This window comes from Ursus arctos, unplaced genomic scaffold (assembly GCF_023065955.2).
Source record: "Ursus arctos isolate Adak ecotype North America unplaced genomic scaffold, UrsArc2.0 scaffold_27, whole genome shotgun sequence".
Classification (NCBI taxonomy): domain Eukaryota; kingdom Metazoa; phylum Chordata; class Mammalia; order Carnivora; family Ursidae; genus Ursus; species Ursus arctos.
This window is the reverse complement of record NW_026622952.1, coordinates 34,932,674-35,054,569: the sequence shown is the minus strand read 5'-3', so window position 1 is coordinate 35,054,569 and position 121,896 is coordinate 34,932,674. Positions and strand designations below refer to the sequence as shown.

The 121,896-nt window shown below is 41.9% G+C and overlaps 2 protein-coding genes, 1 long non-coding RNA gene and 1 pseudogene across 5 annotated transcripts; 3 read left to right on the top strand and 1 right to left on the bottom strand.

Moving 5' to 3' along the window:
* Positions 1-5,718: 5,718 nt before the first annotated feature.
* On the bottom strand, positions 5,719-52,631 carry TRAPPC11 (trafficking protein particle complex subunit 11). Of its 2 annotated transcripts, none has more exons than XM_026508566.4 (30): positions 52,427-52,631; positions 49,777-50,001; positions 47,335-47,504; positions 46,390-46,460; positions 45,401-45,515; positions 41,518-41,617; positions 41,087-41,160; positions 39,438-39,534; positions 37,674-37,807; positions 36,873-37,020; positions 34,931-35,024; positions 34,104-34,183; positions 33,916-33,994; positions 33,779-33,833; positions 33,290-33,435; positions 32,785-32,846; positions 32,539-32,671; positions 31,605-31,735; positions 27,916-28,071; positions 26,132-26,319; positions 25,866-26,014; positions 25,568-25,689; positions 24,923-25,042; positions 20,974-21,039; positions 20,706-20,862; positions 16,773-16,884; positions 13,529-13,620; positions 12,390-12,523; positions 10,688-10,855; positions 5,719-6,680 (listed from the first exon to the last, which is right to left on the bottom strand). In XM_026508566.4, exons 2-30 carry the CDS (start codon positions 49,978-49,980, stop codon positions 6,636-6,638), a joined length of 3,402 nt encoding a protein of 1,133 aa, XP_026364351.2. In that variant the 5' UTR covers positions 49,981-50,001; positions 52,427-52,631; the 3' UTR covers positions 5,719-6,635. The 2 variants fall into 2 exon arrangements, with proteins under 2 accessions (XP_026364351.2, XP_044243526.2); XM_044387591.3 differs by having other exon boundaries at positions 52,252-52,603.
* A 158-nt stretch (positions 52,632-52,789) lies between these two features.
* RWDD4 (RWD domain containing 4) lies at positions 52,790-68,411 on the top strand. 2 transcript variants are annotated; one of them, XM_057303393.1, is made up of 8 exons: positions 52,791-53,054; positions 55,070-55,144; positions 55,727-55,807; positions 59,279-59,388; positions 59,472-59,619; positions 61,444-61,561; positions 63,744-63,793; positions 66,579-68,411. In XM_057303393.1, exons 3-8 carry the CDS (start codon positions 55,727-55,729, stop codon positions 66,609-66,611), a joined length of 540 nt encoding a protein of 179 aa, XP_057159376.1. In that variant the 5' UTR covers positions 52,791-53,054; positions 55,070-55,144; the 3' UTR covers positions 66,612-68,411. The 2 variants fall into 2 exon arrangements, with proteins under 2 accessions (XP_044243524.1, XP_057159376.1); XM_044387589.3 differs by lacking the exon at positions 55,070-55,144 and having other exon boundaries at positions 52,790-53,054.
* On the top strand, positions 57,880-57,977 carry LOC113262309 (U6 spliceosomal RNA; annotated as a pseudogene).
* Positions 68,412-79,774: 11,363 nt separating the features above from the next.
* On the top strand, positions 79,775-96,979 carry LOC123001549 (uncharacterized). Its single transcript, XR_006410552.2, has 3 exons — positions 79,775-79,863; positions 94,905-94,994; positions 96,300-96,979. It is a non-coding gene; the product is annotated as an uncharacterized LOC123001549 (long non-coding RNA).
* The last annotated feature ends 24,917 nt before the right edge of the window (positions 96,980-121,896 follow it).

Sequence of the window (121,896 nt, the reverse complement as noted above, 5' to 3'; positions counted from 1 at the left end):
TTGAATAAAGCCCGCCTTACTATTTTTCTTTAACAAGTGTTAAATAACTTCACAGTTTCCGACGGTGTGTGTGTGCGTGTGTGGGTGTGTGTGGTGAAAGATCCATCATGTAATGATTACCTGTTTTTAAACAATTAGTATAAAATACATTTGTTAAACAATTTCACCTTTCCTCCGCGTCAGGCTCATGTGCTAATTTCCCAAGGTAATCATTTAGAACGTCTATAATGCTGATTTTAAGTGTGTGCTTGCAAAGGGTTCTCAGGAATGAATGTCTGATAGCAGTATCAGTTTGAAGCTCTCATTGATTTTATCCGTACAGCTGAAGATTCCTTGTAAACTTCTTCAAAGCAGCAGCTTTAAACAGGTGAACACAGGCACAAATGCCCCTCTGTTGAGACGGAGGGTGCCGGGTCTCCTTTAGAGAAGATAAAAGCTGCTCCTACAAAAATGTCATAAAGCCATCACACCAACCTGACGTTCCTGTCCTCCAGCTTTTCATTTACAAGATTCTTACACAGGAATAGGGGGAAAAGGAGAGGACAAACTAAAACAAAAACCGAAGCTCTTGAATAACATTAGAGATTAGTGAAGAGATGTAATATAATGGAGGCCCTCGTTAGGATGCTGATTAAACTATATATAAACTATCTTGGTCAATCAGGGAAGATTGAATACGTATTGTGTATTAGACAATCATAGGGAATTTTTGGTAATTTTTTAGATGTAATAACACATCGTGATTTTTTTTTAAAAAGTCCTTTTATTTCTGGGTGAAATTATTTAAGAGAATTAAAAGTACATAGCCAAGTAATGATAGGTATTGAAGTTGAGTACAAGCATGGAAGTGTCTTATAGTCTCTATTTTTGTGGGTGTTTGGAAATTTTCATGATAAAAAAGATGAAATAAACAATGGCAATCAGAAGTGAAGAAAATATTGTAAATGTTGCCTGAGCACATGGGGGTCATGATCACCTCTGATAAACAGGAGCTGTCACAGAGCTCCTGCCATCTTGTATTTAAATAATTCCATATTTCATCTTGTGGAGCTGCTTATTTCCTCCAGTTAAATTTAGCATTTGAGATTCAGTCCTTCGCTGAGACAACGGTTGATGATCACCCAAGATCAGTTTTCAAACAATACAGTTCTTCAATCTGATGAGCATTTTAAAGCTGAAAAGAAGACAAGCTTCATCCCCAAGTCCTCCCATTCCAACAGAAAAAGCCCTGCTCTCCAGGAGCAGTGGTGTGTTTCGTTCCCCTCCCCTCCGATTCTCTTATCACTGAATGTGAACCTCCCGGGTAGGAACAAAACGCTAGCTGACTCAACAACTGACAAGTCTCTGCTAAAAGCACTTGGCATGCCCTGGTGCTGGAAGGAGTGGGTGCCAGCCAGCATACCCTTCGTCACCTGCAAAGCTCTTCCCTGCTTTGTTTCACCAACTTCTATATGTCCTCCAAAACTCACTCTCGTAGCTGTTCAAGGATAATGGAAATGCATTTCCATACAAGAGAAGCACCATCACTTCAGTACAAATACAAAAACAACTCTAATGTTGCTTATGGAGGAGCCCTGGCCTCCCTGCAGCTTCCTCACCTCCGCCCTGTGCTCACCTCCACTGTGGTTCCTTTCTCCCTTGTATTTTTAGTATTTCTTTAATCACGTGCATTTTCAGACATATCCAAAAATAAAATGAAATGGGCCCCCCAGGCACCCCTTTACCCACCTTTAACAATTACCAACACTTTTCAAACCTTATTTCATCCATTTCTCTCTGACCTAGTTTGTTTTTCCTAAACCGCCCCCCTGCTGCCCCGGAACAGTTTAAAACAAACCCCAGACACCCCTCAGCTCACCAGTCTTACACCGACTTCTGCAGTTAGCACCTTGTAGTGTAATTTGTTTGCATGGCATTTTCCTGCATGGTCTGCAGGAATGGGGTGTCCTTTATGGTACAGCAACCAGCACGGAAACGGGCCCATGGTCGGTGGTCAGGAAACACTTGGGATTCAATGTGTGAGTAAGGGCAGCAGTTTTATGGCCATAGACTTAAGAGGATAGGTCTTGGGGCACCTGGGTGGCTCAAGGGGTTAGGCGTCTGCCTTTGGCTCAGGTCATGTCCGGCTCCCTGCTCAGCGGGGAGCCTGCTTCTCCCTCTTCTGCTCCCCCTGCTTATGCTGTCAAATAAAATCTTAAAAAAAGAAAAAAGAACATGTCTTAACTCGCAAAAGGCACAATGTCTCAGTCACCAAAAACACGCTCAAAGACTCATTATTTAGAACCAAGCACCTGCAGCCTTAGAACGGTGGCCGTGGGCAGTGCCTTGACTTGAATCCCAGCTCTGCCCCCACTAGCGATGTCGCTGGGTATGACTGTATGTTCCAGAGCTGGCTGCTGTTTCTCCTGCCCCACCATGTTCTTCCCGTTTCCCCATCCGGAGGTGGAGCTGATGTTCCCTCCTCTTGAATCCAGGTGGGCTTGTGGCCACAGTGGAAGCGCTGTTATGTGGTAGGCCAGGCGAGGTCACAAAAGGCAGCGCTGTTTCCACCCTGCTGCCTGGAGCCCTCACACTGGAGCTCAGTGCTGCCTCGAGACAGTCCAGGGCCCTGCAGACTGTGGGCTGTGAGGAGCGCCCAGGCCCCTGGAAAGATCCTGAGACTCCATGAGCACAGACTCCCAGCTAGCCCCTGCCTGCTTCAGCTCCTGGTTCCATTCCCGCCTATCCTTACTCTGGTTATGGTTGGACCACGATCGCCTGAGTGACCCCAAGCCAGAGCTGCACAGCCACGCCCCTCCCGAATCCCTGACCCACTATAACCGTGAAAGATCATGACTGTTATTTTAAACCATTAACTATCGGGGTGATCTGTTCTGACCAGACCACTGGCTCTCTGTGCCTCAGTTTACACATCTTTAATATGTGTCCTACACATTAGGCTATCGGGGGTTATTAAAGCGGTAAGAACATCACTGGTACATGACAGCACTGAATAAATGTTGGCAATCATCATTTGGGAAACACACGTAGTTTAAAAATCTTGCCCAACCTAATGAAGATAATATCTGCAAGATCCCATTTCCCACACATGCTGATAACCTATTGAATAAGGGTTATTACATAAATAAAAAATCAACTTCAAGGTTGCTAGGAGTTAATAATTGGAGAGAAAACAGAATTTAAAAAAAAATGCTTTGACTTCGCTTCTACTTACCTGTCTGGTAAAACATGCTTCAGAAAGCAGACACAGGCATGAGGAAATTGAGTGGAAGAGAAAGTTTCTCACAAGTATGGTCTTTGAAGAAAACCTGAATATAATTAAACGATGAATTTATATTTTATGAAAATATGGGATTTTATACTCATTTAGTGAGTTTTATGGGGCTCAGATGTGTCCCCGAGAATGGCATTGTTTGCTAGAATAAAAGGAAGATATTTTTGGAGCTCACTGAAGGATGGCATGAGTATCGCTTGTTAAAAATGCTTCAAAACAAATCCACATGTGTGTAAAAAAAAAAGGCATCTGAATACCAGGGTAATAAAATAAAATGTGAGTTTGTTTTCTTATATATCTTAATGCACAGGATCCATGATTTTTAACCTAGCATCCACTCGTAACACTTTAGTTAGAGAGGATTTGTGGCATGAGAAAAAGGGGAAGGGAACAGAAGAAAGTGCACATCTCTGTCTGGTTTCACATAGTCATTCAACAATCTCTCATCATTAATGCTGCACATCAATCCTTCTAGAAATGTATAGTCACTACTATTTATTCACTGTACCATTAAGTATTACAACTCATCCCTCAGTATTTTCTATACTAGGAGTTGGGACACTTTAGGCACCTTTTCCGGGGTTTTAGGTCAAGGGGGAGCTTCAGAAAGGTATTTGCTGGGACATGAGCCCTCCCATGAGAAGGGTGAACCTGACTTTTCCACCGAAACACGGGCCCTTACTCATTATAGTGCCAACATGGGAACCACAACTCGGAATTCTTAACAGCTATTATCAGCGACAGTTATCGACTGGAGGGTGTTTTATATTCTGGGCGGAGATACAATATGGGCCATGAAAGAAAGGACTGAATTAAAACAAAAGAATCCTTCAAGTAACATGGAAAACATTTTTTAAAATCCGCTCTAGGAGTTTTGCTCCATAAAACCTTTTAAAGAATTGAAGGATAAGGAACCCTAGACTTGATGAGGAAAACTGAGTTGAAATTGCAAATTTAACTTTAGGACCATAAAATACAAAATTAGGCAAATTAAGAATTTTTTTCTCTCCCGGACATTATCATCCTCATCTTCCTTGTACCACTTGACATTCCAATGATCTCACGTCTGATTATTGAGTGCTTGCCTTCGTGATACAGGAGGTCAAACTTCAGTGTTTCCTTCCCCCAAATTTAAAAATGTATCCCTGAGTAGTGTGTAAGACTGATAGCAATACTGAGAACCAGATGGCATGCAGTAAAGAATGGAAGCTAAGAGACTTTCATGCAGACGATGATGGCGGCTGACGGCCCGGAGGTAGGAAGGGCAAGGCTGTGAGGTCCCCCCTGACACCCGTTAACTTGAGTTCGTCAACAGCTCCTGCAACACGGTGACAGTTGATTTTTTGGACCCAGGGAAGATGATGATTTCATGTACTTTTGAATTAAAAATTTCAATTTAAAAATAAGAAAACAATATATTCGCAGGATTCGTGATATGGGAGAAGTCCCGGTTAGGAAAGGGTTACTCTAGGTCCAACTCTGAGGACAATCGAGGGAAAGCACAGAGCTGTTTATTTGGTGTATTTAGAGTAGCAGAGAGTTACACAGACCACATGGACGTCAGTGCTAATAATCTGAAGGTGTATGACAGTGATTCATTCGTTCTAACACCTACTTCGTGTTTGAGGACGGCAGTGTGAACATGTGAGATCTTTATCACATAAGCCCTGCAGCAGACCGTCTTCACAAACGGACCTGTGAATTTTTCAAGGGGCAGATTATATCCCATTAGTGGGTCATGAAGGCAATTTGGTAGGTTACACCAGGGATGTTTTGTAACAAAACAGAAGATATAAAATATATATATATAAGCATTTCATGACATTTTTCCACAGTTTAAGACATTTACACATAGACACATATGTACACATATATGTACTCATGACATTCTGGTAACACAGACCCTCCAGTAAATGCAGGCATATCCTTTTCAGCCTTCCCATTAATAATAATGATAATAATAATAATAGTAATAATAATACAGATGTCACTGGTTGAGCACTACTCTGGGTCAGCCCCTGTTCCCAAGCTCTTCTCGTGTATTAATTGTCATCATCCTCCTAATAAGGCTAGGAGATGGGTATTACCATCCTCTACATTTTACAGACAAGAACGCTGACATACACAGAGGGCAGGTAACTTGAACAGCAGGTCACGAGCAAGCAGCAGAGCCGGGATCTGATCCTGGACAATCTGACTGTGGAGACAAGCTCCTGTGGCCTCTACTTGAAAAGCCGAGAACGAAGGGAACCCATGTCCTCCTGAGACAGACAGCCCGTCCCCCTGTCCGAGTCTCCCCACAGGTTAGCAGAGCCAGTTCTAGAATGCAGATCTCCCAATTTCCAACGATGCTCTCTCTAGACCTCATCCAACAGCATTCTTAGCAAAAGCTGCTTCGTGAAGCTGAAATCAAACAAGCTCAAAATAAAAGATACATACAAGTATCCTTGAAAGGAACGTATTTATTTACATCACTATTTCCTTTTTACAACGCCTACACTTTCAAATAATAAAATTTTCCAAGAAATCCAGTAAGCTTTAAATTAAGATATATTAACAGAAGAAAATTATCACAATTTGATTTTTATTTACATGAATTTCCAAGAATTTTAAATAGTTCCTTTTGAAATGGCACAATATAACTGAAAGCTCTCATTTAGAACTTGCATCTTTATCCAAAACTTTTAGTTTAAGAAATTTAGCTTATAATCACCTCCTTGTAGCTCAGGTTCTTAGAGACGAAAACCTGTTAACACACTTACAAAGACAAACCTCTTCATCAATGACCACGTTTTGGCTGCAAGCTGAACCTATTTCACATGTTTTGAGACTAAGCAGAGATTTTTTTAGACACCTTAAATTGCTTTCATTAAAACTTTCTGGAAGTTTTCTGGATCAGTCACACAACCGCTTACGAGTTGGGATGTATGTATTCTGAGCATCCACTCAATGTCTGAGGACGGGCTGATCTCCGGTTCAGCGAACTCTGAAAGCGACGGATTCGGAAGCTCCCGGGGGCAGATGAGGTGCCTTCCTCCCCACGGCCCGCACTGTTTGGGGGGCTCACTTTGCCTCTGATATTGCACGTGTGAATCCCTGACTTTAAGAACCTACTATCTATAAAACAACTTCCAACAATAACAATGGTCTGACATCTTTCCATGTCATGCTGAGAGATTTCAAATATTTATTAGTGAAACTATAAGAGAGGATAGATTTTCCTAACATTTTAAGCATGAGTTCCTCTGAAGAGTTGGTATAACATCCATTAAAAAATAGAAAAGATTAACTTTTACCATGATCCAAGCTACAGTTCACAATGAAAAACTTCTGTAAGAGCAGCCGGGGCCAGTCTTGAACTTCAGGCGGCGGCAATCGAGGTATCATCCACGAGCCGGCCCTGTGGCTTTAGAGAGAGGAAACAAGACGGGTTTACAAGACAGTAACAACAAAAGCTCTATGAATTGAAAACAGTTCGAAATTCTTAGAACTGTTTCACAAAAACGGAATAAATGTGTACGAGTATCAAAATCACATTTGTTTCTCTCCTTCCCTCACCCCACCTTCTTGTTTCACTTGAACCCGGGGAGGGCAAGCTGCAGGGCCAAGGTGCTGCCCCCGTTCCCTCTGCCACCAGACACCGACATCGCCAGCCGACCGTCTACCTCCACCGGCTGAATCCGCCTCAGTCACCAGTTGTCTTCACCCTGTGTCCTAGCGGCTACGGATCTCTCACCGGGAACGTGACTGGGAACCCAGCTGCCATTCCTGCTTAAGGGATAGTTTTATTTTCTCTCTTGCTCAGGGCCCTCCTGCGTCCTAGGCTTCAAGAAGGCCACAAACCTGAGCTGACAGACAAGTTTCTTGGGGAATCAAGGTCTCCCAATCTCCTGTTTGTAAGAAAAAGCAATTCACAATGAACTAAAGTATCTAACAATGAATACTACAAGGATAGAAGCAGCAGATAAAAACAAAAACTTCCCTTTCCACAAGGTCACTGAAGAAAACTTAAATCGTCATATCAGACGAGCAAAGGCTAAGAATGAATAAAAGGATCGTAACTGTTCTTAGGGGTAAAACTTCTGGCAGGTTGGCAATACCTCAGGGAGATCAAGGAACTGAAAAAATCAATCTCTCACAAATAATCTTACTGAGCGGACGTACACTAGCAGACCTTTGTGGGAAGAGCATGAGATGGTATTCAGGACACGAAACAGGACAGTGTTACAACATCATCACCAAAAGCCACTGTCTAGGCTTGAAACAGAATGGTTGGTGGGGGGGCTCCCTGAGGCAGGGAAGGGAGCGTTTTGCTGCCGCGTGTTTCATGCACGTACGAGTGTAATGTGTATGTGAGTGCAAGTTAGGCCGCTGACATTCAAGGCAGGAATGGAATGAATTTAAGAACACGTGCCGGGTCTCTTATACTTCATGTAATCTTTAGTACTGATAGAGGATGTTCAGTTTTAGAAACGGAATACTGGGGGTGCCTGGGTGTCTCAGTTGGTTAAGTATCTGCCTTTGGCTCCGGTCATGATCCCGGGGTCCTGGTATCAAGCCCCGCATCGGGCCCCCTGCTCTGCGGGGAGCCTGCTTCTCCCTCTCCCTGCCGCTCCCCATGCTTGTGCTCTCTCTCTCAAATAAAATAAAATCTTAAAAAAAGAAAAAAGAAAGAAGAAACAGAATAATGGCTCAACCTGTTAAATCCTTACCAACACAGCTTTACAAACAGGAACAGAAGACAAGAACATCATGCAAATAGAAAACTGGAATCTACTTTTCAAAGGAGAAAGGAAGGAAGAAAAATATTTCAAAGGAAGGAAAATATTGCTCTCGCCTTAAACTAGGGGAGCACTGTCCAAGAGAACTTTCAAGCTCTAGTCAGTGCTGTCCAGCAGGACAGCCACCTGTCACATTGATGTACCGGGCACTTCGAGTGCAGCTAGCGCAACTAACTAATTTTTAAATTAAATTACATCTCGGTAGGGCACACGTGGCTAGTGGCTATCATACTGGAATAGCACAGTTCTAGAGTTTAATAAAGGTGTGACGGGATGGCCAACATGAGTGGTAAGACTGTTCACTAAGTGGGAAAAGGGTACTCCTCAGTCACTGTCCTTGGCGTGCCAGGTAAAACAACTGTCGCTCTAAGATTTCCCAACTGATAAAGGAGCTGGCTCTGAGGATCCCAGCCAACTTTTTTGACAGCAGTCAAGTTACCAGAAGGTAGTACTTGTATTTAAAAAAAAGAGCATGGCAGTTAGAAAACGGCATGCTAGCTCTGCTAAAACTTACAAATGTTTATTTTTCTGGAACCTTTCCTTATGGATTTAAGCACTACCCAGAAGAGGTGTACTGTGGAGGAACACCAGAAGACTGAACTAGCAGGAGCTGGGATCAGGCTGGGTGTACAGAGCCCTACAGGGAAAGGAAGGAAAGAGATTCATCGGCGGACCTGAAATCCTGATTCCTCAAAATGATAACTCTCACGTCTCCAACAGGCTATGTTAGTACAGCTCACTCTATGCTGATGCCACTCTCACGCTACCTAAAGCTGTACTAGCACGCTTCAGCAGGTCCCCCCGCCGCCACTGCTCCCTACCCCAGTCATGAGACTTTTCCCCTGCAGGGTGACCTCAGACATGACAGAAGGAACAGCAACAGACATAGCCTGTAAATGTGAACAGGTGGAAATGTTTAAAAACCCACTGCTGAGACGCCTGGGTGGCTCAGTGGGTTAAGCATCTGCCTTCGGCTCAGGTCATGATCCCGGGGTCCTGGGAAGAAGCCAGAAGACTTCTCCCCCTCCCTCTGCCTGCCGCTCCCCCCACCCCTGCTCATGCGCACACACGCATTCTCTCTCTTTCTCTCTCTCTAATACATAAATAAAATCTTTAAAAATAATTTTTTTAATTAAAAAATAAAAATAAACTGCTGTTAGGGGGGCAGACGAGGGGCATACAGGACATCTCTGAACTTTCCTCTCAATTTCACTACGAACTTAAAACTGCTTTAAAAAAATTAAGTCTTTTTTGGGGCGCCTGGGTGGCTCAGTCGTTAAGCGTCTGCCTTCGGCTCAGGGCGTGATCCTGGTGTTCTGGGATCGAGCCCCACATCAGGCTCCTCTGCTGGGAGTCTGCTTCTTCCTCTCCCACTCCCCCTGCTTGTGTTCCCTCTCTCTCTGGCTGTCTCTCTGTCAAATGAATAAATAAAATCTTAAAAAAAAAAAAAAATTAAGTCTTTTTAAAAAGCCACTGTTTAAGCGCAAGAGATCTAGAAGTATGAGATTTTTCCTTTACACTTTAAAAGTACGGTGCCTGGAAACATTAAAAAATTATTTTTTTGCAGATGGAAAGATAAAAGCTAGGAAGATTATAAAGGACACATTAACACAGACTAATTTATCACTTACCCCGTCCCAGATTATGTAAAGAAGCGACAGTTCCTCCACACTCAAATCAGACAGATACAAAAAAAGGCAAGAGCGAGCAATGTGACGTGTCATTTCGAAAGTGAGTATGAAGTTACCATAGAAGACGGCACACAGGATGCGCATGTATCCACGTACAGCTGAGTTGCTGAGGAACCCACAACCACCCAGAGGCAAGCCCTCATTTTAGGCAGCGAGAACGGCTTCAGCGGGAGTGAGCGCGGTGCTCAATGAACCTCCCGCACGTCACAGTTCACTCTCTCCCACACTGACTATGACCATCCTACACATTCCTTTATTCCGGGAACCTGGCCATGGTCCCCGTGGAAAACATCAAAACGGTCAACGTGAGGGCAGTCTCCGACACAGGATCCTTTTCAGAAAAGGCCCCAGTCCGGTATTACACAGAGAATTAGGAACGTTCAAGGATCGTGTTTAGAAAGTTGATCCATGGGGCGCCTGGGTGGCACAGTCGTTAAGCGTCTGCCTTCGGCTCAGGGCGTGATCCCAGCGTTGTGGGATCGAGTCCCACATCAGGCTCCTCCGCTAGGAGCCTGCTTCTTCCTCTCCCACTCTCCCTGCTTGTGTTCCCTCTCTCGCTGGCTGTCTCTATCTCTGTCAAATAAATAAATAAAATCTTTAAAAAAAAAGAAAGAAAGTTGACCCATTTTGACTAAAAACTAGTTACAAGCTAACTACAATGTAAAAACATACTTTACTAAGCCAAAGGAAAAAAACACGTACGTCTAAGGAACCCGCAAAGGTAAACCATTATCTACCTAAGGGAATAAAAACCTTTGAAATTAGATTCTGTAAAATAACAGCAACTTCACAGAAATGAAGAGCAATACTGCCAAATTCGTATCATAGAACCCAAAACTGTCGGTCTCGAAATATTTCTTAGTGAAGCTTACGTGAAAGAAACCCCTCTGGTTTGTTTTCAAGACCAGAGATTTAAAAAGCAGACAATTTCTAAGCCCTACCTTTACAAAAATACTGGTAGGTATGAAACGCCGGAGCAGCTGATTTGTGAAGTGAGGAAATCTGAGCAGGGTGACGTTGAGAGACGGCAGCTGCTGGTATCCGGCCATCAGAGGGTAGAAATTATACAACATTTCCTGTTCGGTGCCAGGGAGGATCCGTAATCGAATCTACAGCACAAGTTGTAGAGACAATCAAATGTACAGGCTTCCAGCACCTTCCCATTTCCCCCCTTCATTCCCAAGTGACTGGACACCCAAATCTTTCTGGTGACACCCAATTTACCCTCCAGACAGATTCTAAATACAGGGCTGAACTAGTATGACATGAGGACTGCACAGATAATAAATGCATAAAAAAGTGTGTATGATTTCTCGGTTTCTACCAAGATCTAAACGGCAACTTGCACTGGCTTAAAAAGGGGAACGCGAGATGGATCGATATTTTCTGTGTCTGAGACCACGTAGATTTTTACAGTCACAATACGTTATGAGATAACTGGTAGAAAAGTATCTTTGTATATACATTACGTCAACATAAGACAAACTAGTTGTTTCCGGTGTTTTCTTTTAGGGGACCTTTCTGGCGAGGTAAATGATGTCAGGGGGAAAAAGATGTTTGCTATCCTCTATTTTTATAAATCAGCATGTGAAAAAGATCAGGACACTCTAGAAAAGCTTCCTCAATTGCAAATGAGTACGTATGGTATGTTCGTGTGTCAAAGATAATATATGTGTGTGCCAACATATAATAGCTAATATGATATGTATTATATGTTATAAACTTAACTTAGCAAATGGATTTCCTCATGTATAATTTTATTTTACATTTAACAACAAACATGGCACTCAGAATATGTACAGCACAGATGACTAGTCAGGGTAGACACTCCTGAGAAGCAGGACATACATTTGTTCCTCTATGTCCTTGTTGATAAAAAACTATTTACTGACTATTGAGGGGTGTCTGTTATCCACTTTGACAGAAGACAGTATTCTCATTGAAATATGGTTTTGCCTGAAAGTGTATGTTCCATTAAAAAATGTGATGGAACTTTTCTACTTCTGATTTGAATAAGCCAAATCAAAACACCCGAATGATTTATTTTTATATGTAAATATAAAATTGTGTCTAAATGTACCAAAGATAAGTAAATTCAGTGCAAGATCAAAATCTCTAAAAAGTTTCACTGATAGCTCAGAAAAGAATCAGGGTTTGTTTTTTTTTTTTCCCCTAATTAGGCTCCATGCCCAACATGGGGCTTGAACTCACAACCCCACGATCAAGAGTTGCATGCTCTACTAACTGAGCCAGCTAGGTGCCCCAGATCAGACTTTTAATATGGGTAGCAAGGCTTCTAGGCCTCCAATTAAAAGACACACACACACACACACACACTCAGTAGTAATAAAAGGGAAATCTAAAATTTTCAGGAATCCTATTACTGTCCAAGGATTTGTGAATTCTTGTTTTATAAAAAGAAAGAACCTACATGTATGATCTCAATGTGAAAAGGGTTGCCCACTTAATCCACCTCTATACAAATTGTACTTAATCTTTAAAAGTAACTAAAAACTTCCCATCGAAATAACAGGGACCACAATCAGCCTTATCAGTTCATTTGTAAATCCTAAATGCACAGCTCTCCCTTTCTTGGCCACACTTCTGTATCTACATAAGCAACCCCATGAGATATGACCTAACCTGTTTAAGACCTGAGAACATGAAGGCATCACTGGGCTCCACAGAAATCTCCACATCTTGAACTAAGTTAGTCTTATTCTGTAGGTGATACTTGACAGGTAAGGATTCTCTGACACGCCCAAATGATGGCAGATCTGCAAAGAAAGAGGACACATTTCTTTTGGTTAAAAAAATAATTCACCATTTATGAGTTCTTTTTGTAAATGAATCTCATTCCATAGACATGGGATTATTTAAATTAGTGGTAATACTGTACTCTTGATGAGTAAGAAAATTCTTTGGTTGCACAACAGACATGGGACTCTGATAAAACCGGCCCCAAAGAATCAAGTCTCCTTCTAAAGCTGATTGACACAGAAAGGGTCTTGGCTATCAGGAGCTGAATTATATTTTAGGAATGACTTTTTAAATCTATAAAACATTTCCCTAAATATCCATCACGGTTCACGAAGGAATGATAGGCATCACGGGTCCCTTGATGGGAGCACACACCATCAGCTATGAAGTATTCTTGCCAAAAAGTTGAACCTGAATCCGATCGAGACTATAGATCTTACCACCAACTCCCAGGAACCCTCAAAAATGATTACAATGCAATCAGCAAAATCCAGACTGTGGGAAGCTCTAAAGGACACCGGACTCCCATTTCTTTAACAAAAAACAGCAAGGTAGAGGGGAGGTGGTGGTGAAGGAGGTGATGGAGTGGAGAGGGGGTCTTCCCGCCCATCGATTTCAAAAGTACAAAACATCCATCAGCTGCAGTGCAAGACCTTAAGACAATCTAAAGAACCTTCGGAGTCCACCAGGGAAACTGCGACATTGGAATCTGATGATATTAAGAAATTTTTGCTAATTTTTAAGTGATGATACTAGAATTGTGATTATGTTTAGAAAAATAACCACTAATATTAAAGATGCAGACAGAAATATTTACAGATGAAATAATATCTGGGATTTGCTTTGGAATAACGGGAGTAGGAGGCGCACGCAGAGGTACAGATGAAACAGGACTGATCATAACCTACTTCGGTAAATGTTGGGCATTTTTCATAATAAAAAAATTTTTTAAACCTCAGAAGCTAAAATAGATAAAAATTCTTCCTGGATTCTTTTTCTCAAGTACAATTTGATGGCGTTACCTGCGTTCACGTGGAGAGGAATGTTTTCTACGATCACGTGTGGCAGAGTGATGACAGTACTGATGACGGGGACGTTTCCCATGGCTGAGGTCCTGTGGCAGAAAAGGGCAGCTTTCACATCCATGTTTCACGCGAAAAGTTAAATCAAAAACAGGAAACGTGTATATGCACCAACTTGTTCCAAAGGAAACAGAAATTACTTCTACATTTTCTAGAGCTTTATTAATGGAAGTAGTTCTGTGAAAAGCTTTTGGAATCCTGTTTGTGTTTTGAATGTTTCCAATTCACAAATGTCATAACTCACGGCTGCTGTTTGGCCCCAGTGACAGAGGGTCAATCGGGCAACCAGGAAGGACACCATTTAACACGGTGTTTGGTAGCAAAACGCTCTCAGGGTAGGTGACAGTGCAGTGACCGACATGATGACACAGACCTTCCCCTCACCCTGCGGCCAGCTCACAGCTGAGCACAGACCACCTGCAGGCGTACTGTTACAACGACTCTCGAAGCACATAGGAGAAACCGAGGAACTAAAAATATTTTACCATCGATAAACATAGTGGCATTCCAGCACTACCAAGATAAAGTGAGTACCATCAGGAAACTGTCAAATATTTTTCCCTCTATTACAGTTGGAATGGAGACTACACTACGGGGCTGGCTGGCCACTACCTGACCAAGGAGAGCCCTTAGGAAGAGTCCGTATCTAGATGTGGAGGCACGGACACTCTGTGCAAATTATTATACAGAAGCAACAGGAAAAACCATGGAACCCCTCATCATTAAGAAATATGTCTTTATGGTACTACAGTAGCATGATGGGATAATTACGCAGTGCCTTCAAAATCCTATTTTAATTCCTAGAAAAAGATATTAACCTGAACTTCAATGTGGTAAATTCAGGAGTGGGGAAAAGAAAGTTGCTACTTTTTAAAAATAAAATTATATTATTTTTCCTTTCTCATTTTTAGTATTATCTTATCCACTGTTTTAAAATTTATGAAAAAAAATTAAGCCATGCTGATAACACATGAAATATCATGTGTCTACCTCCCAGCCTAAGAAAACATAATATAGCTGAATCTTCCCACATATCCCTTTGTCTGCACTCCCCAAAAGTAACTACTATCCTGAATTTCGTATCTATCATTGCTATGTGTTTCTTTACACTTTTCCAAATTCTGTACGTAGCCCTAAGAAGTACACAGTGTTCTGCATGGTTTCCATACATGCAATTTGTTCGTATGCTGAACACCTGCAGTTGCTTCGTTCACTTACTGTGAAGTTACCAGTGTAGCTCTGGGTAATTCATTTTCACTGATACACAACATCCCATTATATGACTATGCCACAATTTATGCATTTTCCTGCTGATGGATATCTAGTTTCTAGCTTTTGACTATGATAATCAGAGGTGTTACGAACATTCTTACATATATCCTTCGTGTTAAGACTTTTTCTATGACCATAGGGTATAGGCATCTTCAATTTCACCTGGTACTGCTGAGCAGACTCCCAAAGTAATTGTTCTGTTTTATACTCCACCTCTTTTGACAAACAGTGCACATTGTTAAACCTTTTTATGTTTTCCAAATTAGTGGGAGCACATCTGAATCTCAGATTCCTAGTAGGGTTAACCTTCTCTCCCTGTTTCCCTTACACCGGCTTCTTCCGTTTCCCTTATGCTGCATACTCGAGATTTCGCTCAACTTTCTGAAAGGAGACTTGTTTTTCTTATGATTTGTAGACTTTCTTGGTATGAATTCTAATACTTTGTCAGTTTTACATGTTCTAAAAAGCTTTCCCCAATTTGTATTTTGTCTTTTCACTTTCTACATTTAATTTTAACAAATCAAATTCATCGGTTTCAGTGGCTTAAACTTCTATGTCTTATTTAAAGGAACTCTTCCCTATTCCAAGGTCATAAAACAATTCTCTTATTTTCTACCAAAAGTAATAAAGTTTTGCTTTTCACAATTAGAACTTTAGGATACCTAGAACTGATTTTTATATACAGTGTAGAGATCCAATTTTTTCCCAAATGGACACCCAATTGTTTACCTCCAATTGTAAAACAGTTCATCCCTTCCCCACTGATCTGCAATGCCTGTTTCTAAAATACAATTTCTGGGGCGCCTGGGTGGCACAGCGGTTAAGCGTCTGCCTTTGGCTCAGGGCATGATCCCGGCGTTATGGGATCGAGCCCCACATCAGGCTCCTCTGCTATGAGCCTGCTTCTTCCTCTCCCACTCCCCCTGCTTGTGTTCCCTCTCTCGCTGGCTCTCTCTCTCTCTATTTATTTAAATAAATAAATAAATAAAATACAATTTCCATCTGTGTGGGTCTGTGGATCTATTTCTAGACTCTCTCTCTTCTGTTCCACTGGCTTATTTACATATCCCCAAGCCAATACCACAGCAATGACTACTGTAGCTTTACAATAAGTCTGCGTATTTAGAAGAGCAAGTACCCTTGCCTAGTTTTTCTTCTGGAATATCTTGACTATTTCTGAGTTTTTGCCTTTCCATAGAAACTTTATAACCAAAAGTGTCAAGTTCTACAAAAACAAACCAAAATAAGCTACTGGGATTTTGAAGGAAATTGCACTGATTCTATAGAACAAACAATATTAGACCTATCCAAATCCTACCCAAGACCATTTTGCATATTTCCCCATTTATTTAAGAACTTCCTTTAATGTTTTAAAGTTTTACAATTTTCTCCGTAATGGTAACGCATGTTTTCTATTTGACATATTCTTACTTACCTTATAATTATTGTTGTCATCTAAATGATACCTATTTTAAAAGTACATTGCTGGAGCTTTATTACTGATATATAGAAAGCCAAGTGGCTTTTGTATATTGAACGTTACATGCAGCAACCTTGCTGGAACTCTTATAATGCAAATGCTTTGTTGATTCACTTGGGTTTTCTATGTGGACAACCCCACTGACTGCAAATAAGAGAAGTTTCTTCTAATGTTTTTAATGGTCCGGTGATAAAAATTCATTTGGCTAAAATTTCATCGGTATATAGGCTACAACTTGTGACAAATACAAATGAAAGTTTAATGATCCTTTTTAATCTTTGTGTTTTTGACAAATGGCTAGTGATAGCATATGACTTCTAGTCTTCACCCCAGGACTGACAGAAGCTTTCAAATACTAAATGACAACAACAAATAATGAAGGCATGAGAATAGCACAGACAAGGAAGAAAAGACAGGGCTGAAATCCTTTACCTCTTCCAGGAGATAATATAATGCCCAGTTGCTACTCCACCTTCAACACTTCCAACAGATGGGCACCGAAGACAAAAGCATTCACTAGCACTCTCTCCGGTCTGTAAGACAACTACAAGAAACAGTTTTTATAATCCGTATGCAACGATTTCCTCTCTGAAAGGAGAGTTTTACCTCTGGTAATAAAAAAAGAACACTTTATCAGTTATACATTATTTATAGAGACTTAAAAACTAAGGCTCAGAGATGTTAAATAACTTTTTCAAGGTCACAAAGTCCCTGTCCAGGGTTTTTTCTAATATATCAATATTCCATTATAATAAAAACAGGCAAAGCAGCTGTAGGTCTGTGACAAGTTCCTATGGGAACTAATGAAAAGGAAAAGTCTGGAGTCAGGATAATACCATTTGGTAATTATTTTTTTCTCTCCAAATTATTTCAAATCTCCAAAGGAAACATTTCACAGTAGAGAAAAAGAAATTTTTAGTTAACCCTTCAGGTACTCAAAATGTCATTCCAGCCAACTCTGGCTTTCTCTGACCAATGCACATTACTGACACCATCAAATGGAAACACACTACACGGTGCCTCATTATTGCCTAATTTGGTTATTTATCTCTTACACAAGGATGCTGTCCTCCTGCCAAATTTAGCATAAACTCCTGATGACAAGACAAATGCTCATCTGAACCAGGGCCTCCCTGCCTGTCAGCCCTTTGCAGTCTGCGGTGCCCCTCCTTTAACGCAAGCCAGCAACAGGGCCCATTGAGGGCTGGTGTTAGCACATCCATCAGTGAAACTTTCAAATGATAGTAACAAAGTCTCTAAATATTAACTAACTGTTTTTACTTAGACATGAAGAAGGCTGTGATAAATTAATAGTTGTGTTGTGGGTAGAAACTGGAAGCCAAAGGAAAAAAGCTGGGCCAATCTCTACTTCAATTAACTACTTTTAAGTAATTTTTAAGGCCTAGGAAATGATACTGTAGCCTGGTAAATAAAGCACGCATTAATTCAGACATCTTAAGACACCTTTTTTTGGAACATTCATATTGCCTCCCCCCTCCCCACCTTGCTCCAACAAGTCGTCCTTAATTCTAGGAAGTTAAACAAAATGATATAATCTTTATTAACAATTAACATTAGGGTCAACTTTATGACCTAGGAAAGTTGTTATTTTTAATGTGTCAAACACAAATTTCGTCATGCATGAATTCTGGTGTTCTTCGAGGGGGCAGACAGAATAATGCCATGCCACCCCCTTCCCCAAAGATATCCACGTCATAATTCCCAGAACATTACCTAACATGGCAGAAAGGACTTTACAGCCATGCCTAAGATAAGGACCTCAAAGTAGGAAGATTACACTGGATTATCCAGTTGGGCCCAATGTAATCACGAGGGTTACGAGGGAAAGAGGGCGGTAAGGGGGAGTCTGAGAAAAAGATGTGACAATGGAAGCCGAGGCCAGGAAAGGAACACCTGAAGATGCTACGCTGCTGGTTCTGAAGACAGAAGAGGGAGCCAGAGGTGAGGGATCCAACGGGCCTCTGAAAGCTGAAACGCTTTTCCCTCGAGCCCAGAAGGAATGCAGCCCTGCTAACGCCTTGATTTTAGGACCTTTGGCCTCTAGAACTTTCAGATAATAGATGTGTGTTGTTTTAAGCCACTAACTCTGTGGTAATTTGTTACAGCAGCAAGAGAAAACCAGTAATGGGATATTCAAGGTGGACATTATTCATTAATTTAATGAACATTTATTAACCAACTACTACGAGGCTGGCAATACAAAGAGGATGACGTCACGGTTCCAGCTCTTCAAGAGCACACCGCGTAGCGGCGGCGCCGTAACTGCAAATAAGTAATTACGGTAGAAGGGGTACGTGTAACAGACGTACAAGATACTCCGGCAGTAGAGGAGGAAGACGGCCTAGCCCTGCTTGGGAAGATCAAAAAGTCAAATCTTACGGGAGTCCTAAAGAGCACACAAGAGTTCGACAGGTTGAAAGAAAAAGGGAAGGGTTTTGGGCAAAGGTACTAACATGTTCAAAATCAGATGGAAGTGATGCTTGCCGACCGTAAAAAGTTCGGCTGGGTCCAAGTCTGGGAAAGAGGAAGGGGAAGTAGAGAGGCTGGTGCGGAAGAAGCCGGAAAGGGAGGCTGTGCTGGGAAAGGTCTGGAACGTCATGAAGTTTTTTAAGTGAGAATAACAAGTTCAGGATAGTTCCTTGAGAAATGAAACTCTGGCAGCAATAGGAAGGGCAGACTAGGGAGAGAGAATGGCAAGGAGGAAACCGATTAAGAAGGTGTCTCTGAAGGCCAGAGGGGAGATGGTGAGAATCTCTGCATTCAAGACGCACGAAGAAGGGAGAACGTGGTGCCGGGCAGGATGCGCGCACATAGAGGGCGCCTGCTTGGTCTCCGTGGCTCCCAGCTGGAGCCAAGAGCGCACCGGCTCCTCCAGCTGGACTGCGGAACGCAGGCGGCCTAAGGTTGTGTGGCAGGTGAAGACTTGCAGAAAAAGTAAAGGGAGCCAAAGTCAGGATCCTGGAAATGACCAACACTGAAGCGGTAAGAAAAGGAGTCAGCAAAGAATGGACAAATAACCAGCTTGTGTTGGGCCGTTAGGAGACAAGCACTGGGCTGAGATGTTCACACAGATCATCTCACCCACACTATCTCGTACACATGATCTCCCTGAACTCTGAGAAGTTAATCCAACACAATGAACAGTCCAGCGTAACCAAAGGGCACGCAGCAGGACTGAGAACTGAATCTAGTCCAGTGTGACTCTAAATCTCATGATTATTCCAAGCCAGCACAGGGAGGAGAAAAGGAAGAAGAGGACAGAGAAACAAAGTAGTACCAGAGACAATGACTTCCAAAACCACAAGAGAAAACCAAGTTTCCAAAGACAGAAGGACGAAACTTACGAAGGCATTCCGAAAGGAAATAGGGGTTAGTAGTATTATTACTTCACAGAATCGGGGCCTATTTGTAGCATTTAAACAGGGAGGTTTAGGGACATGTTTGATTTTATCTACCTATCTATTTCACCTATCGTCCTTTATGATGACTTTCCTGAAATGCACAGAAGTGACTATGAAGGCTGGTGGCTCTTTTGGTGTCTTGAGAACCTGACGCAGTGCCACACAGTGACCTCGATAAATACCTGTTGATTATTTATTGATAGATACTGAAACTTATTTTCAGGCCAGATGCAAAAAATACACTGGAATTCTAAAACTACTCATCTAATTTTAATCTGTATTGCAAATCAGCTATATGACTTGTAACACTAAAGTCCAGTAGTAGATAAACAGAGCAAATAAATGACTCACTTACATTTGGTTTTAAGAATATCTCATGATTTTTTTGCATACAATATTTACCTTTCTAATACAGCTGAGCACGATTTTGCTTGGGTTAACATTCAAACTCATTTTTTTTCTCTCTAACAGCTCAAGAACATACAAGTCCAAAGTATTATGCACCAGAAAGGTAACACCCTGGTATCTCTTCTCTATACTGTTGTAGATGATTTAGAAAAGTTATTGTCTATTCTTTTATATTTTCCCCAAGTTTCTTTAATAAACACGTTTTACCATTTCAAGTTATACATAATAGTAAACAATTACAAATGAGAAAAAAAGCAATCTATAAAAAATCCGAATATGAAAAAATATTTTATTTTCAAGTACATTTTTCAAAGAGTAACTTCCATCTAGTAGCAAAAATCTTATATGTTAAAATAAGGTATACTCAAGCAAAGTGTAAATGATACTAATTCTACCTTAATTCCAAATTTATTTGCTTTTGTGAGTATCAGTCTCAATTACCCTCCCTTAGCAAAAGGCTAACTCTTAAACTGGTAACCTACACATACACACGCACGCACCTGTCTTCTAATTAAGGGGGATGATCCATTCTCACCTTTGTCCACTTGGGACTCCAGCTGATCCACCGGGCTCATAGAAGGAGCAAGCTGGAGCTCACTGGATACAACAGTGAGGGCCCAAGGTGAGGCACTTAAAAGGTCCGTCATCAATAGAAAGGGGATGTCCGCATAGACCCTTTCCAGGTGCTCAAACTGTCACAAATGAAGACAAAAGGTCTGTCTGGAACTATCGTAATCCGTTTTACTTTTTTCTGTTAATTTTTGTAACTGAAATGATTTCCAAAATGCTTTATAGAAACATACCTTTGTAGAGACAAATTTAACTGCGACATCAAATGGAAAGACAGTTTCTATAGTTACAGTTTCATCCTGCAAGAAAATTTAAAGGGCACATTCAGTGGCTTTTCTAAACTTAAAAATAGTTTTAAAAATAGAAAGTGTACAAAACATAATCTGTAACAGATTAGTAAATAATCCCAATTTATATATTAAGAAGCTAGGATCGTCCCCTCAGATAATATTTGTAAAAACCTATGGAGAGAGACCAGACCACTATTTCTACTAAATTATCTTACAGTTTTATAACAGTTCACACTGCAAGTGCTTTCTAACACATTATTTATCTCAGGATCTAGTAAAAGTGAGCAGGACGGGCATTGTCACCATGTTACAGAAGAGGAACCAGAGGTTAAGGAAGGTTAAATGATTGGCCTCGGCCCACAAAGCTAGTGGTGAATCTGAGTCTTCTTTTTGTCTAGGTTCTTCACCTTGACTCAACACAAGATGACTAATAATAACGATAGTAACAATAATAAAATATGACAGTGCTATAATCACTACAGCAGCATTACATAATGTTTGTAAGAACTCAAGGAAACAGGCGCCATTATACTTGCAATTTTTTATAAAGATTTAAGATTTTATTTATGTATTTGAGAGAGAGAGAGAGGAAAAGAGATAGTATGCACACACACACATACACACACACAAGCGGGGGTGGGGGAGAGGCAGAAGGAGAGGGAGAAGCAGACTCCCCGCTGAGCAGGGAGCCCGATATGGGACTCTATCCCAGGACCCTCAGATCATGACCTGAGCTGAAGAGAGACGCTTAACCGACTGAGCCACCCAGGCAGCCCACACTCCTCATTTTAAGATGAAGCGGTCACACATAGCTAGTAAGTGACAAAGGCAAAAACGGACCCAGATTTGATCCTGAAGCCTATACTCTTAACCAATGCACTACGTCTCCTCTCTGAGTGTATTCACTAAACACTGGGGTTACTATGGCTTTGGAACCAAACCACCCAGCCCAATGGTGAGAACCCTTTAAAAAAAAAAGTCATGTTGAGGGATGCCTGGGTGGCTCAGTCATTAAGCGTCTGCCTTCAGCTCAGGTCATGATCCCAGTGTTCTAGAATCGAGCCCCGCATCCGGCTCCCTGCTCAGCAGGAAGCCTGCTTCTTCCTCTCCCACTTCCCCTGCTTGTGTTCCCTCTCTCGCTGCCTCTCTCTCTCTCTGTCAAATAAATAAAATCTTTAAAAAAAAGTCATGTTGATTAAAAACTCAGGCTGTAAAAATGCCAGGTAGATTTGGGTTTTAATCCTGGAGAACACATTCTTTATTCACCGTGCGTACTTTGGGCACAGTGAGGTGAGGTGACCCTGGGGAGGGGACATGTTCTCTGAGTCTCAGTTTCACAATCCTCAAAGAGCTGTTGACAATGAAGTGAGGCAATGTATAAGCAGCACTAGTGGAATGCCTAAACCATGTTTATTACTATAATATGCTTCAAATACTTCCTCTCAATACCATCAAGCTAACTTTTTAAGAAACTGTAGTAAGTCTTATATTAGTGGTTGAAAACCCATGCAGGGGTTCCATGATCTAAAGCCTAGGGCCTCAGTATTCCCGCACAGAAAAGATATATGGAAATGAAGAAGCAAATCAGTGAGTTGCTTAGATGTGGCCCACTTTAAATTTCCACACGGCCTACGAAGCAGACTCACAGGCAGGTAAAAATGAGATTTAATCCAATAAAGGGAAAAGAATTTACATTTAAATTTCCAAAATGTCTTACAAATAACAGTAGGCCCTGTAAGACAGATATTCCATGAGAGAAGTGCTTCTTAGTAAGATAATTCTGAAAGATAATCACCACAGCCTTTTGAGAAATTCTCAATATGCATTAGCAAATTCAAAGCTGCATTAAACCCTGAGTCAAAATATCTGTTTAACACCTTTTAACCAAACATATTTGACCAATTCATTCTTTTGTGTAATATCTATTTCTGTCCCTCAGAATTAGTGTCCCTTAAAAGCTTATCTTGGGAATGGACTGGCTGATAGAAGAATAAACAGCTTCTCTAAAAAAACTAAAAGACAACCTACTAAATAGGAGAAAATGTCTGCAAATGACATACCCAATAAAAGGTTAGTATCCAAAAAATATAAAAAACTTATACAACCAACACCACAACAACCAAATAATCCAATTAAAAAATGGGCAGACGATATTTTTTTGTGGAAAAAGGTACGGAGGTTCCTCAAAAAATTAAAAATAGAATTACCATGTGATCCAGTAATTCCACTACTGAGTATGTACCCAAAGATATGAAAACAGTAATTCAAAGGGATATATGCATCCTTATGTTTACTGCAGCATTATTTACAAGAGCCAAATTGTGGAAGCAAACCAAATGTCCATCAATAGATGGATGGATCAAAAAGACGGCAGATATATACACGCACCCACACCTACACAGCGGAATACCAATCAGCCATAAACAAGAATGCAATCTTGCCATTTACAACGACACAGATGGAGTGACAGAGTGTGATGCTAAGTGAAAAAAGTCAGTCAAGAGACAAATACCATATGATTTCACTCATACGTGGAATTTAAGAAACAAAACAGATGAAGACAAAAGGAGACACACCAAAAGACTCTAAAACTGTAGAGAACACAGTGATGGTTACGGGAGGGGAGGGCGGTGGGGAGATGGGGAAATAGGGGAAGGGGATTAAAAACAAGCAGCATGCACCTCAGTGATATTGTGCCCTGAGAGAAGAGAGCACTGCACACCGCTGTAGCTTGATGCCAGGATTGTTCCCACACAGCAGACAATTATTCTAAAAAGGTATGTTCCAAGTCTACTGGAAGCATCATTATCCCAAGTAGAAATGACATCCGGGGCTCAGGACTCTGAAGCCACACAGAGCTGTACCGCTCTTGTCTCGGAGATGAGGAAATTGAGGCCAGAGGAGCGCGTGGCTAGCCTGAGCGCCACGTTAGGAGGCCAGGCTGAGACTGGCACTCTTACCTCCTACTTCACCATCCAGGATTCCTTCCAGTGCATCAGGCTAAGTGAAATCTTTATATATTAAATGCCTTCCCTCCTTCTACTTGGGAAATACTCCTAACTCGCTTAGGATGGGGTTGCCTTCCACTGACTCACAAAACAGCCGACGGCCCAGACTCTGCGCCATAACCATACTACAAATGGCCAAACTGACTGGACTTCTCCTCTGCCAGCGGAGGGCCCAGTTCCTGAGAACAGGCCAAAACAACACAGGTAAGACTAATAAGACAGGAAATATCACGATTTTCCATTACTAAAAGAAGATACAAGCAATTACAGACAATATGGTTAAATCTAAATAAAACATGGCTCCCCCAAATCACTATAAAAGAAGAGACCAACAGAAAATACACCAACGAGGTGACAGCAGTTGCCTCCAAGTCGCTGACTATGACCATGCTGGCCTTCTTATTTTCATTCTCTCTGTCTGCACTTACCAGAAACAATTTCCAGACTCCATTTACCAGAAAAAATATTTCATAAAAGGAGACCTCCCATCCTCCAAAATCTTCAGCATATAACCAGCTTACTGATTTTGTCTAATGTGTGAGTTTATAAAGAAACACATAGGTTTAGAATCTCAAGATTTTTTGCAAAAGATCCCAAACCCCTTGACTGTACGAAAAGCCACGGAGGCCAATTTTCTAAAGTCTGAGCATTGACGGCCATAGTATGTCATTTATAATAGGTATAAATGATAAAAAAACAAAAAACCAAAAAAAAAACCCCACAAAAAACCCAAGAGATGTTTAATTACAATTTGTAAATTTTAAAAAACTTTGTAATAGATTACAAGCACCTAAGCTGCTCATGTTTTTACAGGTAAACTAAAAACACAAAACAGGGAACACTCCACATAGGATCCTTCCTGAAGGAGTTAGGAGAAGTTATACCTTGTGACACTTGCAAACAATTTCTTTGTCTTCAATAGTTGTATTGATCAGGTAAGAAACATACACGAGAAACATTCTTGAACCAACTGTTCCACAGCGAACGTACAACATTTTTTCCAGCTGTAACAAAATAAAAGCACTTTAATAGTTCAGAGATTTCCTCCTGACACATATTCTAGGGTAACATTCCCTACCTTTTAAGAGTTTACTGGACCAACTGACTAAATTCTTGAACACTTTTTACAGGCTGTTCCTGCCTCAGTATAAGAGTGCGATCATGACTATTCTACCTTTTCTTACCATCATTCTCAACTTTCCAACAATTGTTTGTGCTTAGTTTGGAAATAAAAGCTGCCTGAAAAGTTATTTCACTAAGTTACATATTTAATGTTATTTAGTTATTTTATCAGGGCAACTAGTTCTCCATATTAGGGTCATTTACTCTAAAATCACTCGTATAAAAACCGCTTACAACATTTTACACACTTAAATATGTAAAATGTGTACAAAATGTGCATTAGTTAAACCCCATTTTTAGTCTCAGGATATGCTGTTAAAATGCTCTAGAACTATCTAAGACTCGCTACATATTTAAAACTGCAATCTAGGTGATTTCCTCTCCCATCGTAGTTGACCAAGGTTCACCTGTTCCCCCGGATGTAAGTCTCCCACAGGAATGTCGGTGAGTAAAGCTGGGTAGGACTCATCACACAGTTCTGTTCCATGAAGAGACACGTGCGTTTTCTGAGTTAAATTGGCATCCTGTCCTAAAAGTGTTAATAGCAGTGTTTTAAAATACAGAGAATTCAAACATTATCCTAACAATTCATACTGCATAGACCATTTCACAGCCATATTTTAAATAAACTTCCTGTAGTTGACACCACTGATATTTATTTTATGTTGAATGAACATTGACCAATTTTTAAAAAGGAATGTTTACCGGGTTTTAAACCAGCGGTGAGCTTCACGTCTCTGATTTGGGTCTTCTCGTGGGACTCAACGGTCACAACCAAACAATACATTTCATTAGTCAGGGCAGGAGGGTCATGTCGCAGATGGACAGAAATGTTTGGAACTCTGGAGATGATCCTTTGGGGAAAAGAAACTGTAGCTGAGTAACCGATTTTTAAGAAAACAAGTTATTCAAACAAAGTATTTAGAAGAAACAAGATGGCCTTGCACAATCTGCTCTCGAGGTGGACGTACATTGTGCTTGCCTGAATGACTATGCTGTCCCAGTGAAGCTCATTGTCGGGGAGCTTAGGCCGTCTTTTGAAAGAACGCGAGGCCTGCAAGGCTTCTTGGGAGGAAGCGGCGTCCCCTCCTCCTCCTTGCCAATTCAAAACCACACATCTTCCCGTCTCGTGGCCCAGAACCAGATCTACCGAAGTAATCTGAAAGATGGAGGGCTGTCAGAAATGCCACCTCATACTCGTCACCATCCCTGCGTGACAAATGATGCAGTGACTGCTAGTCTGTCGAGTTCCTCTAGAGACCCACAGGGTGATAAGGTCAGAACACCTGCTGTGACAGCTGTCCTGGTCATCTATTAGCTGTGACACTGACTAGGCTCACCTTTAAACAGAGATAATAACCTCATGTAACACATGTTCAATTAGTGGCTGCTGAGTGAAACACATGAATGTTTTGATGACTGTGAACATACTCATAACCTAATTCCTAATTCCAAACTATTTTTCCCAAAGACATCTATACTATTATTAAATGAATAAATGTTCCTTTCAACTAAATCCATTAACAAATGTACTCAAAATAGTGTTATTAATTATGGTTTCTATCTGGTAGGCTTCCTCAGGTACCTTGTAAAAAATAATGTAATTAGGGATTTAGTCAAAATCATAAAGAATTTTTTTTTAGTGAATAAGCAAAAGACGCTGGATTTTGATTAATAGTAAAATCAACAGGTTCACAGAAAGAGTTATGGGAATACTGGTAGTATAGTCTTCTGTTTCTATCTTAGAAATGGTCCTAAGGTTAGATTAGCCAATCATCACCATGATTTCAAGCCATGGAAAACAAGCACTTAGAGAGCTTACTATGTACTAATCACTATTCCAATCAACTTACATCAACTAACTGATTTAATCCTCACAAAACACTAAGAGGTAAGTACCATTATTATCCCCACTTTAAAGATGAGTAAACTGAGGGGCGCCTGGGTGGCGCAGTCGTTAAGCGTCTGCCTTCGGCTCAGGGCGTGATCCCGGCGTTATGGGATCGAGCCCCACATCAGGCTCCTCTGCTGGGAGCCTGCTTCTTCCTCTCCCACTCCCCCTGCTTGTGTTCCCTCTCTCACTGGCTGTCTCTCTCTGTCAGATAAATAAATAAAATATTTAAAAATAAATAAATAAATAGAGATGAGTAAACTGAGATACAAAGAGGTCAAGTAACTGTCCAGGGCCATACGCTAGTAAGCTGGAGAGGTGGACTTTAAACCCATGTAGTTTGGTTCCAGAGTTTATGCTCGATAAAAATAATGCTTCCATCATATATTTCTATAAGGTATTTTAACTATGCACATTAAGCAAATCCTTTAAAATAGATATCTTCATTTTTTTCTTTAAAAAATGCAATCAGAAATGTTTAAACATTAACGTAATATAGATCGCTAGCCTGAATTATGTCATATTATACAAAATACAATTGCTACAGTATTTAATATATATATTTTGTTTAGAAGTCTTTAACTGATTATGTAGCCATTAAAAACCAGGCTGGTCGTATGTACTAACGGGAAATGATGCCTAATATACACTGGTAAGTGAAAAAAGTCAACGATAAAATATTATGTATAGTACAGTCCCAATAAAAGAAAACCCACCAAACCATGAATGATATCCCTTGGGAAGTCCAAGCGGAAGATGTTCATTTTTTACTTAATAAACTTGTGTACGATTTGAAATTTTTTCTGACATACACACACTACTTTTGTCACTTAAAGTCTGTTTTAAACAAATTTCATAACTAACCTCAATTTTCTTTCCCACGTCTTCAGTTTTTGCAACAAATTTAAATAAAAACTTCCTTGTTTTACCAGGAACTAAGCACATCTTTCCCTGAGTCAAATTTTCCAAAACTTCACTTGCTTTGGTTGCTTCTTCGATTACACAGAACTGGTTATATTCCTGTAAAAGAGGTTAGCAAGGGTCACAGTTTATAAACATCAAATGTTGTATGTTTTGGTGACACTAAATGATTTGGAGCTAGGTAAGTTTAACTACTCGAAAACTAAAGCATCATGAAGGGTGATGAATGAGACGTAGTTTAGGCCTAACAGAAGCACTCATCCTCTCCGTGCTGCACAAGGTGAAGACAGTTCCCCACATGTAAGCTGATTTCTGCAAACATCCACACACCCCTATCCTGGAGAGAAAAAAAGATCTATTCTTTGTTTCTTTGGACGTTACTGTCTATTGTCCCCTTTTCTTAAAGAGCTTTCTTTTTACTTGGCTTCTGTGACCCTATAATATCATCCTTCTTGACTACTGTTTTTCCCTCAAAATTCAGAGGCTCCGCGGGCTTCATTCCTTAGCTTTCAGTTCTTTTCCCTTTATAGTCATTTCATTACAAAGTTTAGCCATTTCTACATATTCCACATCTCTACGCTAATATTTCCTACATTAAAAACTAATTCTGGGGCGCCTGGGTGGCCCAGCGGTTAAGCGCCTGCCTTCGGCTCAGGGCGTGATCCTGGCGTTATGGGATCGAGGCCCACATCAGGCTCCTCCGCTATGAGCCTGCTTCTTCCTCTCCCACTCCCCCTGCTTGTGTTCCCTCTCTCGCTGGCTGTCTCTATCTCTGTCAAATAAATAAATAAAATCTTTAAAAAAAAAAAAAACTAATTCTGTCCTATTCCCTTAGCCGAAAGTTCCTATCCACAATTGTCTAGAGGAGAATTCTACTACCACTCAAATTCAGCATGTCCGAAACTGGATATACATCTATCATCCCAGAAGAGCAGCTCCTTACAGAGGAACAAAGGGAGACATCCTTCCTGTGTACATCTATGGAATCACCATTCTCATCCATTCAATAAATTTCAAGAACTTTCCAAGAGCCATCTTCTATCCTAGCAAATGAACTATCTTCACAGAAAATTTAAAAAAAAGTTTTTTTATATACTTTATATACTTTATACACTTTCCCTCTATTTCTATTTCTATTCCATGCTTCTGAAACCTAAGTACTACTTTTTTTCTTATGATTTGTATCTTGGATTTCAAATAACATATATTCAGAATATAATCTACCTTTAAAAACTAATTGCTTTTCATTTTATCTTAATATTTTAAACTAGTTTTTAATAATAGAAGTTGTTGTTTAAGAAAAGGGGGGAAGAAATGGGATAGTAGGATATAATGGGAAAAGTAAAATAAGGATCTATTTATCCTCTAATTCCAGATTTAGACTATTTCCAAAAAAATTTTCATGATTGAGGGAAAAAAATTATCTGTCCTAGGAGAGCTTACATTCTAATAAAGAACACAATTTAACAAATAATCATTCAGACAAAAGTGAAACCACAGCTGTGATAAGTACTACGGAGGCTTATGGCTCGGCAAATCGATCAGGTAGGCAGGGGAGGCGTCCCTGAGGAAGTGAGGCTTTTAAGGGCACAGAACATGAGAAGGAATTATAAGAGGAGGCAAGAGCAACCCAAGAAGTAACATCACATACAAAATCTCCTGTCGTACTGCCGAGTGATCTCACTTACACGTGGAATCTAGAACGCACACAAACAGTAAAACGGCGGATGCTGAGGGGTAGGGGGATGGGAGATGCTGATCCAAGGGCACAAACTTCCAGGGACGAGGCAAATAGGTTCTGGGGATCTAACGTGCAGCATGGTGACCGTACTTAGTCAAACCCTATTATATGCCTGAAAGTTGCTAAGAGAGTAGATCCTACATGTTCCCACCACAAAAGAAAAAGGTCATTATTTGAGGTGACTGATACTAAGGAATCTACCAGTTTACAAACATATGTACACGTTTCAAATCATCATGCGGTAGGCACGCTTTAACCATAAAATAAACAGTTACTGGCCGGTGGGGGGCTGTCCCTTATTCATGCTACCCCCCTTATCTTCTACAACAAATACTCAGCAACCCAGATTCCTTTTGTAAATGTCCCTGGTAGCCCTTTCTGTCCATTGCCACCAGGAACACCCTAATGCAAATCCTCACACGTCAGTAGCTGGATTCATAGAAAGAGGCTCCGTAAGATCATTGCTTTCTATTTCATCACTGGAAAGAAGTTTCTTAAATTCTACATTTCATGCTCTTGCTTTAAAACCCTCAAACTGATCAGAAGGAATCGCTGGGTAATGGTCTGAAGTTGAATAAAACAAAATGATTTTCAGGTGACCCCAGTTCATTGAACTGATCCTATTCCAGGGCAATTTTTCAGTTGTGAAGAGTCAAAAAAAAAAAAAAAAAAAAAAAAAAAATATATATATATATATATATATATATATATATATATATATTAAGATAGGTAAAGCTCTTTCTTTACCACCATCCAATAATAGAACATGAATAAATGAATGGATAAATAAATCTTTAAATACTTCTCTTACTAGCCAATCCCTGCTGAACTCTTCAAGCTCCTTCAAGCCACGCGGCCTCATGTCCCACTGGCCCGGCTCACAGCCCCTCTGGTCTTGGGAGGCCGGGGTCCCCACTGCCCCTAACCCAGAATGTATACTTCTGCTTCTGTTTGGCGTTTCCTCTTCCAAACATGTTCCTCCTTCTCACTGCTTTATAGTAGCTTCCTTTCATCTTATCCTTGAAACTTCATCCCTTTTCTTCGGCACGTCTACTGTAACTGTATTTCTAGCCCACACCACGTAACTTAGTCCTCACTACCTACGAGGGCAGTCTGTGAGTCAGTCCTGGTCCCTGCCCCCAAAATGTTTCCATTTTAACAGGGCTGATATATGCTAAATGCTTTGAGGTTCACCACGATGCTAAGAATACTTGCTGGTTAAATGCTTGCTGGTTAACGGCTCAATATACTTTCTGGGTGACCAGAAGATAATGATCTCTGAAGTGAGCTTGTAACTGAAATATTTGGAATGTAATCAAGTACTTGACAACATTCTAATATACTACAGAAATGTGCAAATGTATATAATCCTAGCTCCGCAGAAAGAAAAAGCTGCTTCTATGTGCATACGCAGAAAATGTCTAGACTGTTCAGGAAGTTAATAGTGATGACTCTGGGGAATGGAATTGAGGGGCACACACTTACTTTTCACTTTATATTCATCTTTTCAGTTCAATTTCTTTAACATCAAACATTTAACAGTTTAATAATAAAAAACTAATACCAGTGTTAGAATATAAAACAAATGATTTTGAAAATTAGATTATATTTGATAGATTTCATTTGAAATTCAAGTTACATATTACAAAAAATAAAGTTCCTTCATTTCCTAAGGATGGAAGAAAAAACGTAGGGAAAAGTGTAAAACTTGAAAGGCTAATACAGAAGTTGAGAACTATAAATCCACTTATTTTCAAATAGACTTTACCAAAGTCCATTTGTTACAATGCAACCATTAAGACCTAGAATTCGCTAAGTTCATTTCATCTAATTTAATGGAAGCTACAATAAGATACACACATGGTAAAAACGCAGTAAGAGGTACTGTTACCTGATTATTAAAGCTGACACAGAGCTTGGAAAACCGAATGGGATGTGGACAGTCAGCCCTCAGATAGATATCAAACCGCACAGGAACATCAACATGAAAACTCGGGGCGTGAAACTTGGCTTTGCATTGTACTAGAAATAAAACAAAGACAGTCACACGTTACAGGACCCTTGAGGCACACAGCCATGACACTTATTCTTCCGGAAGGAAACGTCCACCTTGGATAGTCTCACTGAATTCTGCCCTTGAAGCATTTCAATACACATAAATGCAGCTCATTTTTAAATAAACAAAACAAAGTTAAAGAAAGTATAACTTCAAAACCACCTTTAATTCTAAAAACATAGTTGCTCCTGAAATGTAACTAACATAGGAGTTTAAAGGGAAAAAATCATTGTTAGTTTTAACTTATTTCAAAATACCCTCCTGGGGCGCCTGGGTGGCTCAGTCCTTTCGCGTCTGCCTTCGGCTCAAGTCATGATCTCAGGGTCCTGGAATCGAGCCCCCATCAGGCTCCCGGCTCAACAGGAACCCTGCTTCTCACTCTCCCACTCCACCTGCGTGGGTTCCCTCTCTGTCTCTCTCTCTCTGTCAAATAAATAAATAAAATCTTTACAGAAAAAAAAAACTTAAAAAAAATATCCATCTAGGCATTACAGAATAAGCTTTTTAAAGGACTGTCTTTTCAAATGCATTTCAAATCACACCTAAACTACAAACGAACGAAGTAAATTTTAATACATAAGCTAAGTACTTAAATTTTTGAAAATCTTTATAAGTCAATGGGGAGAAAGAAAAAAAAATCACAATTTCATCTATAGGATGACATATTTTGAACATTCTTTGACTTTTATATTTACGGTTCCGCAACTGTTCATTTTGTAGCAATAAGGATGATTTCTCTGAAATAACACTGCAGGCGCGGGCTACCCACCGAACGGCACGAAGTCCTGCATCCCTATCGTGAAGACATTGCTGCCAGCCAGGGAGATGCGGTCCGACCACAGCTTCTGAGCCGTTTTCACAGCTAAGACATCACAGTCGGGTTCCGGATCAGGACTCTCATTCTGCACCAACACAAAGTACCATTCGCTCAGCTAGCGATAAAAATACACAGATACAGGTCTAGGTCTACATAGCCCCAGGACGCGCTTCTATTATAGAAAGAACTCCGACTTACCATCAGAACATTTATGAGGTTCTTTTCAATCCGAGATTTCTGGTCATCTTTCAGAGTTGAAGCTAACATGAAGGAAGTAGGAGAACAACTGTAACTGTAAGACGGGCAAGTAAGGCCACTACCCCCACAGAAGGTATTAAAATACTACAGAATAAATACCTCTTCTGAGACAGCTAAGCACAATTCCAGACAATGTACAACAACACAGCTTCCTACGTGAGCCCCAACGCTCTAGATTCTCACATTTGAACTCAATGGGAAAAACCATTTCATGACATATTTAAAAAAAAAAAAAAGGGAAGAAGAATTTTGTTTTTCTCAACTATCATGAGACCTCGACTATAGTAAGTTCCCTGAAAGTATGAGTCCCTTCACCTGGCAAACCAATCTACGCCGGGCGGAAGTACGGTCAAAGATTCGAGAACTATTCTTTCAGTTTTAAGAAGCTTAAAGACACTACAGAATTTTAAAGATTCAGAACTGTACTGAAAGAACACCAAGTTACCTCTTCCAAGGAGTTCTAGGGAGTAAGTAATGTAATCTTTTAATTGGGCCATGAGGTAGGAGCACTTCAGAGCTGTGGTCAATATGGATGTAAGCAGGGTCCACCATCCTTCACTCCGATAATCACACATCACGTAATCCAGCAACCTGACAGAAGGCAAGATGTCAGACACACTGAAACAGCTTCACTAGAAAGGCCCTGAAGACGTCTTGGAGGAAGTAACATGCTTGACTCATTTTATATACACGTCAGAAACTCTTACTGAAATAGTTTAATGGGTAATTTCACATTTAGCTAAACATGGTTTCCTAAGACTTTGAGAATGATTGTACTGGCAGACAGCACTTGAAAAAAAACATCACAGAAATGCAGTTTCATAGAAATAGCAATAAATATGGAAATAATAAATCCTTCAAAACACATTTCTATTCTCATTTTGCTGTAAGGTAATGAGATTACTTATAAAAATAAATGGGGGATAGGACTCACTTCAAAGCTTTGGTATAATCCTTTGCATAATAATACTCCTCTCCCATTTGAACCACTGGAAAGGCAAAAAGATTTTATGTACATAATTCTAAACTATTCAAAGTCACATGACACTATGGCATGTTATGGATACTTACTTAGATGACTTTTCATTCTTGGACATTTATACTTCTTAAATTGTGCAACAGCATTGCTTAGAAGAGTTATTATTATTTCCTGTTAGAAGAGAGAAAGTGTGAAACATTCCAATAAGAAATAATCTCATGTACTCTTCGAATACTGAGAAGAATCGTTTCTATTGGGAAAACCACCACCACAAACTTACAGAGTGAACAACACTTCTCTCCTTTAGCTGAATGGCAAGAATCCCCACCTTCTCTTTTTCAGGATCAGAAAGATCAAAGCCTGTGTAAGATAAGACGCAACCCATCTTAGATGGCTCATTTAACATAAATCCTTCACATGAACATTGGATGTGTACACTCCTTGAATCCTTTACTTAAATGTAATGTATTTCAGATTCTTAAACATTCTAGAATTTTAAAGAGTCTAAGAGACGGCTTTATTAGCACGGCAACTTCTCTGTGATCTCCGTTCTGAAGAGAACATTACTGAACTCAGCATTCTCTAGCCTAGTGGAACCAACCACCTGAAGGACAGTATCGACATCATTCTCAGTATAGAGTACTTTCTGGAGATTAAAGTAAATAATTTCTTAACAATTAAGGTTTGATGGCCACAGAAACTGCTCAACTTAAGTACGTCTCAAACCCAAAAAAGATGCAGAGACATTTCTAAGGTGATACAAGTTAATACTGTTTTAAAAGATCAACTATAATAAATCGTCAAAGTTAACTAGAATTAAAATATTAACTAGACCGAAGTGGCTTATTATTTGTGTCATTTAAGACAAGAGATGTCCAAATGTTTTAATCACACTCACGTTTAATTAGAAGCTATTCGAAGATGTAGTGATCTAAACAAAACATCCTAAAAACTAAAGAACTGAAAAATCTTTAAAAAGATGTTTAAAAAACACACATTTTTACCTCAACATATTTTGTGATAGCCTATGTAGCCAATGGAAAAACTGTGATAGCAATCTGTGCCTTCTGAGGTTAAGAGAAAAGGGAGGAGGGAAAAAATATTTACTTAGTATTCCTTGTCGCCATGATCTCTGTCCATAAAAGTCAAGAACGCCTGTTTGTGTTTCTAACGGATCAGGATTAGGATACGTTACAGAAGCCTGTAAAGTAAAACACAGCCCTAAGTTAGAGTTTATGAACCTATCACAAACCAACTTGCCTTCAATCTTTGATAGAAAAAAACATTTCACAAATACAAATATCAAACATATGTCCAGATACCAAAGTTGTGAATAGTTTCACATTAAATTTTCACAAAAATGAAAATAAATGTTCCATTTAATACCAACAGAGCCTCATAAAAATTAAATTGAATAAATGAACCTGATTCTGACAAACGATTTCATAGTAACTAACTCTGTAATATTTTTTTCATCTTTGCTATGATAAACCAGTAAAAATATATGACAATTATGTTCGATGTTTATCCCACATGTATAAGTGTTTTTTGTGCAAACGAAAATAGCATGGTAAGGAGTTTTAAAAAGAAGACACTATTTTCCTTCTTTATCACTTGTGTATTAAGTCCTGGTATTGGTTGGGGAGGGATATTTTTGGCACCAGAATTTACTAATTTACACTGATTTTCTTTCTTGTTACTTTTTCCCTCTGAACGCAAAATATAATGCAAGTACATTGTTGAGAAATACAGAGAACATCCAAAAGGAAGAGGATAAAAATTTAAATCACCTATAAACCTATTAAAACTGTTAACAGTGTATACATTAGTCTACCAGGTTTTGTATGCAAACATTTATTTGTTATCAACTGGAATAATTTTTCACCCGGCTTTTTCCATTTAAATATATTCTGTAAATGCACATCATTAAATATTCTTCTACACCATTACTTGTTATGGCTCCCTGCTGTTCCACATTTTAACAAATTCCCTATGTTGTCCATCTTGTTATAATTTTTTAATTACAATTAATAAATCTGCCCAAAGAACTTTATAAGTAAATCTCAGTACTTCTCTCTAAGGATCTCTTATCTGCCTGACACTTCCTGAAAATAGACTTCTCGGTCAAAAGATATGATTTTGAGGCTTCTCAAAATATTATTTGACAGAAATCTCATTTCACATTCCAACTAAGGATATTTGTTAACCCCGTTTCCTTATATCCTTATAAAATGTAGTTTTAATCACCTTTTAAAATACTGTGCTCAAATTTTAATATGCCTAATTTTTAAATATAAAACATGCGATGAAGTTATAAATCATATGCAAGTAACATGGTAGAAAACTGTAGTTACATCATGATTTAAGGGGGAAAAAATCCAACATTTTAAGTACTAATGTGCAAACTGTTTTTGGAACCATTTTTAAAGTAGCACTGTTGATAATATTCACCTATCTTTAGAAAAGATAACTGCAGATTTTAAAGGAAAATAAACTGACAGAACTATACAAACGTATAGATATACTTATACCCATACATACCACGTTCTCATTTTAAAGGTGCTTATGGGGAAACTGGTATCTAACTATAATCACCCACAAGGAAGGCAAAATGAAATGTCACGTTAAGAAAACTGCAATTAACATTATGCCTCGAACTGATTCTTAAGAATTTTCCACAGAGGAAAACCCCAGGAAGAGAAAGAAGTCCAAAATTTTCCTGTCTGGTAGGTCAAGTCCTTCAAACTCCTACGGCAGTGATCAATGGGAGTTACAGCATGGCTCAGACTAAACCGTGACTTTATTTTAAAGTAATTTGCCAATCAGAAGTCAGCTCTTCACAGAAAAACTTCTGCTTAATCCACACGTGGAAATGGAGTACTCAGGTTAAAACTGAAAATAATCGTAATTCCTGAAAATACAGACAATAAAAACTGATTCTATTCAAAGGCTTGGAAAAAAATTATGAACATCAATTAGTCTTATCTTCTTTCGAGAGAAGATTAATACATTTCCTAAGAGCCAGGTAATACCGGAGTTGGCAACTTACTTCATGGCTACAGAGGGTTTTTGCAAGCTGTTTCCGCTCCTGGGCATAGTATGCTGCCTGCTGGTAATAGAAACCAGGATTCTGAGTTTGAATAGCTGTCAACCCTAACTTAATAGCTTCATCAAATAAATCTCCAAAGGCCTGGAATCTTAAAGAAAAAATCAAGAAATAAAAAAAGGATGAAAAAGAAAAAGGAAAGAAAAAGCAGCTTGCTTCTAATAATTATTCATCCTGGAAACATAACCTCAGCAGACTGTGTTAAAATAATGCTACTGATGAACTATAAATTGTCGGGGTTTCTTGGTAAATACTAACACACACTAATTACAGGTTACAGAGAACTTCCGCATTTAAGTCGACTCTTCTATACTGGCAAATCGTTCTAAATATACCATCAATGTGTATGTCAACATAGCTCCCACCACTCAAATACAGCCATGCTTCTGGAAACGGTTTCATTTTAGAATTTTTTAACATCAGTCTCGAATAGCAAATTCCATGTCAGCAGGGATTTTGTTTAGTTCATGGCTATATTCTCTGCACCTAGGCACGTGGTGGAAACTCCATAAATATACGTTGAATAAAAAAGACGGTACCATGAATTAAGTGATTTCCATTAAGGAACTCTATGAATCAACATCTACCATTACTGGAAACATCTATGCTAGCTAGATCCCTAAGAGCCTACTTACTGACAAAAGGCTTAGCACAACTGAGAACCAAAGTCCATGCTAATTCTGTTCCTCCAAATCCCAAAAAAATTTAAAGAAAATAATCCTAAAAGTACAATTTAGAACATACTGTTTAGACATCCATGCAGCATGTTCAAAAGACAACTCCGCACTTCCGATTTTTTTCTTACACAAGTCAATGTGTTTTCGGAACTGAGCGATTGCATCCAATGGGGTGTTGTGCTGAAAACAGAGCCTACAGATCTGCAAAAGGTAAAATCAACCCCAAAATAAAGAAGAAAATAGAGTCAAAAGGCATATTCATTTAAAAATATGTAAAACGGGAGACTAACTTTAAAAAAGACTATGACATTTCCTCTCTTAAGTTCTTGGCAATAAAACGGATTTTCTCTATTAGAATGGCTATGCTAAAACCAGAGGTTATGTCCCCTCGATAAAGGAAATAAAATTATTCCATATTTATACTGAACCTACTGTATACCTCAGAAAAGCTTATTCAAAGTACAGAATAGAATACAAAAAAATTGTAACAAAGAACACAAAAATGGGTGAAAATAAAATACTACCTTCTCTATTACAGATTAACTTTCAGTTTTAGAATTGGCAGAAAGCTAAAGGTTTTCTATACCACCATTAGAGCATAGTGGCCTCCATATCAAACGAGGATTACAGAAATTCTTGAAAACTTTTTATCTGGATTGCTATCTCAAAACAGTAATAATCTATATCTACGTAAGGTAAAAGGAAAAACAGAAGAAATGACGCCTAAATTTATTCCATATGCTTATCATCGGTTTTATATTTTAGGTACGAGGAATATATGAAAAGTTAAGTCTCTCATTCATCCCTGTCCCTCAGCCATTCAATTTCCTGTTCCAGAGGCAACCAGCTCCCAGCATGTTCCATGATACGGTCTACGCACAGACAAGTGTATGCGCATTTACAGATCTACTATGCCTTTTAAACAAAGAGCGTCACACCAAATATGCTGTTTTGTACCTTACTTTTTTCACCTAATATTCCATATCAATAAGTGGAGCTGTCTCATTCTTAACAGTTGTAGAATATTCCACTGTCTGGAGTTATAAAGTATATTAACCAGTCACTTATTGCTGGGTAGTTTCCAATCTTCTCCTACTACGAGATGCAATATATATCCTTACGTATGTGATTTGCAAGTCTTGGCACATATATCAGATGAATTTCCCGAAATGGAATTGCTAAATCAAAGGGAACACCCACTCTAAATGTGTATAGTCATTGCAAAAATATTCTCTAAGGCGTTATATCAATTTACGTTTGCACCGTGAATTCTAGCGTCTATGTGCCCTCAGGCCACCATCCCAGTGCCAGCCATCTTTAAAAGATGAGTGTGGAAAAATTAAAAGCAAAACAAAAAGCCCCACCTGCCTTCTAGGGGCATCTATTTCTATCATGTACAATCCTCAAATGCTTAAATTTAGTAACAGGTATAGAAGTTTCCTCTCAGGTGATCAGCTACACCTTTTGCATGGCGGTGCCGTTAAACCAAGGAAGGCCCGCGTAGTTCTGATTTGTTGCATCTTATACAATTCAGTGATACAAGTAGCTTCCTTCTCACTCTCTCCCGCTCCCACTTAAAAACAGAAGACCCTCCTAAGGGAGTTTTACAAAAGTAAAACTGCTCTACGAGAGAACTCTGAGACCCACGAACTCAAAACGAGGCACTACGATTAGGCTGCTAAGAACCAGGATGCTATTTGAAATAAGATATAAAAGAGAACATAAATAATCAAATACTTTTCAGAGCAAGTAACTAACTAGGCTTTCAAATTTCAAAAAGATAATCTAATATTTAAAGACGAATTTCTGATATTTGAAGTAGAACCATTACCTTGTAGTTTATAAATCCTGCCATAGTCTTTATTTCCAGAATATTAGTTTCATGGGCTCGCAATTCATGTACAAGATTATAGGCGGTCCTATAATTCCTAATAGTAACATACGGAACATGGTTAATTATTAATTTTAAGAGAAGATTCCCAAGAACAAATTCTCAGAAATAAGAGACAATATTTACTCAATATTTCTTAGCACTCAACAGCTCAGGAATAACTTATACATATCGATCTGTGATTTCCTGAAAAAATGATCTACTGATTAATAATATGTGGGAGGAATCAATGACTTTTCACTAAGAACAGAACCACTGCATGTCCATTGTTCTGTTGCTACCATCTATCGATAACAGACAGAAAATAAGCTGAAAATGGAAGGGGACAATCGTCCAGAATTACATTAAAAAGTTAGCATTGTGTTTTAAAAAAAAAAGTAAGCTTTTTTTTAAAAAGCACCATTACGAGCTTCTCCAACAAGAGAAGTTGTATTAGCAAAGAAGGTGCTATCAAGACAGAGCACAGGTCAACGGCTTTTAAGCCCCAGTATCTCTACAGGTTCAGAGGACACTGCTGATCTCTGGCACGGGCTGGGAAAGGGGGAGTGGGGTGGGAAAGGAGAGTCTGCTAGAAGGAGGCCTACCCTGAGGAGGGAAGGCAATGAGGACATCTCAGTCTCCTCCAAAGACAACTCTTTGCTCCTAACTTCCTGGGGTAAAATTTTTCTTTCCAGAATTGCTTTTGAGCAGAACTAGAAGTAAACGTTTTTAACTAAGACCACGGGTAAGGAATGAACTACGTTAAAGCCACTTACAATCACATGGAGTCGCTGAGATTTAGAGAACACAATCTGGCGTTCACCACCTCCATAATAACAAAAAAGGAAGATGTTTCTGAAATAGTCCTCTGAATAATAGATTTATTTTTATTTTTTTCTCTTACTTTTCTGCCCTACGAGCTCAGCTTCTCTTCATTTTTAGGCTAGATAGCTGTTTTTTATCCCTACGTTACACTGCCACTGTCAATCTTCAAAAAATTGAGTGAAAGCTGGAAAAAAATGTTTTATTAAATTGTGCTCAGTAAAAGCAAAGGAATAAAATGCGTGACCACTGCGAACACATACACAACTACTCTCCAAAGCTTCTAAGCAGAGCCTTTGTATTAAAAATGAGGTTGAGGGGTATTATAAACTTAAAAAAATTTTTTAATTAAAAAAAAAATCACGGTTGAATTAAACAATGCACCATGCATATTAAGAAATTCACAGCATTAGATAAGATAATGTTTAATATATATTTACCTGTGGAAATGAGTCAACACAAAAATTTTACTGAATATACAAATAAGTAGTCAACAGGATGGGAAGAATTTTAATATGTTTCTTTTGATCATGAAATTTAATTAAATTAGACCAGAAAACTTTATGATACTATGAAATTTACTTCTGATAGTAAAATGAAAAAAATTTCTGAATCTCAAAATATTATATTCATCTCTAAACCAATTAAATATTGCATACATACCTGAATCTAACCAATATAAGCATTTTAAATTAATTAAAATTTGGTTGAGATTCAGAAGTTGCCATTAATGTTTTTGTTAACATAAAGGTAAGAAAAATTTAGTTTGACAACTGTTAAAAACTTACTTCAGAGCATTTTGTGTATCTTGTTTCAATTCACTGAAGAAAGCTATTTTGAACTGATGTCTAACAAATAAAAGCTGAAAAAAATAGAAAAAAGATATTATTACATACATTCTCTTAAAATGTAAAAATTACGATAACATTAAGAAGAGACACCAAAGTACGAAGGAAAATACTCAAAATAAAAGATCAAGAATTATTCCAACAAACAAGCATAGTTAAGGAAGCTATAAAAATCTGTAAGAACTTTAAGGGCAAAAAGGAGAGAGACAAACTAGTTTTTAAAAGCTCAGACAAAAACTTTTAAAGCATAGAAACCAATTAAAAACATCAAAGCATTACAGATATTTAATAATCTCTTCGAAAATAATCAATGATAACCATCTGCTCTTAGAATGCTTCCATTATTCCCTTCTTCAGGAATAATAATGTACCTGGTGTGTTGTTTTATTCAAAAATTCTTTATGAGATTTCACTCTTCTGATCTCCGTGTAGTAGTAAGTCTGTGCATGTTCATAAAAGGCATTTTCTAATCTGTTCAAAAAAAATTAACATTCAAACACTAAAGTTATTTTAAACTAAACTGTTCTCAAGAACCATATTTTTAAGACCTGAAAGCAAAATCCTGACAGAGATGATGTCTAGTTTACTTCATGGTAAAGATAAAAAGTGAAGCAAAATATACTGAATTTCTAAATAAAAAATGTAAAGCTAAGACCCCCCAAAAGCCATTCTGAATTACTTACAGTCGAAGAAATACCTGATAAAAATAACTTTTTTGTAATTTGTAGAAATTAGGTAATCTCTAAGATTACTTCCACCTCTTTCATTTTATAAGAAGTGTGAAAGAAAAAGATTTCCAATATTCACTTAATTTGACTATTTTTTTGTGCTTTAAATATTTAAGGTTAGAGGATAAGAAAACTAATAGAAGAAGCACCAAAAATGAAAACTGGCAAATGAGAGGCACCTGGGGGGCTCAGATGCTTAAGCATCTGCCTTTGGCTCAGGTCATGATGATCCCGGGGTCCTGGGATCAAGTCCTGCGCAGGGAGCCTGCTTCTTCCTCTGCCCCTCCCCCTGCTTGTGTTCCCTGCTTGTCAAGGAAATAAATGAAGTCTTAAAAAAAAGAAAAAAATACTGGCACGTGAGGGGAAAGTAACATTTATAGGATTCAAATCCTGCTTCACTCCCTAACTTGGAGATAACAAAGGAACAAAGAAAATTTGACTACAGATAGACAACTCAAAGTTTCTTTTGTGAAAGTAAGTACGTATTACAAGTATCTGCCTAGGGCATGAAAGAAAGCTAAATTCATAGTCAGAAAGCTGGACTTCAAGGTTTTTCCTCCTCAGAATAAAACAGAATTTTGAAGCTGTATTCAAAGAGTTTAGACACATCTAAGGAAAATACGCTAAGAAAAAAATGGATAAGCCAAAACTTTAAATATTCGATATACTTCCTAAGGTAAGATTTTCTTTTTTTTTTTTTTTTTTTTAAGGTTCTATTCATTTATTTGAGAGAGAGAGTGACAGTGAGAGACAACATGAGCAGGGAGAGGGAGAGAGAAAATCAGGCTCCCTGCTGAGCAGGGAGCCCAACACAGGACTCGATCCCAGGACCCCGAGATCATGTAATCTTCAATGAGCTGATGGCAGACGCTTAACCAGCTGAGCCACCCAGGTGCCCCTAGATTTTCTATTTTTAAAACTACAGTGTTTAAAATGTTAAAACATGAAAAAAATTAAAATTAAGTTCTACCTTTGAACCATACACTGTTTGAAAGAATATATTAACCTAAGCTAAACTGTAAAGTTTTATAAATGGGTAACCTTTGTTCTGAAAGGCAAAATATGATACCAAAAAAAAAAAAGTCTGCTGGTTAGAATGACACTGATACTCTATTGTCCTGAGAAGAAAGGTCTGGGGATTTGGAACACAGATTTTTATAGAAGAAAAATGCTTAACTCATCACAAGTTTGACAATTCTTTTAAGTATTTTGACTCAAAATGATCAGTGAACCCCTAAAGCACAAAAGATTCTCAGAATCACTCAACACATCACACAGAAGTTTTATACACATGCTATTGCTTTGACACATTAAAAAAAAAATTAATCAAATTGCTGACATCTTGTAGCCTGTAAACTAAATACATCAAAATGTTCTGAAACCACATGAATGAGTGAGGGTGCCACCGGTAACTCTGTTAATTCCCTCCCAGATCAGACACTGCACATGAAGACTTACTGATATCCAGCTGTACCCTCTCTCTTAAGATAAAATGCAAATATGAAGAAAGGGTCTCATACTGTCTTCCCTCATCTGCGGACTGTCTCACCCCTGGTGCTCACATCCAGAGTCTGGAGATCCTGGGTCCAGAGCACTTGCTTTTTACATCAGTCATTTTGACACTGCACTCCTTGTTTAAAGGAGTAATCCCCCCGGCATAATCCCCGGGAAGGGGGTGGTAAAGGGCGGAAGCCACAATTTCTGCTTCTCTTGTGTCCATGATATACTAAATTTGAAAGCTGGAGAGGACGTTAAGGCAGGGTTTCTCAGCCTCAGCCCCACTGGTGTTTCTTTGTTGTGTGGGGCTTTCCTGTGCCCGGAAGGATGGAGAGCAGCATCCCTGAACTCTCCCCACCAGATGCCAGTATTAGGAAGGAAGTCTCAGCAGCGGCCATGATAAATGTCTCCGGGCATTACTCAATGCTCCCTGGAGGCCAAAATCACCACAGTTAAGAATCACTGGATTAAGGGACAGGATGGAGGACAATGGCTTTTTAAAGAAGGCTGCATGTGAACTCAGCCTTAAAAGTTGAGTAAGAGAGCCTAAGAAGGGGAGCTGGAAGGCAGCAGCTAGCATGAAAGCACACTGACAGGAAACAACACCGTGAACGGGGAAATTGTGCAGTGAGTGGAAAGCCCAGGGAGAATTATCAAAGGCCTGGAGAGGTGGTCACAGGCCGGCGGGGGCGCTAGGCTGGGCCTCCATGGAGGAAAAGCAGCTCGGATGTGCTAACAGTTATCTAGCTAGTGCCCCTCCTCTCTGGGTTCCCCAGGAGTCAACACTCACTGCTAAAAGACAAAACTCATTATCTTCTCCTACATTCTGGGCAAGCAGCTCAACTTTACCCTCAGCACTGCCGAGCTGACTGAGTACCCAGGCTACCACTTATTGCTTCCAGTGTGGAGACTGCATTTGCTGACAGCACTGAAGTCTTCTTGCAGTTCATCCTTTCATCTGTTGCCTTTTCAAGCTCTCTCCTTCTGAATTTATACTTCTCTTTCCTAGAAGCCATGTCACTGATACACCGAGAATCACATTACTTCCTACAGGACATCGTTTCCAGAAGTTTACTCCTGAGGGAGCAAACTTGAGGGGCATGTATGCAGTTAAAGGAAAAACAGTTAAAATCAAGGAAAAGACTCAAATATAAATGCATCCTGGTCAAAAATTTACTATTATAAAACTTCTTGGGGCACCTGGGTGGCTCAGTTAGTTGAGTATCCGACTCTTGATTTTGGCTCAGATCATGATCTCAGGGTCCTGGGATCGAGCCCCGCATAGGGCTCCACAGTCAACATAGAGTCTGCTTGTCCCTCTCCCTCTGCTTCTCCCCCTGCTCTCACTCTCTTTCTCACAAATGAATAAATAAATAAATCTTAAAAAAAAAAAACTAACAACAAACTTCTCTGCAACACTAAATGCTAGAAAACAAAGGACCATGGTCACATATTTTGTAAGATATGGTTGTGTCCTAAGTCAGATGCCTTTCATACACAAGGGCTTTATACAGATATTTAAGATACAGTCGGCTTCAGACCCTTCTTAAAAATTATTTAAATATATACATCAACACATGGAAAATGAAGCAATGGAGGCCAGAAATGAAGACACTATCATATGAAAGGACAAATAGGTCATGAAAGGACATACGGTGCTTATTGAAAAATACAACGGAAAAACATGTAAATATTTTTTTAAAAAATGGAAGTTGATCTAGACGTATATATAGTGCCAATGAGGTAATGCTAGGTGGCAGTTCAGCGTGTGTTGTATGATTACTTCCAGTTTTACAGCAAAACACGTGTTTGGAGACAGACTTAAGAAGTTGTTGATAGTGGTTCCAATAAGGGACTGGAAAAGGTTAAGAAGCTGACAAACGGGCCTTGCGTTTTCACCTCAGAGCCTCTGCACCCTTTGAACTTTTTCCCATGAACATGTATTTTTTTTAATTAAATGAGTCTAAGCAACCGATTTTTCAATGCCTCTGAATAATCTAAAGAAAAGATGTTTAAGATCTTTATTTACCTTATAATATAACCCACCAGGTGGTCAGTGTGGGGCAGTACAAACAAAGATTTTCCTGAGAGTTCACACGCGTTACACAAAGCTGCGGCCCTTTCTGATGCAGTGACATCTTCTCCTGTTGACAAATCCCATAAAGATGAAGAAAGAAAGAAAATGATTCATGTATTTTTCTAAACACACGGTTCCCTAAGTCTAAACTATATAATTAGGAAGAAAAACGCAAACCCTCTTTCACCATGCCAGAAGGCCTCCGGGATGCTTGAGAGATCTTGGGCCGGCGGGGGGGGGGGGGGGGGGGGGAGTGTTCCTCAGAAGTCACACAGTACGTATCTGTCAGGAAAACCCTGTGGAATTTTCTACTGAGCCAAGATAGACGGGCCAAGTAATGCCAACACAGATACGCCACATAACTGTTTCAAAAACTGTAACTAAAAATGGAAGCAATAATCCATCAAAGTGGTTTCTGAAACTCGGATCCCACAAGTTTCCAAAGAGAAACAGAAAACATTTTGGCCTCTCAAAGTCTTAGAATGTAGAAGAAATAAGCATTTGAGGCTAAGACATTTTCTTATAAGAAATAAGAAATCCTATAGCAAATTTTTTCGTTGTCCTATTGCAAATTAAGAAAAAAAAATCACAGAAAGAATATAATTTCAAACTGACCTCTGATAAGTAAATAACATTCTTTTTTAAAAAATCAAGTGAATAACTGTTTCGTCAATTGATGTATGCCTACACAGTGAGGTAAGTGGAACTGGGGGAGAAGAATATTTTAATATTTAATATGAATTTTTATTTAATATTTTAATTTTAGCATTTTATTTTTTATACGGTAGGCATTCATTCATGATTAGTACTTTTTAAAGTGAACACACCATCTCTCTTAGAACTGAATGCACAGAAGATTTTAACAGCAAAAACTATACCTCCTGATAATAAGAATGGGAAGCATAAAGCAACTGACTTATTATTCATTAACGTTGTGATACCTGGGGGCAAAGGGGTTTTCTTCTGAATCAGAACCACTGCAACTTTTGTGTTTCTCCCTTGTAAACTTTGCCTGCAATGGAAAAATAATAAAATTAATTAAATAGAACTAAATTGTTTTGACTTTTAAAAAACGTATTCAAGACTTTACATAGGGGCGCCTGAGTGGCTGAGTTAGTTAAGCGGCTGCCTTCGGCTCAAGTCATGACATCGGGGTTTTGGGATCCAGCCCACATCGGGCTCCCTGCTCAGTGGGGAATCAGCTTCTCCCTCTGCCTCTGCCCCTCCTCCACCCCAGCTCATGCTCCCTAATAGATGAATAAAATCTTTAAAAGAAAAAAAAAAGACTTTACATAAAGTACAAGCTTGATGATTCAATGGAAAAAAGATAAATTTCAACTAAAAACCCCCAAGATTAGAGGAAATCTTTTCCTGCATACAAAGAAACTTCTAGGCTACAATGATTTCAGTTTTAAAAGTATACTCTCACATCAAGCTTTGAATCCTGACAAAAATCTGCTTTAAAAGCCAAGTTGAATAGATACTTTCATGTAGAAGTTATAATGCGACTTATTTCTTGAGGATGATACGTTACAGACTCGTCATCCAAAACAATCATTTTGAAGCAGGAATGGTGATAAAACAAGTATCCCACATGAGACCAAATAGCAAATTACTGTACTTTCCCCCAAATATTATAAATGCAAGAAAAAAAGCATTTGGAAATTCACACTAATGTGTCCTCTACATTTCTTCACACACCTTAGCATTACAGAAGTTAAGCATTCATGTTAAGCTACCCGTCAGGAACCGAACAAGTGTCCGTGGAGAGGAGGGGGACAATCCCCAAATGAGCGCTGCGGTCTCGGCAGCACTCGGTTGCCTTGAATAAATGCTGGGAATTGGACAACCTGCGTGGCCCATCCGATACATGGAGAAGACCGTACCTGACGATTTCCACTCTGGTAGCACACTCGGACTGCTTTTCTTTCCACTGCGGCTCATCCCAGTCCAGTTCATAGAACACAACCACCAGGGCCGGCACCAGATTCAGATGTTTATTCATCCAGCCAGTCTTTAAGATCCCCTTAGGAATGTACCATTCATAGGAAGTTCTCTGCAAACATGGGCAAAAGCGGAAGACCCTTATTTGATAACAACAGAAGCCACCTGTTACTGAGTGGGACGCGCCCCCTGTGCATTCATCCCATTCCACATACACACGAGGCATTTCTAAGATGAGGAGATTCAGGCCTACAGAGATCACATAAGAGCTAACAAGTGTTGGGGGTAGAATCGCAACCCTGGGTCTACTACAGTTTCCACTGAAGGAATAACCAGGGGCGCCTGGGGGGTTCAGCTGGTTAAACCTCTTCTCACGTCATGATCCCGGGGACCTGGGATCAAGTGCCTTGTCGGGCTCCCTGCTCAGTGGGGAGTCTGCTTCTCCCCCTCCCCCTGCTTGTGCTCTCCCTGTCTTTCTCTCAAATGAATAAAATCTTTCAAAAAAAAAAAAGAAGAAGAAGAAGAAGAAGAAGAAGAAGAAGAAAGAACGAAAGAAAGAATAAGCAAAGCCAAAGCACTTCTCATCATGTCAAGGCTCTCCTGAAGTCCTTGGCCCTTTTCCAGGTAACTTCTATTCCTCACCATTCCAGTTTCCATTCTTGTCAAAGCAGCTCAAATAAAATATGATGTCAAACCCAAAATGGCTTCATCTGTTTCAAAGACACGTGCCAGGCTGGCATTTTACCTTACTTGTGGGTGGAGGGGAAAATGAAGGGCAACTCTTAAATACAGAAGTGTAACAGCAGTCCCTCGGGGGTCAGCAGTAAGCGCCACATCGTGGGAGAGAGGTGTTGGTGTGATTATTAGTCCTGAAGAAACTAGCTGAAACCTCAAACTGCTTCCAAAGCACCTGTCCCGACTCAGATTACTCCCAAAAGCCTCTTCAAGTGAGGAAAGACAATAAGGACAGTAAAAGAACCCAGCACAAAACACTTAGGGCCTCAGGAAAGAACAAGGAATGGGCACATGAAAAGCTCCCGCGCTGGAGAATGGATCCAGGACAAAAGGGGGAGGGCTGTGCTGGACACTGGCCCTCCTGGACACGAATTCCACACTAAGAACAAACACGTAAGGGCTGGGGTGCTGTCCCTTGCACAATGCCAGAGAGCACTCGCAACCTTGACAGCTGGGGGTCTGAAACCATGTTTCTACTGGTCTGCCACACATAAGCAGAAGAATCAGCTGGCCACCAAATCCACAAGTCCTACCCTTGCAGATCCAGCTAAGGAAGCCTTGAATTTACATTTTTCATAAACATCACCAGTGATGATGATATCCTTGCTCCAAAGACCAGTCTGTCAAAAACATTGCTCCCGAGCAAAAAATTAAAATTAAAAAAAAAGAGCTCATGGTTTATTTTGATCAATGTGTCCTGTTAACCGAATTTTAGACAAACTCATAAAATTACGATAAACAGCAAATCAATATACATGATTTTCTTTAAAAAGCAAATGAGCATTGTAAACACTTTTTATGGATTAGCTGCTGTTATTAATATTAAAATCATTCTCTTATTTTTCTAGGTAAATCAGAGTCTCTATTATGATGTTCAACCTAAGTCAGTTTTGAACTTAGTACCTTTCCTCACTCCACACTAAATAAACTGGTTCAGTTTATGTAGAACTCCCCAGGGACAGAGAGCTTGTCTTATTTAAATTTCTATCACCAGCCTATTGCATAGTTCCTAGTACCTAACACAAAGCTCAAAAGATGGGTGTGACATTGAACCAAACGGCAAAGACCATGGATTCTATAATGATACTGGTACTGATAAATGGGGAATGGGAGACTTTCCCTTTAGAGAGGGCTTTACGGAGAGTAGGAAGTGTTTTAAGCAAATGAAAAAAAAAAAGAAAACCCAGGATAGAAAGCTTAATAATTATAGAGGCGCCTGGGTAGCGTAGTCGTTAAGCGTCTGCCTTCAGCTCAGGGCGTGATCCCGGCGTTCTGGGATGGAGCCCGGCATCAGGCTCCTCTGCTGGGAGCCTGCTTCTTCCTCTCCCACTCCCCCTGCTTGTGTTCCCTCTCTCGCTGGCTCTCTGTCAAATAAATAAATAGGGTCTTTAAAAAAAAAAAAAAAAAGAAAGCTTAATAATTATAAAGTAATTATTCCTCTGGGGTTAAAAAAAATAGCTATCATTACACATACCTATAGTGTATTACATACATGAAAAAGCCTTGGGTTTTCTCAATGCATCACTATAAGCACGGCTTTGATAAACCCAAGGGTTTTCCAGCACAGACATTAGGAAGAAAAAAGGTATACATGGGTACAGAGGAAGAGAGGGAGAGAATGAAAAGACCCCATACAATCATGTCATTACCTTAGGTCTACATTTGGGATACTCATGGTCACCTGGGAGCACCTTAAAAGAAATTGGTACCCGATCAGCCCTCCGATTGGCACAGAAAGCATCCCAGACAGCTCGATGAACAGCATTATAAACTACATCCAGGCCCGTGAGGGTAACAAAAGCCATAGGCCGACAACATAATTCCACAGGGAAGTCCCACTGTGTAGGGCTCATGTTCAAGGTGTCAGGAAAAATCTGAAATACAAACGTGAATACATTCAAAATATTTTAATAGCCCATATCCATATCTCATCTATGAGACTCCACCATTTATAAAACATTATAAAAAGGCAAAAGACTGAGTCTTTTCGAGTATCTGCAAACTGTTGAGCAAATACAAAATAGAGGAACAGAGGGAAAGCCTCAATTCCTGAATAACAACTGGTATTATATATTTTTAAAAATCTTTCCTATTCCAAAGGTTGTAGTCAACTTAAAGACAAATCAGTATTTTCAGTAACATCTCACAATGCACACAGAACTTTGGGATGAACAGACCAAGAAAGCAGGAAGGTGATCAATTTCTGATATAAAATAAAATAACTTCTGACTTACATATAATAAATACAACTATCTCTAATTTCTCTGTAATTGCTAACATCTAATTTCTGAATTCCTCGGAAATTATTAAAATAATACGCTAGTTATCTAAATAAATATGTTTTCTCACTTCTCCATGATTAACGTAAAGTGTACTATCTAAAGGAAAATCTAGAAAAGAAAAACTAACAATGAATGAAAACTCTCTAAGAGGGACACCTTTCTACTGTGGCCTTCAGCTGAGAATCAGTCTATAATAAATCGTACCACACACTAACCGTAGAAAAAGCAACTATATAAAAATGTGTTCATTCCAAAGAAAATTGCCATTATATAAACACCATTTCTCATTTCCAAAATCATGTATCGAGTTTCTTTTCAAAGGTGAGCTTCACCAGTATGTCATACAGAACTCAAATACAATTTTTGTAAAAAGTGAAAAGCACTGTGCCGCTATTTGATAACCAAATATTTTTAACTGAAAAATTACTTTTAAAAAGATCATTAAGCCTCTCACATTTAAGTACTGAATGAATAATGGGTATGAAATAAATGATTTGGAAAGCTTACCAGAAATTATAAATGTCTACAAGACATAAAAGTTTTAGAATTATTTAAGCAGACATTTTCCAGACAGGTTTAAGCTATCAGGGCAAAGGATCACAATTCCAGAGAAAGAAAAACTCTAGTTCTAGGGAATTTGGGGGTGAAAATTAAAAAAAGATGGTCAAAACACATTATATGGGGGCCTTTGCTAATTACCAAGCATCTAGATTAGAGCCCTAAAGGTCCATTTCCTCATTTAAAAACCTCAAAGGCTCAAGAAAATTAGCCGTGGTCTTTTAATATGGAGTGGAAATAAGGGGACCAAGAAATGACTTCTAAAGCTCTAAATCACAGTGCTCTCCAAAAGAAATATAATATGAGCCACATAAATAATTTTAAATTTTCTAGTCCTATTACAAAATAAAAAGAAACAGGTGGGATTAATTTTAATAATATTCTATTTAACCAGTATGTCCAAAATATTAATACAACATTAATGTAAGTTACTAATGAGATATTTCACTTTTCTGCACCAAGGCTTCATTATTTGATGTGTATTGTACACTCACTGCACATCTCAATTCAGGCTAGCCATTTCACAGGCTCAGTAGCCACATATGGCCACTGGGTATCCTAATGAACAGCCCAGCTTAAATTATTGTAATTCTGTCCGAAAAAACTACTGTATGAAAACCGTATCAGAAATTCTTGCCCCATGCTATTTAAAAGCTTCTGGCACTTGAGACGGTGCTGCTTATTCTACAGCAAAAGTATGGGAATGGGAAGAACACCGGCAAAGGACAGGTGCTGAGGTTGTGTGAATCTTAATGACATTCGTAGAAATTTCCAGATCTCCTAGAAGAAGCCAATGAAGCAACTAACAAACCGTGACATGGACGGAGGTGCAAAAATCGTAAGTGAACACGCTGGATGGGAGATCATGTAATGCAAGGGGAAGTAATCTGGAAGATGGCGTGGAAAATAATAAGGAAGGTTTTTGAAAAGGATGACATACTGCAAAGAAAGGCGACCTAATCAAAGTGGCAGGTAAAAAAAGGAATGTGGTCACTATGTTTTAATTAATGGAGGTTCAGGGTGTAGTACACAAAGCTAGTAAGGGCTACAAGGCAATTCTAAAAGGAATGACAATTTGGGGCCGGGATGGAGCGGGAAGAGGGTGCGGGTGGGGTGCAGAGGGCGCGGAGCAGATGTTGAGAACGAGAAGCAACCACCTTACTTAGAAAGATACCATCCCCAGGGGTTCAGCATTCCGCCCTGGGAAATCCAACGAGGAAAGGGAGCAATAACGCTGCAGCCCTCAAGGCAGACGCTATCTTCCCCCTCCCCTCCCCTTTTCACCTGAAGGCCCTAGAAACAGGTGCGTCTTTTCTATAGGGGCTGGAAGAGAAATGCCAGGACTGCACCCGCAGACGCCGTAAGAAAACGCAGGCGCCCCCACACCAGCATTGTTCAGAGCTAGCTCTCTCCCTCGGCGGTCTCGCCTGGCCCCGCGGGTCTCCGGGGCCGGACTCACCCAGGCCGCACGCCCCGGGCCCGCTGCAGCTGTGGCAGGTCGCCGCAAGCCGGGGGAGAACGAAGGGAAGCCCGCAGGGTGTCACAGAACGCCGGGGCCTGTGCCTACCGCCACCGCCCCAGAGCCGGTCCCCGCAAGCGAGACTTCCCGGTCCCCGCCTGCGCAGGCACAGGAAGCACTTTCTGCACCTGAGTGACAGCGCTCTACACCAACCGCTGTCCCGAAACTTCACGCTGCTCCACAAAACGTAGGAAGACGCTCCATTTCCTACGGGAGTAGGAAATAGGGGGTGGGGAGACAAGGAACCAATAGGAGAAGCGAGAAAGAGGAGGAGGCGGAGCCTCTGCCGCTGCCTCCCTGCTGCGTCTCCCCAGTCGCCCCGGCGCCCCACCTTCGGCGGCCTCGGGCTCCCCGCCCACAGACCCCAGCGGGCGGCTTCGCGCTGCCCGAAGGCCGGGGGCGCGCGTGACTGTCATCAGCCGTGCGAGGGGTGTGCCTCCCGCAGCCCAGGGCGCGGAAGGGGGACGCCGCGGGCTGGGGGCCCCTGCTCTCGCTTTCTCGTCGTCGCAAACGCCCTCCCGGGGGGTGTCCCGCGACCGGCGCGATGAGTGCCAACGAGGACCAAGAGGTGAGTCCCCGTGGCTGATCGCGCCTTTCCCCGCGCCGGCGCGATGCCTCAGCTCCTAGGGAGGGCAGCTGAGCCGCCGAGGCCTTGCTGGGACCCGGCTCCGGGACGAGCGACTCCGCACGTGCCTTCACCCCTACAGCGGACAGAGCCTGGCTGGGGCGCCCCAAGTTTCCCGGTGTCCTGCGAGGAGAGACCAGGCACGCGGGAACGGGAAGGGTCCGCCTGTGCCTCCGCTCCCCCTGTAGTTTTCGTTTTGCAAGCCCGGGGGTGGCCCCACACCTCCTTAATGACAACGATGAGTGTCCTTGGTAGGCGACTCAGCGCTCTTGCCTCGCCTTAAATCCCCAGTGTAGTTGTTTAGCGCTTCTATACGGAGTTAAGCTGTTTGGAATCTGATCACCTTAAAATTTTAAAATCTATTGGCTGATAGGGAGAGACTTAATTGAGTTAAATTTCCGGTGGAGGAAAATAGTGGCATTAAGTGCTCCGATTTCTGGCCTTTTCGTTTGGTGCAATCGTTTAACCATCTGGTAGTTGTCCAGTGGAAATTAAGGCTATTTTGGGCGTACATGTATCACCTGAATCATATAGCTCATGAAATGCCACTTTGACATTGAATCATATGATCAGGGAATGATACAGGTCATCTCTAGGGGAGCCGTCTAATTGTGTAATGTGTACAGGTGAGGAGAAGAGTTTGCAAAGGTAAAGTGGATGCCCCCAGGGCTGCACAATGAGCGTGTGGGTAGAATTAGGACTAGAATCTGAGGCTCCTAGGTGAGTAGTTCGCTCTTCATTTAGAATATAGTTGTTGAAAGTTAGCACTTTTACAGGATAGATGTGATAGAATCCCTGGAATGGAGGTTACCTTAAAAGGACCCAAAGTCCAACAAGCTGGTCGATATCTGAAATCCCTTCTAAACTGTTCTTGCGATGAGTTTCTAAGTCGAGGCACCAGCAAGTTCTTACTGTGAAGCGTGGAGCGTATCTTGTCATGTTTCTCAAAGTTGGGCAGGGAGGGGGAGAGGGGGGCACTGCCTTAGGATCATCTGGGTGGTTGTTAGAAAAACAGGTGCCTGCACTGTACCTCAGATTTACTGAATTGGAATTCCTGGGGAGTCCAGGGATCTCCATTTTAACAAGAAAATTCCATTCTTCTTCTGCATGACTGATTTTCCGATCTTTGAAATGAGTTTTCTGCCCAGTTTTTCAGATGTCCTCTTCTCATACTAAATGATTCCTTTTAGTTTATTTTCCGTATGTCCATTCTTTTTGTTCCTTCATTGTCTTGGAATCGTGTGTCTGTGGACAGATTAAAAGTTTACTTATGTCCTGTTTTAAAATTGTGACTTCGCAGCTTTCTACAGTTAGTTACCCGTCAATTACAACCCTTAAGTGCCCTACACAAAGCAATTTGTCTCCCATCCTCTACTTGTATGTTTAGGGATCTAAAGACAAGTTCTTCCACTTACCCTATAAAATTTCATCTCGTTAGATGGTTTTTCAAGGACATTTTGAATTCTTACTCAGCCACCAGCATGATTCAGTATTCCATCAAATTGTCATTCATCAATTCCGTAAGCCTGCCTTCAGTTTTTGTTCCTGTCCTCATTAGTTAAAGTACAGGAAAGGATTAAGGGCAGGAGGAGTAGCATTATATTTTGAGTAAGGTGGCTTTTTCTAATCTAATCTTGGTTGTTCTTGAATCCAGCTGAACTGTATTTTTTTTACGGGAAGGTAGCAAGAAAAACCGAGGTAGACTGTTCTGTGCCTTTCCTTCATGTACCAATCAATTATCCTCTCTAATGAGGGTTGCTTATATTTATTTTGGTTTTCCTATGCTTGCCACAGCTTAGGGACTGCTACTTTTATTCTCCTAGGCCTCCATAAACTATTTCTTTAATAACCTGTTCTAAAATTTTGTCTGTCTTTAGTTTGTAGCATTCATGATGTGCAACTTTTTGAAAACTAAAAGACGTACCGAAGTGCTGTGTTTCTTTGCTTCTCTTCTTCAGGTGTTCGCCAGTAATCACAACAGTGATTGAGTCTTCTCATTTGTCAGCCCACAGTGTTCTAAGAAATATTTCCAGGCAAGGATTATTAGTTACATTTTCTCTTGCAGTCCTTTTTTCCATCTTGGGTAGATCCTTGTCAAACCTTGTTCTAACCATCATTTTTTTAAAGTTCTTTTTATTATCTGGAAGTGTTTTGTCAAGTTTCATATCATTCTGTGGGAAGGATTACAAATATAAACAATACATGTAAATAGTGGGGAATTATTGCGCTTTTATTTCTCATCTCCAAGTGTAATGATCTTTCTACCCCAGGCTAGGACACGTGCTCTGGAGTTGCTTTAAACTGACTTATTTTCCTCCTTGCTAGAAGGGAGAAAATAAGATATTCTTCACAGGATTGACGGGAGAGTTAGTGAGATAGTACACTGTACAATACTTAGGAGGGCCTGGCACATAATTTTAAAGTAAGTGTTAGTATTAATATTGTGTTGCTACATACATATGTATTATATACACATATTATAAACACCAAAGGCCATGGGAGGTAGCGAAGTTCTACATAGTTGAGTGGGCTTGAATCAGAAACGAAAGACCCTCTATTTCTAATCCATTTATACCACTAAACAAAACTCATTTGATTCATTTTTTTTTTTTCAGATGGAACTGGAAGCTCTACGTTCTATTTATGAAGGAGATGAAAGTTTCCGGGAATTAAGTCCAGTTTCATTTCAATATAGGGTAAGACATGACATGAATAGGAGCCCTTGCTACTTCGCTAGAGAAGATTGAAGGTTGCTAAAAATGCTTTTATTTTTTAAGTGATTTTGTTTTTTAAACTTCATGGTTTAAATTTATTACATCTTTGGATTTTCTGAAGCATTTGAATGAAAGCGCATCACCATGACATCAATTATTTTTAACTTTGGAAAACAATTCAGAAACTTTTAAAAACTTAAGATAAACTTGTTTTTATTGTGACAGAATTATCAAATGTTAGAAATGGAAGAAACCTTAGAAATTATATGGTCTTGCCTTCTAACCTTAAAGATGGCATCTCTCAGTCATAACTTCCCAAGCTTTCCCAGCTGATGCTGATAAATACTAGAATTAAAATCCAGGTCTCTATACCAAGTCTAGTATTATTTTCACCACCTTATGATATAGTCAAGAAAAGTTGATATTTTCCTAATTCCATATTATCAGTATGTGTGAATATTTTCTACATATTCTTTAAAAGGGAGATTGCTCATAAGTGTTCTCAGCATGAAACAGTACCAGTATCTTGTTTTGTATAAATAACATAAACCATCTCTCCAGATGGTTATAAGTAGTATTGGTGTGAGAAAGTTTTTTTATAAAAGACTTACAGTTATTTACATCATTTAAATTATGTGATTAGTGATCCTTATGTGTCATTATTATAGACTGTCACAGAAAATGAATTCCTGATCATTACTTTCTTTAGAGACTGTCCTCTCTGCTTAGCTGCTCTCAGTTCCCTTTCAGGCTCAACAGTCCTTACACCACTCCATGGACAGAACAACAAGAAAACCTAATGGCCAACGTTAACACTGGGGTTAAGTCCTGGGCCCTTCAGTTTGACTCCAGTTGCCTCCCCAGACTTCCCCAACCACTGCCACTTTCCCCTTAGCAGATGGGAGATTGAGAACTGCTCCATACTTTCCTAAATATCTATATTAACAACATTTTTCCTTGTCGAACACAGTACACAGAACATAGTAGGACAAGTGTGTCCTATAGGATGGGTACTCTGATGTGACCACAGGATGGATTTCAAGGGCAGAAAACGTGAGGTTTGGAAACTGTGTTGAGAGCCAGAGGGCCTAGGGTACAGGTCTGGCTGGTCCTGGTCAGACCCCTCAGTCCCTGTTCAGCAGACTGGTTTAGTAACCTCCTAAACAGTTCTCCCCTTTCAGTTCGGTCCGAAGCTTCTGCCCACACCTCACCCTTCGTCCTCCTGCAGACGGCTAGGTAGCTCTCTGAAACGCATAATTACTTACCCCACTCCTTCGTTTAGAAGGGTTTCTCCATGGGTTTCTCCTGCCTGTAGAATAGAAATTCAATTCCTCAGCTTGACACTCAAGGCCCTTCTGTTTGATTCATACTGCCTCTCCAGACTTTCCCAGCCACTACTGTCCATTAGACGCAGTAGCCTGTGGAACATTTCCCTGCATTTAATACTGTGCCTGTGGACACATGCTTTGCTCTTCCCCTCGCCTCATGTCCCTCATCCAGCCTACTTCTCTTTAATGCCTAACTCAAGCTCTTCTGTGACGTGTTTGGGCCTTGTCTCCTTTCCCTTGACTTCAAAGCAGAATTGGCCATTCCCCATTTCTTCATATTTTGTTCTCTGTCTTTTAAACTTTTAATCATGCTGCAGTTTCGGGAGTTACCTAAATGCTCCCCTTGAAGACAGGAATGATCTTATCTGTATTTTTGTATCTTCTGTACCTAGCACTGTAGGAGACACATGACCCCTTGTTTCTACACACACCTTGGGTAAGGACTTAGTAATTGCACAGAGCAAGTAACTTTTACCACTTTTTCATTATCTCTGTATTTGAAACACAAGCGTAAACCGATGATGTCGTCAACTTACATAGATGTATATCAACAGGTCCCTAAGTTTATTTGACATAATTTCTAAGCCTCACCTAATATTGGTGTGTCTTGTGATTAAAGGTGAAGGGAAGGGAATAAAAAATTAGCGGTCAGAGAGTAAAGGTGAATCAAGTGACAATTTGGGATGAAAAATTTTTTGATCTATTGCTGTTGTCTAAAAATAAATATTTTTAAAAAGCAGCACATATACTAAAATATTACAGAGGAGATTAGCATAGCCCTGTGCAAGGATGAGATGCTGACTCATGAATCATTCCATCGTCTTATTAGAAAAATCACCATTTTGCAACCACCGACATGATGATCATTTCAGGCAAGGCTCATTAATGGGTGCTAAAACCTTTGAGTGAAAAGTTGAGAAGCAATATATTCACATGGTTTTGTAGTGTCACTCCACAGATTACTTGTTACTTACAAAATGGAAAATGTACCTTTACATTGAAGAGATTGAAGAATATCACCTTAACCAACTGATCAAGCTTAGTATCACCAGTGGTGATTCCAGAAGATCTTATGTGTCTCCTTATATGATGCTATGGGAATATGCCACATCACCTGTGTGGTGTCCCTACCAAAATATTTAATCTGAATTAGAATGCAGGAAACAGTCCTGATCTGGGGACATTATACAAGAAAACTGGCCTTAGATTCTTTTTGTCATGAAAGATATTTCAAAGGCAGGCAGGGTGGCTGGGGACTGTTCTAAATTAAAGCAGAATAAAGAAATTTGACAACCAGATGTAATCCATGATCCTCTGTGAACAAGATACTGTATTTGGTGAATAAGATACATGTCAATGAGTGTTCATTGTCCTATTCCAGTTTCTCTGTGAGATTAAAATGTTTCAAATAAAAAGTTGGGGAGAGCAAAAGAAATAGAAAAGACATCAGTTAAATTATTCAGGCAAAGGGAATCAAAAGTTACAAACTTCCAGTTATAAAAAAAATTAGTCAGGAATGTAATGTGCAGTATGGTGACTATAGTTAGTAACATTGTATCGCGTATTTGAAGGTTGCTAAGAGAGTAGATCTTGAAAGTTCTTACCCAGCCTAAGGTATTCCTAAACCTTTATCTCTTTACCTTTTCTTTTTTTCTCTGAATTTCACCTTCCTTTTCTGGTCTTGGGATTGTGCTAAGGCATATCAATCACTTGTTCTTAACGCGTCTTCTGATTTGGCAATTGGAGAAGTTAGGGCAAGGATTAGGTCATTCAAGATGGTGGATTATTATTTTTGTCCATTCTTATGGTCTTCCTGTCCCCCTCAGTTGATGTCTTATCTTTATCCTCAGAAAGCTTTGATGAAAACAAACATTTATAGAAGACAGTCTTGATACTGGAAAAAGCTGGAGGGCTGACTGGAGAGACAGACCATGGACATCGAGTTGGGCTCTATTAATACGGCCTCACCCCTGCCAAGTCTCAGATGTACCCCTGAATTTTTTTAGAATGTTACGTTTCTGATCTGATCATGAGCATCGGCAAGAATTCATCATTTTAAAAGTCATAATTAAATATTCTGTCTTTGTATCACTTTTTACAAGCCTAAGATTTCCCTTTTCTTCAGATAGGTGAAAATGGTGATCCCAAAGCCTTCTTAATAGAGATTTCCTGGACAGAAACATATCCCCAAACACCTCCAATTATATCTATGAACGCTTTTTTTAACAACACCATGTGAGTAGTGTTCTGTTTTCATTGTTCTTTTGTGACGCCGTCTCTTACTTTTCTCTCAGCAATACATTTCTTGTGCATTGCAGACCGTCAGCCGTAAAGCAGAGCATATTAGCCAAGTTACAGGAAGCAGTGGAGGTCAATCTTGGGACCGCCATGACCTACACACTGTTTGAATATGCCAAGGACAATAAGGAGCAGTTCATGGAGAATCACCAGCCTGTGAATTCTACGGTGAGCTCGTGCTTCATTTTGGTTTCACTCTGCTACTAATTCATCTTTACTAGTCATTATTGTTTTTAAATTGGAAGGAGATTTTCTGTTAGATTGAAGATGAGTTAGGGGCACCTGGGTGGCCCAGTTGATGAAACGTCTGCCTTCAGCTCAGGTCATGATCCCAGGGTCCTGGGGTTGAGCCCCGCATTGGGCTCCCTGCTCAGTGGGGAGTCTGCTTCTCCTCGCCCTCTCTGCCTCCCCACCAGCTCATGCTCTCTCTCGCTCTCTCAAATAAAATCTTTTAAAAATAAATAAATAAAATAAATAAAACAAGTTACATCTGAGTTAAATGAGAGTAGTGAATTTTAGGTTTCTTAGTGTCTGTTTAACTTTAAAAATGAAATCATATCCTCTAGATCTTACCCTTCGTATAAGACTAGAATAGTTCGTGTGTCCACCAAAACCGAGGTGGTGTTGAACCAAATATTTGTTTAAATTTAATGTCTTCATAAATCTCAGATTGAGGATTTCTTATGTAGCGCTAAAATACACTGGAACTTACTTTCTTCATGAGCCTTCTTTAGCTGTGAATAGTCTCGCCCCAGTTCACTTCAAATGTGGTACAAGCTCAAAGTGACTTTATTAACAGAAAAAAATTAGTTTATTTCTGAAAGTGTTTTAGGAAATCATCACCTTTTATGACCGTAGGCATCTCTTTTTAGACCCCTTTGCACCCAGTCACGTGCCACAAGACTTTCCGCGGTCAGTCAGTTGAGTTCTGTGAACCAGGGGGAGGCTCTCTGACAGCAAAGGCTCTGTGTCTTCTGCTGGAGCAGCTCTGGCTTCCACATTCCCAACAGGACGCGGAAGAACACTGAGGGCAGCTCTCTAGCAGGAGAAGGTGGTAGCAGAACTCGTGGACTATGGGCCACGTGAGGTGGCTGTGAAAATCCTCCCTGCTCCACTTACCATGTGACTTTTTTTGGTGGGGGGAAGGGGGCCAATGTCTTAATCTCACTATGCTGTTTCTTCTTTTGTAAAACAGGGATTATAATAGCACCTACCTCATGAGATTGTAGTAAGGATCAAATGAGTAATATACGTACAACATTTACAGCAATGCTTGGCACCTAGTAGGCATTTTAAATTTTGCCTATCACACTCTGGTTACATGAATCCAAATTAAAATATTTTTTCCTTTTTTTAAACATTTTTTTTTATTTATTGAGAGAGAGAGAGTGGCGGGGGTGGGGAGGAGCAGAGGGAGAGGGAGAGAGAATCTCAAGCAGACTCTGTGCTGAGCACGGAGCCCGACGCAGGGCTTGATCCCATGACCCTGAGATCGTGACCTGAACCAAAATCAGCAGTCGAACATTTACCCGAGTGAGCCACCCAGGCGCCCCTAAAATATTTTTCTTCGTTCATGAAGATGTTCTTCATTCATGAAGATTTTCTTCATTTCTTCAGGGAATCAGGGTTTTCTAGGTAGGCACGTGTGATTTTTTTCTAAAGACATACTCAAATTTCCAAATAAAGCAAATTAACTGAATTATAAAATTACCTTAGAATTTCAGAGCTTCAACATAATGCTGGTATCAGGTCTTCTTTCTCAGAGTCCTGGTTATATCACCTGAGCTAACATTATGTAAGTCCCTCTGTGGGAACTTTTAGAAGAATGAAACCCATGTGTTAATGGCACCTGATAATAAATGGATATTATAATATAGGATTCTTTTATGTCACAGATCTAAAAATTGTCAACTTGTTTGAAGATGTAGCCGTATTTAGTGTAATTCGGTAAGTTTTAAGGCATCAGTATAGGAATTATTTGTTTTTTTCTAGATACCCATAAGCAGTATCATCTCCGTTGAAACTCCTAATACAGCCCCATCAAGTAAGAAAAAAGAAAAAAAAGAACATCTTTCAAAAGCCCAGAAACGTAAGCTGGCAGATAAAACAGGTTTGTGTTTATTTATTTATTTTTTATAACACAGATAAATGGGTTGCTGTTTAGTGTGATACGAGTGCTTAATAAGTATATTTCGATTTGGAAGAGTATTCTCTATTCTTCATCCTTGGAACATTTGTATCAGACGCTGTCTTAGGTCACAGGTGTATATTGAGAATATTTACTACTGCTTCACCACAAGAGACCGCCGTTTGGGGAAAAGGTAAGTGAGTGCTAAAGTCACTATAACTGGGTCTCGAGGGTGAGAAACAGAATAGCACACCGGAGAGTGCCCTGCCAGTACCCTTTCTGACATATTTGCGATTTTCCTCTTTGTTTACCTCTCTGGCAGGTAAGTGTGTTACTAAAGTTTTTTGAACTGTAGCTTTCATTCGAAATGCAGCCTGGCATGCCGTTGGATCTTAGCACAGTACGTAATATGTTTTTGTCTGTCGTTGATTTATTTATACAATCAGAATAAGATTTAAAAATAGAATTTCTGTGTCTCCTAAACCAGAGTCATTTTATATGGACCTTTAGAAGAGAATTATAAATCCCACCTCATACCACCAATCATATTTGGTCTCTTTTTTCAACCCGAGAATTTGCAAATTGATATCAGTCTGTAAACTTTTTTTCCAGTTAAGGAAGTGTCTGTATTTATATACATATACACAAGTGTGTCCGTGTGTACTTACGTCTGTACGTGTGTGTGTTCTTGGTATAAGGTTACAAGCTGCCCTTCATTGAAAAGAACTGACGCTTTTACTTTGGTGAGGAAGTTTAAAATAATGCCCTTTTACAAAGTGATGGCAGGTTTTTTGTTTATGTTTTGTTTAATGTCCTACATGGCAGAATGAAAGGATAGCAACCCTTTGTTGGCCCTCAAAATACATATTTGAAGACATAATGGTTTGTGAAATAACAAATCTGGGAATCCGTCATAATATTAAAGCATGAGCAACCGAAGCAGTGAATTGTTAGTCATTGCGATCTGTTTTCTAGAGCTTTGGTTAATCTCTTTTTTAACACTGTAGCATTTCTGTCAGTTCATTACCTGTTGCTTTCATACATAATGACCTATGATCATTCCTTTTCATTATTGTTCCCCCACCTCCATCTTTCTGCTGATGCCCACCTAAAAGGCATTATCTTTCTGTGATGATGGTGTCGGACTTTGTGACTTGGAGCTTGCATTCTAAATAAAATTTTAATAGGACCGTGGGTGAGTTTTAGTTAACAAAATTGGTGATCCGCCCCCACACCCCTGGCAACTAGTAAACAGTGGGACAAGGTTCTTATTGGCACAAAGAAGAAAAGAGCCATTAGCATCTAAAATTGCGGTCCAGTAATACTGCTTCTGTCCCATAAGAATCGCGAGGTTAGTTTCTGTTTCCCTTGTGTAAAATTAATGTGTTGCGTTTGAATGCAGATCTTGATGATTTCATAAAATGAGATGTATATAGCTATATCAAGCATAAGGGGAATCACGCCTTTTTAAAGTAAAACACTTATATTCATTAAACTGTTCTTCAAGTTTGAATAATCTGTTACAAGAACAAAATCGCTTTGTAAACTATATATTGTTTATATAAAGTCTGAGCTTGTTTTCGAGCACTCCCAGGAGATCAAAGACCTGTCAGATTAAACAGTGTTAGATCAAAGAATGAATATTTTATCAGACCACAAAAGTTAAAAAATAAGTTGAGGAGGCCTCCTCGTAGTCTCGAGGCCAGACATTGATTTATAAGGACTCTCGTCTTGAGCCTAGTTTCATAGTTTAAAAACCCTCATGAAACAGCAAAGTAACACAACTTCTCACTTAAGTAAGCTGTGACCTTATAAAAAGGGGTAGAATTGTACAAGTGCATGAAACTAATAAATTGATTAGTTCCTCTTCCTGGCGTTTCCAGCTCACCTCCGTGTTTTTTCCTTAATATCAGGTTTTGTCTTGAACGGAAATAGGGTAAATGTGAAAAGGGAGTACATCTGAGTTACTTTGCAAGAGTCCCCAGGAGAAGGCTGCTTTCAGTTCACAATGATGAGACCCTAGTTTTCCAGCTTAATGATACGTGATTTAAAATCTTAATCTATTTGTTGTGTAGAATAGTATAGAAAAGCTTATTAGAGTACTAATTACTTTAAAAAATTACTGCTTGGTCTTAGAAATAAAGGTACCCTTTTTATCCTCTAGATCACAAAGGAGAACTTCCTCGAGGATGGAACTGGGTTGATGTGGTGAAGGTATGTAATACTTACATTCTGGGCTTCAGAACATTGTTACCAGTCTGCCGTCAAATAATGAAATTCATATCTTCCATTTTTTTCCCCCTCAACCTTTGAATTTTCCTGGGATGGCTGTTTCCTTTTTTGCTTCAGCATGTAAGTATTTTTGAACTATCTTTCACATTCTTTTCTTCCCTATACCTTCAGTCTTAGATTTTCTTTCCTTAAATATTGGAAAGACTGTAGAGGTAAGCTATAGGTACAACACAGTACGACTTTACGTAAGTACGTCTGAAGAGCGAACAGGCCTGTGGCGCTGCATGAGCGGAAGTGTGGGAACAAGAAACAAGGCACAGAGAGGAATGCTTGGATTTCTTCGAAGAAATTCATTTTTTTTTCTTTAAGGGCAAACCCTAGATGGAGTTTCCCATCATTGTCAAGAAGGAGTTTCTGTTTTTCTTATTTAAAATTGTTTACTTTTCACCTTGAAGTCTTTTGCCACCTTCTCTCAATATTTTCTTATTTGTAGCTTCCAATATATTAAAGTGATGCTTAGTTAATCCTCTTTGTAGGCCTTCGTGAGATGAGTTTTGCATGCTAATTAGTGCCACTACTGCTGTGAGAAGTGATGAATCCGATCCAAGGGTAGTCAGAGATTAGGATTTTAGTGGGGACCTGCAAACATGGGTAATTTATAAGCAGTGTGTTCTTAGAGTTTATTTGAAAGTCAGCTGTTTGGGCCGTGGGGTGCCTTTGCTGTGGAAACTGCTTGAAATAACGTTGGTGCCTAGTACAAAAATACTACCTGGGAGTGGGGAAGCATGAGCTGCGATCAGAGTAAAAAAGCAGTATTTCCTGTCCGCTTCCTGGGCAAGGGGCTGACGGCACACAAGATGTCCACGTGGGTGCGGCTTCTCCCGTGTTCTCGCATTTAGCCAGCCCCCTCCACCGATGCCTGCTGCATACTTCATGTTGTCCTCGGTGGGCTTGTATGTACCTCACCAGCTAAGTCGTTTCCCTCCTTACAGTGCTTCAGGCTGCGGGCTTCAGAATGAGGCTGCAGCCTCGCCATGCCGCGGCGGTCCGCAGAAATTGGGCTCAAAAAGTAATCCGATTAATCCAGAGGTTTAGTGCGCCTCCTTCCCTAGCTCCAGAAATTTAGTTTTCTGTTTGTTTTTCATAGTCTTTGTAAATATAAATTAGAGTTTCAAGAAATATAAAGGAAATGAAGATTTAATTAATCCAGTAATCTTGGGAAATTGACGAAGATACTTTTAAGAGGGAGGTTATCACGTAGGCGTGGTTGGGACTCAGAATCTGTTACCCTAAACTAGTAGTTTCTAAGTGTGATCTTGGGGTCCCTGGGAGGTCCTGGAGGCCCTCTGGGCATCTGCAAGGTCAGAAGTATTTATGATATTAAGGTGTCTGTTTGCTTTTCCCTCGCTGTCTCACAAGTGGCCAGTGCTGTTCACCAGAGGCTCCATGAAGTGTGATGATGCGTCACTAATACTCTTCTAGGAGGGCACTAACAGAACATGTGCTTTTATAGTCTTGTGTTTTCCAGAGTTTTCTAAGGTAGTGAGGAGGTTTAGAATCTAAGTATGTGCACTTTCATATTAACTCAGTTTGTTCTTAGCACTTGTACTGTGTTTTTGTTCTCTGTTTTCAATTATATCTTCTTTACTGTGGAAGCAGATTTGTGAAAACCCAGCTGTCTTCTGTTGAGCTCAATAATAAAGAAATTCACAGAAATGTTAAACAACACTATTCTTCGCATTAAGTTTTACTCGTTTGTTTTAGAAAACACAGCTTTTCGTTTAAGAAATGTTATTCTGTAATCATGGAATGAGTTTATTGTTATTTTTACATGAATTAAATTTCTCAGTTTTAATTTCAAACGCAGTAGGTATAACATTTTAAAGAAAGCTTTTTTTTTTTTTTTTAAGATTTTATTTATTTATTTGACAGAGATAAAGACAGCCAGCGGGAGAGGGAACACAAGCAGGGAGAGTGGGAGAGGAAGAAGCAGGCTCATAGTGGAGGAGCCTGATGTGGGGCTCGGTCCCATAACGCCGGGATCACGCCCTGAGCTGAAGGCAGACGCTTAACCGCTGTGCCACCCAGGCGCCCCTAAAGAAAGCTCTTTAAGATCCTCAAAGTGGGAAGAGGAGCTGGGGCCAGAATGTTTGAGAACTGCTACCCTTAGCAGTTTCTGCTTTTCACAGCTTCCCACTTTCTCTGGGGTTCTCAGGGTTTGTGTTCAGTGGGGATTTCTTGGTGGCTGGGTCTTTATTCTGGTCGGAATTGCCTGTGCATTCTTTGGGAACTTCCCCCCACCCCATTTGCTAAATTCTGTAGATTTTTATCAGAAAAGACTTGCAATTTAAGATTTTTATCAGATTTTTAAAGCTGTACTTAATTTATGTGTTTTTTACCACAATTTTTTAAAATTTTGAAGTCTTTATTATTTGTGAAAATGATAGAAAAATGTCATTCATTTTATAAATGGCACCTTTTGTATATTCTTGGTTCCAGTTTCTTTCTTGGAAAGCTTCAAGGGATTTTTTCCCCCCCCTTGCTCTGTTGAGGTTATATTTTTAAAGAATCCCGTTTAAAGTAGCTGAGCCTGAAGTTGGAAAGTAGTTAAGCACGTTGAGCACCGTGGCTGGTGTTAAGTTACATGAACCTTGCTGTCTGTCGTTCTAGCAACTCTAACAATTTCTCATATTAAGTGAAAACAGTGAACTCGAATAATACGATAGCTTAATCTTGTTGACGATGTCTTTTTTCTCTTTTTTTATAGTTGAGCAAAACTGGCTCTAAAGATGATGAATAGTACTTGGAATTGAAGACAAGGGAAGAGCATCCTTTAAGAAATAAACTGGGTTCAAAATCCTTCTTTACTCTTTTCTGGTATTGAGGTGGCTTTTTATAAAACTGAATTTTTTTGTATGTTTCTTAGGTAAAAAATGTTTTAAGCTGAGAGTTCATGAAGAGATCTGGTTGTATTAAATTATTTTCACAAACTTGCCTTAATAAAAGGTGAAATGTTACTGTTTAGCATCCTTTATGAAGGTGGTTGAGCTTTGTAAATGGACGAAATGGGAAATAACAAATAATCAGTGTGAATTCATATGACCTTATTCTAGTGCATGTGATATTTTTAAAGGAGTAGGAAGCCCTTTTGGAACTCTCATCCCAGTGGATCAGAATACCGAGTCAACAGGTATTCCGCGGCATGAGCCATATTAACAGACTTCTCGTCTTAATGAAGTCTTCATCTCTTCTTTCTCTTAACTACTGAAGCGTAAATTGCTCCAGAGAAATTTAAATACTGATATTTGAACTTTTAGATAATATTCTTTGTAGTTCCTTTTTATCTTTCAAGGGCGAACCGCTTCTTTTTAGTAAATGAGTATCCGTTCATACTCTTCCCTTCCTTTGGGTCTTGATGTTTGACCGTGAGAGTTTTCAGCCGTATGTGGAATAGGAGAACGTAAAAATAAATCTGCCAAATACATTCAAGAGCATTTGAATAGAAGCGCTGGTTCCCACTGCAAACATTTGTCTTTGCTGTATGTACCAAGATGGGAGTAAAAGATGCCTTAATATTTAATTTTTGTATTGTTAGAGATAATGGTTTTGATAAATTCCTGTGTGTCTGCTACTGTGTGTTTTTGGTTGTCTGGTTACAGGTCTTCTAAATGGTTTAACATGAAACCACCTTTCAAGTCTTGTTTCTTTTCAAGTATCCATGTGGATTTCTCAGCCTGAGCATGTTCATAGTAATAGACATAGAAGTTTTTCAAATGCTGAATCATAGTACAGGCTCGATTATTTTTTTTAATCACGAGTAAGGTAACTATTAGTGTCGTGTAACCAGGAGGTTACTGACGTGTATGTGTGATTTACAGTGGCTGCATTTGCTCCCCGGCTGGAAAACCCTAAGAACTGCTGCTGTTTCTAGAAGGGTAGACTGTGTTCCTCCAGTTACACCTGTGCGGCTTGGGTCCGAGTTTTTAAAGAATAATGAACTTCTAAAGACATGTGCTTAGCATAAGAGCAGTTTAGATTGTATCCATGGCTTTTACTGGGCCAACATTAGGCTCAGTTAAATCGTTTGAATTATGCAGTAAATACAGTTATGATGAAGAAGTGTGATCTGATTTTCAGAAGCTGAATCACATTTTATATCTTGAACTAATAGAACAGAAGCATTAAAATTCAAGAACACCGGAATTCGCCAACTTTCGTTTTCGGAGTTGTGTGTACGTGGCTTTTGTTGTGTTGATTTGTTTACCTGTTTTGAAAGAAACAAACTACATCTGCTTGTGGAACAAACCGTGTTTTGCTCTGAAGATTCTGAAACTGTGCAGGCTTATTGTGTTTCAGAGATAACAAAGAATAATGCTAGTTAAATGCCAATGAACTATTTTTACTCTTTTTATATGAAATGTACAAATTTGGGGGGTGCTGGTGGTAGTGGCGCCTCTGACCACCTTCTGTAAAACACGTGAACATTCTCATCTATGTTGCCATCATCTGTTCAACACTCCCAGTATATTTTCTCAAAGTCCGTGTACCTAAAATTGTATGGAATGACATAATTAATAAGCAATAAAACCGGAATTACACACAGTGGTTTCTCTGTGTTTTATTTCAGTCAATTGGGAGAGAATTGTGGATTTTACAAATTTGCACAGACTTACGGTGTAAGGTGTACCCTCCTACTAGAAACTGTTTAAAATGCTGGATTGAGAGAAAATTGTTTAATGAGCTGACAAGAAGGTAAGGGATACCCAGAGTCTAAAAAAAATTTTTTTTAATATTTATTTATTTGAGAGAGAGAGCACCAGCACAAGCTGAGGGAGCAGAGGGAGAAGCAGACTCCCCACTGAGCAGGGAGCCCAAAGTGGGACTCCATCCCAAGACCCTGGGGTCATGGCCCGAGCCAGATATTGAACTGACTGAGCCACCCAGGCACCCCCCCCCCCCCACACCCAGGGTCTAAAAAATGTAAGCAAAAGTTGGAAGCTTGAGGTTAAGGAGAGCTTCGGTTTTTATAGCGTCAAGGGGCCCAGAAGACCGATGAAGTCTAGAATCAACCCAGGGTAAGGAGTCACACAGGTACACACAGCCTGCATGAGGCTGAGACCTTTCCCCCCACCCCCAGGAAAGTTCCTGTCTGGCACTTTGGTTTTGGTGGAGGGGTAAAATGTAAACAGACATACATGTACTCTCCTGATGACTTACAACAGGGTACCTCACACTTGGATTTCAGCCCAAATTCTTCCCCATATGAGTGATCTTTTAAAAAAAAAAACAAAAATAGCCAGGATTTTAGTCTAAAGTTACCAACTGGGCACCTGGCTGGCTCAGTCGGTGGAGCAGGTGACTCTTGATCTCAGGGGTTGTGAGTTCAAGTCTCAGGTTGGGTGTAAAGAGTACTTTAAAAATAAAATAAAAATTAAAAAGTGGTGCCAACTGGGTAGAGCCTCTGGGCAATTAGTAGAAATGACCGCATATCGACCCTGCAAGAACCCACCTTCCAGCCAGCCGGCCAAAGAAAGCCCCACAGTAGAGTCTCGGAATGCGTACTCAAGGTCAAGAGCCATGGTCCACATTGTGACAGCCTCCTGCAGGGCACTCAGGGGAGGGAGCAGTTCAAGGGCGTATTCACAGGACCCAGACTCGGATGTTAAGAGGGATTGAGCAAGGAACAAGAAACTATTACGATGCATCAAGCAGATTTGGTAAAGAACCAAACAGAACTTCTCGAAAAGTAAGATAATTGAAATTAAAGTTACAGATGAAGACAGGTACTACTTGCAAAGTGTGCTTTGGCGAATGTGAAGTCTAAATATCCCGTGGGATGAAGGCGGTACTAAATTTGCACTTTTGGATTTTCTCTCTTTTCGATTGTATCCTTAGACTCTTTCTGCATTATTTCTTCACAAGCGCCACCATTCTAGGTCAGCTGGGTGGTCTGAGCTTTCCAAAACTTCTGCTTGGTACTGCACATGTGCCTCTCTGGACCTTGTTTCAGAAGACACCAGTTAGGACAAGGATTTGGCCAGTGTTTCCAGAGAGTTGTCTGTGATAGCTTTAAAAACAATAAACTTAGAATACATGCTATGTAGTAACAGATTTGTTTCATCATTGGATAGTCCACAGAATAAAAACAGAACAAGAGGCATTTTCTGGTAGGGATTATCTGGTTCTAGATTTCAGCGTTTCCAATTATGTGACAAAATAATAAGGAATTGATCAATGACCTACAGTATTTGTGTGTGATCCATTAATGAAGAAACTCATTGAGGGTCTTTACCAGCAATTTTCCTGATGGAATGGAAGAGAACAGAATTCAACAGAAAATATCAGTGTATACTACACGTTGTAAGGGTCTAAGGCACTGATCAGAGCATACAAAATGTAGGACAAATCTTGTATATAAGGACTTTAATTTTTAAAAGCACAAAATGGGGGTGCCTGGGTGCCTCAGTCGGTTCAGCATCTGCTTTGGCTCAGGTCATGATCCCGGGGTCCTGGGATGGGTCCTGGAATCCGTCTTGGGATTGAGCCCCTCATTGGGCTCTTTGCTCAGCAGGGAGCCTGCCTCTTCTTCTCCCTCTGCCCCTCCCCCTGCTTGTGCTCTCCCTCCCTCTCTCTCAAAGAAAGAAAGAAAGAAAGAAAATCGAAAAGCACAGAATGTGCCTCTCAAAGTGCTAAACACATTTATCATTGATTTTGCATTATCCGTAAAGACCAATGAAGTAAAGCTGCATTGCGTAGTATAATGGGAGAGGGCAAAATGTTAATTTAGGGTAGGGTCTTTGAATGACTTTTTAAATTTGTAATGAAAATTCTTGCATGACGGCGTTTTTTTGTTTTTTTAGATAATAGTAATGTATCGATGCTGCTTTCTCAGTTTTGACAAATGTATTAAAACAAGGTAAGATGTTAACAGGGAAACTGGATGAGAGGTATGTCAGACTTAGCTATAATATCAGCACATAAATTATTTTCGGATTCAAAAATACATTTATTATGGTGCGTGCCAATCCCTCCAACCCTGAGAGATTTCCAACAGCTCCCCCGCCTGGAGTTCTGGGGCTGGGTCTTTGTACGCTAAATGCTTATTTATTTATTTATCATTCAGAATTTTTTTTGAGGGCGCCCCAGTGGCTCAGTCAGTCAAGCGTCTGCCTTTGCCTGAGGTCATGATCCCGGGGTCCTGGGATCGAGTCCCACATCAGGCTCTCTGCTCGGGGAAGAGTCTGCTTCTCTATCTCTCTCTCTCGAATAAATAAAATCTTAAAAATTTTTTTTTGAAAATTTTAAATAATTTTTTAAAACTTTGAGTCCAGGTGACACACAATGTGACATTCTTTTCAGGCGGACAGCTTGGTGATCCTGCTGTGTGCAGTGCAGACTCACGACAAAGACCGCGACCCTGCGCATGACAGCTTTTGAAGTGAGCACCTTGCATGAGGACCTCCGAGAGCTAATGCCTGAATCAATGGTAAATAACTTAAACAGCTTTCACTTCTTACTGATCAGAACCAAACCTAAGAAAAGGAGTCATATTCTCCCCCCCCCCCCCCCCCATTTCTCAAGGTAGAATCACTTTCTTCCTGGGCTGCTGGTATAAATCTAGTCTCTAAAATAAATCGTAATCGGCCGACGGTGGTGAGAAAGTGGCCAGGAAACACTCCCACCCTCGCCCGTTTCCCCCTAGTCGTGGCTGTGGGCACCTGGGAAGTTGGAAGTAATCTGGCGGGTCTCTCTGCGGCCTTCTGGAGCATTTCTTTTCCGTGGCTCCCACAAAGCTTTGGCCTGTTGGGACACTATTCTTGGTACTTTAGGCAACAAGCCATCTCTGTGTCCAGTTTTGTCCTTTCGTTAACAAAAGAGAACGCAGCAGGGGCGCCTGGGTGGCACAGCGGTTAAGCGTCTGCCTTCGGTTCAGGGCGTGATCCCGGCGTTGTGGGATCGAGCCCCACATCAGGCTCCTCTGCTGGGAGCCTGCTTCTTCCTCTCCCACTCCCCCTGCTTCTGTTCCCTCTCTCACTGGCTGTCTCTATCTCTGTCAAATAAATAAATAAAATCTTAAAAAAAAAAAAAAAAAAGAGAACGCAGTTTAGAAAAGGAAACTTCACGCCCGGCGGGGGTGGGGGGATGCACATGAATGCGTTTTTTGCTTCGTAATTAAGTGGCTAGAAATTAACCTTGAGCATCGTCCTATGATGACAGTTTTTCCAGTACAGAAAGGCGTGGAGAGAGGTTTGCATTTAACGCGTGGAATTGCAGGAAGACAGGTCTGACTGTGCAGGTTTCCCTCCCCGGGGGCTCCCACACTGCATTTCTCCCCCTGCCCTGCAAGGTGCGACTCCGTGTTTCTCCCGAGCGCAGTGCTGTGCTGAGTCACTTGACGACCCACCTTCTCTGTGAAGGAATATCCTGAGGCTTGGACTCCGGGTCCTGGGAGACGTGAATCCCCCTGAGGTGTCAGCGGAAGCAAACACTTTATCAATGCCTACATTCTTTTCACGATCTGTTTTCTATTCTGAAAAATCACACTTGCTTCCAATTCTACCCAATACTTTGATTTTTTTAAACACGAAAGTGAAAGAAATGAAATGCTGTTGAAACCTTTCTCTCCTTTTCTGTCTCTATGTCTCCGAGGATCACAAAACCTAGAATTTGTCATGTTGCCACTTCACTTTGCTGAATGCTGAATACACTGACTAAATATTCCTTACCTTCCAGGGGCTGCGCAAAGATAAAAATTTAAATCGATGGGTGTTATTCAAAATCATGATAACTGAGAAATCACGGAGTTTGGCTATAAGAATGTCCATCCATCTGCTAAAAGGGAAGCGTAGCTCCCACTACATGCTGACAAATGCCATCGGTTGAGATTTTCCCTCAGTTTCTCTATTTTTCTTCTGTATGTCAGTGTTTTAAAATTCTTTATTAATTTTTTATTTTTATCAAAGTCATACATACACTTTGAGAAGTCAAATAGTTCCACAAGGCTTTTAACGTAAAAGGTACTTCTCCCTGCCACACCCCTTCTCTCCCAATTCCCACCCCACAGAAGTAACTGCTTTCAATCGTTTTTAGTTTAAACTGGCCCACGGGAGCCCGGTCGGTGGTCTCCTGCTCTCTGGAACCTCAGTTCCAAGACTGTCCACCATGTTTCTGCCTCAGAGCCTCTGCTCCAGCTCTTGCCTCTGCCTGGGACTCTCTCCCGCAAATAGTTACATAGTTAACTCACCTTCGGATCAGTGCTCCAAGTTTGTTTTTTGTTTTTTGTGTGTTTTTTTTTTTTTTTTGGCTTTGAGTGAAGTAGAAAGCCTCTAGAGTCCCCCCCACCTGCCCCAGCTTTATTGAGATATAATTGGCATATAACATGATGATGTGAGACACTTATCTATTGCAAAATGATTACCACAATATGATCGGTTAACACCTCCACCAACTCACGTAATTATTTGTGTGCGTGTGTGGCGGGTGTGTGTGCGTGTGTGGTGGGAACATTTAAGATCTACTGCTTAGCAACTTTCAAGTACATAATACAGCATTGTTAACCGTAGTCACCAGGCTGTATATCAGATCCCCAGAATCTACTCATCATACAGCTGGAAGTGTGCACCCTTTGACCAACACCTCCCCATCCCCCCACCCCCACCCCCTGCCCCTGGCAACCGTTAATCTACTTTCTGTTTCTGTGAGGTCAGCTCTCTCAGAGTCTACATACAAGTGAGATCATACAGTATTTGCTTTTCTTTGTCTGACTTGTCTCACTTAGCACAATGCCCTCCGGGTCAATCCATGTTGTCCCAAATGGCAGGGTTTCCTTTTTCACGGCTGAATAGTATTCCATTGTGTCGAGGGTTTGGAGCAGAGGAGTGGGGCGATCTGACTTATGTCTGAATGGTTTGTTCTGGCTTCTGGGTTGAGAATAGACCAAAGCAAGAGGGAAGGCAGGGAGACCAGTTCGGAAACTATCACGGAAATGTGGGTGGAAAATGGTGATGACATGAACTGGGGGCGGGTGAGAAATGGTCAGTTTCTGGATATGTATTGAAGGAACTGCTGCCAGGATTTGCTGATAGATCAGTGAAGGATGTGGGAGAGACAGACATGCATCAAACATGAGTCCTCTAAGTTTTTGACCTGAGCAGTTACCAAAAAATCCATTGATACAGATATTAATTCTCCATAAATTCTGTAAATTTAAGGTAATCTCAGTGATATTGCAACTGGATTTTTACAAGAAAGAAACAAGCTTATTCTGAAGTCCTTATGGAAAACGAACATACTAGAGTAGCCAGAAGAAATACTGAAAAAGACGGGTAATAGAGTGAGACTAGTTCTATCCATTAGTAAAACGTCTCTCAAGCAACAGGAATTCAAGTGGTAAGGAGCTGGCAGCTGCTCCTGTCAGCGAGATAAAACACACTCCAGAAACAGACCTGCATGTATAGAAGAACGGAATATATGATAGGTCTGTAGAAAATGTCATTTCTTCAATAGATGGCATGAGGACAATGGGACAACCACCAATAGGAAAGAAAAGGAAAAGAATTCCTATCTCACATTTCACATCTTAGCAGCTTCCAGATACATCAAGAGAAAAGAAAATGTTGGAGCTCTTGAATGCATCGTTTCAGGATGAGAAGACCTTGCTTAAGTAGGACACAAAACCCCAAAGTCATGAGAAAATGCTAAGTGTGATGACATAAATGTGAAAATGTTCGGCGTGGAAAAATTCCCGTGGAGAACTAACTTTGGGGCACCCAGCTGAAGCAGCTGAGCTACCCAGGCGCCCCATCACTTCTTTTTTGTAGTGAGATCAATGAAGGTCTAGTCTCTTAGCAGTTTTGAAGTACGGAATGCAGTATTGTTGACTATAATCACTGTGCCGTGTGTTAGATTTCTGAAACGCGTTCATTTTCTGGTAGTGAGTTTGTACCCTTTAACAGCATCTCCCCATTCCCCCAGCCCCTGGTAACCACCGTTCTACTCAGTTTCTACCAGTTTGGCTTTTTTAGACTCCACATGTAAGTGATATCATACACTATTTGTTTTTCTCTGTCTGGCTTATCTAAGTGTGATGTCCTCAATATCCACCCATGTTGTCACAAATGGCAGGATCGGATTTCCCTCTTTCTCATGGCAGAATTATATATATATATACACACATGCACACCATCTTCTTCATCCATGCACCCATTGACAGACATTTATATTGTTTCCATATCCTGGCTATTGTGAATAATGCTACAATACACATGGATGGACAGGTTTCCGACTTTTTTATTTTTTTTTAGATTTTATTTATTTATTTGACAGAGAGAGAGAGCAGCCAGCGAGAGAGGGAACACAAGCAGGAGGAGCGGGAGAGGAAGAAGCAGGCTTCCGCTGAGCAGGGAGCCCGCCATGGAGCTCAATCCCAGGACGCTGGCATCATGACCTGAGCCGAAGGCAGAGGCTTCACCGACTGAGCCACCCAGGCGCCTCGAGAAAATATTTTTAAAACAGGCCAAATAAGGGACCCCTGGGTGGCTCAGTCGGTGAAGCCTCTGCCTTCCGCTCAAGTCATGATCCCGGGGTCCTGCGATCAAGTCCCGCATAGGGCTCCTTGGTCAGCAGGGAGCCTGCTTCTCCCTCTGCCTGCCGCTCCCCCTGCTTGTGCTCTCTCTCTCTCTCTCAATCTAATAAATAGATTAAATCTTAAAAAAAAACAAACAAACAAACAGGCCAAATAAACGTAGCCATGGATTAGGCCTCTGGGTCATGAGTTTGTGATCCCAGCAAAGTAGGGCCATCATGTGCGTTTGTGTTTTGCACAGGGGCCACAAGCGTAGCTAAAATTCGTGTCACACACGAATCGCCAAGCTGCATGCCCAGGTTGGGGACTCGGCGGGAAGCAGTCAATCCGTTTCCTGCTTAGTCGGCCTAAAGGTAGGGCGTCCGCCTCCTGATTTGCATGAAGTGCCCGTATGTACCCGCGGGCAGGTGCGGCGGAGCCGAGCAACGAGGCCGTAGAGCTGCCGCCGGGCTTCCGGCGGGACGTCCCGCGATGAACCGGAGCCTCGCGTTGGCGGCCTTCCATGCGGCGGTGCCCGGCCTGCGCTCGTGGCGTCATTTTCTGGGGCTCTTAGCGTGCCTTTGTTGACACCAGTGCAAGTTCTACGTGGAAAGTTACATGGAAGCACTTCTACAATACATCGTATGAAGGGGAAGAAAACCAGGGTCCCATGAGGAGGTTGACCTTGGGGGACGCACTCTTGTCTGGTGCCAGACAGCGGGGAAGAGAGAACCAGGTGCATCAGGGAGCCCCTGGGTCACCCGCCCGTCCTTGCCCTGGGAGGGCAGCTTCCTCGGAAGGCCGGCCCGCGGCTGGTAAACACATCTGCTATTTCGGTGATCGCTGGTAGGTGCGATGGTTGGCCCCGAGACCCCGTTTCTCTCCTCGGCCGCCCGCCTTACAGACAGGTAGCTTTAAGTCCTCCGTCTTTCCCCCCAAACGACAATAAGGGCTAAAAATGTCAGACCACCATTCTCCCACGGTGACACGTGTTACTTTATCGGTGACTCTCCAGCAGGTTTTTCTAGCCTTCTAGTTCTTCTTCAACATCATACATGAAAGTGTCATCAATGAATGTAACTGGTTTGAACTACTTATACAAAAATTTCAGGCGAGGGGCCCCTGGGCGGCTCATCCGTTAAGCGTCTGTCTTCGGCTCAGGTTCCTGATGCCGGAGTCCTGGAATCAAGTCCTGCATCCTCGGGCTCGCTGCTTCTCCCTCTCCCTCTGCCGCACCCCCCTGCTTGTGCTCTGTCAAATAAATAAAATCTTTAAAAAAATTTTCAGGGGAAATACCCTTTACTTTGCTAAAATTAAAATTCTCCCTTTCTTATATAGTTCTACATGCTAATTAATTTTATCATTTTTCTCATTTTTCTCAAATGTCCTTTAAAGCAATAAATAAATAAATAAATAAATAAAACCAAAAACAAAAACAAAACCCTTTTTTTCTCTTCCAGGATCCAGTCTAGAACTCGTACTTTGTTATCATGTCTCTTTGCTCTCTAATCTGGAACACTTCCGTAGTCTTTTTTCTTTCTTGCAAGACCTTGACAGATATTTGTACAATGCCCCTCAATTTGGGGCTGTCCAGTGTTTCCTCATGATTAGCTTCGGGTCACGTATTTTTGGCAAGAATGTCTCAGAAGTGATATTGTGTCCTCAGTGTGTCCCATCAGGAGGCACGTGACAGCTCCTTTTCCCGTGCCTGGTGCCGTCAACTTGGAACACTGGGCGAAGGTAGAGTCCGCCAGGTTTCCCCACTGCGAAGTTATGACTTTTTACCTTTATAATTCACAAATATTTTGTGAGGAGATACTTTGATATTGTGCAAGCGTTTTGTTCTATATCTCACTTGTACCCGTAGATCCTATTGCTGATTCTTGCAAAAAAAAGAACTGACTGTGGAGAGGACCCGGTGGCGATGTTCCAATTCTATCACGCCTTCGGCATTTCTGTGTTGGCGGTCTGGCGGCCCGGCATTCTCCACACATTCACTTACGTCAGCATGGACTCATTTCCATGCTGCACTTATTCTGTAATCCATTTTATCGTTATTTATTGTGCTGCTCAATTACTCTCAGATTTGGCCAGAAAACACCCCACCACACTGGCACCTATATCCTTTTGACAGGTTCCCATTATTCTCCAGCAATTCATCATTTTCTGGTGCAGCGATATTCACAAGGTTATTTCTTAATGAGTTCTTGGACAAAATCCCAAACAGTGGCTCAATGAAAGCAGTTCCGTACAGAGCCCAGCTGCTGAGATCCACAAACGCTGTTGATGGTCTTGCTTGATTCAAGGCTAAAACTCAAAGAAACCATAGGAAATGGCACTCCTCCACTAATCTCCTATAAATACTGCTTCTTCTAAACTGGGTTTTGATGAGACTCGGGCATCAGACAATCCAAGATGTTGTTTCCCGGCAAAGGTCAGCAGCACTGTCCAATATAACTTCCTGCAGTGGTGGAAATGTTCCAGAGCTGCATTATCCAAGAAGGTAGCGCTTGAAATGTGACCAGTGTGACCGAGAAACTAAATTCTTCATTTAAATCAGTTCATTGTATGTCCACAATAGCCAAACTATGCAAAGAGCCCAGACGTCCATCGGCAGATGGATGGATAAAGAAGATGTGGTATACATATACGATGGAATACTACTCGGCCGTCAAAAAATGAAATCTTGCCATTTGCAATGACGTGGATGGAACTAGAGGGTATTATGCTAAGTGAGATAAGTCACTCAGAAAAAGACAGTTATCATATGATCTCACTGATATGTGGAATTTAAGAGACAAAACAGAGGATCATAGGGGAAGGGAGAAAAAAATAAAACAAGATGAAATCAGAGCGGGAGACAAACCATAAGAGACTCCTAATCATAGGAAACAAACTGAGGTTTGCTGGAGGGGAGGGGGGTGGGAGGATGGGGTAACTGGCTGACGGACATTAAGGAGGGCACGTGATGTAATGAGCACTGGGTGTTATATAAGATTGAGGAATCACTGACCTCTACCTCTGAAACTAATAATATACTATATGTTAATTAATTGAATTTAAATTAAAAAATTAAAATAAAAAATACACATAACATAAAAAATAAAATAAATTAAAAAGTAAAATAAAAAAGTAAATAAATCTTTTTAAAAAAATAAATCAGTTCACTGTAATTTTAATTTATATAACCACATGTGGCTAGTGGCTGCCATACTGGACACAAGTCTAGAGGAAAGTTTTCCTATGGCATTGAGAGAGGATGGATTTAAATATACTAGAGGAGAGGGGCGCCTGGGGGGCTCAGTCGGTTAACCATCTGCCTTCGGCTCAGGTCATGATCCTGGAGTCCCAGGATCAGGATCGAGCCTCATGTTGTGCTCCCTGATCAGAGGGGAGCCTGCTTCTCCCTCTTCCTCTGCTCCTCCCCCTGCTCATGCTTGCACTCTCTCTGTCTCTCTCTCAAGTAAATAAAGAAAATCTTTAAACTGTGTATATATATATGTATATATATACATGTGTGTATATATATATATATACATATATATACTAGAGGAGAATGATAAAACACAGCCCTAAATGATTATACAATTAAAGAATTTTCTGGAGGTATTGAAGTCGGACCTTGAGAACAGTTGTAGTTAGCCATTATTTAAATTGTATAAAAATCACGATACTCCCGTGGGACAACTCCTGATTTGTGACAAATCATCAAAGCATCAGCCTGTGGGATATTTGTCCCCATGTTCTTTCGTATAGAGACCGTTTAGTCCACATCATCAAGCAGTTATTTCAAATCCGTAATATCTGGGGGGTAGTGATGGAAGGAGGGAGGCAAAGTAAAAGTCTTATTTTATGTTTCCTCAACAGTCTAAACTTTCCTTAAGTATGCTTTATTTATGAACTGTTCACGTACTTTGTGGAAAGACACACTGGGTTGTCTGACCCTGAAGACTTCGGTTGCCTGGCAACAATCTGATGAGCCCAGAGCCTCCCCTCCCCCAGCAGGAGGGGCTGTGCCCAAATGCAACTTCCTGTGAAGCCAACAGGTGCCGGTGACAGGCGCTCCAGGCAACTGGCGCCCTGAACAGCTGCCACCCATCCTCAGACTGCCCGATGCCCAAGCAGACATCGCGTCCCAGTTGGCAAGGCCACTGTCATGCTTACTCTTTAAAAGGGAAAGCAACTGAGTGGGGGTGGGGGACTTGAGTCCTTCTGGAGTCCAGATCCACAGTAGCCCCAGCTGCCTCGCCCCGAGCGCCCATCCACACGCGGCTGAGATCAGACACCGTGCGTCAGTTCAACTTCTGCTCTTCCGTGCCGGCCTGTCCTGACTCTCACCGCTGTTTGCGCAAGCTCTTCAAAGGTCACAGATTTAATAAAAGCAATCTATACTTTCTCCCAAATAGCTGACATCAAGGAAAATCATCCAGGAGAACTCAATATATCATCATAAAGAAAAGCATGCACTTTGAGATCTGTGGATTGAATGGTAAGAAGATTTCATGGTTAATTTCCTGATTTTGGTGGTGCTCCTTTTGCACAGGTAGGAGAACGTCCTCGTTTGTAGGAATTCCAAACTAAAGAATTCAGGGATGATGGACCATTATATCAGCCACTTACTCTCAAATGGTTCAAGACAGTTGCTCTACTATTCCTGAAACGTTCCCGTATGTTTGAAATTATTTCAAAATCAACAACAAAAGAAGTAGGTCAAATAAGAGAGCAATGGACTCCCTTCCCCGAAGATAACTCTCCCTGGTTACACACCTACAGGAGACCTGTTTGTCTCCCCCACCCCCGTGTTTATTTCCATCTCTTTCTTCCCAACAGAACCTTGCCTGGATGTGTTTACGTAGCCCAGGCTCCTTTGAGGCCGGGGACTCGGTTCTGGGCAACCAGATGGAAGCTGAGGGTTTGTGGGAAAGCTTTTGCTGATACAAGAGACACCTTGAGCTGTTCCCCTTACCTTTCTTCCTGCCTGAGAGGTGGAAATGAGCTTGGTAGAGTAGCCCTCATCTTGTGATGATGAGGCAACAGGAATGAGAATGAAAACTGACACTCCACGGGAGACAGAGGAGAACTATGGGTCCCTCCCCATGGCCACACTGAACCCCCTCCAGCTCTGGCCCACCTGCCTCCGAGCGCTGGCCACGGGAGAGCTGTAAGCTCCTTTCTGTTTCAGCCTCTGGGGCCAAGTCTCTGGCTATTTGCGGCTGAAGCATTCCTGTGCATTTATAGAGGTATGCATTACACATGCGGGCTTTAAAAATATAAATGGATCATTGTACATATATTGTTCTGCATATTGCTTTTTAATTTTTTATTTAACAATATGTGTTAAGGATCCTTCCGCGTCAGTTCTGGTAAACACACTATTTCAGAGTCTGAAGAAACCACAATTGATCCACTCCCTTATTGATCTTTTCTAACTATTAGTCCTTGCAAGTGATACTGCCTGGTATAATCTCCTAGCGTATCTTCCCGCGTGTGTCAATATTTCCGTAAGAGAGCTCTGGAAGAGGAGTTGCTGTACCATGTGTGGGGGACATTTTGTTAGATGCTGACAAATTGCTACCCCAAGACTGTACCTTCAAAGTCCTTCCAACAGAGTTCAGAGCCCGTTCACCCACGCACTTACATAAGCAGAATACTGTCAGCTTTTAAATGAGTAATTTTAAATGAGTCTGCATTTACCAGGCTCCTAGTGAATTTGAGCATCTTTTCATGTACTTTAAGGCCATTTGAATTTCTTTGGACTATTAGTATCCTTTTGCACATATTTTAACTTGATTTGTATCCTCTTCCTGTTGATAGGGGTTTTTTTTAAAGATCTTATTTATTTATTTGAGAGAGAGAGAGCCCGAGCAGGGGGGAGGGGCAGAGGGAGAGGGAGAAGCAGGCTCCCCGCTGAGCAGGGAGCCAGATGGGGCTTGATCCCAGGACCCCTGGGATCCTGACCTGAGCAGAAGCCAGACGCTTCACCCACTGAGCCCCCCCGGCGCCCTGTACAGGAAGTTTTTATGTATGAAGTGGCAGAGAGACAGGACCATCTACAGTCTTTCTATCCTGCAGACAGTCTTTCAGCTAATGACTGCATTTGCTACCGCGGATGCTAAGCTTGGAGTTTCTCCGGGGCTCCCTTCGGAGAATGGCTTCCTTGCCAACGGTCCTCTCATCCACCTGCGTCGAGCGGTGCTATCTCTGCCTTCTTCCTAAATCTGATGCCCTTTGCTTTCAATATTCCAGAATCCCCTCCCCCCCAAATTCTGATTCATGGATAAAACCCTTTCTTCTTTTCCAGCTCAGTTATAGATTTATTCTTTTAAGAAATATATTGTGTATCATTTCGACTGGATTTTAGGAGCCAGGGAGGGGTGATAAAGACAGGTAGTAACTGTCCTCTGCAGAGGAAGCTCGTTCTGCGTTTCCCACTGGTCCTGGGGTCATTGTCAAGGGTAAGCTTTCAAGTCGAGTAGTGAAAGAATAGAATGTCCTCCACCCACCCCCCCCCCCCCCCCCGCCACCAAAGGAAAGTAGCTCAAATACCAAGAAGAGCTAATGAAAATTTGTGGATTTTTCAGAAAAGAGGAAAGATAAAAGTCATTTATTCCTGAAGGCGAGAGCTCCTATATGTTTAAGTGGCTAATAATAGACTAAGAAGTTATTAAAGAAATCTTCCCCAGTCGTTTTTAATTAAATGCGAACATCCCTGGGCTGCCGATAGAGGATTCACTGCTTAAATTTACAAATGATGTTGAATCTGACATCAGGATTAGAATATCAAAAATTAAAACTAAGGCACGTGACTGAAAATCTGCGCAGGTGTTCAGGAAATGGCTTGAGGAGAATTTACACCATGGAGTCTTCATATCTGTGTCTCAGGGAATGTATTTGAATATAAAAATGCACTATTTTTTTCCAAAAGGAGGTCTTTCTGATACCTCTGAAAGTAATTAGAAACAACGGCTTCCCCTAGAAATGTGTCCCAAAGCCCTGGAAGAGGAGACAGGAACCCTGATGGGGCTATGATGCCAAAGTCCCTACAAGCCTGGGTAAGTCAGCACTGCTAGCTGGTGTTCAGGACAAGGGATGCGGGTCCAGGGGCACAGTATGTCAGAGCAGAGGACAGAGAGACATGTGAGAATGACCTGTATGTCCCTCAGGCTCAGCCCACAAGGGGATGGAGAAGCATTGTGGGCCCCGTGCATCTGGGGGGCAGGGGGGCAGGAGAAGAAGCAAAGCAGCTGCGAGGAATGGGGTGGGGAAACTGCCAGAAGAGTGTGTGCAGGCAGCCGCAGTAGGAAGCCAAGGCCACCCGACCCTCACTGCGTTTGTCAGGCTCTCCAGGGAAACAGAACCAATGGCATGTGCACAGAGATATATATACAAAGAGATTTACTTCAAGGACTTGATTCACCCTATTGTGGAGGCTGGCAGGTCCAAGCCTGCAGGGTGGCCAGCAGTCTGGAGACCCAGAGTAGAGCTGATGTTGCAGCTCCAGTCCAGAGATAGGTAGACTGCTGGCAGAATTCTTTCTTCTTCAGGGGATCTCAGTCTGTTTACTCTTAAAGCCTTCAACTGATTGGACAAGGCCCACCACATTATGGAGGGTTAATATTGAGAGGTAATGTGCTTTACTCAAAATCTACTGAGTTAAATGTTTTTTGTTTTGTTTTGTTTGTTTTTAAGTAGGCTCCACATCCAGCATGGAGCCCAATGCACACTCCCAAGACCCTGGGATCAAGACCTGAGCTGAGATCAAGAGTCAGACACCTAACCAACTGAACCACCCAGGAGCCCCTACTGAGTTAAATGCTAATGTCGTCTAAAAAAAATACCTTCCCAGTGACATCTAGACTAGTGGTTGACCGAATATCTGGATACCGGGAACCCATCATATCGTGAAAAAATTAACATTATTACCTCGTGCCATACACCATGAATATGCCCAGTAGGGCAGTCTACACTCAGATGCTGTTTGGATTCCTGACAAATCCCTCTGTCACCCTCAAGCCTCAGTTCTCACACCTCCAAAGGAGAAAGGGGCCATTCGTTTTGTTGTTATTGTTCCTATTACAAGAAGAAAAGAGGGGTGCCTGGGTGGCTCAGTCAGTTAAACCTCCGACTTGATTTCAACTTAGGTCATGGTCTCAGGGTCGTGAGATCGAGCCCCTCATCGGCGGGCTTCACACTCAGCCTGGAGTCTGCTTGAGATTCTCACCCTCCTTCTCCCCCTGCTCTTTCTCTCTCAAATAAATACATCTTTCTTTTTAAAAGAAGAAAAGAAATTATCAAAGCTTTCTATTTTTCCTTTTTTCTGAGGAGAGAGCAAAAACTGATCTCTCTACCAACCTTTGAGCTTTACATTTCTTCTGAATGAAAATACATGCCCCTGAGGAAGAAAACAAAATGCATTTGTGAGCTTAAACATGTGTAATAGAGAGCAGCCCAGCGGAAAAGTAATTCTATGTCACGGAGAGACTGATTGAAGGGAAGTTCTAATTGTGCCAGAGCACTGTCCTAGCTTCCAGGGGGACACCAGAGCCGGGCCATTATAATAATTACAGAAACCACTGGATCAGGAATCAGGTGCCTCTGGATTCTAATTCTGCTTCTGCCCCTAACTGATCATGTGACTGCAGGCAAATTGCTTCAGGGTTCTGCCCCTCCATTTTCCAAATCCTCGAGACGGAGTTAATAATACATGCCTACCTCTCAGAATTATTGTGCTTGTTAATTTGGGTAATGTATATAAATGTGCAAAGTGACATGTAAATGTGAATAACTATCATTTCTTTGCATAGAGACAGTTGTTTTATGAATAAAATAATATTGCAATCGGGAAACTAAGGTTTATGTCACCTACCTGATAATTTTTATCTTTAATTAATAGGCAGTGGGAACTCTAACTAAAACTTGCTAAGCCTCTGCAAAGAGATAGCATTTGGAGCCACTCGGCTCTAAGTTTTATGAACTACAGAAATGTTGATTAAGATTTTTATTTTTCTTTCAAATTTGGAACCAGAAAGAACAGTAGTGATATGGAGGGGCTGGAGTTACATACCTGGTGTATAATCTATCCAGCATTTCTCCCTGTGGGGACCTTTCCTTCCATTCCAAGCGTGTGGACTCCCCCCGAGTGTGAGGCTGTCAATCACGTGGACCCTCTTTCTCCAGTGCAGGCAGGTGTGCGGCCCAGGCCGGCCAATCAGAATGCCCACCGTCCTTGACCCAGTGACTCGCCCCCAGGAGAGGTCATGTGACCTAAACGGACTCCCGAGCTCTTCTGTGGCGCTGATTTAAATGCTGAGGAAGAGAGTTCCTCTCTCTTCTTTGGGACTGTGAGCGTAGTGTTGTTAGTTTCTTAGCAAATGAGTGTGTCATGAGTTGAATAGTGTCCCCTCCACCCCCAAATTCATGTCCACCCAGAACCTCAGAATGCAACCTCAGCTAGAAATAGGGTCTTTGCAGGCATAACTGGTTAAAAATCTTGAGATGAAATCCCCCTGGATTTCGGGTGGGCCCTAAATCCAATGGCCAGTGTCATAATGGGAAGAGGAGAAGACACAGAGGCACAGAGAAGAAGGCGGTGTCAAGATGGAGGCAGCCACCGGAGGGACACACCTGCGTGCCAGGGAGCACCGAGGCTCACCGGCAGCCACCAGAAGCAAGGAGACGCTGGGGACGGTTTCTCCCTCAGAGCCTCCAGAAGACACCAACCCTGGCAGTACCTGGTCTCCGACTTCTGGACTTCAGAACTGTGACAATATAGATTTCTCTCGCTCGAAGCCCCCCAGCTGGTGGTAGTTGATGATGGCTGTCCCAGGAAATGAACACAGGGTGTTCCGCAGAACTCAAGACGTTGAACGGACACCGTGGGCCTCAGGAAAGGTGGGAACTGGGGGAGCCTCAGGTACCCAGCTGCAAGTTTATGGACCTTTGGTGTCATCTCCTCTGTGTCCTGCAGTCTCAGTGTCTCTCAACTGAAATAAAGCAAGAGAAAAACAATCTGGCCAGTTGATGTCAGATGCCCTCCCTTGGTCAAATCACTATGGCCTAGGAGAAAGTCAGGCCCTGTCAGGACCCACCCCTTGTGGAGAGGGGAAAGGTTCTCAGAAAAGGGGGGGGGGATCTCAGGGAGCCTGGATAGTTCCAAACCTCTTCTACTGCACTTTGGTCAAGTAGCAGACCATGGAGATAGACCCATGGCTTCTAATTCTGTCTGGTCCTCACAATCCCCTGGGAAACTTATAAAATTGTAGATTGCTGGGTCCCACCCCAAATTTACCCAATGGGAATCTCAACAAGTATGGCCTGGGACTTTTTTTCCCCAAAAAAGTCATTAAATGATTATGGTGGTGAGCCAGTAGGAATAGTGGGGCCATGCTAAATAAAGTGTCAGAGAGGATTTGTCATAGGTGTGACTTGAATTGGGTCTTGGAGGAAGCATAGGATTTTGTTGGCATGAAGGAGCGAATTCCAAGCAGATTTTTAAAGATTCTGAGTCCTCATAGATTAAACTGCAGTGTGCACCCAGAAATAGCTGCAAAGGAAAGATAAATGTGTGAGTAGGTTGGCTTTGCAACCTGACTTTGCTGTTTGGATTTATCATCAAATTTATCGTATGCTGTCATTTCATGATCGGTTTAGTGAATCAACCCGTTTCACCCACGTTTCAATGAAAATTGTGTAATACCCCTGGGAGGAATCAGGGCACGTGCACCCTTGAATTCAAAGGTTTTAATACAACGCAGTGAACTCCACCCTGCAGTACCTGGATTTGAATCGACATTTTATAACGGAAATAACTGACATTCCACCATAATTTCTAAAAATGTCTTGGTCAAAAATCACTCCTCGCATTCTGCTTTGGAAAGATATCTTGGCTTCATTCTTATCAAGAGCAATGGTTTGAAACTTATCTGAGAGGTGTAACGGAAGGCCTGGGTGTACATTTTCTAAATATTTACTTTCCAGGGGGCGGAGTGCTCTAAATGTCACTCATGCACTTGCATAAACACACACACCCCCAGAGCTAACACTCCCCAAGGACCCCATTGAGAAAAAAGGACACTGTAACCAAACTCACCAATATCTCACACTTATTAAAACTATGTGCTGTGAATAATACTGCGTTGATGCTTTCACAAAATAGGTAGCCTTGAATGACCCTTGGAATCTAACCTGTAGGTAACAGAGGACTTAGAATTTGATCTTACCATAGGGTGAGCCTGGGAGTGAATAGCGGTTGAATACTTGCAGATTGCTTCCTGGGCATCGGCCCCTGTTCAAAGTGCTTTTGTTAATTCCTTTAAACCTCACAATGAATCCACAAGCTAAGTTCTAGGATGATGATCCCCAGAGAACGGATGAACAAAGTGGAGTACATGGAGACTACTTAATGCATCCAAGTCACACGGCGCGCAAATCATGGTGCCTGGGTTCAACTCAGGCAGTCTGGCTCTAAAGATGTGTTGTCATAAGAAATGTATTTGGCCTTTGTCCCTGGTTCCTGGCACAGAGCTGTTAAAACCCTTGGAATTTCCGGAGTGATAGGGATGTCTTTTGTTACTCATCATGAACCCCTTTTGACCACATCTGACTTTATGCTAATGAGGCGACTTAGGGTAGATCCCCTGCAGAGCCTCAGGTGGGCTGATCACCAGAAAGACCAAGTTAAAAGAAAGTTGGAACTTTGGGTCCCATCCACCAAACTCTCTAGGAAGGGTAGGGTGGCTGGAGATTAAGCTCTATAAAAACTCTTCAATGACAAGGCTTGCTACGCTTCCCGGTTGGTGCTGGGAGGGTGGTGCCCCAGGAGCGGCCCAGAAACTCTGGGCCCCCAACCCCCACACCTTGCCTTCTGCCTGCCTTTTGTCTGATGTTTTGAGTTATATCCTTCATACTAAAGCAGCAGACCTAAGTAAAGTGTTCTTCTGAGTTCTGCGAACTGTTGTAACAAGTTGTTGAACCTGAAAAGGGGGTCATAGGAGCCCCTGGTTTATAGTGGTTGGTCAGATGTATGGATGGTCAGGAGCTCTGACTGGCAACCGGGGTGAGCAGTCTTGTGGGACTGAATCCTTAAATCTGTGGAATCTGATACTAACTCCAGGTAGTTGGTGTCCAGCTTGAATTGAATTGTTGGACCCCCAGTTGGTGTCTAGAGAATGAGCTGTTGGTGCTCTCAGCTTCTGTTACCCCTCTCCCGGTGGTCATGGTTAACCCTGGGAAAATGGCTAACGTCTCCCAAGGAAGCAGTAGAGAAAGAAGAAGAGAAGTTAGTCGAGTACAGAGCTTTGAAGAATCTTCATATTTGGGACTAAACGAGGGCGAAGGAGAGAGAGAAAAGGTCAAAGAGATTGGAAAACTCTGCACCACAGGGTCAGGAAAACCGCAGGAACAAGCCACAGCAGGGGCCAGATGCCTTCAAGCCTTCAGGAAGCAGAAGCTCCATGGAAACCTTTCACTGGACTTTGGGGATATTAGTGACTTTCAGAAGTAAACCAAAGTCAAGATCCACAGTGCAGAGGATCTGGGTGTGACCAGCAGTGAGCGAATAGAGACGGCAATGATGGGAAGACTTGTCTTTCAGACAGTTTGCTGTTGAAAAGAATGAGAAAGGAGTATAATGTTAAAAGGTAGAAGACGGACAGCAGTAAAGCACCCTTCAAACTGAGAAGGCGCTTTGAGACCAGAAAACAAAGCAGGACCTTAGTCCACAGGTTTTATAAAGCGAGGGGATGAGCAGAGGTCACTGTGGGGAGGACAAATCGTCTAATATTTAACAGACGGCAGGGGGCCATGTGTGCACCAGAGGGGAGGGGGAAGAAAGATGTTATCTTTATTCGTTATCTAAACAACTTTAGGAAAGATCAGAACTGGCCTTCCCGCGTTCCCGTCAGGGCATGCATTAACCCCCAGGGGGCATGTAACATATAGTAGCCCTGAGGGGCATCATCTCAAAGACAAGAACAAGATGGCTGGCCAAAGATGGAGTCAGTATGGCCAGCGCTCCTACGGGATGGAATCAGTAAGTTATTAGCAAAGCATAAAACCTTTGCTCCTATGTTTGCTCATACAGAAAGCAAAAGCATGGTGGGTGCTCAGCTAATTCGCACATAAATGAAAATAATAGCTCACATTTATTTTGTGTTTTCTATACACCAGGCACTATGCTAAGCACGTTACATGTATGAGCTCATTTATTATTTCCAATGATCTTCTTTGAAGTAGTGTTATTCTTATCATTATCTCAATTATACTGTGGGGAAACTGAGGCACAGAAAGTTCAAGTCCCTTGCCCAAAACTGGGCTCTTAAGCTGCTCACTACTGCCCATAATGATGAGTCTGAAGATCGGATGGAAACACGACTTTTAGAGGGCCTGAGTTTTCAAACTAAATCCATAGTAAATGGCATTAATATTCATTCATGGTTTCCTGTATTATCCAGGGAATGGGTATGACAATGAGAGGTATTAGGAACAAAGCCTTGAAGATTTAGAAGATAAAAGAGCCTGATACAAACAGCTCCCTTCCTCACCACTGTATCCCGGCCGCAGGCACCATGTGCCTAATGGGAATTGCAGTGATATGTGGTGAAGAATAAATAACTCCAAGCCACAAGTTAGGATGATCCAACTGGCGATACTGATTGCTGCTAACACGATTCCTAGTTAGGGTGAAAAGGAGGAAGTAGTGAGTGGAAGAAAAAAGTAGCTAGTTTTAAAAAGTGCATTTCATCACTTCTTTTTTACTTTTTCGCATGAAGATTGCTTCTTTTTTTATTATTATTTTTTAAAGATTTTATTTATTTATGTGACAGAGAGACAGCCAGCGAGAGAGGGAACACAGCAGGGGAGTGGGAGAGGAAGAAGCAGGCTCCCAGCGGAGGAGCCCGATGTGGGGCTTGATTCCGGAACGCCGGGATCACGCCCTGAGGAAGGCAGATGCTTAACGACTGCGCCACCCAGGCGCCCCAGATTGCTTCTTTTTAAACTCTAAATCTAAGGGATCTCCCTTACGATCCCTGTCTTCGACTGTCCGGGTGGCTATTTAAAAAATCCCATAGGCTGAGGGGCTTATAGACAACAGAAATTGACTTTCTCAGAGTTCTGGAGGCTGGAAGTCCAAAATCGTGGTTCTGGCCAGACTGGGCGTCTGGCGAGAACCGGCTGTGTCTTCTCCTGGTGGAAGGGGTGAGGGATCTCTCTTGGGCCTCCTTTATGAAGGTGCTAATCCCATCGTGAGGACAGAGGTCACCTGCCCGCATGACCTGACCACTCTCAAAGGCCTACCTCCACGCATCATCATTGGGGGTTAGGATTCAAGCATATGGATGTGAGGGGAAGGCACATTCAGACCAAAGCAGTCCCCAAATCCGTTTCTGTTCCGTTCCTCTCCGTGAGTTCTTAGGTTTTGTGTGTGCATGTGTGCACGTGGTATGTGTGTGTGTGTGTTTATTTGTTAATTTATTTTTTTTAATGATCTATGTTGCTGAAACAGCAGAGGGAGCTAAAATGAACAAACTGAGATTGATGCTATTGTCCAATGCTTCTGAGGCACAAAATACATGAAAACCGATCACGTCAGTTTCCATTTCACCAGAAACAGGGAGCAGGGGAGCCGCAGTAGTTAAAACAAGGTACTGTAGCTGAAGCCTTGCTTTTGTGTGTTGAGAGAGCCTAACTCATGCAACAGCACATTCGGGAAGGGACTTGTAGGAGCAGTACTCGAAATCCTCCCACTGAATCTCATCCTGGGGGAGATAAGTGGGCTGGAGGGCTCTGTGCGTGCTGCCCCACTTCCAACAGTTACAGGCCTCCTTGGAAGTGGTCAGGTGAGGATGGGAGTGCTGGGCCACCATGGATCTCCTCTCACCACAATATAGAGTCCATTTATGGGTAATATAATTCCTGATATATTTGGGGTGAAATCTACCTTTCTATTTGTCCCATCTGTTTCATATATGTCTGTGATGGTTAATTTTATGTGTTGACTGACTCAGCCATGGGGTACCCAGATATTGGATCAAACGTTATTCTGGGTGTTTCTGCAATGGTGTTTCCAGATGAGAGTAACATTTTAATTGGTAGAATAAAGCAGATTGTCTTCCACGATGTGGGTGGGCCTTGTCAAATCACTTGAAGGCTTAGTTAGAACAAAAAGATCAACCCTCTCCCAAGCAGGAGAGAATTATCCACCAAACCGCCTTCAGGCTTCCCCTGCACCATAACCCTTCCTGGGATTTCCTTAAAAATTGATACAATCAACATTTCAGAACTTAAAGAAATATACTTCAGTTATTTGGAAAAGTACGTGCAGTATCATTCCTGATTGTAATGCTGATGTGACTAGCTGTTACTGTCTGCTTATTTTAGACTTACTGGTCCACTTATTAATTCAAAATCCTCTCTCATTCCAAAAGGAACATAGCCAGAGTCACACATGAGATCTTTGGGGAGTAGAGGTCATTGCCTCAATTTTTTTATTGTCCATTTACTGATCCAGACGCTAAGTTAATTAAAGACAGTGCATGGGGGCACCTGGGGGGCTCAGTCAGGCATCTGCCTTCGGCTCAGGTCATGATCCCAGGGTCCTGGGATCGAGCCCCACGTCAGGCTCCCTGCTCAGCAAGGGAGTCTGCTTCTCCTCCTCCCTCTGCCTGCCGCTCCCCCTGCTTGTGCTCTCTCTCAAATAGATAAATAAAATCTTTAAAAAAAAAAATAAAGACAGTGCATGAACCTTTTTCCCCTGCTGTATCTGAGAGTTCTCCACATTCTTTTTTTTTTCTAAGTAGGTTCCACACCCAGCGTGAAGCCCAATGTGGGGCCTGAACTCATGACATTGAGATCAAGACCTGAGTTGAGATCAGAAGTCAGATGCTTAACTGGTTGAGCCACCCAGGTCCCCCTCTGCATTCTCCATCGGTGGCATACCTGCTAATTCAGAAGGGGCCAGTGCATTGCACTTATTAATATGCTGAAAATATTTGCTCCTGACATCTGTCATTTTGCATAACTATGAATACAAACCACAGACACCATCTGGGATGTCAGAGCAAAGGGGAATGTGCCTGTTTGAAATTCTCGTCCAATTTAATTTCACAGTTTTTAGAAGTCTTGTTTTTCTTCCATGATAATCATAGGGAAAATAATTAACAATTATCCTCTGAGTGATAAAATTACTACAAATTAAGAAGCAGTTATGACTATAATTTACAAATAATTATGTGACAGGAAGGAGCATGAACGGTGCAGAACTAATGAAACAAAATTAATTGAAGCTGCCGAGAGATCATTTTGCTTTTTTATTGATTTGTTTTGGTCCCTTAAAAACAGACTGCTGTCCCCAAGATGCTTTACGGCACTGAGAACCTTGATTCCAAAAGGAACCCGAAGAGCTTGCTCACAGATGCGTGTGGCAAGTGCATTGAGCTGCACTGCCAGAGGCACAGGGCTCGAGGTCTCATCGGAAGCTTCCGGAAAGCAGAACTGTCTTAATGCAAACTGTTAAAACCACTGACATGAACATGAACTAGGGGCGCATATGATGATGTCTAAAGCAGTGTGCTTCTTTAATGGGGGGGTGACCTCAGAAAAACAACAAAGCGAGACCTCTGAAAATTATTTCTTTTATAAAAGCAATGAGACAACCAGTGAAAACTGTCAGAATATCTTTCAACAAACAGTGAGGGAACAAGGAGGCGCCCACAGGCCAAAAAAACGATTCCAGACACAGGCCTTATGCCCTTCGCAAAAATTAATTCAAAATGGAACACAGACCTACATGTAAAACATACAACTATAAAACGTCTAGAAGATACTACGAGAGAAAACCTAGAGGACCATGGATGACTCTGAATAATTAAGAATAAAGCTGCATAAATATCCAAGTGCAGATTTGTGGGTGGACGGATGTCTTCAAGTCCTTGGGCTATATCCCAGGGAACGTGACCGCTGGATCCTGGGGTGAGAGGGTGTTTGGCCTTGTGAGAAACGGCCGGACTGTCACCAGAGTGGCCGCACTATTTTGCAGCCCCACCAGCAGTGGGTGAGAGGGCCTGATGCCCCGCGTCCCTGCTGGCTTCTGGTCTTGCCGGCGTTCTGGGCTGTCACCGTTCTGATGGGCGTGTGTTGGCATCTCACTGCTGTTTTAATTTGCGTCCCCCTGACAAGGCGGGATGGGGGCACTTTTCACAGGCTTCTTTGCCATCTGCAGGTCTTCTGTGAAGTGCTCAGATCTTTTGTCCGTTTTCCCCTCTTTTGTTTTTTTTTTAATTAATTAATTTATTTATTTATTTATGAGAGAGCGAGCTCACAAGCAGTGGGTAGCAGCAGAGGGAGAGGGAGGGGCAGGCTCCCCGGTGAGCAGGGTACTCGAGGTAGCGGCTCGATCCCAGGACCTTGAGATCGTGACCTGAGCCGAAGGCAGACGCTTCACCCACTGAGCCACCCAGGCGCCCCTTCCCATTTTCCCCTCTTTTAAAGAGACTATTTTCTAGGCAGTTCCAGGTTCACAGGATGTACACGGCCTTGCAGATGGGCCTCTTCCACTTGGTAAATATGCACTCAAGTTCCCTCCAGGTCTTTTCATGGCTTCATGGCTCATTTACTTTCAGTGCTGAGTAACATGCCGTTGCCTGACGTGATTTTATGTTCTACGCTTAATCTTGACTTGACGTAAGATTTTTTCTCGCTTGCTTTTCTGTATATCCTTTGGTTAAATCATCAGAAACTATACTTAGAGCAATTTCATTTTCAATCGACCTAATCGAAAAGCAGCATCAGGTGTTCTTGGCAAATGCATGATCACAAATAACTTTTGGTAATTTTTAATTTTGAGAGCTCTTAAGAGCATTTATGGTCTGTGACAACGTTGGAATAACTTTCAAAAAAGTTATTTTGACATATAAAGTTTAGCACATCTAGAGATGATTCTCATGGAGCATTTTTTCTAAAAAAGACTTAACTCTTCATACAAATCAATTTTGTATGAATCTGCATTCAGTTTTAAATCTTAAATTTACACACTGGCATTTAAAGGTTTTCCCTGGCGTTTCCTCTAACTTGTGGAGGTGTTTGAAATTGGCTTCCTGAATTTCATACAACTTAAATCACTTGTTTATGCATTCTATAATTGTATCTTCAATTACAAGGAAAATTTAATTTAAAAATTTTCTTCCTCATTAATAAGTGGTTCATTTGAAGCTTCTTATGAAAGTAGTGTTCTTTTCGGTTGAAAGCAATGACCTTTAAATTTAATTTCCACGCCTGTGGATATTTGCTCTGCTTTGCAGTGTTCCAGCAGTTTTAAAAATGGGAGATCTGAAACTCTTTGAGAATTCTAATAACTTCCTGATATGCTTTATTGCAATTCCCATGTTTATGCTTTTCTTTGGTAGTAATTTACCGACATACTTCACTGCCCAAGCACCTGCAGTTCCCGTCCTGGTGCTCAGGCTGGAGAGTTAATATTCGTACACACATGGCAGAGGTGGGCTCTGGGGACAGAGGGTCCTGGCATGACCCCCACACGGAGGCACTCGTCTCTGTGACTGCAGCCGGTGCTCCAGCCTGCACGCTGCTAGTATTATAATCACGGATCAAGGCCCAGGGCCTAGCCCCCTGGAGACCTTCCCAACCACCAGCGCCCCAACTGTCCCCAAAGCATACATGTGTGTGTACCTGGCCATCACGTCAAAACTCAGCCCCTGGGCCCTGGCATATTTCTGCTGCTCACACGCATACTCCATTGTCCCCTAGGACTTCATTTACAAGACACAAATTCACGAATAAAATTAGGGAGAATTTCAAGATGGAGACAGCAGGGCGTGAAACTGCCCTTGCTACATGAAAGAGACCAGTCACGAAAGACAATTGTCATGTGATTTCATTTCTATGAAAGCAAGTCACAGGTTCGGGAAGCCAACCCCGGCTTTCACTTGCCCTTTCCCGTGTCCCAGGGGGGTGCCAGTCCCATCAGCAGCCCTGAGGGCCACTGGGGTGGTGCAGGCTTCCTTGACCCAGTGTACCTCCACTCCACCCCCACCCTGGTTGTCACTTAGGGCAGTCACCCCTCCTTCTCCACAGGCTCCTGCCTGACACACGTCAGGTGGTCCTGCCCCCAGAAGTGGCCGTGCCTCTCTCCTCCGCGGGCTTTTAGAACTTTTACTCCGCAATGCCAAGGGGCCCTTCCAATCCAAGGGGCCCTTCTGATCAAAGTCCTCTCACACCTCCAATCAACAAGCAGCCTATTTTGCCAGATAAAGGAGGGACATTCCTTACACAAACTGGACCGCTCTTCTCTTCCTACTCATACCTCTCTGTCTCCCCCGCTGGTGGTAGCTTCTGGAAGGTAGGGGCGAAGGCACCATTCAAAGAGATCATATCCTAACAGTGCAGGGATTGCAGTCTAAAGAATATGGAGGAGACATAGTCGGACAATGTGTTGTTCTGTGTTTAAGTCATAACATTCCAAATAGAAAAGCTTACCTGGCCAGAAAGGAAATTATTGTTCACATTTTCCTGCAGAGTCCGCAGCAGACTTGCATTTGCGGTCATCGGCAAGGAAGCATGGTACCAACCTTTGAGTCACTGAAGCCAGTGTCCGTGGGCAGTCTGGTGAGTGATACGGCATCGTGAATAACGATGCAACCAGCATTAAATAAACGGTGTGGGGAACTGCAGAGACAAGACCTACGTTGTTTCAATACGTGCAAGTTCTGACGAGCCATGGCAGTGCACGTGTTAGCGGTGCTGCTACCTTTTCTCGTGATGGGAGATGTCAGTGTAGCCAGGAACGGGGGCATCGACGATAGAGAAAAAGAGATGATTCCTGGGCGTGAACAAAAAGAGATGGTGCTTGAACACCAAGAAGAATCTTTACATGCACTGATCGGACAATGAACACATGCTTCAATATCTCCTCTGTAACCATCATTCTGATTTTTCATTAACAGATCACTGTACCTCTAGTGGGTCCCTAAACTTTGTAAGACATTCTTTCATTCAAATTGTTTATATAGACAGGGACTTACAAAAAAATATTTGCCCAGAAGTCATACGTAATAGGGGTAACCCTGACCTCCCATGGGACTAGAAGCTTCTAGAGAATGGAAATTGTGTCTGCATTGTTTCCTCTGGATCCCTAGGCCTGCATTGATTTGAACCGACCGTCCCATACATATCAACATGTAGGGACGTTCGTGGGTCTCTCTAAAGGACATGTTGTACAGAAATCGTTCTGTTGAAAACTGTTGCCATAATCAGGACTGAGAAATTATTTTGTAAAATAGAGAACACTCTACTGGTGTTCGGTGTGAGCCAAATTGGACTCCCGCAGCTCCTCTCAGATCCGGTGAGTGGTTTATACAACGCCTGCCAGATTTCAGGCACTTTTACATATATTACTTCAGTTCGCCGTTCTGACGGTCATGACATCATCCGCATTTACAGTGGAGTAAACAGACATGACAGCTTGGTGTCACCATGTCATTAGCAGAGCAAGCATAAAAACAGAACACTTGAGTTTCCAGGGCATTTGTTGCCTGGGCCTGAGAGGCGCGGCGCTGCCCCCACCGTTGCCTCCGTCTCCCAGGCTATTATATTTTATTCATAAGTCCTTCAAATTAGTCCCGTCAGCCTCTCACTGCTTTGAGGGGGCCATTCCTTTCTTGCGGCCGCCGATGCCGTTCACCTGGGGACTAGAATGGTGGCTATTCAGCTGCTCCCGTTGCCACGACAGCCAGTAGTGTAAGTACTAATTTTCAGGCGATGAAATAGCATCATTTGTGAAAATGATTATTGGCAGGTAAGCTACGCGGCCCGGCAGAAATTGGTTGAGGTTATGTTTGCAAATGAGTCCTATATAGACAGTGAGTCATTGCTTCTGGAAGGGCCCGAGTCAGACCCTGCGTCTCTCTGCAGCCTGAGCCTCCATGCAAATCTCCCCTCGTCAGCCTCAGAGCTGGGCAGCCGTTCGAAAGGCCTGAGTCTAGAGAGTGGATTTCGTTTTGGATCGTCTGGAAGTTCCTGGCAACTTAGAACACCCTCGTGGAAGCCCCACCAGGTAAAAATGGCCCAGACGTCGCTGAAGAGTCACAAACAGGCTTGTCAAACCCCACGGCAGTGCTCTGTAGGACATGCTGGCGCAGAGTGTAAAGTCAGAGCAGAGAGTGCTGGGAGCGTGGTGTGCAGACGTCAGCCGAAAGGCTCTACCAATCCAGAAAGGTCGGAATAAAACGCTACCCATCGTACAGTTCGTCCTCTGTGTCGTAATTCATAGCCGGCCTTCCGGATAAATGGCCTTCAACTAGAATTTAGAAATTCTCACAGAACACGTGTAGCAGACAACCAAGATAAACGGCCATGGTTATACAGGAGCCACGACTTTTTCTTACATACACGTGTTGTACCGAATGTCCACCGGCTGGTGAATGGGTACATACAATGGAACGGTGCTCACTTGGCGATAAAGATGAATGAAATACTGATTCGTGCTACAGGTGGATGACCCTTGAAAACGTTATGTTCGGTGAAAGAAGTCAGTCACAGAAGATCACATCCTGAATGGTTCCATTTCTAGGAAATGTCCAGAATGGGCAAATCTATACAGAGAGAAAGTAGGTTTATGGTCACTGGGGGCTTGAGTGGGGGAGTGGGGGTGGGGCGGGGGGGGATGGGGAGCGACATCTAATGAGTACGAGCTTCCTTTTAGAAAGGATGAAACATTCCGAAATCAGATTATGGTGATGGTTGCCCAACCTGGTGAACGTATGAAAAAAACGCTGAATCGTAGACTTTAAATTAATAAATTGTAGGATATGTGAATCCTATCAAGAAAGATAGCAAAGTTTTTCCTATTTGGGTTTTAAGGGATTCATGGCTTACGATAGGTTATAATTTAACTCTAAACATTGGAAGAGCCCTGGGTCATTCGGATCAATAACTTTAGGTGTAAGACCATGCTGGCCAATACCGGACTTGACAATTCAGAAGGGCCAGGCTATAAATAGGCAGCTTCCCCCCGCTCTCCCGCTCTGTAACTTTGCTACCGCTGGTCCCGGACGAGTTGTCAAACTCTGAAGTGAGGTTCTGGGGACGGCTGTTAGAGCACCAGGCGAAGGTGAAGCTTGGGTGGTGGGCCGTGTGCCTGGAAACAAGCTCAGAAATCCAGCTGAAAGCTGGCGGACCCCCAAGATTTATGGCTCATGTGAAAATATACTAACTCAACTGTAAATTGATACAACACCAAATTGAGCACCGTCTTCTTACATAACACTGTTGAAACTGCCAGGCACAATCTTTTGAGAGAATTAATTGCAGCGTGTTAAATTTCCATGGAGTCTCCAGTGATTTGACACAGGTCTCTCAGAGGCTGTACAAAATGGTCTCCCACCAGCTTGCAGGAGAGACGGAAGAGGTTCTCCGACACGTGCCTCAGCCCAAACAAGGGAAGAGATGTGAACGAATTAGCTCATGGAAAGTGGTGGGAATTTGGGGCCTTAAACTTAACTTCATTTAAGCCTTTAGGACATAAACAAAGCATTATAGGCCTTTACTTATGAAAGCACAATGGGGCTTTCAAATCTTTTGAGCATAATCTTAAAAGGTCACAAATTAAATATCGCTAATGGGGCATGTGGGTGGTTCAGTCGGTTGAGCCTCTGACTCTAGATTTCAGCTCAGGTCGTGATCTCAGGGTTGAGAGATCGGGCCCCGCATCAGGCTCTGCACTCAGCAGGAAGTCTGCTTGAGATTCTCTCTCTCTCCCTCTCCCTCTGCCCCTCCCCTCTCCTGCTTGCTCTCTCTCTCTAAAATAAGTAAATATATCTTTTTTTTTTTTTAATATTGCCAGTGAATGTCTTTCTCAATAGCTCTAGCTTTTTCTTATGTTTCTCTAATGGAAATTAGAGCATTTGGAATTACTTCTTGAAGTACCTGGAGCTCCAACCATCTTTCAGAACTCTCCATTTTCCGAGTAGTGTTTGACTCCTGATCCGAGGTCAGTAGGGTGTGAGCCCTCTATGGGACGAGCCATTCAACGTCAGTGAAAAGCCAACATTTTCCCATCTTTTCTGTTTGTTTTTGGTTCACTTTTGGGAGGACTTCTGTTCTCTCTTTAGAATGACTTCGTACCTCCTCCTGCTGCCCCACTTCCCCTCATGACACCGAAGAGTCATAGGAACACCAGTGCTGCCTAAACCAGAAAAGGGCCTGTGTGGAAACTTCTGCCTATTTATTTTTCCCTCTGAATCAGCAGGTGTTTTGAATGATGACCTAAGGTCTATTTTTATCCATGCAGTCCCTCTGCATTTTGAATTCATGACATAGGTCTTAGTATTTGGTATTCTGTATTTCAAATTCTCACCGTCTGTAGTTTGAAACGCTTATGGTCATAGGTTATCAATCACTAGATGGAGTCAGTTAGTGGGACAGTCTCCCTTCTTTATAACCTACCTCTGACTAGAAATTTGAGAGAGCTGTTCTTCACAGACTTTTGTGCCTTCCACCCTGACTCGATTGTGTCTTAAGGAGTGTTTTTCAGGCCCAAGTAACACTGGGTCTCCAAGATTCAAATGACCCAAGACCTCGCTGGGTCTCTCTGCTTCCTCCTGTCCACAGCCTCTCCTTCTCATCTTCTGACTCTTTTTTTTTTAAACTGGTCATAAAATTAAAAATATAACTCATTGTTCTATGCCCTAGGACATTTTATGTTCTCTATTCTTGATTCAGGAAATGGGTTGATCTAACACCATTTATTCTAAACCTTGACTCATTAAACAATCTCCTAATCTAATCTGATCTTTTTGGACGATCTATTCATACCAGGTACATTCGTAGATTCATTTTTCCTTGTTAGTTGATAAATGGGCTGTCTTGTTAATTTTAATTAAAATTTAGGAAATGGATAAAGAAGATGAGAAGGACAAATAACAAGATAAAAAGGCCAGATGACTAAAAAAAATCAATTCTAACTTGAACATTCTCTAATTCCCTAAAATTCTATAGAGGAGGTGAGTGGACTATTTCATGTTTTTAAAGCAACCTTTATTCAAAAAGCTGGTCGTTATTTGTTTTTTATAATAATTAAATTATATTTCATAATCCGTGTAATTCACCCATTTAAAGTATATGATTTAGTGGTTTTTCATATACGCATAGGGTTGTGAAACTGTCACTAAATAATTTTTGAACATTTCATCACCCCAAAAGAAACCCCATATAAATTAGCCATTATTCCCCAATTCTTATCCCCTAGGACCCCCAAACCCCCCAGCTCCAGATACCAATCTACTTGGTGTCTCAATGGATTTGACTATTCTGGACATTTCACTTGAATAGAATAATTTAATATGTGATCCTTTGTGACAGACTTCTTTCACTGAGCATAATGTTTTCAAGGTTCATTCATGTCATAGCATGTGTCAGTACTTAATTTCTTTTTTTTTAAAGATTTTATTTATTTATTCGACAGAGATAGAGACAGCCAGCGAGAGAGGGAACACAAGCAGGGGGAATGGGAGAGGAAGAAGCAGGCTCCCAGCGGAGGAGCCTGATGTGGGGCTCGATCCCACAATGCCGGGATCACGCTCTGAGCCAAAGGCAGATGCTTAACCGCTGTGCCACCCAGGCGCCCCAGTACTTTATTTCTTTTTATTCCTGAACAATATTCCATTGTGTGGATATACCACATCTTATTAATCCATTCACCAATAGACAGACATTGGGTTGTTAAAACTTTTTGGCTCTTATTATGATGATGCCACTATGAACATCTGTGTACAAGTTTTTGTGTGAACATATGCTTTCAGTTCCCTTGGGTATATACAGTAGTCCTCCCTTACCCACCTGAGATTCGTTCCAAGACCCCCAGGGGATGCCTGAAACCGTGGATAGTACCAGCCCTATATATGCTCTCTCTCTTTTTTTTTTTTTTAAGATTTTATTTATTTATTTGACAGAGAGAGACAGCCAGCGAGAGAGGGAACACAAGCAGGGGGAGTGGGAGAGGAAGAAGCAGGCTCATAGCAGAGGAGCCTGATGCGGGGCTCGATCCCACAACACTGGGATCACGCCCTGAGCCAAAGGCAGATGCTTAACTGCTGTGCCACCCAGGCACCCCTATATGCTCTCTTTTTTACATATATACCTATGATAAAATTTACTTTATAAATTTGGCACAGTGAGAGATTAACAACAACTAATAAAATAGAACAATTATAACAATATACTGTAATAAAAGTTACGTGAATGTGGTCTCTTATGCATGCTTTTAAAATAGCTTATTATCCTGTACTCACCCTTCTTTTTCTTGTGATGACCTGAGATGATAAAATGCTTACGTGATAAGACAAAGTGAGGTGAATGATGTAGGCATTGGGACCTAGCGTTAGGGTAGTATTCACGTCCTGACGCTTGGTCAGAAGGAGGATTGTGTCGTTCCAGACCGCTACTGCCCTTGGGTAACTGAAACCATGGAACAAAGGGCACTACTGTACCTAAGAGCGGAATTGCTGGGTCATACGGTAACTTTCTGTTTGTCTTTTGAGGACCTGCCAGACTGTGTTCCATGGTGGCTGTGCCATTTTACGTTCCCTCCAGTAGTTGTAGGAGGGCTCCAGTTTCTCCATCTTTGCCAACACTTGTTACGATTTCTTTTTCATGATAGCCATCCCTGTAGGTATGAGGCAGTATCTGATTGTGACTATTTTTAATGGGTTGTTGAAAGTAAGTGCACCGTTATAGGTAAAAAAGGAGACTTTGCCTATTATGGTTACCTTTGTCATCTGATAGACTTGATGTTCCCTGTGCTGATTCCATTGTCCTTTAAGAAGAACATTTCTCAATCTCTTTTTTTTTCCTAACCTACATTCCACTTGGAGAAATATTGAAAGCTCACGATATCCTGAAGGTCTCATATACCTCCTGGGTTGAGAATCTTCTTAACCAATTATCTGAAGCTTTTTGATTTTACAGAGCAGGAAAATAGAGTTGCTAAGTTTGTATCTGGCCAGATACCAACTGCAGTAAACATAATTTCATCAAATAAAGAATATTTATCCCTCAAAACAGTAGAAGACCTGTTTCAGGCTAAAAGATAGTCTTTTCCCCTTTCACCTGCACACACACAACACACACATGTACGACCCTCCTTGTCCTTATTGAAAATCCTACAAGGGGCGCCTGGGTGGAGGGGCGCCTGGGTGGCACAGTGGTTAAGCGTCTGCCTTCGGCTCAGGGCGTGATCCCAGCGATCTGGGATCGAGCCCCACATCAGGCTCTTCTGCTATGAGCCTGCTTCTTCCTCTCCCACTCCCCCTGCTTGTGTTCCCTCTCTCGCTGGCTGTCTCTATCTGTCGAATAAATAAATAAAATCTTAAAAAAAAAAAAAAAGAAAAAAAAAGAAAAGAAAATCCTACAAAATCTCTGGTGAGGGCTTGTACTGGAATAACGTTGATGAGACTCTCATAGGCAAGTGGCCTTCTCTGACAAGCATACTCCCCTCGAGGTGTATGAATGAACAGAGCCATGGAGAAAGGGGTGTTGCCTAAGTCTGAGCCAAGAATGTCCCAATTGCCACCTTTATACTTCTTCGAGTAGCTCGGTGCTGAAGCTACTGGCCCTGCTTGTCCTCATGGCCTGAGTATAAAATAATCGTTCTTTGATGAAGACCAAAAGCGTTCGTAATGGAGGCATCGGTCTGCCACGTGGGGCACACACTGATCAATCTGGACTTTGTAAAAGCAGGACAATAAGCCATTAGGTGTCACATAATGTGATGCCGAAAGAAGTACACAGCCCCTCATGGGAGAGATTCTTGACCTTAACATTGAACCTGAGCTTGTCATTCAGATCTCTAGGTCTAACTATCAAATTACAAGAAAGACAAGTGTTTGCAGAATAAGGTGAATAATTACCACAAGGACACAACCAGCAGTACGGAGAGTCTACACACAATGGCCTCATTTTCTTTTCCATACGGTAGCATGTAGAAAAGGGACTGTTAGAGAAGAAGGGGTATTTGAGTGACATGGCAACCGATCGTAATCTGTGATACTTGTGTTTGGATCCTGATTCAAACAAATAACCTGCAAGAAAGGCATTTTTAGGATAAAGTGGGGCATTTCAAATATGCTCTGGAGAGTAGATTATGTTAAGGAATAGGTTTTTAATTGAGCTATAACCAACATACAACATTATATATTTTCAGGTGTGCAGCATATTAATTCCATACTTGTATATATTGTGAAGTGGTCACCGCTTTGAGTCTAGTTAACGTCTGTCACCACACGTAGTTGTGGAATTTTTTTTCCTAAGAAGTGGTTATTAATCTTCTTAAGTGATAAAGGTCAGGGTGGTTATGTTTTTAAAAAGCCCTCTTTAATTATCACTTAGAACTGCACACTGAAGTGTTTATAAGAGACATGTCATCTGAAATTTGCTTTAAAATGCTCAAGAAAAAAGAAGGAAGGAAGTATAGTGGGGAAGTAAGCGACATAAGATGGGGGTTATTTTGACAGCTGCTGAAGCTGCATGATGGATACATGTGGACTCATTATACTTTTCTCCTTTCTGTTGCGTATGTTTGAAAGTTTTCATCGTAAATAAGCTAAATAATAAAATCAACTTTCCTCTTTGGAAATAGAGGTAGATTAAAATTTAAAAGTAAATGGTTTGCTAGGGAAAAAAGTGAATGGGGGGGAATAGCATAAATTTCCCCATACATTATTCTTTGGCATTGCTTTGGGAGTTAGTCTGATGCTAGCCAACTGACTTAAATATGATAGGAACTCACGGCTCTACAAGTCACCAAAAGACTAAAGTAAAACGAAATTCCCTCTGATTAAATGGAAGGCAACGTATAGAGAAACTCCCAGGGATCAAGCCAGGAGAAAGAAGTCATAACTGAGAGCCCCGTAAAGACAACTGCATTGCCAAATGGGGACAAGGGAAATATAATTTTAACCCCAGAATCAGAAAATTAAAATGTTTTTAGTTGACTTTTCACTGTCGATCCCCTCAGGCTGCTACTTCAGACAAGGACATTTTCTGCTCAAGGCTGGAGTTATAATTTCAGTTGAGTAGAGTCTATGGCCTTGACCTCCGACAAGCACAGGCCCTGGAATTTAATTCCATTCCCCTGGCAGGGAGCAAATAACTTGCAGTATGTCCAATAACCTGTTTGCAGCCGGCTTCCCGTGCCAGGCTAGGCTGTAATCAGAAGCCAGTCCTGCTAATCCCTACTAACACCCACTTGCTTGCCTGGACGCTGTTCAGGGAGGTGGTGAAGCCACGTGGAAGAACTCACCCAAGTGCGGCGGAGATCAAGTGCGCTAACTGAGGCAACTGGGCCCGGAAGTCGTGCTAAGGGATAAGCCGGCCTCTAGATCAGTGCTGTCGCATAGATACATGGGAGCCACAAATGTCATTTAAAATTTTCTAGTAGCCACGTTTGAAAAAATACAAAGAAATCAGTAAAATTAATTTTAATAATACATTTTATTTAATCCAATCCATCCAAAATGTTATCACCGCTTCATGCATTCGGTATAAAAACCAAACACTGAGGTATTTTACATTTTTTTTAATGTAAGTCTTCAAAATCTGATGTGTACTTATGCTTTCCTCACATCTCACCGTCTGGACCAGCCGCATGACAGCTGCTCAAAGCCGCGTGAAGCCACCGGCTACCATATTGGACAGCGCCGTTCCAAAGGACTGATGGTGGAAGTGTGTAGGTATCAACTTAGAGAGCCTTCGGCGGTTCACAAGCACAAATGAAATATTTTTATTAGGAGGGAAAAGTATTCAATATTAAATTCTTACATATTCATTTTGTCTTGCGGGTGGTGAGATGAGCTGGAAGCCTCTAGAAGCGAGCTAAGCCTCTTCTCTTCAGTCTGAGGACTGCACATTGGGTCTAAATAACCTCAGGAATGAGGAAACTTGTTCATACAGGCCTGGAAAGGTGAGTCACGGTAACTATGTCATGTGTAAGTAGAAAAAGAACTAGTAATCGCTAGACAATTTTTTTTTTAGGGTTTGGTCTTCAGTTTATTAAGAATACAGTCTAGCAAAGGAAGCAGAGGCAAACATGACAGGAAGTGCCCTGACCATGTGCCCTCAGAGGCGGTGGCAAGGCTGGCACAGGCCTTACCTCCTCTGCCAGCTCGGCAGGAACCTGTGTTTTTGTCAGAAATGGGAAGTTGGAGTGTCACTCGGGAGACAGGGCCATCACGGAGGCTGGCTTTTTGTTGTCTTTGCCCGAGGAAGCCCCGTGGTTCCTGTCTCCAAACTGTCCTGTTTGCACGCTCACAGACCCTTTCCATGGCCCGTCCCCATCCCCACCCACTCACGGCTGGTCACAAATGGAGCTGAGGGCTAAGGAGCCCCTCCTCTTTCTGCCCCTCCACCCGCCCCTCTGCGGTGGCTCAACGAGGCCCCCGTGAAAGAGGCATCTGGGCAGAGCGAGAAGAGGCAATGCTTTCTGCAAAGACCCTGAAACAACCCCTGGGTCCTCCTGCTTCCAGCTGGGAAGCTTCTGGTGGAAAGGGTGAGAGACTTCGCTCTCATCATCAAGGTCCTCGTGTTGACGTCCTGGGGTGGTTTGTCTTCGTCGGCCACAGGGGCTGTGGTTCCCTAGTCGTGGCTGGCTTTGGGGGTGCTTCCCCCTCCCCAGACAGGGTCATGTCGGGTGGAGGTGCAGCCGCGCAAGCAGCCCTCTGCCTGTCACTGCCCCGACCACGTGGCGCTTCAGGCTCCCTCCTCATGCGACACCCACCCACGCTGGCACAGCTCCTTCTGTGGGCTCCCAGGCCGCAGCCTGCTGGTTTTTTAAAGAGAACCAGATCGAAATGATTCCCCAAGTTGCACAGTTTAATAACTACAAGGGGCTCCTGGGTGGCTCATTTGGTTGAGTGTGGGACTCTTGATCTCAGCTCAGGTCTTGATCTCAGGGTCATGAGTTCAAGCCCCACGTTGGGCTCCATGCTGGGTATGGAGCCTACTTAAAATAATAATAATAATAATGATAATAATAATAACAACAACAACATTACAGAGCCCAAACTGTGGGTAAAAACCAAGCTCTACCTGGAAAGTTACAATGTGCAGATGTACCCTCATAGAAGTCGGTTCATCTCTTTTAGTTATATTAGATTCACAACCACCCCCTCGTCCTGCTGCCCACCCCCACCACGTCTGTGCTGCCTATGTGTACGCCACTGGTCTCCAGCAATCGTGTTTTACAGGCTGCGTTGCCTGCCTGGATTCCCGCTCACTGAGATGGAGGAAAAGACATGCACCTCTCTTGCAGGAACAGTGGGGCACCATGTCAGACCATTGGCAGAACATGGAAAGACCCTGCAATTCCAACCTGAGATCAAGAAAGTATGTGTGCCAATTGAACTCAACGTACCCAAGCTGCTAGCAGTAACACTCTGACGACCACAGCCTACCAAGCTATGAAGACCATGGAATAATGCCATTCTCCTTAAGGAAGCTTGAGTGCCTCCATGACGTGGCGTTGGCTTCCCGCATACCCAGTGATCCAAAAGACAGCCAGGAGAAAACCACGATTCCTCTTTCACCTAGTGTTGGAAGCCACACACAGTCAGTTTTACCACAGTCTATTCATTAGAAGTGAGTCACTAAGTCCGGCCCCACTCCACACTCAAGGAGAGAAAACTTAGACTCCACCTCTTGAAAGAAGACTGTCAAAGAATCGAAGGATATATTTTAAAACCACTAGAACATATGCTGGCTATACTTCGGGGGCTGCTCCTGACTCACTCACCCTCTACCGAGAAGCTCTACAGCGTTGCCTGCAAGCAGTTCCTGCCTCAAAAGGGATTTTCCCTCCAGCCATATCAGGGTCTCCTGACAGAGACCCTTCCAACAGTCTGAGCCACTGCTTTCCAAACTTCAGCTTTTGACCGATTAGGGGATCTTGGCCAGTTTTTTAAAAAATAGATAAGAAAATATATACACGTATTCCACAGAGTAAGAATAAGTTTCATGAAACATTTCTTTCAATTCTTTCTTCATTCGCTTCAATGTTTCTTGAGTGTTCCAGGCACCATATTGGACACTTGGGATCCATACGTGAACAAAAGAAAGATCCTGTGCTCCAGGAGTTTACAGTCTAGTGGAAAGATCCAGACCACAAAAATAAACATAATAAAAGCAATTATTTAGTTGTCCCAAAGCTTGATTTAAAAAAAGGAAAAATAGAGCAGCATAAGGGGGTTCAAGGTGGGGGGTTAGTTTCAATTGTAAATAAGGGAAGTAGGCATCCTTGAGAAAGCGACAAATAAGCAGTATGTGTGTATATATAAGTGCACACATATGCATGTGTGTGTGTTCGTACACTATGTCTACTATAAAATTAATTTCTAACCATGAATCACGAAATCTAAAAAACACTGCCTCTAGCCACAGTGTGGTCCAAACACAATGGGAAGGAAAAAGGCAAAGAGAAGAGGAAGAGGAACAGCCTTCTTTCCTCTCAATTTTGGGGCCAGAGCTGGTACCTATTTGGTGAAGAATGAGGATGGGGCCATCTTTCAAAACCAGCCCCGGGCTGGTATGAAACACCACCTCAAACCAAGAGATTGTTCACCTTTTTAACCTGGCTAAACCCATGCCTTTTAGTTAAAAACCTATCTCAACCTTTACCAAGCTCACTAGTAAGGTCATAAATGCAATAGGCTATGGCGTAGGTTGAGTAAAACCTGTTGTGTTAAAGAAGCATGGACGGGTTCCAAATCCTGATGAAGTAGGAGTTACGTAAAGGCACGGATCCTGGGGAATCTTCTGGAAACAGCAGTAGGGAAGACTGCATGAGGAGAAAGGATTTCAACAGAAAAAGAAAGTGTGTGTAAAGTCCTAGAAGGGAGATGTATGACATAGCGAGAATGTAAGCACTGTGATTCTAAGTTATGGTAAAATGGTGAGGTCAGAGCCAGTCTGATTTTAAAAGCCATGTCAAGAAATTCGGACTTCATCTTTATATTGGGAGTACATGCTCACAAATGCTTACTGACAGGGATGTGCAGTCAAACACATTTAGGGACCATGGATGTGGAAGATGAACCGGAAGGATCCCAGGGTGTCGTTCCTCCTCGGTGCCCGGTAGGTATGAGCTCAGCTCTGGGAAGAAGGGATCCCACCGAGGTCTTGTTCCCGGCTGAGGCCTACACTGGGAGCCACCAGGGACAATGGGCTCAATGATCCAGAGACTAAGGGAGTGGATTTCATGGCTGCCCTCCCAACTCTGGTTCCAACAGAGTGCTTTCCAGGAAATGGAGGCACCCCAATGATCCAAGATAGAAAGGACAGAAGCAGGAAGTCCTGGTAGGACCCATAGGAGGGAAACAAGCAGGGCTATTTGACCAACACTCAAAGTTCAGGGAGCCTCAAACTGTGGCTGCCATTCAACGACAAGTTTGTGCAGAGAAACAGGGTAAGGCTTCTTCACAAATGTAGAGTTTGACCTTGAACTCTGTCTTTTTCTGAAGGCATACTGCTATCCATTGTACAGGCTGTTGTCATGGTTACTCATGGCTGGGCATTCGTTGTGATAATGAAGAGCTTTTGGCTGCCCAGGCTGTACTGCTGAGAGAGAGTGTTTTTTCATGTTAAAACCACTCCTACTCACTTAATGACCTCTCTCCAAGAGAGCACTTTAAGATATGAAAAGACTATTCAACTTTATGTGTTACTTGTATTTTGTGACTGCATTACTTGATCAGACTCCTTTGATAATACATATTTCTTCATTTGAGGACCTGCTTTGTATTAGGTTTTCCTCCTGTGTATTAGGTTTACTATTTACTTTTCTCTTAGCTTTAAATTAAGAATATGTAAGATAGGATTTTGCATTCATGCTTTGTTTATTGGTGCATTCCCTTTTTAACAATCTGTTCTGCATGCAATTTTCAGCCTACTTTAATCTTTCAATCTTTTACAACCCTCATCTCTGTCACTACAGAATTAATTGCTGTCAATTACACGATGAAATTTTTTAAATGTCAGCCTTATTCAGAACACAATTTAAGTGGAACATAACCAATGAATAATACAAGAATTAGGTATTGTAGTCTTATAAGTATTCATTTTGCTTATAATGTAAAGTCATTAGGCACTTACTTAACTGTTATCCCATGGCTCATTATTAGATGCTATGGAAACCCATGACCGCTGGCACTTGTACTAGCTAAATATGAGGGAAGCAGGATAGTTTCCAGAGGGGGGCCTCAGAAAACCCGCACGCTACCCTGGTTTCAGTGAAGTCCTTAGAATTAGTTTAGACTAGCATGTGAACGTGGAGGAAATGCAAGATCTGCTTAGGAGGTTAAGTCAGCAGAATCGTGTTGTATTAAATTTGGAAGATGAAGACAAGCAATAGATTGGGGTTGACACCTAGGTTCTCACTGGTGCACTGGCGTGGTGGTAGAGTTAAGGAACAACGGAACAGGGCCAGCTTTGAGCAAGAAGACAATACATTCAGTCTTGGACATGTTGAGCTCGTGAAATGTTTGAGACATTCAAGTGGAGAAGTAAAGTAGGGAAGATCTAGAGTGGAGAAGAGAAGATTGGAGATGTCAACCTGGGAGCCATTAGTGTACAGATAGTGATTGGAACTATGGGCAGAGCGGAGGTTTACCAAGGAGGGTATAGAAGAGGAACAGAGTTTAGGACAAAGTGCTAAAGAATCCTGAAATTTAGAGGCCAAAGGATGAAAGTTTCAAGAAGGAAAATAAATGCTTACTGTGATCAGTGGTCGGGTAAAACAAGCATTGACTGATGCCAGGAGCACTGGAGACCTTCCCAGATGTGATGGGAGGGGGCTGAGCGAGGAGAGGCAAGGGAATAGAAAACACAAGTCTCTACACATGTATCAAAATTTGGTTATAAAGGAGAGAAGAGAAACGTGGTAGTTGTCGGAGGGAGTGCAGATCAAGGCATAGTTTTTTGTCTGGATGTGCTTTGTTGAAGATGGGAGAGTGTGTCATGGAAAGAAACCAGCTGAAAGGGGAAGGTTGAAGCCACAGAAGAGCAAAGGGATCATTGGGCAAGTGGTAGGGGTGGGGGTCCGCAGGCCAGGAAGGAAGCAGACCTCCTATGTAACAGGAAGTACGAGAGGCTCCATTCGGGAGCTGGGTAATTAATTACAACAAGCTGAGAGAGGTCTTGGCCAAAGACTTCAATTTACTTGAAGGAGCTGAGGTGAAGAACAGAGGTGTAGGGATGAGAGGTTTGAGGAGAGCAGGAAACTTCAAAGCCGTTGCTAAGTGGAGAGGATAAGGGAGTAAACTGGGAGACATTAAGACCTCCAGGCAGTGCTGAGAGTCTGTGTGAAGTTGGTGACATTAGTTGAGAAAGACCCCTTCTCACCGCCCTAATGGGAAGACTGCCAAAAGTTTGAATAATGTTAGCATCTTCTTGACAATTACTTTTAACAAAAGCGTCATATCAATTGTTTTCTCCCAGCCACATTTTATTGTCTGTGTTTCTCGTTTATCACTCTTGAACATCAAGTTCAAATCCATGAGGAAGAGTTCAAGTAACAGAATCTAAATTTTTTTTTCCTTCTTGACACTTAAAACGACATATACCAGAGTGGCTGAAAAGCTAATCCTTGAAGCCTGCAGAGATACTAATCTCAGAATTAGTATTTGGAATGCTGGTGAGGGGACACGGATAAAACCGTAGCCTGAAAACATTGGCCTTGCAAGATGGGCTGAGGGGAAGGGGGTAGTGAAAGATGCGCAGAATTCATTAAGTCATGAGGAGTAAAGGAAGTTCTTAAGATGAAGTTAAGGAGAGAGCATGCAAAACCAAGCTCAAAACTAAATAAACCCGGGGATTTGAGTGTCCAAAAGCCAAGTAGCTATGTCACCTTGAAAAGGATTGTATGAGACACACGATAAAGGGCAGCGGGAAGGCAAGCAAACACTGAGACGGTAGAAAAGCAATGAGATCCTCAAGGAGAGAAGACGGTGAATGTTGAGACAAACGTTCTGGGAGGAATAGGAATATAAAGGAACAAAGGTACATTGAAGATCTTTGATTTCTTCAATATCTTACATTTATCAATATCTTAAATTAATGAAGATCTTAAAATATGAATGAAGACCTTAAGATATTAGGTTTAAGAAATTCAATATTTTCAATGTACCAAAATTGACTTTATCATCTGGCCTCTCACTTTTAGGAAGTTTTTGTCTCCTGGAGTCCTGGGGAGAGAAGCAGCAAGTGCTCTTTTTTCCAGGTGCTTCCATTCTGAACAGCGGCGTATCAGTGGCTTTCCTGTTTATGGTTAGGCAAGTCTTACCATGGGCTGGTCATTTCCGTCTTGAGCTCTGTTCCTCTCTCTGTATTCTCTACTGGGAGATGACCCTTCTCTTCGTATGTGCACATCTTTGTCCTTGTGTGTTTGTTCAAGAAAGGTCTAAACAAAAGACCAGCATCCAGGCCAGGGGATTCCCTTACCATCCACTCAGTTGTCCAGGCCAGCAGCAGCAGCCTGCCCAGACTCAGCTCCGCCCTCTCCTTCCCCCCACCCCCCACCACCCAGCCAATCCATCCACCAGCCTGCTCAGCTCTCCCTCTGAAATGTTTTCCAAATCCATATGCGTCTCCCTCCGTGTCACTGTTTCCAACCATGGACCACCATCATTTCTCACACAAACGACAACAGCTGACTTCAGATTGGCTTCCCTGACTCGGTTTGTCTATTCTCACCCCTCGCTCTTGGCTAATTCAGTTGCTACATGGCAAGAGATTTTTCCAAAACGCGAGTCTAATTGTGCTAGTTCACTGCTAAGGTACGCAGTGGCTCCCTATTGCCCTAAGGATAAAGCCCAAACTCCTTAAACCTTGAACACAAGGCCCTTGGTCTGCCCAATGCTTAGCCTCCCAGCATTTAAAATGCCAGCCCAGCGGAGCTTCTCTCTGTTGCCCTTGCCTTGTCCTGCCTCTCCTCCTGCCCTGCACTTGGCTACCTTCTTCTCCTTCCCTGTGCACTGCACGCACTCCTGGTTCCAGTCTTTGTTTAGATACTGTCTGCTTCAGAAAGCCCCCCTGAACCCAATCATTTCTTCCAGACTCAAAAGTTGTTTTTTTTTTTTTCTAAACACCGATGGCCAAGAAACCCTTGTCATGTTTTATTGTCCCTATTGGCTTGAAAGCTCTCTGACCGTCAGGATCACATCTATTTTTTGCTCGACGCTACAGTCCTAAACACAGTGCTTGGGCTATAAGAAGCTTTCAAAAACATTCACTTGAATGAAGGAATGATCAAATGAATTCCCAATGCAGCCCAGAGCTGTTTGGAACTTAGACACTAGATTTGGTCAGTGTTCCAAATTTGATCAGACTTGGGGGGGATACTGACAAGGCATTAAATCATATTAACCAAAATTCCAATTTATTCATTTCAATAAGAAATATAACTGACAAGTGGGCCCAGAGTACACGTAGATCTTACTTCCTCTGTTGATCTGGGAGAATGAATCACAGAATATTTTTTGACAAGCATAGATTCAGAGGCAGGGAAATTATGATTCCAATGTTTAATAATGTAAGGGTTTAATTCCTGGTTCCTTCATATTCGTAACTGATCAGTACACCTGCCAGGTCAAGACTCTGCATCCTGTCCACGGACTTCACTGCCAACACCAGCCTTTCTGACCGCTGTTTTCTGGGCCTCTCTACTAAGGAACATCCCCCCCATTACAATGACACATTGTTTAGATACGCAAACCAATACATCTTCTACTGTATTAGTAGAGTCTTTAACCAGCCCAAGAGTCATCGAAGAGATTTGCATATCTCTATGCCGGTCCCTTGGAAGTTTTTATTTTCCCTCATTTGCTATTCCCCTCATTTCCAAGACCTTGGTGGTGACAAGCCCCAAGTAACATTTTCCACTTGGGCATTCTGAAACGGTACCAGGGACTGGTGGAGCGTCAGACGGCATTAGGTAATTTACTAGGTCATTGACTTGTTTGAAATTGAGGGCTTCTTGGCAATGATGTTTGAAAAGAGAAAAACGTTGAGTCTAGGAAACAAAGCAAGCATTAGAAGAACTTTTGAGGGTTAAACCGACCAGGCGGCTGAGACCAAATACAAGGAAGACAGGTTGGTGGCAAAGTGCCAGCTCTCTGAAGCTAGAGGATGGTCATTTTATTTAATTTTTTTAAAGCTTTTATTTATTTATTTGAGAGAGAGCGCAGGAGTGGGGGAGAAGGACAGAAGGAGAGAGAGAGAGGGACAAGCAGACTCCTCACTGAGCCAGGAGCCTGATTCGGGGTTCGATCCCAGGACCCTGAGATCATGACCTGAGCTGAAGTCGGATGCTTAACCGACTGAGCCACCCAGGTGCCCTAGGATGTTCACCTTAAAACAAAAAACTCGTGCTTTGTAAAACTTCATACGTAAATACTTTGTTGTTTGTGTTTCCTATAATTTTTTTCTTCTTATTTTCCCTTAACATATGCAAGTTCTTCTTGTAACCACTGAACAGTCTCTTTGCGGTACTTATGACTACCAATAAGTATCTTTTCTATTTATATGCTCATTGTATCTTCTCCCACAAAAACAATGGCTCCAGTAGGGAGAGACTCTGCTTCATTCACCTCTGGACCTAGTACTTAGGACCTGGGACCGGGACCTAGGACAGGATCCAGCACAGCAAACGTGCTGAAGTAATTATCATCAAATGAAGGAATGAATGCCCTGGGGAGCCCAAGAGAGATTATTTTGGCCAAGGTTGCGGCAGAGTTCAAAAGTGGCATGGCGCATCCCCGTGGTCCAGATTGGGAGACACAGAGGCAACAAGATGGCGAGAATCCACTGGGAAAGTGAAGCTCCCGAAGGAAAGAGCAGACAAGTTACAGAAACAGCTTGGCCCAGACCAGCGCTCATCTTCCAGGGCCCCGCTGGGCTGAAGCTTGAGATGGGCTCCCTTACAAGTACCCCTGTGGCCAAATACGTAGGAATAGACACCTAAGCCACACCGGGCAGCAAACACCACGGAAGCGTTCGGTATTCAAAAATTTTTAACTTATTTATCATAACAATGACATAAATAATTGACTTTTTAATCCACAAATAAACCAAAATAGAACAAAGGAGAAGAAAATTCGAAAAAGTGATAAGGTAGGTCATGGCTCTGCTAACCTGACTTTCCGAAAGTCCATTTTCAACCACTCTTTTACTCCATTTTCGGCTTTAAAAAACCAAACCAAATAACCCACTAAGTCCCTCTTAATGACTTCCTGTTAATATGGCTATATCAGGAGGTTATATGGATTAAAGCACTTGAACTCCCTGTCAGAAGATCTCTCAGAATTATCTTGGCACATTATGCTCTTGTCTCTTGACAAGAGAGGCCATCTGTTTTTGAAATTTTCATCGAAGACCCTGCCTTAGCTGCTCAGGGTCCCAGAACCAGCTTTTCTCACAGTTTGATACAGAAAAGAAGTTCATCTCCTAAAGAACTAGTGATTTTTTCAATGTCAAATAACAAAAGACACACAAATCTTCATCCTTCCTTGGCTGCCATGAAGCTCAGAGCTAAACTTGGGCTCAATTTACATTGTCCTTAGCCTAGACCCCGGCCCAGGAATCTCTAAGTTAGAAGTAGTCAGACCACGTGTTTGTATGCCCGTAACCGACATACTAGAACCATCGAAGTGTGTGAGCGATGAGTATTTCAGTCATGCCATTGCCTTTGTCCCAGTAGGATGGTTCCAGTCCGCAGCTGTTTTGTTTTCCACGGTCTCTTAGGGAAGGTTGTTAGTGGCCATCCCTTCTGTTTATACAAGTCAGCACAGAAGAAGGTATGTATGGGACACTGTGCCTTATAATTATATTTAAAAACAAGCTACATCACTTATTTACCGTTATACTTATACATGCTTTGTAAAGATACGAAGAACAATGGTAGCGGGTGAAAAACATCTCGGTTGGATGTCATTCTCTTATTCATACATGATTATGTTAGGTTCCAAAACACAAAAAGTTCACATTCAGGAAGGTAACCCTTCAACAGGCTGGAGGCTAACCTGTAAAATTACCTCCCTCCTTCACCACATGATTCTTAATAAACTATCTACATTTTAATCATTCTTTATGTGGCTTGATTGCAAATTCTTGGAATCTTTTCAAGTAGGCTGGCTTTTAAAAATGCATGAATTTTGAAACAAAACTAACCCCACATGTAGCATATATCAATTTTGCAAAAGTTTATTCACAGATTTGAGTTGCGGTCCTTTGGTATTCGAGAAGTTTTTGTGGTAGACAGCTCCACGGCTTACTGATCATTACACTAGAGATTTATTTCTGTACTTATCAAATACCTACTGTTTCCTCCAGTTCTGATTAGACTCAGACATGAAAAACAAAGTCAAAGGAATAGAATATAGTTTCCTTCTCCTGAGCAATTACAATCTGCAGTGACTGAGGAGTTGTAACCTACCTACCTGAGGTGGGGGAGGGGAGGTTTTCAAAGCAAAACAAATTATGTAAGTTGAGGTTTGGTTAGACTTGGAAGATTCTGTGGACTTCAGATTTGACTTTAAAGAAAAGTGTAAGATTTCCAAGAAGGGAAATAAGGAAAGAATCCTTGTCGTAGGCAGAGGAAGAGCATAAAGAAAGTTTACATAAAGGAAATCAATAGTGTGATGGGGGTGTGTTTACTCCAGGAAGTAGGGGGGCTGGGAGTTAAAAAGGTTCAGGGAATGACAGTGGAGCTGGGGAGTCTGGAGTTAGTCTCTCCATCTGGTATATCCTCAGGAGCCATGGTAAACTCTTGTTCAGAGCCGAGATCCTAGAACGGGTGCTCCAGAAAGAATCCAGTTGTGGACACAAGAGGTTTTGTAATGACCAGATAGGAACAGGGTATGAAGGTTTTCATCAGCAACAAAAAATCTCTAACTTCTATAGAAAACAGGCTTAGAACAGCCGAATGGAGAAGAAGAGGAAAAGAGGGTTAAATGATAACTTTGAGTTCAACAGAGCATAGTTCCCAAAAGACTAAACTGTCTAGCGTGGCATGAATGACACGGTAGGGCTCGGGAAGGGTTAGTATTGTTACTGTGGTCATCGCTGGAACGTGATTTTGCATTACGTTTTAATAGAAATAGAAATCGAGGAAACCTTACATTTGTGTGTATCCTGTTTCGTTGTATCTTTACAGCAACCTTGAAATGAAGATATTAAATCCCAGTTTTTTGTGGTTGAAGATACAGGCTCAGCATGGCTAGGAAATACACAGCTAATAAATGGTGGAGGCTAGATCGGAACCCAGGTTTGTCTGGCTCCAACATCCATGCTTTCTCTACTCTTGTCTCTGAATTGGGAAACAAAAGCCCTGCCAGGGGCTAGAAGAGCAAATGCATAATTGAGAAACAATGAATGTTATAAACCTACCTCAAGACAAGTGTCCGTGAGAAAGGAGAACGTTCAACCCTGTAGTGCAGAAAGAAAGGAAGTCTCGGAAGCCGACCTGGGAGTGGCTTTAGCTCTGTATAGCGGAACCATCTATGACTCTGGCTGATACACACCACCAAGTGGTTTCCTTTAAACACACTTGGTGCTGTTTCCCTCTTCTTTCCACATTTGCCCAGATTTCCAGGTACCTTGCTGAAGCCGAGTGAGTACTCTTGTGCTGAGGGACAGAAGGGGCATTGTGCTTCGTAGATGAAGACACCAGTGACCTTATTTATACCTGACCCCTTGTGGACCGTATCAGCATTAGCCCCTTCCTGCATGTAGCTAATGAGTCTATCACACTTGGATGACGTTTCTGCACGTGTACAACTAAGACAAGAATTCATAAAAGAAATACCACCCGTGAGGCTGCTGGATGACCAGCCTGATTTACTTCCGGTGGCACCTCTCCTTTAAAAGTTCAATGAGGACGCCTGGGTGGCTCGTTGGTTAAGTGTCGGCCTGGGGCTCAGGTCATGATCCCGGGGTCCTGGGATCAAGCCCCACATGGAGTTCCTTGCTCAGTGGGGAGTCTGCTTCTCCCTCACCCTCTGCCCTTCCCCCTGCTCATGCTCTCTCTCTCTGAAATAAATAAATAACATTTAAATAAAATAAAAAAATAAAAGTTCAACAAAGAGGAGTCCAGATTACTTAGCAGTTTAGATCTCTTGCTGTGTCCCTACTTCCTGATAGCCTTCTCTGTTCAAATTATCCTCTTTAAAGTTTCTTCTTAGAAGGGTAATAGGTCAGTTCCATTCACGTATTACTGGTCAAAGCAGTCCCATGGCCGCCTCTGATGTCAAAGGTGTGTGGAAGTATAATCCTTTACAGGAAAGGCACCAAATAATTAGGAATAATAATATACCCTACTACATGGGGTGTGGATATTTGCTCATTTACTTATGTAACTGGAGATTCTACTCCTGCCAATAATCAAAGAGAATGTTTTCCTCTTCAATAAATTCCCTGTTACTTCTATTAGTATTGGACCTAATGGCTTATATTAAAGAGTATGTTTCAATTTAAGAATTTCAATTGACTTCTGCATATAGTCAGCTTTGTTGCAATAACAAACAACTACAAAAAAATCTCAGGGTCTTATAATAAAAATCATTTTTATGTCTTTATTCATATTGCAGGTGGGTCTGTACAGTCAGCTTCAGGCTGTGGCTCTGTTCCTGGGCGGTGGGTCGGTGGCAAGTCTGTTCTCCCTGTTTTCTCAAGCTGGGATCTCAGCTAAGGGAGCAACTCTGATCTGGAACAGGCTATCCTGCGGCGGAGAGCAGAAACAGGAGTCTGTGATGAAGCAGACGGTCCCATTCAAAGCTCCTGCTCTCGTGGTATAAGTCACATCTGCTCATATGTCACGGGCCCCACCCGACAGAGCAGGGTGTGGAGGACACCCTGCCCCTGCTTATGGGGCACTCCCGTGAAGTCACATGCAACGAACAGGAATATCTGATCCTCTGTTATAGAAAGAAGCAGTGAGCAGTTGCAAACAATGAAACAATCGACCACAAAATCTTTTGGAGGTTTTCCACTGCGCTTTGTCAGAAGGACTGTTGCCACATGACTTAATCTAGTACTTCCGTCATCGCATTCTTGGATCCATCCTCAAGCACCTTCCCCAACATTGGTGCCAGCCACGGCCTCAATTTCAATAATATCGTGTCCTGGAATTTTAGGGTTTTTTTTCTTTCCTTCCCATTCCTTTCTCTGTTGTTCTTTACCCTTTCCAGAAACTAGGGAATAAGACCAAAGACTAAACACTAAGTATTTATTCAGCAAACGGTTACTGAACACCTGTTATATGACAAGTACTGTAGCTATAATAACAAAAAACCGTCTACCCATCTGAGTAAGCTTCTGTCTGGTGGAGGAAACTAATATGCACACACACACACACACACACACACGCACACACAAATATGGTCAATACCCTAAGAGTGGTTATATAAATAGAAGGGTATTTATACTACAAAGTGCTAGGGGAGGCATTCAAGAAGCAAAGTCAAATTCTTCCATTTTTCTCTCCTGGGAAAGTTGCAGAGTTGACATCGAATACAGAAGAAAGGGTGGGTCTCAAAGATCCCCAAGCAGAAGAACAGTTTATTCCAATTTGTTTTACGATGATAAACCCCAACTCTGGTGACAGCGTAGGGTGGACAAGATGAGAGAAGTAAGGAAAGCAGCTGGGGATTGCAAATGGCCCAGTGACGAGGGATGGCGCCACGATGAGAGCAGGAAGGAAAGGGAGTGTTTAAGACACTCAAAAGGCAGAATTGACAAAACTTCGCAATTGCTTCTATGTGGGAGATGAAGGTGAAATGGCGCCAAACATTTCCCCTCTAACATCCTTCTGGACAAGCTAGACAGGGCTAACCTTGGGTTCACATGCAAACAAGGTGTCTGGTGTTCTCGGTGTATGGCTAGCCCTTGTTGGTAGGAGTGAGGTTTCATGGCCCTCACTACCTAGGTGATGCTCAACACCTTAGGCTCCCTGTAGTGGCCGCTGAGCGTCTTTCCTGGTCCGCAGCCTTGCTCTGGGAACATGCCCTCATCCCAGGCATAAGGTATACGCCTACCCCAGAGTAGCCAATCACAGCGCCGGCCTCCAGCTCCAGCTCCAGCGATTGGTCCAAGGAGCAGCCACGTGACTGAAAGAGACGCCCTTTCCTTTCTAGTTTCAAGCACAGCGCAGGAAAAGGGGTGGGGCCAGAGCTGCCCGTGATCCTGATTCTGAGACCAGGGGAAACCATACTGAGAGAGTTAGGACAAGCACAGGAGGTCTCGGTGTTGTTCGAGCCCTGGTTCCAGTCAGCTTACGCTTATCGCTCAACGGGGCATAAGGGACTGTGTCTGCTCAGCGGGTTATCAGGAGATGTGGAGTTAACGTACATAAAGCACTTCACGTGGTAGTGCATCGAATTCCTCCCACCTGTCCTTCTGATCTCTGGCTTCTTGTCTCCAGGGTCTCAGGCCCAGCTATGACCGCAGCCATCAGCTCTGTGTGGGCTCCGCCGACCTCACACAGGCACAAACGCCGTAGACACATTCCTCCCGCTTTCTCCCCTGCGTGTGTCCCAGGAAGTCATTGTCCAGCATCTCAGAAGATGGTCTCTGGGATCGAGTCTGATATCAAGTACTGGCCAGCTGGACCCTCACAATGGCTGCCCCCTTTCCCTGCCCCACTCCTTGACCTCGTTCCTGTTCCCTGGGGCTGTACTCCCGAGAAAGTAGTAGCACACAAGCTGAGGTGTTCTAGGCTGGGTATTTGTGTGCCCCCAAGATCCATGCGTTGAAGCCCTAACTCTAGTGTGGAGGTATTCAGAGATGCGCCACCTAAGAAGGTAAGCAAGGTTACACGAGGCCATAAAGGTGAGGCCCTGATCCCACGGGATGAGTGTCCTTATAAGAGACACCAGAGAGCTTGCTTTCTCCCTCTCTGCAGAGCGCATGCTCCACGAAAGGCCGTGTGAGACACAGCAAGATGGTGGCCGCCTACCGGCCAAGAGAAGAAACATGCTTTGCTGGCACCTGGATCCTGAACTTCTGGCCTCCCGAACTGTGAGAAATAAATGTCTACTGTTGAAGCCACCCAGCCTGTGGCATTTCATTGTGGCAGCCCTAGCAGGCTAATACAGACCGGCATCTAGCATATAGTTGGCATTCAATCAGTGATAGCTGTCATTGTAATGTCCACTGCACACTACAGCCTCACCTTCATCAGTGCTTTAGGACTTTAGAATCCCTCCAATTCTGCGAAAGTCAAGGCTTGTAGTACTCATATTCCTTTCCCCCTCACCTTCCCCTCCTTCCCTGACTCCACTTCCTCTCTCATGCTTTCCAACTGTTATTGTATTCCCTGTATTTTAGAGCAAGTCTGCGTATTTTGCACTTTTTTTTTTTTGAGAGAGAGAATGTGAATGGGGGTGGGGAGGGTGCAGAGGGAGAGGGAGAGAGAATCTTAAGCAGGCTCTCTGCCCAGTGCAGAGACCAACGTGGGGCTTGATCTCACAACTCTGAGACCACGACCTGAGCCGAAATCAAGAGTCAGATGCTTAACCTACTGAGCCACCCAGGAGTTCCTATTTTGCACTTTTTAAATGAATCTTGTCTAATTGACAGAAGTCATTTCCTTCTGGTTACCTAAACCTTATGAATCACTGTCAGCTCATGAGGGTATAATAAAGACGTTAGTTACAAAAACATGGCTGAGATGTGAGGAAGCACAGGGGCTACTGCGGTGCCACTTCTGGATTGAGGAGAACAGCATTTGCCAGAATAGAAAGGAGTGTGTCGCATGGAGCCCCATTCAGTAGAGCCGTGACCTGGGGCAGAGGATGAAGAGGACCAGTGGGGAACAGAGTGCACAGGAAGTGCCTTTTCTTCCGGTCCATCCATCACAAGTCACCAACACTAGACTTCAATCGTTAAATCTATAATAAAATACAAGTTGTTCTCTTTTATAATTTTCAGAAATTACCAGCTTTTAGCCCTATGAAAAGAAACGCGTAAGGAAAAAAAAATGGCCTCTATGCTGTGCCCACCCAGAGCACAACTATGAAGTACTTAGTGGAAGCTTGTCTGCCAGAAAGTAGGGAAGATAGGTTAGCCCTTCACCCTCTAATCAAGAAGGTTAACAAAACGAAATTTCCTTCAAAGGAATCCCTTCTCAGTGCTCCCTGCTTATCGGTTTCAATGAGGGTCTCCACTTCTGGAGGGTTTTTTTGTTTTGTTTTGTTTTTTTTAAAGATTTTACTTATTTATTTGACAGAGAGAGAGACAGCCAGCGAGAGAGGGAACACAAGCAGGGGGAGTGGGAGAGGAAGAAGCAGGCTCCCAGCGGAGGAGCCTGACGTGGGGCTCGATTCGAGATCACCGGAATCATGCCCTGAGCTGAAGGCAGACGCTTAACGACTGAGCCACCCAGGTGCCCCATAGAGTTTTGGTTTTCATAAATCGATTTACTCTAGACTGAAAATAAACAAATTGAACAAGTCATACTACTTTTGAGCCCATCTTTAAGTCTTCTGAAAGTGACCTGCTATAACAAACTTATAAAAATAACATTCAAATTGAGTACAATGATTCATCATTTTGAGACAAATGTATATGAACTTTTTAATTGGAAGTTTATACATAAAATATTGCTTCAATGTAGTAACTCAAGTTCGGTATAGTTATAATTTCATTTAATTTTGGCTTCGCATCGTACTTTGAGAAAATGTCTATGTCACTGAATGGATAGTTCAGGGTAGATTTCTTTTCTTTTTTCTTTTCTTTTTTTTTTTAAGATTTTTATTTATTTATTTATCTGACAGAGAGAGACACAGCAAGAGAAAGGGAACACCAGCAGGAGGAGTGGGAGAGGAAGAAGCAGGCTTCCCACCTAGCAGGAAGCCCGATGCAGGGCTTGATCCCCGCACCTTGGGATCATGACCTGAGGCGAAGGCAGACACTTAACAACTGATCCACCCGGGCACCCCAGGATAGATTTCTTTTTTTTTAATTTAAAATTAATGTAACTCAAGGAACGAAGCTGTCACTCTTCCAGCAGAAGAAAACCAGAGAGAAAAATCCTCGGAAGCCCCATTCAGTAAGTTTGCTTATCATTCTAGTGGGCTGACCAGAGTTCTGCCAGACAATATGATGACCTTTGCCTTGCTCCCTGTCACACTGGAGGCTCACAAATACTGCTAAAAGCAAGACTGATGCCCATTTTAGAGGTAAGGAATGTGAGGCACAGTCTAACTGAAAACTTTGTTCAAAATTCCCTTTCTATTGAGCAATAAGTTCAGCAACAGCATCAAAGAGAACTCAATATAGAAATTCTGGTTGAGTCAAGACTGTTAGTTTAAGTATTCATCCAGCAAATATTTATTGAGCGCCTACCATATGTGAAACCCTCCTCTGCATTTTGGGGATACAGCTGTGAATAAGACAAAGTTCCTGACCCAGAAAGTTTGCATTCTAGTTGGGAAGGAAAGGTAATAAACAATAAATATTGCAGTTGGTGACA

Bases quoted from the DNA above. Each gene is read 5' to 3' on its own strand.
- TRAPPC11 (XM_026508566.4), bottom strand. From the start codon at position 49,980: ATGAGCCCTACACAGTGGGACTTCCCTGTGGAATTATGTTGTCGGCCT. The intron at 47,505-49,776 runs GTAATGACATGA...CCATGTTTGCAG, and splicing joins ATCCCAAATGTAGACCTAAG to AGAACTTCCTATGAATGGTA. The intron at 10,856-12,389 runs GTTAGGTCATAT...CTTGTGCTGTAG, and splicing joins TGTTCTCAGGTCTTAAACAG to ATTCGATTACGGATCCTCCC.
- RWDD4 (XM_044387589.3), top strand. From the start codon at position 53,031: ATGAGTGCCAACGAGGACCAAGAG. The intron at 53,055-55,726 runs GTGAGTCCCCGT...TTTTTTTTTCAG, and splicing joins GTGCCAACGAGGACCAAGAG to ATGGAACTGGAAGCTCTACG. The intron at 59,389-59,471 runs GTGAGTAGTGTT...TGTGCATTGCAG, and splicing joins GCTTTTTTTAACAACACCAT to ACCGTCAGCCGTAAAGCAGA.